Source organism: Xiphias gladius, chromosome 6 (genome assembly GCF_016859285.1).
Source record: "Xiphias gladius isolate SHS-SW01 ecotype Sanya breed wild chromosome 6, ASM1685928v1, whole genome shotgun sequence".
In the NCBI taxonomy this organism is placed as follows: domain Eukaryota; kingdom Metazoa; phylum Chordata; class Actinopteri; order Istiophoriformes; family Xiphiidae; genus Xiphias; species Xiphias gladius.
The window spans coordinates 24,923,341-25,067,519 of NC_053405.1; the positions used below are offsets into that span (position 1 = coordinate 24,923,341).

A 144,179-nucleotide genomic window follows, 5' to 3' on the forward strand; every position below is an offset into this window, starting at 1 on the left:
TTTTACGAGAACGCCCTTTCACAGGAACAGGAGAAGCTGTGGAAAATCTAATAGCTGTTATCCTGTGATACAGAGAAGAAAATGGGTCAGTGGTATTGCACTGATCATTCGTGATGATTGTTTCTACTGAACGTCAGGGTCACGTTAGCACCTAGTGATCTTTATCTATGCATTTTGTGCAAGCTTTGTGAATTATTGTTTGTAATGGATGGTCCTGTGCTGGTATTGCAAAGTAGGTTATATTTTTCTAATTGGGTAAAGGGGTCTTTGATTTACACTTGATAACTGAGGCTAAAGCATTTCCCAGGCACAAGTTTAGCATCTTCACCAGGTGATGACCTATACAGAAGACATGGAAATAAAGAAACTGCATTGCTTTTGTATTTTAGTGTACAGCCGGTCAGTCAGAGTGTTATAAGTAATAACACTTTTAACTTTACAAGAGAAGAGGCTCTTAGGATGAGCACTAACCAATGTGTTTGGCGAACGTGCTGTTATCTCAGTTAACAAGTTTGGCTGAGGTAAACTTGAGCAGGACAGAGCCACTAACATTAGCCCAAATGAAAAGTAGACACTTGACAGTGGGGGAAATACTGCACAGTAGATGTCGTAGTTTTGAACAGGGATTTTTTTTGTGTAATCTGTAAACCCAGAAAATAATTTAGTATAAAATGCCTCTGGCCTCTAAAGTAATGTTATCACTGGTTTACTGCTGTAGGTGGTAAGCTACTTAGCTTCCATTTGAGCAGATAAACACACTGTTTAATCAATTTCTTACAGTTCTGCTCTTATGTTTTGGTTGCTAAGATGATAAGGTGAGGGGTTTAGAGAACAGTCAGTAGAGCTGCAAAGTAGAAGGAACTGTTTGGGGCAACCCTGGTGCTGAAATGGGTAAAAGTCCAATTCATTTTTCCAATGGACAGTTGTGACGTGACTCACAGTTAGAGCACTTCTAAGGTTAAGATTGGCAGGACACTCTCCCAGTTAAATCACCAGTCCAAATGATTGACAACTCCGTTACAGAATATCTGGTTCTTTGGTAAAAAAAAGTCACAGGTCAAAGTTTGTGTACATAAAATTTTCAGGTTATAAGTTAACTACAACTCCCATGTTGCATTTCAGCAAAAAAATAAAAAAATCCCAGCTCTTATATATTCTGTCACGCGAGCCACTAAAAGGGGGAGAGATTTTCAGATTACGGAGTTTCGAAAATTGAAAACACATTCTACGGCTGAAATCAGTTCACTTTTACTTTTTGTGTCAGTTTTGATACAATTCAGTAGCTATGGCGCAAAATTTTGTTCTCAACTCCAACAATGAAGTCTTTTGAACCCCCCTACTGTTCGAACACGCCCTCTGACTGGCCTCTTCTCCTGGCAAGGTTGTGAGAGGCTCATGGGTACTGTAGCAATTAGACCAATTCGCCATGTCATAAGTATGGAAAAAAAAAAGGACCCTATTGGGTCTTTACATTATCTGGAAGAGTATCTTGATTCTATGTTAAGTAATATTAAGGATATCATTTAAAGAAAAGACTGAAATGGGAATAAAGAATACTGAAAAACACTTCCCAACTCTATCCATTGTTGGTTTTGGTGTTTTAGTGACATTTGTTGACAGTAAGAAAAATATAGAGGTTCGCCAACCGTATTGCTCTTTAAGTGAACCTCTTTTCTGGGCTTAATAAAATGTTTGATAAATGACTTTTTGTTTCTTAGCCGCAGCTTATCCACTTTACTAATGACTGTTTACTCATTTTCATGTTGATACATTTTTCAATTTCACCCAGCATTTCCATAGATACTACAAAACTTTATTTTTAATCTCTCATGTTGAAATACTTGAGGGTCATATGATGTGATAAATCATGAAAAAATAAATCCCTTTTATGGTCCAAAATGACCAGTTATATTGAAAAAAGTCTTTAAAAGAAAATGAGTAATCAAATAGAGCATCAAATGAATATCTGAACTGCATGTAATCGTTAAGTGCTGTCTTTTAAGGTACACCCATCTCTACAGTGAGACGTTGTAAATGCTCTGCCTCAGAGTCTACCTTAAAATATCAAGTGATTGTGGATTTTTTCCCATGAGCAGAAAATTACACATCACTCCTGGATACAAAACATCTGGACAACAAAAGGCTCCGAGGAGTTTAACTGAGGCAGCTGTGACGGAGCACAGCAGACGGACCGATTTCTTCAACATGAATCCTTCTCTGGTGGCGTTGGTGTTGTCATTGCTGGCCACAGTGGCACCTCAGTCTCATGATCATCATGACATGGCCTGGGTCAACGGCTACCGCCAGAGCTTCAACTTCCAGTGTGCCCACGGAGAGGTCCTCGTGGCCACCAGGAGCTACTTCAGTGAGAAGGACGGCTCCGACCGCTTGTGGTCTTTTGAGTGCCAGGCCACACCTGAGGGTCTGGGGGAGCCCAGTGACTGCTGGTGGGACGACATCAACCGTGCAGGGATTGAGTGGTGGGTCTTCTATCAGTGTTGTACTCACTTGCTACCACCTGTTATCTACTTTTGCTGACTTTTACAGCTGTGATCTGAAGCATGCTGAAAGACAGTCACATCTGTTCAGGATTTAGAATGAAACCAGGGAGTGTGTAGCCTGCATTTATAGACTCTAGAGTTTACCAAAATTGTAAATAACCTGTAAATTAAATTGATTAGATTTTTAACAATCCAAGTAAGCGTAAATTCAGTAGCTTTTATGGAAGGAAATCTAGCCTGTGGCGAAAAGATGCACAGACTTCACTTTGATGAACTGTTGCTGTTGGTTTTTATCCAGTTTATAATCTTGCTGGAAGGCAGCATTACACTAACTGTTGTGGCAAACAGGGATTTCACCAGCAATAATATGAATAAATTATACAGAATGATATACAACCACAGTGATTCAGAAATGGACTAACAGGAGATCAACAAATCAGTCATCTGGGAACATCTGAGTCAGCTTACACGTGTACAGTAAACGGCATAAAATATCATTCAACATTATGCTGGACAGATGCTCTTTTACTCTGTACAGCAGCTGCGAACAGGTTTGGATTTATCCCTCTCCTGTATTATATTAAAATATTCAAGAAAAGCATCCAGGCCCAGATAAGCATCTCAGAGGGACATTTATTGCAGACAAATCCATGTGAAAGCCACGTAAGAGGGACATCTTTGGCCCATTTGTCAGTTACTGATCCAACCAACATGACGAAATACGAATCAAGGATAAAAATGCCTTTAACTCATTAATAAGTTACGCCCCTTCACTCTGGCACATACTTTGGCCAACAACACAGGCTCTTGAATGTCACCATTGGCAGACAGCAAAGGCCCATACATGGCCTGTGTGGAGTTTGCTGCTCAAACTCTTGTATGAACAAAACCAGCCATGTTGCAGATGACTGGGTGACATACACACAGATGGAAGACCTCCAGACCTCATCTAGAGCAGAACAAATACAGCTGCAACCAGAGGATGTCTTTGGTCATTTTAAGACCAGATTACACACTTTTGGCAACGCTCAAAGCCCAACACATTATCACTTTAGTTACCCACATAACACGGAAGAAATTAAACTGGAAGATGGGACTGAAGCTGCTGCTTCTGCTCTGCTAATGTGCTGCTTTCACTACATGAGCTGTATAGACATTGTGTAACAGGTTTTATTAAGTGGAGATTTACGCATAAATTATAGCGGGCTTCATCACATATACTATTCTTTTGTACAGATAAGCTGACCACTTGATAAAATACTGTTAAATAATGGTGTAAACTGAGACAATTTTAAATTACATTTCACAGAAATAAACAATATACTTCAAATCATAAACCGTTAGAAACCTACTCTTTCTAAACTGCACGAATAATGCTAACTCTGAAACACATAGTTGTCCATTTATGCATAAATAAAACAATTTCCCTAATTTTAATGGGAGTAAGTAGATCTGGTAAATTCCTAGTTTGAATCTAGCTAGTTGTTTATAAGAATTTAGGACGCACTCCGCACACAGACTTGGTAATGGTTTTATGAAAAGCTGGTGTAGCCCAATTATGACAGCCTGCAAAACTTACTAATTGGTCCCTGCTCAAACACAGTCTTAAGCAATGATCTTACCTCAGACTTTCCACATGTGTATCTTCTGTTACTTTCGTAATTCTGAATTCTGTCCACTGTTTTCTCACTCAGAGGAACCCGGCCAGGTCCTCCTGGGCGCGTATGAATCACAGTCACACTCAAGAAGAGCCATATGTGTCTTCAACAGACAGTTCCTTGGAAAACAGCTACTTCCAGTGAATCTAAACAAGATTCATCCAACAAGCTTTGTCAGTGGTCCTTCAGATACATCACGTTTTATTTTACAGCAATTTCCTGAACTTTTGCAACATGCCATTCAAAAAAACTAGAGAGTAAAAACAGACTATGCAAGAAGAGAAAAAAAGAAAAAAAATTTGTCCTTGCTTTTATGTACTTGTTATGACTGGCTTCCATTGAATGCCGTCAAGAAATCTCTTAATTTTACCTCACTCCAAATGCCACAGTCTCACATAAAAGTGTTTGACTAACCCTCAGCTGCGCTGAAAGCTTGATCTAATTAAAGGACTTGGACCAAACGTTAGAAATCTTGTTTACAGGGAGAATTGTAGCCTGTGACATCTCTTTGTAAACAGCTGCTTGAGTCTTAGAACCAACACAGATTGCTGGCTAAACTATATCTGCTTCAGCTCTAGGTTGGAGAGCAGAACACATTTGTGCTCTTCAGATTTATTTCAAGTTAAGCTCAACTGCACCCAGCTCACTGATTCAAAGACAAACACCATGAACATTCTCTATCACCGCCACGCCTGCCGTCTGTTTAAATTACAATGGCTGGACATTTCCCTTCAGGGTAACTACCCCTATTGGTTGAATGGCTGAAGGCTGTGCCCATGTTGCCATGACAGATGTTTACACATGCTGCAGCTCCTGCTACTTGGACCTGGTATTTTTGAATGTATTGTGGTGACAGCAAAGTGTATGGGCCATAAACAACCTTCACTGTCAACAAACCAGTATTAACTTGGAAGGATATAAACACATTTTGTCTAAATGTCTCTTCAGTGTTTTACCTCTCAAAAAAAATCCTTCAAACTTTATGTTTGAGTGCAGAGAAACGAAAGGATTGGAATTAGTGGAAGCATATGGGCTGTCATTCTACATCGTTTTCATTGTCATAAATTCACAGTGATTTTTTTTTTAACTTACTGACTCTCATGTGTCTTTGCAGGACTTCAACTTGTACCCGCAACGGCCTTGTAGCGGGTGTACAAAGCAAGTACTTTGAATCTGTTCTTGACCGGGAATGGCAGTTCTATTGCTGCTATTACAAACGGCGTTGTCCCTACTCCTGCATGTACGTTCTCACAGGAATATAGACATGTTAAAAGAGTATTTTGACATAGTGGGAGATACACTTACTTTCTTGCTGAGAGTTAGAAGAAAAGATTAATACCACTCTCATATCTATCCGTTAAAAATCAAGCCGGAGCCAAGAGACAGTTAGCTTAGCTTAGTTTAGCGAAAAGACTAGAAATAGGGGAAAACAGCTAGCCGGGCTCTGTCCAAAATTTTCATAATCCACCTACCAGCACCTCTAAAGCTCAGTAATTAACACATTATATTTTGAAACAAACAGGAGGGTAAAAATGACCTCCTCCTGGTTTTACAATGGGTATGTGCCAGACTTTCTTAGCTGTCAGGCTGCCAGCAGAGACTCAAGGCAGTCACAGCACCTGACCAAGAAACAGTTCTGCACATAACCACCTGTAAAATTTAAGCTAATCCTTTTGTAAGAATTAAACAAACAATGATTTAAAATTTTTTTTAATTTTTCAATAGTGAGCTTTAAAGATGCTCGTACGCTTTTTTTATACCTTTGGAGAGAGCCAGGCTAGCTGTTTTCCCTGTGTTCAGTTTTTGTGCTAACCTAAGCTGTAGCTTCATATTTAGCATACAGACATGAAAGTGGTATTGATCTTTTCATCTAGCCCTCGGCAAGAAAGTGAATAGGTGCGTTTCCTAAAATTTCAAACTATTCTTTTTGAAGGTTCACACATTAATACTCAACTTGGCAAAAATTGTATTTCTTAAACTTACGTTGCTTTCCACAGGAAAACCAATGACATTCCTGAATACTACAGAGAAGAGGGAGAGCTGGTGATCCCTAGTTATGGATACTTCATCCGAGGTGCCCAGACCACCTTCAGTGGAGTGCTAAGGTTTGTTCAAAACATCTGCAGTCGTTTGGATCTAGGACCTAACCAAAATTTTTGAAATTCTTTCATGGCTGAGTGGGAAGAAAAAGGTCTTAACTGTTAGGACTATGGGACCAGAATGTATAGGCAGACCAGACAAAAAAACAAAATTCCAGTAAAATCTGGAAATTTATAATTGCTGAACTGACAGGATTTTGTCTTTCACTTTGTTTCAGAGATCGGCAATGGAAGTACATCCTGTGCAGAATGACAGACTTTGACTGTGAATTTGAGAATTTATAGATTTGTAAGCAGCATTTTTACCTAACTATAAACAGTTCTAACTAAAATACATATTTACTCATGCATTTAAATAAAAACATAAGATCAACATTATACAGTACTGATATGGTTCACATTTTCATTCATGTATTTAGCACAGGCATATGATATATGCCTGTATAATCACTGTTTTTGTAGTCTAGCAAGCAAAATTACTGCTCATATAAAGGTAAAATAAAGATCAACACCAAGGGTCTACAGCAGATTTGGGCTCCGCCAGACACTTTGGACAGCTCAAGTGTTTACATTTAGTTGCAGGAGGAAATTGAAGTCCTTTGGCAACGAATGAAAGCGGTTTTACAAAACAAACTCTATTAATTAATGCTGTGTTTATGATGGTGGAAAACACTCCGTCAGGCTCTGTTCCAAGACTTCTTAGTTGGGGTCACAAGACAAAAGAGGTTTACACCATTTTCGTGCTCATAAAAGTATTCCGGGAGCTGCAGGGTGTGACTGATTGTGATATTGTCCTGGAAGTAACACTTGGAACAGTTGTGTATGTGTTGGAAGTAATGAAAGGCTCTTTCAGAATCACCGGCAACATGAACTTTGCATGGAATGAAATGTGTCCCACCTGATTTCAATTGACTTCACATCACTCCTTTGTCAAAGTGTCTTGTTCAGTTTGCCAATTACAGCTATATACTGTACTGAAACTCATATGACTGTACTCTTTAGATAACTTTAGATTAATATTACTTTAGATTACTTTGTAAGGCCATTTATTTAATGTAAAGGTAAAGTATGTTCATTCATTAAGGATTTGTTTTTAATTTTTTTACATGAAGCCAAAAGTCATCTTGCACAATGAAAAACAGATCAAATAACACAGTATATGATGTTTAAAATCAAATATAAGCATACTAGTTGAAGTAGCATTTAAGTATCTGAATACAATACACTAAAATTGTCTGAGAGTATAAGCCTTCCAAAAGCACAGAGAGGATGTACTCAGCCATGACGATATCAACAGCTCCTTTGGGCTTCACTTGGCTGAAGATAAACTCAACACCAATTTATATTGCCATAACACAAAGCCTGGAGAAATAGTGTGTTTTGTGTGCTCACATGCTGATGGAAGGGCCTGACATCATGGATCAACAGCTAATCTGTTTTTGCGACATGTGAAATTTTTGCTAAACATGGAGGAAAATATGTAAACAAATGTATCTCATGCAATTTAAAGTAATTATTAAGCATTTTAAAGTTTTTAACAGTTTATCATTTGGGAAATACACTTTCTCGTTGAGAGCTAGAGGAGAGGATGTCCTGTAATATGTCTGATAAAAATATAAAGCTAAAGCCGCAGCTGGTTAGCTTTGCTTATCTTAGCGTAAAGACTGGCTCTTACCAGAGGTAACAAAATCGGCCTACCAAGCTCTCTGAGCCTAATAATGAACAAGTTAGGTCTTTGTTTGTTTAGTCCGTACATAATCTGAAGTGTAAGAAACAATAAGTTGCTTTCATCTTCTACCTTAAGAAATAGACAGCCTAGCTGTATCTCACTGCTTTCAGTCTTTATGCTAAGCTAACTATCTGATAGATGTTGAACTATTCCTTTAAGGAAGTTATAGTTACTTGTAATGATGGTTAATCAAGCTAACGACAAATACATGAACAAAAGCATGTTTACATTGAGGCATGAAAGTTCCTTTTTGACTTTGGAAAGTCTGAAAAAAAACAATCCTAACTCAAGGTCCGCTTACTAGCTTTTTCAGAGCTTTCAACCACATCATTTAGTTGAACTTTTGTGCTTCACCTTCGAGGTAACATGGATGAAAGGTCCTAAAACTGCTATGGATGAAATCGTAACAGCTACTGAGCTTTCATGTCAACAGATCCATCTCCACGTCAAATGAGCAAACTTTTGTCTTCTAATGAAGACAATGTGTTGAAAGCTCCAGAAAAAGTTATTAAGTGGACCTTGATTGTTTATACTGTCTTCTTATCATCGACTGACATTAAAACTTTTATCCTATTTAGCTGAGAGCACGTGTAGGAAAATGTTCTCCAAATTTTCTGACTTCATCAGCCAACTGAATGAATGGCTAAATGGTGTTCCTGTGAACTTTCCAAGTGTGAAATGTGTTTTTTTTTCCAATACTTCTAATACCATGTGAATGGAAGGTAAGCAGTACCAGGGCAAATATGGAAAAATAAATTGTGTAGCAGCCACTTTGTCCTCATTTTCATTCCACTTATTTTTGACAGGACAAGCAGTATTTCTTTACCAGCTCAACTCACCAAAATGCTGTTAAAATCTATTCAAACTTAGTGTAGTGAACTGGTTGTACGTCAGCAAGCTTGCTGCATCGTCTTGAAAAGAGCTGGGGAATGGGCCAGTAGCTTTCAGCACTGTTTGTTTATGGCAACTGCTGTCTCAGGGCATAGGGCCAAACACCACAGTGTGACACAGCTGTCCCCTGAGCCAGTGGCCGGTGGCGAGCCACACGCCTGCTGAGGCCTCCTGCCCACAGAGATCCACTGTCCCTGTGGTGGAAGCCTCCTTCCCAAGCTGGAAAAGGGGGCATATATTGTCCAGCTCTAGCCTCTCTGTCCTCCAAGTTTTCATTGCAGCAGGATGAAAAATGATCCTCTCAAAACAATATTCACTACAGCCGTAATTAGAGTTTATAGGAGGAGCCACATGGCTATTAAAGTGTCCTTACTGCAACCCTTTTGCAAATCTGTAGTTAGCCACCATATCATTAAGAGCTAAGTATACATTTATGGCAACATAGAAAAGAGGGATTTAAGTTCTGATGAAAACCTGCTCCTGTTTTTAACAGAATGCACTGAGCTATTTCTAAGCATTTAGATAGATCCTAATGCATACTTATTTCATTGTTGTAAATCTATACTACATTCACAGTAGACATGTAACGGGTTATCTGTTAGTGTATTTTGATGTATTACTTAAAGAACCCCAACCTTCAGGTGTGAGTTCACTTTTGAGAAAAAAAATAAGGAAATTACCTGTTAGACAACTCAAGAGCCTGCAGACAAATACCAGTTGATAAATATAAATATTCAAATCAGTGTTGAAATATTGAATACTGATGGATATAATGCAACATTGAATTTACAGTATATAGAATTTGGTAAACTCGCCTCATATTCTGTACATGTTGAAAGACAACCCCTCTAAAATAAGGAGCCCAAGTCTTCGGCCATGCTAGCAGCTCTGTGAGGCTGTAAAACGCGATGCTTTGAGCTAAATGCTGCATGCTAACATGTTTATAATGACAATGCTAAAATGCTGATGTTTTGCAGGTATAAAATTTATCTGATTTTAGCATTTTACATTTATTACTTAGCAATAAACACAAAGTACAGCTAAGGGTTATGGAAATGTCAGTATTTTCGCAGGTATTTGGTTATAAACCAAAGTAACAGACAATTTTGACGTGATGATAGCTCTGGTTGAAAAGTTAACAAATCACGAAAGTTATTAAAATTCATCCGGAGTCATGGCTAACCATCCTACTTTGTTGCAACATTCAACTCAAAACCGCATACCTCAATTTCCTGGTGGCGCTGAAGGAAAAGTCTGAGGATCATGAATGTCGTTAGGATTCATCCTCTTGGCACGATGAATGTCAGCACAAAATTTCATGGCAATCCATCCAATATAAATTGAGGTATTTCAGCCTTGACTAAAATGGTGAAGTGACCATATGAAGTTACCATCCCTAGAGCCACGTTAATAAAAACACATCACTGAATCTAAATAAACCAATAAAGTTTAAAATATAACCGCACAATATTTAAGGTGGGATTAGTTGACATGTGATTTATTACAGGTTTAAAGTGAAACTTAAACGTGTCCCTAATTAATGTAAAATATTTCTATTTCTAACAACAATGTCTGCATTGTAAAGTATTAGTTGGTATGTGTTGGTTGACAGAATACACTACAGAACACCCAGTATAACTGATGAGACAAAAAAGCACTTGTATCAATTATAGGACTTGAAAATGATTAAATATGAGAACACTTGTACTTAACATAATTCTTCTTTGATCAAACACAAATCATCTCTGAATAAAAAGGAGAGCATGTGATGTTTTAGTACTCACTACCAAACCCTGAGTATGTGCTTCTCTCCACTCAGCATTTGAAGCCAGCTGGTGCAGCAAATGCCTGAGTTCATTAGCTATGATCAAATGAGGCACCTGTGCAGCCTTAGCTAAGACTGAGATGAATAGCAGCTTCTGAGAATAAGAGGCTACTGCATTCATGCTGAAAATCCTTTCTAAAATTAATTTTAGCACTCCCAGTCAAGTTTTGGTTGGTGCTCAGAACTAACTGCTGGGCAAAAATATGTTCAAATACAGTTTCTAAACTGCCACTGGTGCCAAAACAATACCGGTTTCTGTACAATACCAAAATAATTATCTTTTCATTACTTTACATTATTGAATATAAATGCATTTTTCTATATTTTTCTGAAAATACCAAAATAATCCAAACCAGATTAAGAAACCTTTTTGATAATGTAATGTTATTATTGTACCACACAATGGAATACGCTGGCAATGTTAGATGGTTGTCACTCCACTACTTTCAGACCAGGCTAAAATATCTTGGTTGGATTTCCATGCAGTGAAACTGAAACTTCCAGGTTCTGGTCCAGAAGTAAGAAAACTGGTTTTTAAAAATAAATTGAATAAAATTGCTATTTATAATCAACTTACAATTTCTTAGATACTGCAGCATTCATTAGAGACAATTTGGTTGAAGGTTATTTTACAATAAGGATATCCTGAAGTAAGAGAATGATAACTACTTTGTACTGACTGGAAAACCAGCACTACAGCTTAAGCTTTCAATATTACATTGTAAAGGTTTTCACATTATTCGTGACAGTTGAATCCACTGCAGTGCTTATATACAATTATATTAATATAATATTAAATTATTTACCTCCCGATACAATTACATGACAATGAATTTAGATAGGAGGAAGTCTACCTAATTTGGAGTTATTTCCAGTGTGACTTCTTCAGAGACATCAAATCAGGCACAGTAATTTTTAAAACTTTGGGGCTGATCATTTTCCCAACAAACTGCTCTAATTCAAGTGAAGCAATCTTTTCTCAGCCAGTGAAGAAGTGAGGGGAATGTGCTTGGACGCAGGCAGAGAGAACCCAAGTGATTGAGCACCATGGAGTGTGACCCTGACCCAGCCCCAGGGCTGCACAGATAGCCTGTTTATTTTAGGGAGCCTCTGCCTGCTCTCACTGCTCTCACTTGAGGACAAAAACAGCTGCCTCTTTTCATGTCTGACAACAAAGGGGCACAGTGCAGGGTAGACCCACAGGAATTATTACAGAAATGTACATCTTTTCTTAGAAGACATAAGTTATAGCGGTGTGAATGTACACAGCAGAGTTTATCAAACTGGTGGAAGCAATTTAAATGGTAAATTTAATCAAATTGAATGCAATCTCATGTGTAGGGCATACAGAATTTAAAAAATGACATTTGAAAAATTCAACGGCAACATTTTGTTACAGAAACAATGTCTTTTTACTCTGAATAATCCTCAGACCTCATTCTCAGGAAATTTAATAGGGACTAGTTCTTCAGTGGAATGTAGTTAAATTGAAAACCTTTGACCATGAGTACCATGTCTGCATGACTAGATGCCGCTATGGGTAAGTAAGAACATATGTTTTTTATATTTTTTTGGGTTAACCAACCAACCCCTTAAAGGCTGGATTTGGGCTTTTCTGAAGATCTAATTGGTATTGTTCACATTAAAGCGAGATGTTGGAAGTTTCACTGAAACGGCCATGGGATAATGCCACAGTCAATTTCCCTCCATTTCCCTTGATTTTCCTGAGTCAGTTGCTTTAAAGACATCATCATTAAGGGACCTGACTGAGGGTGAGTGGAATGGGACCATAAAAAGAAACAATAAACATGTCGTCTGGTGAAGTACAGTGTTTCTGCTTCTTAGCCAGTAATGTCAGTCTCACACTTAGCAAACATTAGCCACCATAAGCTACTAGTCACACCAGACCAAGTCAGGCTGTAGCAGCAAAACCCCTGGGTGTATTGAATTGAGTAAGAATGTTTTTAAATGCTCATTAATTCAGCTTTTCACTTGTAAGAGCATGACTGTATTATTTCTTCTTTTCAAAAGTTACAAGGCAAGACAAAAAGCATGTGTAAACCTGTGGCTTGTTGGGCAAGGGACACGTTAATAGTGTGAGGTGTGTCCTCTGCCATGATTAAGCTCTACTCCTGTAGATAATGTCATATTTTGTCATAAATGACGACATGATTTTGAGTGTTCATCTGAGATCACTGAGAAGCAGCACCTTGCGATTTCCAACAAGAGTTCAATCACATCTAACCTCACTCTATATATCATTTACTTCCGTTGATGTACTACAACCTACAACAGAATGATTGTTCCACCAAAATGGATTCTTTAATGAATATATAAATAATAATTTTGCAGGAATAAACATGAACAAAAGGCTGATGGGAATCCTCTACTTCCCGAGTTTTACAGTTCCCAGTCGCTGACTCTTGGGAAAGATTCTTTGCATTGAGGACTCAGGAGGGAGCTCTGCACTTGTGTTTACACAGTCAACTCGTGTTCATCCTGTGATCACAAAATCATGGTGTCAGATAATAGAAGCTGGTTGAGATTTAAAGTTAAGAATAACAGCTAACTCACTTTTTCCCCTCTGAGTCTATGGAGCAAAAAGTTTGTGATTTGGGAAGGCAGCCAAAACATTGTGGGAACAAGAGTTGTAAGGTGAGCTCAGTGACCTACTGGTTCCCAGCCTTCCCTTTGGCTTTCTCACTTTCTGTGCTTACAGCGCACCCCCAAACAAAAGCATCATTATTGCTCTTGGACTCTTAACTGGTGAATTCTTGGTAGTGAAACAGCACCGAATAAATTAGATGCTTTATGGCCTGTGATGGACAGAGCTGAATGGATCCATGACGGGTAAGCCAGCATCTGGTGTTTCCACTCATTCAGACTCTTAGCTGGAAATGTTACGTCGCAATATTTCCAATGGTGGTTTTTGTCTCTCTTAGCCTTGATGAGATTGTGGCTGCATTTCATGGAGGCCTGAGAATGAAACAAATGGTGCCACAGAGAGCAAAGTCTTTGTTTTTAAAAGGTGGCAGACGTTATTCTGCATCTTTACTGGATGTCCCTGCAGGTGAAAGGTCAAGGCTGTGAGTGTAAAAGATGTAGTGTAGCTTGTCAGCGTGTTAATCTGTCTGTTGGCCAGAGGCCCAGGCAGAGAGAAGAGCAGGACTCTTAACAATATTGTGTTACACAAAACAGGCTCTTCTCACACCCTCAAGCACGTGCTTGTGTCTTAGTTGTGTGGAACCCAACCTGGAACCTGAGTTTAGATACACTCCCACAGTTTCTCAGGAAATAGAAAATACATCACAAGGTACAGAACAATGCTCACGTGACACATGCTAACATTCTTGACATGACAATTTTTCCTCATGTTTTTCCATTAATTGTATGAGCTTGTATGTATGTAAATTTAAGCTAATAGAGTCAACTCTGTACATCAAAATGAGAATCAGATTTTTGAATGACTTGATGTCTGATGAAACTTTTAGAGGAGCCATCCACTGATTTTACCTGTCAAATAATGGTTAATATGACTCAGCCTGTGAAAACCTTTGTATAATGTCTGAGAAATAGCCCTGATGATGTAATCGGGGGTTATCTTGGCTTGGACCTGGAAACTACAAATTTTTGCAGAAACCCTATAATGGAAAGCGCTACAAACTGAGGTTATGGGGTCAAAGACATGCCAAATATACCAAGAATGGAAGATCTAATTAAGGTTGCTATTGAGCTGCATTATGCGAAGTGTAGGAAAAATTCTTTGGATCCTGACACATTCTGGTGATTTAAGTTGGATTTATGTTTTTCCGGAGATGCAAACCTATGCAGCGGAAGGTGTTTTGGGTAACCGCAGGTCACAGAGACTCACAGAGGAGCCAACATGCATACCACCCCAATCTCAGTAACATGTACAGGACATCAAGCAAGCTGACGGGTTGATTCAGCTCCTGTCAAGTGGGTCTGAAATTGAAACAAAAACAAATTTAAATGTACTAAATACAAGCAAAAAAGAGAAAGCTGGACCAATATATCTGAGCCACAGGCAGGAGTGTTTGCCTAGGTGCAGCCCAGAGGAGCATAATTCCATGTTAAAAATGTAGATATCTTGTTTCCTCTGCATCAGTTCTTTTTACTATCTTCCTTTTGCAAGTTCACCAACTTCATGGTAAATTAAGACTACTCCTTTAAAGGAATGTCATGAGTTAGGTGAGGGTGCATTAAGTATGAAGCTAGCGTCGGGCGGTGATTGGATTAGCTTAGCATAAAGACTTGGAGCAGGTGGTTACAGATAGCCTGCCGGCCAGCACATCCAATGTTCGCTTATTTACATGTTATATCTCATAGAGCTATTTCTTAGTGAACAACAGCCAGGAGAAGTGATATCCCAGAGTCTTGTGGTCACAGACGTGCTGGGTGAAAAGATGTAATGTTGTTTGTCAAGAAATAGTTACACTATGTAATTGTTACAGTGTTACATGTAATTGTTAAATTTTCGTTTGTGTCAGATTAAACAACCGAGATACAGTGTGTTAACTATTGAACTTTAGTGGTGCTGTCAGGCAGATTCTTTAACCTTAGAGAGAGCCAGGCTAGCTGTTTCACCCTGCTTTATGCTAAGCTAAGCTAACTGCCTCCATACTTAAGGCACAGACATGCAAAAATACTGAATTATTCCTTGAAGCAGATGCCATTACATCATTATAAAACCCACATCCTAATGCCCTATTTCCACTGTTCTGCCTAAAATCACATATATTTAAATTAAGATCCATTCACTGTCACAGCTGTCTACTCAGTTTGGTCAATAATTACAAACTAGAGAAATGGAAATGCAAGAAAAACCAGGCCTTTTAAATTTGTTTAAAAGTCTGAAATTATCTAATGGCTTCACATTGATCTTTGTATCAAATAACATAAATTTAAAACCTCATCCGGGATTATTGTTGTTTCATGTGCATTCTTTTAGATTGCGAGAGTATAATAGCACTTTACACCCTGAGCTGTGGGATGCAATTTGCAGAAGTCCTTATCTGCTAAATAATATTTAAAGCCAGACTATTTAACTTTTGAAAGAAGCAATAACACTTTCCTTCTCTTAAGAGTCAAAGTTTGAATTCATAAGCAATGAAACGGGCTTTTGCTCAATTGAATACATTGTGGGGGCATTCTGCTACAGTCTCACTTGGTCTGGTATGACCAGTAGTTTATGGTGGCTAATGTTAGCTAATGTCTCTTCTTGACTTATGCCTCTGTTAGGCTATGTTTTAGCATTTACCATTGTCCTGTTCTTGTCTTGTCTTGTTTATCAAACTTAAATTACTTGAATGAATTGTTTTGCGGTGTTCCCCAGTCTTCTCAAAGTGCATCTACATCTGCTAATAGGGGCTTGTTTGAAGAGCATGTAGCCTTTAACATGTAATTACATTATATGTCAATTGTATTACAGAAATCATGAGTTCTGAGTGGAAAAATTTTGTGTACTCCTCTCAAAACTCCCACAGTGCGGTTTGACTAAAACTAAAACTAACTCCTATTCTCTCGTCTCAACAATCATGATCTGTTGTGTTCCCCCAGCGCCCGAAGAGCATAGGACATTTTAAGGCTTGGCAGGAAACGAGGTCACCGGCTATATTACAGCCAATTTGCTGTAAATACCTGTAAAATGCCCTTCATTCTTAGCCAGCCAGACAACAAAGCTCTGAAGGATAAGCAAAAGTGGGGACATAAGCAGAGCTGTGATTGTGAGCTCTTACATCATCGTCGTGCATTCATAATTTCCTTGACAAACTGTGCCGATCGCCAGTTTCCCCCTTCCATGACTTTCACCCAAATTGAATTATGGTACAAAAGTTTCTTTCATTTCCATTACTGAGCCAAAATTTAATCTACAGGTGTGTCTGCATCTTCCCTGTTTGTCTGGCATATCTACAGCTGGCACAGAGATTCTCCTCAAGCAGTGTGTAATGGAAAAGTAGTCCAGTGCCAGAAGAGCTGGAGCAAGCTTTCTATAACTAAGTCTGGCCTTAGGCACAGTGAGAGCAAGATAATGAAAGATAAGGCAGTCTCCACTTGCTTGATTCCTCAGTTGGGTTTGTCCTTGGACACACTGATACCTTTATCTCCCTTGGGAGTCTGGGTCAGAGTCAAGATTGTCCTGACTGCCTTTAAGCTCCAGTTCAGAGCCTTTGGTGTAACAGGACGGATAGTAGATTACAAATCGGCAACAAATCAAGATTACAAATTTACTGTTGACCTAAGACCCATAATATCCTTTAAATTGCTTCCCACACTCGTCAATATTTATTATGTGTTTATGTGATGGGTAGAAGTTTAATTTGGCAGTCCATAAGCAGATAGGCAGGATTTAGCTTAGCTAAGCCAAGCTAAGCTCGACAATTTGGGAAATATGCTTACTCGTTTTTTTGGCAGCGAGTTAGATGAGAAGATTGATACCACTCATACAGTTGTCAATAAAATTTAAGGCTCCAAATAGCAGCCAGTTAGCTTAGCTTAGCACAATGACTGGAAACAGGGAAGCAGCTAGCCTGGCTCTCTCAAATGGTAACAAAGTCAAACCACCAGCACCTTCCTCAATTTATACATTATATGTTGTAAATTTAATTACACAAAAACTGAAGTTTAAAAGTGATGACTTGCTGTTTAACTTGGGGTTGTGTGCCCCACTGTTTCTTGGCTCTGAGTAGTTGCCAGGCAACCAGTGGAGACTCCAGGACGTTAGCAAGTGTGATAGCTGTCTTGAGAAAAGACACAAATGGCAACGTGGTAAACAGTGCTCAGTGGTTTAAGGGTAGTTGTAGCAGCATGAGCATACAGGATATCTCCATAATCCAGTGTAAATGGTATAGTCGATTGTATATGTATATATGTATATGTTTTTTTCCTGATTTGAAACGAGAAACAGGCTCTCTTTCAGTATAAGAATCAAATTTGAATTTTTAGTTTTGGGGCGAGGATAGTCTGTTTTGTTTTTGAGTGAGGACAATCTTCTAGCTAACCAAATTCCTGAGTATTTAAGGAACATCAAAGTTTGTGCACTTGTGAAATGCCTACATTTTGTATTTTTGGTGTTTAGAACAAGCTTTAAGTTATTTAAAGGGGTGTGGATGTCATCGAAAGCAGACTGTAGCCTAAAGAAGGCCTGGCTGGTTTGAAGTAGAGGTGATGGCATAATATTATGTACTTATGTACTCTATTTCTGATACACTATGAAAGTGTAATAGAGAAAAGAAAGTGTAGATGTGTGTCTGTAATTCAAGATGAATATAATTATCCTACTTTGTCCCAGAAAGTTTGTAAGTAAACACTTTCACGTGTTTTCGAGTCTACATGAACATTATAGATGCTTTTTAATTAAGAACGGTAGTAATCTCAAATTCACAAAGCTCCAATCATTTTATATAAAGGTTAGAGCTTTAGCTTTAGGATGAACTGCAGTGAATTTAAAGCCTTAACTCTAGGAAAAATCTTCTGTGTACACTCAATACTGACTTGCTTCATCTGAGAGTGGAAAAAGATTTAACAGCAAATATACAACGAAACACCAAATGCCCAACCATGCGGGTAATAGGGGCACTGATCAGTACTATTTCTCTGCTCTAAAATGCCAGGGGCTGTGTTTACTCTCTCTCATTTCAAGGTTAGAGAGTGAGGAGAACATTAGTGTGAACCATTTTGTCTGGCGTATGTATATGTGTCATATACGGCGTACTTTGCGCGAAAGATGGTTCAGAGAATGCATTAAAATGTATCTTTGTTGCAGCATATCCACAAATAACAAAACAAGTGACAGCAGTAGCTAGAGTAGTTATTCCACTTGTGCCAAGAGACCAGCAGGCTTTCAAGTCAGAACGGACAAGTGTGTTAAGATAGCATATAAACTGCAATTATGGGAGGCTTTTATGGGAGAAGTTCCTTTCTTTAATTCTACACGAAAGTGATGAAGTCAGTGATGAGGGCATCAAAGTGGGTGATAAACAGAGAAAGAGGGCAGTCCATAAAAACATTTATAGATTAAATGGCAGCTGTAAATACAAATGGACATAGGATAAAAAAAGATAACCTAAAATCTATCTCGTCCAGGGGAAGCTTTCAGGCAAAACACTGAATGAGAGCCGGTTCCAGCTAACAAAGACGCCTGTCAAAACCTTAAAGGGATGGTATAGCACAAACCACCTAGATAAAAAGCTGGTAAGAGATTAGTATAGGGCAAGCAAGGACTTTTGTGTGTTGCCGAAATCTGTGGAGCATAGGGTCATTCCCTACTGGTGCTGCCACTGATGATATAAGAGGTATCTGTAATGAAAATAGAGAATTTTGAGACACAAAAGCATTTTCCTCTTACATAAACATAATGTAATGTCATGTAGCAACTGGTCACAGCACCAAAGCAGATCACTCCATCACAATATGCACTTAAACACAGACAGCTGGTTCCCCCCTCTTCCCAGTATTTATGCAAGATATAAAAACAATTTATTGTACAGACATGACAGTGAAAAGGCTTTTTTTCAGAAATGTGAAACTATTCCTTCAAGCTTTCAGCTTTTAGTAGAGATTAACCCTGTGGGCGTTGGATTTCCCTCCTCTTTGCATATGCATGAAACCCTTGACTGTGTGTAGATATGTCTGAAACATACCCCCGGTTTGAGTCATGAATGCTTTTTTCTTTGTACCAACAAACCAGCACAAACCAAACAATACCTCAAGGGAGGAGGAAGTGAACGCTGGGCCAAATACCTGAGCTGGAGGAAGTGACAAGGTGTGCAGAGTAGCTTTCATACTGCATGGTGACAGTGGGACTAGGCAGAGGCAGCTTTGGTGGAAAGACGTTTGAATGTGAAGGCATCACAGATTAGATTCATATTCAAGCAACCTGTGAATTGCTATTAGACCGTAGGTGATCGCTGCATGGAGCAAACAAATGTCCTCTGACACAGAAACACGATGACAGAATGCAAATAACCTCTTTCCCAGCATTCATACTGTACAAACACTCAGCAACATGTGTTGAGGTGCCTGCCAACAGCAACTGAGAATAAACATATTAAATCTCTGCCTCATAGGAGGAGGAACCAAATGCGTCAAATCAGCTCTGTACGGGAAGTTAAACAAGACAGGAATCACGAAAGACCTGATCAAAGTCTCCAACACTTGTTTTTTCTTTGCATATGCATGGAGGAGGTGTTTTGGAGTAACTGAGTGTGAAAGAGAAAGCTGTAAAACCAGAGGTACAGGCTGACTCTTGTTGGGTTGAGTGCTGTGTTGAGCCACCAGTTTTATCCAATGAGTCAGAGATTTGTGGCCAGGGTTTAGTTCAGGCCACAAAAGCAGATTCTGAAGCAGCTGAAAAGAGCAGCTCGGGTCTCTGGCTGACAAGACATGACAACAGGTGGAAATTGGTCTGATACTGAGACAGTAGACAGAGAAGTGATTGCATAAGAGTGGCTATTTCCACATAAACCAGAGCTCAAGGAATATTCTTTTCATACCCAGGCAACAGTAAATAAACACATCCTCTCCAAAGAAGACCAAGTTCTTAATGGAGCCAACAGTGACAAATGTTAACTGGTCCCTTCAGTGTAACTCTGACAGCTGGAATGCAGTGGCAATACACATTACATTACATTAAGTAATTGATGGCAAGTTTTGTATGTGACACATGGATGAGCAACAAATGATGTGTCGCCCCTCCCCTCCAGATCAGAGTAATTCTGTGAAAATGTGACACTGTGTTGAAATGGTGAAATGATCAAATCCTTCTTGCAAAAGTGTCTGTAGTGCCCTCCTACAGACACATTATTCCTTTAAGTTTCAGCAAAAACAGAGCAGTCGGTGTAATTGTTTTTTTAGCTCATCTGCAGTATCAGCCCGTGACTAATAGATGGAAGAATTGGAGCTGATTCATGTCCCCCCCCTTAATTTCAGTGTGGGGGATAAAAAAGCAACTTGAAACTGTTTTTTTGTGAGACTGTAAAGGTGTCTGAGCTACCTGAATGGCCTGTTTTCTTGAAGCTTACGTGAATTGCAGGGTGGCAAATAGTGCTCAAACAAGTATTCGATTACCAGTCAACAGCAATTCTAATAACTGATGAATCATTCATTTATTGAGCAAAAAATGTCAGACATTAGCTGGTTCCAACTTCTCCAACTGTAAGATTTGCTGCTTTTTCTCTGTTGTTTATCATTACAAACAGAACATATTGGGGTTTTTGGACTAGTGGTCACACACAACAAGTTAGCTGAGAAGGCACAGTACACCATGTTGGTCCGGACTAGAATATGTAAACAAAAATGGGATAGATAGGCACAAAATTTTGTTGAGATATTCATTGTTGCTAGACAATGCATCGTAATGACTTTGGTGACCTCTTGTGCCATCATAATTTTCATTTTTACGGTACTATGGTTTATGAACAAATACCTGCAAGACTAATGGCTTTCCCATACATCTCAGCTGTGTGGTAACATGGTAAACATTATACCTGTTAAAGATCTGCATGTTAGTGTTGCCACTGTGAACATGTTAGCATGTTATCATTAGCATTTAGCTCAAAGCACTGCTGTGTCTAATTAAAGCCTCACGGAGCTGACAGCATGGCTGTAGACTGTCTTGTTATTAAATGATTAATCACTTAATTGAAAAAGTAATAAGTAAATTAACCAAGAATGAAAAAACTCATTTGTTGCAGTCCTAGGAGCCAGGGTGCTTATAAAATTAGCTGCTGGAGCCTTCTGGAAGACTAATACACAAGATGTAATTGATGGGAGGAACTTAGTAACAATAAATATAGATCTTCTCTAACGTCTAAGACAAAATGCTGTGTTGGTACTCACCCTACATAGATGGTGTTGTGGATGGACCATCTTTTAAAGACCCACCTAGGAGGGCATTGTCCTCTGCACTCTGAATTTACTGTGGGTGGTATCAAAAAGAGAATTTCCCCTCAGGTGTCAATAAAGACAAGCATCATCATCATTGCATCAGATGTAGGTATGAAAACAGTCTACTATGATTTGCTCTTAAAAGCTTCATATCTCTTTATTCTCATTTTTTTACAACTCTCTGACCTGTTGGAAGTACATTTATCTAAAGGCATGCGGCGATAAGTGACACTCAGGCTTGTCTGTTAACTTATGCTAATGAGGAATGTGCTGTGTACGGATATATGACTTATCTCCACCACTGAGAAAGTTAGCATATACACACTTCTGTCAATCTGATTGAGTGCTGAAAAGCTGATTTTATGTTTTTTTGAGGAAAGAAGGGATCATGTGGTCTTTAACACTGCCCACAGGGCTGTAATATGGTTTATCTATGTATAAAGTTTGAGGGGTGTTTTTCATGTAAACTGCTTTCATACTGACTAATAACACAGAATAACACTTTGACCCAGGAGGCGAATCAAAACCTCATTTCACATTACTCATCATTTGGATCACTAGAGAAACTAGTGTAACGGTGGTGAAGTAAAGCTACTTTTGTCAACAGTACACATTTTAAAACAGAAAATGTTTGTGTAGACTGACAAGCTCATGTAAAAAAAAAGTCTTGAGACAGTATTGTGAGGGAAAGCCGGACAGTGAAGTAAACTGTTCCACAGCTGGGGGGCAACCATGGAAAATGTTCCATCATCCTTGGATTTTAACTTGGACAACAAAAAGGAAAGGGTTTGAGGGTCTGTATGGTGGATTACGGGCTGAGGAGGTCAGAAATATAAACTGCTGCCTTAAAACTTTCAGCTCAAGTGAACACGACTCTGACTAAAAGATTACAAAGGAGCTAAATTATGACCATCCCACTCTGCTTGCCTCCTTATTGATTGCATGCATTCAGAAGGAATGATTTTGGTCTGACATTTATTTAGCAACATATATAGTGAGGCCCCAAGCAAAATACCTTTCTGTATTTATCAATTGGTAGGATGGTTAAGCAGTTGAAAACTCTGAATCATAACTTGCACCGTGTGTTTAGTATGCAGTTAGTATGTGTATGCCAGAGCGTAAAACAAGGAAAAACTAACAGTAATGAAAGCTGTCGTAGGCTGAGATTGAAATAACACAGAGGCCTGAAATGACACATTTCTAGAGTAAACTGTCTGCACGGTTCAGTTAAAGTGAAAAGTAACAAAATAACACGGGTTACACACTTTTATTCAACCTCTGCAGTATAGTTTAGTACCACAGCTGCCACCAAAGTTAATCTACCTCTCGGTACCACAACATTTCTCTATTTAACTCATACATGTGGCTGAAACAGTGTCTATTTAACTTTGAAACCAACAATCCCAGAGTGAAATAAGGGACTGCTGCCAATTGCTAACAGAGTGCAGTATGATAAACTGTATATTTGTTAAACTTAAAAAAGAAAATTCAACCAGGCACCACAACATAAGTCATTACTTTGGTTAGGTAGAATAAAATAGAGAACCATTACTGTCAGTAATAAGTGCATATTCAAATAAAATAATAATGATTAAATTAAAATTAAAAAACAAATCGAAAAAACAAACTTTAAAAAATAATAAAAACTGAGCGTTGTCTCCCTGTGGTGTCATAAGTTTGGACACTGCGCCCCCCTGTGGTGGATGATTGTCATTATGTGCTTCCGCCAGAGCTGACGCAAAATCCGGTTGTGCAGCAGCCATTTTGTCTGTTCGGGCAAGTCTACCCTGACGATTGCGAACTGCAGTTCCACCTTTAGAAACAATTTGAAATGTTGTTGTGGCATTTCTGATTCACCTTATCTCATATCTGAACGGCGGATAAAATTTATCTTTCAATTATACATGTCCGAAGAGGGCCTTTCCTCTTCGAAATAAATTCGTAGTTCTGCAAAACGCGGGTCAGCTGAGACATGTCGTGTGAAGAAAGCTACTTGGCCATCATTCGCTATCTGACTGATGAACGGGAGCCATATGCGCCGGGGACGCCTGGTAATACCAAGAGAAAAATACGCAAAGCGGCCACCTGCTACGTTGTGAGAAACGGGACTTTGTTTTATCAGCGTCGTCTGAAGGGCCAGAATGATTTCACGGAGCTGGAGGTGGTGCTGCAGGACGACCGGAGGAAGGAACTTATCAACGAGGCGCACATTATGGAAGGAGGGGAGCACCTCAACCAGCAGCTCACCTGGGAGTTCATCTCTCAGAAGTACTGGTGGAGAGGTGAGATACTCGAGCGACGTACGGCGGCTAGGTGGACGTGGTCACCGCGAGGCGATGAAACCAGTCAGAGAGCCGATGTAAACACATGAGGCCGTAACAAACAACCACGTACGCCACCCGTCTCCACCTTACGCAGTTTCTCTCTGTCTCCATCTAGTGGCTGGTTAAAGTACTAGTTTTTTCGTTGGAACTTGTTTTCACTTGGGGTCATTTGTGCTCCCAGTAGTATTGAAGGTTAGTTTTAGGTACGTATAACGACCAGGAGACGTTGCTGGTTAATGATTGCACGTGAATGCAAACCCTCAGACATTTCGAACAATCTACATTTTCTACGCGATTTTTTGACGGGAAGAAAAAATTAAATACAAAAAGTGAACTAGGGGCAATTATATTATTTTTTTAAGCCAAAAAAATTCACTGGTTTCAGGCGTTTGGGCAGTTACGATGGGCATTTTTCACTGTTGACATTCTGACATTTTATAGACGAAGCAATCAGTTGGGAAATATTTGTTGAATAAATCCATAATTAAAATAATTGTTTGTCACAGCCCTGCTGTGAGTTAGTCTATCCTATTGATATAGCTATTGCAGACAATATATTAAAAAACCTCTTGATATAACGCAATAAAATTCACCAGCACCAGAAAAGCCTCCAAAAACAGGAAACGCCATGGTTGGCTGCCACCAGTGAATGTGTTGTCCTTTTTTTTTTTTTACGATGCCCTCAGGTATCCTGAAACATGTCAAAGACCACATCAGAGAGTGTGCTCAGTGTCAGAGCAGGCGGAGTACTGATGACGGGTCTGGACCTCGGCAGTTTTCCCGACCAGGGAGACGCAGGGCGGCTGCCGGCGTGAATGATGAGGAAGAGGAGGAAGAGGAGGAAGAAGATGGAGATGATAGTTTACTCTTCACTGACTCGTCTTCTCACATGAGATCCAAGTTGGCCAAGACAATGGCCAAGCATGAACTGGTCTTTGTAAGTCTCAGCAGTGTGTTTCGCTCCTAATAACTACAATAAGAAAATTGCCCTATATTGGTGTCTCGTGTTAATACAGTCTCTGTTGGTGTGTCGTGTGTGTGTGCTCGTTCCAGGTGGACAGCAAGGGCGAGGTGAATCAGTTCCTGCCCAAGCACAGCCAAACCATGTTGGACAAACTCAACCAGCAGCGTCTCAGCAATCAGTTCTGTGACATCACGCTGCTGATCGAAGGAGAGGAGTACCGAGCACACAAGGCTGTGTTGGCAGCGTGCAGCGAATACTTCAACGAGCTCTTTTTTGAGAAGGGGGCTGTGTCCACACACGAAGCCGTCGTCGACCTCTCTGGTGAGCCTCAGTAAGTTCATCGCTGTGCTGAATGTTCTCCTCGTCGGCTCAGTTTTAACCTCCAGTCTTCTCTCTCCAGGTTTCACCAAAGCCAGCTTCCTCCCGCTGCTGGACTTTGCATACACCTCCATGCTTACATTTAATTTCTGCATTATGGCAGATATTGCCAACCTTGCCCGGCATTTGCTGATGACGGAGGTGTTGCAGATATGTGAGTCTGTACATAAGCAGGTGGAGGAACAGAAGCTGACGGTGTATCAAAGAGGAGACGTGCATACTGTGGTGTCCAGCCACCCGGCTTCTCAGGAGGGCTTGAAGGATGAGTCTGGTGCTTTCATGGTGACCATACAGGGGGACGGAGGGGCGTTGGTCACCCACGGCGGTGTTGCTGTAACGGGCGAGCCTTTGGCTTTTGTTGAACCTTCCAAAGAGGCCTACATCCAGCAGCCGATGACAGTTGTTACTGAAGATGTAGAGGGAGACAAAGTGCATGGTGAGGACGCTGGTCAGAATGAAACTGTGACTCTGATCACTCACAGTGGACAGGCTGAGCCAGGAGAGACTGTCACGCTTATCTCGCACAGTGCAGAAGGAGCGGAGGGGGAGACGATGACTGTGGTCACCCACAGCGGACAGGCCGGAGCCAGCGAGTCCCTCGCTGTTGTGTCAGCCTGCCTGGCGATGGAGCAGCCGCAGGTCGCCGAGGCAGGGGCCTTTGTTATAAATGTGGACCCAGACAAAGTGAGCCCCACAGAGGTCGTCAAACTCTCATCTGCAGCCGCCGCTGAAGTAGCGGCATCGCCTCAGGTGATGGTGGAATCAGCACCCACGCCCAAGAAACGCAAACGAGGGCGTCCAGCCAAGGTGAAGAAGGAGGTGGAGGCAGAGGAGTTGGTGCCTCTGGAGGAGGAGGAGCAGCCCTCTGCAGATGAAGGCCAGACAGACAAGCAGGAGATGACGCCAGATGACCCCAACAAAAGACGACTCCGGCAGCGCTCTATCGCTGAGGGCGGCTATGCTCGTCTGCATATGGGACTGGATGATGAAGAGGAGGGAAAGAAAAGTTCAACCCCTCCGCGTGCCGCCACCCCAAAGGTATGTCGTAACATCATAATTGCCATTTTTCCATCACATGTTTTGTTAAGAGTGAAAAATTGTTCAAGCAGATAAAGGTTGTTTTTTTTAGGTGGGTCCAAAACCTGGGAAGAGGGGTAGACCACCAAAGCATCCAGTGGAGAATCAAGGTGAAGGACCGTCTGTCTCTGAATGTGGGGCCGAACCAGAGGCCAGCGCTGTGGAGAGCGTGGCAGCCGGAGACGTCAACACAGAGGAGGAGGCTGCGACGAAGGTGGCAGAGCCAGAGACCGGAACCAGCCAGGATCAGCCCCCAGCAGAGAGCGCTGTGGACGGAGAGCACACATGCTCCGAGTGCGGCATGTCCTTCCAAAGACGCTACTCTCTCATCATGCACACGTTGAAACACGAGAAAGCTCGCGGATACAAGTGCAGTGTAAGCATTGGAGTTGGTCAGCATGTCACGTTTAATTGTTGACGTTGTCAGCCGGTTCTCACCATCGCGTTTCTGTGTCCTTGTAGCTGTGTAGCAAGGAGTTCCAGTACGCCGCCTCGCTCCGCGCCCATCTGGCCCGACACAAGCAGCAGAGCAGCCAGCGAGCGCCCATCACCAAGCCCTCAGTAGAACAGAGCTCTGAGGGGAAGGTGGACACCGATTTGGATGACAAGACGTTGTCGCCACACACCAAAAGAGAATTTGTGTGCGACATCTGCGGGAAGACTTTACCAAAGCTGTACTCTCTGCGGATCCACATGCTGAATCACACGGGCGTGCGGCCTCACTCCTGTAAGGTCTGCGGCAAGACGTTCGCCCACAAGCACAGCCTGAAGATGCACAGGGCGCTGCACGACGTGACCAAGCAGTTCCAGTGTGAATTCTGTAAGAAGTCTTTCGTGAGCAAGAGGAGCATGGAGGAGCACACTAGCCTTCATACAGGTCCGTACACACTTGAAAGGGCTAGTGCACCCAAATCACTAAACAGTTATACCACGGCTACTGGAAATTCTTGTTACTGATTGGCTGGCAGGTGTGGTGTAATATCATCATGTCGCAGCTCTGTTCTTGAGGGAAGCTATTGCTGAAATTTCTCTTTTTAAGTTAAAAGAGCGAGATTATTTAGGTCAGTTAATAGCAGGTATTTTTACGGCCAGCCAGCTCAAAGCGTTATTTTTCCATCCATATTTTTCACTTAGCATCTTGACATGCAGATAGTTTTGGTTTTGTTTTTCCAGGCTTCGAGATACCCATCTCTGAGGTTTCTGCTGCCACTTCAGTACAATGGAATCTGTTTGTGGTGCTCGCAGCATTCAGATGAATAAAATGAAAATTTCAGCAAAATGTGCTTTCAGAGAAACATCTTCTGGAAGGAGATGTTAAATTTTTCAAATGTTAAATTTTAAAAGCTGTGAGCGTTCGACTCTTCCACTTCTCTCTGTTGTGTTGTGGTAGAAGCAAGAATGTGGAGCTAGTAATTTCAGAACCTCCACAGATAAAGCTGAAACCATTTACATGACTAGATAAAGGAGTATTTGACAAGATAATCTTGTCTCTAAGTCACCGTAGTAGCCTTTTCTGGAGCTTTCAACCTTTTCTGGAGCTTTCAACCAAATTGCTGCGTTAGCAGCGAATCGGCTAGTCCCGTTCTCAAGAAGAATGACATAACTCTTTAATAACTAAGCAAAAATCTTTCACCAAAGAACCCTGTAAGATGCCACTGAAAGTTCTGCCAAAAAAAAAAAAAAGCTAGTGCCTGGACGTGAGATGAGATTATTTATTGAATTGTCTGTGCCTGCCCCTGATGATGCTTTTAAAGTAAAAGCCAAATCATGAAACTACAACAATGCCCCTGTTCTTTTTCAAAGTAACTGGATCTCCTGCTTTTTTTGTCAAAAAAATAATGTCACAGTCTGGACTAAACTTTAATGTTCAAGCGATGAAATGTTTTTTGGGGGGGGGTTTTGTAATTTAAGTGAACTGACCCTTTAATTCTCAGCAAATGGTCCAGATAGGAGCAGAAATTCAACCACTAATGTGAAGCTCTTCTCACTGTTGTGTCCATAAAATATGTCTATAGGTGAATCAAAGTACCTCTGCAACACGTGTGGAGCCACTTTCCATCGAGCCTCAGCTCTGAGCAAACACATGAAGAAGCACCAGCCCAAACCTGACGTCCGTCCATTTGCTTGTGCTCAGTGAGTAGCTGTTGATCTTCACATCCATTAGCTGGAAGCTGAAGTGAGATGAGATTTAAATCTATTTTACTCGTTCCGCTTCATCCCTCCCGCAGCTGTGATAAGAGGTTCTATGAAGCGAAAGATCTCCAGCAGCACATGAATAAGCACATGGGCCTGAAACCCTTCCAGTGCCAGGTGTGTGGGAAGTGCTACAGCTGGAAGAAGGACTGGTACTCCCACGTCAAGTCCCACAGTGTGGCTGAGCCCTTTAAGTAAGTCCGACAGAACCAAACTACTCAAATCTGCTTTTTTTCACGACGCCCAGAAGATCACTGCATACTAAACGTGTTTATTTGCCTCCTCAGATGTAATGTGTGTGGGAAGGAGTTCTTTGAGAAGGCTCTGTTCAGGAGACACGTTAAAAAGGCCACGCACGGGAAGAAGGGCCGAGTAAAGCAGAACCTGGAGAGGGAGTGTGAGCAGTGTGGGAGAAAATTCACCCAGCTCCGGGAGTATAGACGCCACATCAACAACCACCAGGGTGAGACTCCATGACTCCGGTGACTTCATGTATTTGTGTGTGTTATATGATTTGTTCTGAGGGTGCTGATTATTTTCCTGCCCCCTCTCTCTTCAGGAGTGAAGCCATTTGAATGTCTGACTTGTGGCGTTGCCTGGGCCGACGCCCGCTCCCTGAAACGTCACGTCCGCACGCACACAGGAGAGCGGCCGTACGTCTGCCCCATGTGCCAGGAGGCCCACATCGACGCACGCACTCTACGTAAACACATGGCCAAGTACCACAGCGACAACCTTCCTGGCAAGATCATGCTGGAGAAAGACACCCTCCAGTTCCACAACCAGGGCACCCAGGTGGAGCACGCCGTCAGCATCCTGGCGTCCGACCTGCCTCCTGAGCTCCGCCCCGCCCAGCAGCCGCCCTCAGAGGAGATAGAGACGGTGCTGATCACGGAGGAGACGGTGGAGGCCGTGGAGGCCGTGCAGGCCGTTCAGGCCGTGAGCGACGGCTCCGTGGCCACGCTCTCAGATCAGGGCATCATGCAGGTCGTGAACTACGTCCTGGCCCAGCAGGCCCTCACGGGGGCCAAACTCGAGGAAGCACCGGAGGTGATTCAGACCATGGAGGTGGAGGTGGCTCACGTGGCCGAAGTGGAGTAACTTTGTGCCAGAGACCAGGATTCTCCCGCACAGACTGATCAAATTGTTTCTCACAGTCTGTATAAAATGTAACAGTATGTAAAAAGATGCTTATTTTTCTGAAAATGTACATAATGTAATTGAACCATGAGTGAAGTATTTACTGTCTGTTCAGCCCCGAACCGTGTGTTTGATGAGTTGTGTTTGTGCACGCATTCACATTTCTATGTTGTGTGTAAATAGCTAGATATACAGTAACGAGATGAATTGATGAATTACAAGTCTATGAAAATTGGCACTCAGGAGAAATAAAGGTAGAAGTGAGACACATGTTTTGGCTCCAGTCTATCACTTTTGTTGCTGAAAGAAGAGCGCCGAGACTTCACTGAAGAAAAGTCATCATGGCTGTGGGTTTATTTACTCCCACTAGTGTCAGCTTGAAGGATGAGCCAATAGAAAATGCCTAAGTATTTGTTTGTTCACTGTCATTATCACCATCACGTTATGTTTGCAGGAACATTTCAACTAGATATTTTGGAATTTGCTGTGTAGCCAACAAAGTTGTTAAAATTGATCAGATTAGTCAGAATTTAAAGTATTTCAAGTCAGAATGTCAGACTGAAATTTCATTTGAATTGAGGAACTCATTTTTGAGTTCCTCAATTTAAATGACAATCGTTTCTCACAAGTGAGTTGTCTCAACCTGACACTGTACAAAGTATACACTGTGTAATTTCTTACAAATGTTAGTGAATTTCCCAGTAATCTCTGTAATGAAATCCAGAGTAGTGTTGTTTCACCTGTTTGACCTTCGTGTTTGTAAAAAGGAGTTAATATTTCAATGCAGACACACTCGTAATAACTTGACACAAAGGAGAGTTAACATGCAATACAGCAAGTATGGATATTTATTTCAGATTTATATCAAAATACCCTTGGTATATTGCAACATATTTACAATACATTGTACAAAAATATGAAAATGCAAATGTTTTTGCTTTCTAACAATGTTGACTACTTGAAACAATGATGAAAATGGGCTACGGGCTAATGTGTAGTACACACTGCATGCACTCATCTGAATTAATACAAACATTGTTCTCACTGGTAAAGCTACCAGTCAATATTCACATCAGTATGCTTTGTTCCATGGTGAAAATCATGCATTTTCTTTAGGGAGACTTTCAAAAAAGAACTATACAAATGTATATACATTTACAGTATATCGTAGGTTTTGGCCAGTTATCAAATGAAATAAACCTCTACCAAAACATGGTTCATGAATAAAAAAAATACTTTTGCTAGGCATCCACTGCAAGAGCAACAGCCTGCTCTTAAAATGCAATCACAACCACTTTCACACAGTAGTAAAACAGGATCAAAGAAAACATCAGTCATAGTATCACTGTGCAGTAAAACACTGGGTCAAGAGCATTAGGCCTATATATGGCTACATCAAATGAACGACCATCTGTCACTTAAGCACACATACTTCACAACCTGACACAATAAGGTGATGCATTGGTCTCACAACAGACATAAAAAAAAGCAAAATATAGAAGCTACAGCAGAAAACAAATTGCCCATCAACTGACATAATACTTCTGACAGGAAATGTTTGAAATGTATACAATCAATGCTGACGTCTGCCACAAATGAAAACCAGTGTACTTGACTAACTTGTACAACCATAATGGTGAAAACTTATTACAAAGTATTACAAACTAAAATACAATTTTGCTATGGCCCATAGCAGAAATATAAGCCCTAATAAGCCCTTTAATGCAAATTTTGCTTCCAGTTACATGGGAATGAATCGTGAACACTTAACAAAACCTCAAAGCAATCTTGAAATCCTCAGCATTTCTTAAGTGCTCTCAAGAAATTACAACATAATAAAATGCACCTTTGCCCAACACCATTCATTTCTCTGCGATAACGAGAACCAGAAAAACAATGAAAATAAGTGCATTTCTATGTATGTGAATATGTGTTTTGTTCTCAGCAGGATTCGCACTAATACCAGGTTTTCAAATGAAATGTTCCAAAGGCAGGCATGAAATGAGAAATGGCAACATTGAGAACAAGACAGAGGCCGTCTTACTCTCCCTCCTCCTTGATGCGCTGCTGTTTGTTGCGGCGAGAATCCAGGTCGAAGGAAAAGTCGGACCACTCGTCGCGCGGCGGGAAGGAGATGGTCTGGCGCAGGGTGAAGCGTACGGCGTCGATGACGCGCTCGCCTCGGGCCTCGGAGGAGCCTACGCTGACAGTGGAGGCCCCACTGGTGGTGCGCACTATGTGGGGAGGTGGGGAAAAATCCATGGCCTGTCGGTGCTCCATGATGCCCTTCCAGATGATGTGCTGGAACTCTGCAGGGATCTTAAGCCTGGACAGGTCCTAATGGTCATTACACAGGGGAGCGTTAGTATTCGCAGGGGGAGCCAATCTTCTCTCTAACCCATCAAATGACTCGTGTTGGATAGGCAAGGGCTCACCTCCATGTTATAGTTCTCAATCTGGTAGATGTTGGTTAGGCCCTGTGCTGTGAAGTAGTCCAAGCAGCCTGCGCAGCCCAGCCGTATAAGGAAGCTGTGGGTGGAACAGAGGAGATGAGATTTAAGAGGTGGAACTATCAAACTCCTGTTTGCTTTTTTTAATGTTCATATAATTTATTTCACAACAAATACTGGCACTGGGTATCTACGCTTTATTATGTATTCTAAGTGTGTTGTTTTATGTTGAGGCAAATAATTTAATACAATCAAAAAATGACATGCATTTTAGTACAATCGAGGGCCTACATATTTGTTGAATTAATTCAATAACTCTTGCAAATGACTTGAAAACACCCTCTAACTTTGAGAACGTTCAATAATAAATAAATAAATGAAAATTATGAAAAAAATAATTGTGAATAAAACAAAGTTAAATATAAAAGAAAAAGTTCTTAAATGAAAAACCCAACTCATTACTATGAAATGTTTTTCATAGTTATAGAGTTCATTTTTATTTAATTATAAAAACTTTTATTTCAAAATGTCCCTTTTCAAGGTTTGTTTTTATTTCGTAACGGCATTTTTTCCCAGTGACACATTTTATTTATTGATTTATTTTTCCATGATAGCAGAGTTGTCACCAGTGCCCGCCCTCTGTTTTAGCAAGCTCAACAACTGCTAGCTAACTAGCTAGCTTCTGTTGGCTACAACAACCAAAAGGGAAAGACTGGATTTTTGCTTTTCGTCGAGCTGTGTAGAATAAAGACACTGCTGAGATAACTCTGAATTGACCAGCTTGCTGCTAATTCAAGTTCACAGCCCAGCGTAGCTACTTTTTTAATAGTTAGCCAACGAGTCAGGAAGTGCGTGCAGCCTTGCTAAGCTAAATAAAAGGAGAGGTTAGTTACTGTGTCTGAGAATTTTTTATTCACAGCAGCAGCTTCTAGTTGTTTTTTTTCACAATTTATTGGTACATTTTACTCTATTCAGTCATATGATTATTTATTTTATAATGTCTTATTTATTTATTTAATATTGAACTCTTTGGGCCTCCAAACATATGAAGGTAAATCCGCAATTTTTAAAATGAACACAGAAAAAAAAAAAAAAAAGAGTCAATATTTTCCACTGTGGTTTAATGAGGTACCTTGAGATGCTGCTGTCCATGGGGTATGGAGGAGGGGGGGTACAGTGGGAAGAAGGCACCAGGGGTAGCTGTGGCTGCAGTGCATGTGTGGGGCTCAGTGAACTCATGTCAGCATTCATGGGGATGTGAGTGCCCATCATAGGAGTCACTGCAGAGACAAAAGGAGCTACTGTGAGCTTTCTTTTACTGCTCTGGGATTTCGACGTTATGTAATGTCAACTGAAACACGTGGGGGTTGGGGGTGGAGGGGCAAGCAGAGGTTACTGTCGACATGACACATAATGCATCATAAGTCCTGTGGGAGTGTCATAGCGATCACAATCTTTTTGATGGGGAAGCTTTCAGGTGTGGCGTGGGGGGGCTTTCAGGTCCCCTCCTGCCTGCCCGGACACGCTGTCCTTATACAGACACAATAGGCCCAGAAGGGACGGGGCGACTGGAGGGGTAGGGGCATATGGCCTGAGATAGACAGGAAGAGAAACAAAGGGCCACACTTACTGTCAGTCAGGCCTCCAGACATGCTGGATGGGGTGAGTGTGTTACGCTGCTGGGGGTTGATGAGCTGGCTGACGGAGGGCAGCTTGTTTACTTTTCCGTGAGTTGGGGAGCTCGAGCCGAAGGAGGGCTGAGACGGCATTGAGGTCCTGGGACGGGAGAGAGGAGGTTACAGGCCGTTACGATCATTTTTAGACAACTTTCAGCTTTCTAAACTAGCCTGGTCTGTACTGTCCTTTAATGGAAACAATAATGATTGACTTTCATGAAAAAGTGGATTGTTCTAAACATAACTGATAACAGAATGTTACAGTAACTAAATGTCAGTTCTGGGTCCATAGAGAGTTTCCTCCTCACACTAACCACGTTCCTCTAATGAAAGTGCAGAGCAGTAAATGAAAAGGACAGAGTTCAAGCAAAAAAAAAAAAAAAAAAAAAAGTAAAAAAATAAGCCATTTATTATATTCTGGCAGACAAAAGTGCGGCAGCCACAAAAGAACAAAATGATATGTTTCAAACAGAGTCAAATGTTCACAACTGCTCTGTATATAACAAAGTTAACACCTGCAGTTTCTATGAAAAGACATTTTATTGAAGAAAGTTAAAAACAAACACACAAACTGCCCTGCAGTGACTTCATAAAACATGACCAGCATTAGCAAAAAGTTCTCTCAATAATAAAGTCTCTTCCCCCCAAAGTCCCACAAGATAGATTTTGTGAGTCCAGCTCTCATGATGAAGCAAAGGCAAAACAAATACAGTTGAACAAGCTCTTAAGTCAAGTAAGATAGAAAAACAAACATTTAAGCTTGGTTCCTGTCCAACTTCAGCCAGAATAAAAGGCTGAACGGGACGAACATTTCACAAACAGACTCAATGCAGCAGATACATGATAAACAGGGAGGACCCGAACAAAGTGAGGATGTCATCACAATAGGCAACCTTAAAAACGATGGACAAAAATAATGCATGCAAAAATGATCATCTATGAATTTAAAGATAAACTTCAGTAGAGCCAGTAGTTAAACGTGGATAGACAAAGAATAACTTTGTCCAGCATGTAGGGCTACAACCTACACGTCACACTGATGCTGTCTATAGTTAGCACAATGACTGAACATCAAGTGCTTCTTTATTATCTTGCAGCAGCAGCCACAGATCTTAGAAACAGAAAGTTTCAGTGTCGCATTCTCACTGCAGGTTGCCAGGCAAGGCAGAAAGTTAGGAGATCAGAAAAATCAAAGTTGATAAAAAGGAGACAGACAGGAGGTCCGCGTATCGGAGGAGGAGGAGGAATGTGGGGCAGAGTTTCAGGAGGAGCTGCAGCGCCGCCTCTGCTCTCCTGCGGGTTCCAGGAGCTGGCTACCAAGACGGGTTTTTATCAGACTGCAGGGGGAGGAACCAGAAACAAAAGAGAGAGGAGAGATAAGGGCTCACTGATGGAGGAGGAGAGAGGAGTGAGTGGCCCCAGAGAGGCCCAGAGGTTGAGAAAAGTAGCTAAATAAATGTTAATGGGGAAAAAACTGTGATAGAGAGAGATAAACACAGAAGGAACTGCACAGGGTGGACAGACAGCTGGAATTTAATACTACATCATTTTCCGCACTAATACAACTGTCCAGAAGATGGCACTATGCAGACACAGATCACAGCAGTTCACTACTGGAATGTGCAGAGATGTTTAGCATTTGAACAGGTGAAGGAAAGAAAAGGTCTGAAACAATCACTGTTGACAGAACCTTTTATTTCAAAAGCTGTGAGGGAAACATTGTAGGGGTTAGGTTAGAAATTACAGAGGAGAGTAACAAGCTATGTTGGCTGTGAGGATCTTAAGAAGACAGAAAAACAGGGAAAACATGCAAAATATCCACATAAACACATCTAAAAATATTCAACAAATCCATTCTCAAATCTCAGTCTTTTTTTTGTTCGGTTTCTATTGATTGTTTACATCACTATCAATCTTTTAGTACCTGTCAAAAAGTAGCCAGTAACACACACTAATAAAGTAAAAAACAGCAAATGCTCACACTATCTCACTGTGAATCTGTCCGCCGGTCTCTTAATGGGAAACTATAACATAAGCAATAATTATCATCGCAGCGCTGTCAAACTATCGTTTATACCCATCTCCTCTTTTTAATTCATGGTGCAATGGGCGTGGACGAGGAGAAGTGTGCGTGAATATATTCGAAGACAGTTTTAATTATCCTGATGCAAATAGATGAGACCGAGGCACGGATTTTGTTGGGTGCTGGCAGAGCACCCAAAGGCGTTACCACAACTCTTTGGAAGCTTCTCCTTGACAAAGCATAGCTAGGTACATTTGTCACGATTCATCAGCTTTGGCTCACATCCCATGAGAGAGCAGAAAGGGGAAAAAACACAGCTCTACTTGATGCAAGGCTCACCCTCTAAAGTTGCTAGTACTGAGCAAATTCAGGGTAAACTCACAGCTGCAGGGAAACACTGAATAACATCAATTTTAGAGCAATTATCAGCTTTTACTTGATGGCTGCGATGCTTCCATGGAAGCAATAAACAGAATCAAGAAATTTCATGCATAGCCTTTATCAGTGCAATCCACTTTTGCAGCAACAAGTCAGTCATGGTTAGTCAGTTAAATCACTGCAGTCTATTCAAAAGAAAAACAATTTCATCCAAAAAAAAGCTTCTGAGCACGCAAACAAGCCATTTAGTAAGAATAAGAGAGAGCGTAGTTAAAAACACAGCGCAAGGGAACAAGTCCACTCGAATTCAAGGGTGAACCTTGCAAGTAATGTAGGTCTGTCTTTCATAATCTGCCTGAGAACAAAAAGAATCTATACTGGTACTCACTGTTTCTGAAGTAGATTTTGCTGCTGCTGTCGGTATGATTCTATGGTATGTTGCGGAAGAAACTGCATGAGTTCCAGAGACTCTTTGATTTTTACCAAAATCTCATAAATTTCACGGCCTTTGATCTATAAAGAGAAAAGAAAGAAAGTGGTCAGTTAGCAGGTCAGACACACTCAGAACAAAGTTTCAACTCCAATAGCAAAAACACTTACAGGCAAACAAAAAACCTCCTCATCTGTAGATCTTCTCTTCTTGATAGTGGACATCTGTATGCCATGGGACACCTGGCGGAAGGCTGAAAAAAGGAGAGGAACAAGTGAGTACAATTGCCATGTGCTGAACAGTTAGCCTAAGCCAGAGCAGGAGGGAAACAAGCGAGGGAAAATGGCAGGAAAGTAGCAGAGAGTTTGGCAGCATTCACTAAGCACTGAGTGTTAGCAAGTGCAGCGGCTGAGGGTCCGCGACACTGGCAGCACGTCAGGTAAGACCAAAGCTCGTCAGTCCATCACCAGCCCCAGCGCTACTTACGGCGTTTCGTACCCTCACTGCTCTTTGTGGCGTCTGTTACGTGCTGCTTGCGGATGCTGTCCTCGTCTGCCTTGCGGTCTCTGCCCGGGCAGGCGCAGATCCTGGCCTCGAAGCACCGGCGGCCTAATACCTGACCACTAGGAGAAGACAGGGACGCACATTAGGCAAAAACTCGGTCACAAACAGTACCACCACTTAACTGGAGGCATGACTGGCAACTACTGAGGATGAGGATGATGATGATATTGTCTCTTACTCTCTGGTTTCCAGAGTGACAATGATGAGAATTGGGCGTCTGTTCATTCCACCCACGCAGCTCGAGTTGCACATGAAGTTGTACAAAATTGTTGTGAATTCTGTCCCCACCTGAGTAGACGAATGAATGAAGGTAAGTCCCAACAATGGGTGACAGTGAAGAAAAACAGATAGAAGAGAAAAACTGGTTTCTAAAAGCCCCATTAGACAAAGGTTTCTCCTGCAGAAATCTAGCTGTGTTAACCAAATTTCTTTCAATTCACTGCAGATTAAGAGGTAAACAGTTACTTAACTGCATGTAAATGCAGTGTTAGAGTGTTAAGTAACAATTGCATAAAAATGGTTGTGTTTTTCTTTCCTTTTTGGCTCTTTTCTTTCATTACTTATATTGAAAATATACCTAGACTTATGATTTCAGGTGTGCTTGCTTTTACTGTCAATGTATCAGGGACCTTGTCAGAGTTTATTGGCTAAAAAAGATGAAACCATATTTGTAAAAGTTAAAGCTTTAAAGGAGATATTTGAATTAATTCTTATAATCAACATGGCTTTTATTTTTTTTTTTATCATAACTTGCCTTATGACCTACAGGAAGGGTTTAAAATAGCAGGAAATAATAAAATACAGCAGTAAAATAAGGCCTCTTTCTGAGGAATCCATGTAGATGAAGTAGTGTTCATACTGAAGGGTTTTTGCAGTCAGCAGTTGCTGCGTGTCAGGATTGAGCAGCTGGACATGAGAGACTTTCAGAGAGCTCGGAGTCTGTCACCGCTCTATCTATCAGAATCAGGCTGAGGTGGAGGGATGTCGCTGACAGGGCTGGGATGATAGACAGCTCACCTGGGGAGGCTCGTACGGAACTAATACACTCTGTCTTCCAGTGATGGAGTCCTCCAAATACTGGGCATGGCTGTTTCCCTCCACGCGGATCAGATGGCTGGGAGGAGCGATCTGACCTGGAAGCAACATGAGTCATGTCATTAAATGTTGACAGTAAATGATGACTGAAGGGAAACATGAATGAGAATTTATTTTTTTAATAGATTAAAAGAACTGACCATCATTGAACTCGCGGCTGAGCTCGTGGTTCGGGCAGCGTTTCACCACCTCGGTCACATGTTCAGCTTTCTTGTAAACAGGCATGGCTCTGATAACAGCACCCTGTGGAGGGGTGGTCAGGACTTTGATCTGAATGGGACATGTCTTGGCAATTTGGCAGTATAACTTCTTCAGTTCTGTTGAGTACTGGAAAGTAGAAAAAACAAGACAAAAGACAGAAAGGTTAGATAAAACTGTGTATAAAACAGAAAAAAGGTAACGATATTTGCACCTAAATGTTGTTCATGTGGCTTCAAAACATTTTTGCCTAAATTTTAAAAGCACAGATTGATCTGCATAACACCTGTTGCCTGGACTGTGCACGTCTGGTTTCCCCTGAAGCAAAAGGGGTTAAAGACAAGACTGTGATTATGACCTACTTAAATAAACGCACACACGCACGCACACGCACACGCACACGCACACACACACACACACACACACACACACACAAGTTTTGGTTCTAAGAGTGTGTATTGGGCAACCTCAAAGATGTCTCACAGAGAGCCTCTGGGACTTCCGAGGAGCGCCATAAAATGGACCCCTCCAGGAGCAATTAAACTGGGCCTGGCTTTCATCTTAAAGGGAGGAGTACTCTGCTAAAGCATCTGATGGCCACTCATCATACAAAAGAGGGCTTCTGAAGAGGCTGGCAAGCTAACACTGCACAGGGTTGAATGCAGTTTTCCTTGTGGGACTGGAAGAAAACGACTCAGTTTTAGATGTTAGAGTGCAGGAGTGAAGGACTAATCGCAAGATCCATCTGGTGCCAAAATGTGATGGTTGCTCAAACACACACTGGTTCACTTCCAAGTTTGTAAGCCATGGTCCATGAATAATGGATGTATGTTGATCCCTGGCACAGTTAGAATTGATAACCAGTAAGCCATCAGAAAGACCGAATTGTTACTAATAGGCATAACCCAACTGTGTAAACAAACCATTCAAATCACTGCTGTGTAAGCAGAGCCTTAAATCCTGTGTGCAGAAGATTGTGGGTGGGGGTGGCAGGTGGAGGGGAAAATTTTCCTGTCAGGTTCATTTCTGAGTAAAGAAAAGTGAACATTGTGAAAACTGCTTGGGGTTGTATTTGAGAACAATGCAACACAAAATTCCACCTCTATTAAGTTTGGTTCCAAAAAGAGGAGCTCATCCCACAATCTGTCTGTGCTGACTTTGAATATTACACAAGCTTGGCACGGACATTTTCTACTCTGCTCCCCAGGCACAACCTTTCCTTTTATCATGACTAAGCCAAAACAGTACCTTCTCATCTCCCATATACTCACTCACAAACTACACACATTACTGTTGTGCACTTCACCAAGAGATGGGATCCACTAATACAGGCGGGTTAATAATAATAACCCAAATTCTCAGCTTCGTTCCTTTCCCCAAGTGACCTCATTATAAAATCTACATGCACAAGATGATACACTACATGGTATTACTGAGAGAAAGTTATGATAATATTAAATGTTAAATCAGATAGTAGGGTTATAAAAATAAAATCAGGATCTAGTATTTTGATATGCCATTTGTGTATAAATACATTTAGTTAACATGATATACTGACTGATGAGAACAGTTCAAGCTCTGGGACATGTATGTCAACACGATGACTGAAGCGATTCTTCGTTAGAATCAAAGCAGCTTTCCTAAAGGTCTTCTTGGAAAAAAAAAAAGTCTAAGATGAATGTTTGTAGTTGTCCCCTTGCTCCTAACCTGATACTCCCCGTACGCCTCTGTCAATCAGCTAAATGAGGTGGAGAAGCTAAGCAGAGAGACAGGGAAAGAGCAAAAGAGAAAGAGAGAGCAGATCACAAGGCAAAAAGAAAGAGAAGTGTGGTGTAAAGGGTCAGTACGTAGTCTTTTGAATAATTACAGGGTGCTGGTTTTGTGTAGCTGAAGGCGAAAACAGCAAAACTCCAAACACCCAGATCTAATCAGAGATGTTTGAGAGGCAGAAAACCAAAGTTTGTGTAGATCATATCCTACTGTCTCAAACTTACACACACACACACACACACACACGCACACACACGCGCGCGTACACAAGAGAACCATCCCAGCCCTGAAGCTACAAACTTTGAGCACACAACTATTTGCTGCTGGTGCTGTGTTTGCTCAGCAGTGAGAGCAGGAGCTGCTGCTGATTGTTGAGAGCAGTGCCTGGCTAAAGCTAACACCGTTCAGGGTGGAGGACACCCGGTTGACTGATGGGATTCAGTGGCTCACACAGGGTGTGGTGTTCAGGTGTTAACATGTAATTATGAGTCTTTCATTGGTCACAATGTGAATTACACAGCTAAGGAACACAGAGTGCACAATACAGAGCCGCTTAATCACTATCGTTTAAAGGCAAACTTTTCTAAGTGTTTGCAAGAACCACACATGGCACATTATTCAACTGGCACATGTGGCAGTGAGGCAGAAAAAAATAATGAATGACTAGCAGAGGCTGTATTTGCAAACACTACCTGCTGCTATAAAGTTCTGCTGGACAAAATATGAACTGAGGTTGATTAGTTCTGCGGTCTTTAAACTGGTGTAATAGTAAAAATATGTTTTTAAAATAATCTTACTGGATGCAAATATACAATTTGTTCCGATGCTTGTACAGTGCTGCATGCGTGCAATTACTTTCTAACAAATGCAGCACTTGAACACTCAAACGCACACTTCCCGTGCAGCACAGGTTGAGGCAGGCCCACAGCTGTGGCGTTCTTTTCTCCCTGACAGGCGCTGCGGGCGCATGCAGAAGTCAAGTCCTGACAAACATCAGGCCTTAAACAAGCACTGTTTGGCGCCTCTGGTCTTGTCTTCCTCATACCTGACATGTCATGTCATGCCTAGAACTTCTCCCAAACCTGTTTAATTCAACAATAATGCAAAGGAGTTTTTTCTTCTCCTTTTTTTTCCTCTGAAACAGAAGTATAACACCTACCTGTGAGAAGAAAATTAATGTGGCAAATCGAAAGTCTTAGAGGATAATCACTTCTCTAAAAAAATGAATGTTATGTTTTTGTGATCAGCCCCAATCTCGACCACCAAATCTCAGTGACACCTGTCTCAAGGCAAACCTGTACACTGACATGTAGCATCATGTTTATTTAGCTAGTGTCAAATATGCATCTGTTACTGTGGGATTAGTCAATCGAATGTTTGTCTTCACCAATGCTCCAAATGACTATAACTACAACGGAGTTAATCGCATTTTGAAACTGAAAATGAACGCCAACAGGTGGAAATATATGAAGAAAAAATTATTTTTCCCCACATAATTTCAAATGCAGAGTAGCTAAAGTTAGTTAAGCAGTATCTTACTGTTTTCACAAAAATTAAAACTCTACCTTTTTCACTCACATAATTCCAAAAACTATATTTGATCTACTTATGTGTCAAGGAAGTGTTAAAGCCACAAACAAGTTTGTGTTATTCTAAAGTTCAGTAATCACACAACAAACTCAGAAGGGATTTGAATGGTTCGGATCCAAGAAATGCTCATCTTCTGATGACAGACTAATAGCTTACTTTTTTGTATTTGTATAACTACAGCATGATCATGTTTTCTGTTGAGGTAAATCTCTGCTGCGGGTATCTGTATAAGGTTGTTTGTTAGGGGAAAAAACGAATCTTATGATCTAAACTGTAAGAGAATGGGCTTTTCCACAACAATTATGGAGAAATCCCACAGCCCATATCATAAAAACCTTTTGACTCTGCCTTTTTGAAAAATTCCCTTCTACCTTTTCCCATCTGTAGCTTTTAGGGCTTGTCTCCCTGTGATGGGCGAGTTGTGACAAGCTTCTTGACACAAACAAGTCTCAGCCCCATCTCGTGAGGCGTGGGACGGGCCCGCAGATGTTCCAGGGGCAAGCTGTGTCTTGCAGCCTTTCGCTAGAACACTCTTCTCTTTGAGCATTCAAGGGCTCTCCTCCTCCTCCGGCGCAATGTGAGATGCAACCATCAAGCTTAACTCTCTCAAAAAGACAGAGCCCACTCAAAGAGCACAGGGTTCAGGAAAGAGGCACACAGTATTTACACAAGTATTATCTACAGGCCCTCAATCCATTACTGTAATCCCCCGAGCTCTACAGCGTCCCACTGATAGTCCAAACCATGACATTCCTCTCCTTTAACTACTATATGTAGTGGCAGTTTATACACATGGCAAACACAACCCATCTTTAGCCTCACGATAGTTGCATCAGTTGCGAACAATGGCTGCCCTATTTGCAACACTCCATTAATTTAGTTCATTTGACCTGGCTGTTATTCTCCAACTAAATACTAAAGGAAGGAACACCATGGAAATGGCAGGAGTGCCAAGACGGAAACCGTGTAGGAGCAGTTCTCAGAAACATTGACGTGTTGCACTTCTCTGTGTGTGTCACACTCATCCTAGACAGGAAGAGGTTAAGGTGTGGGTTAGGGATTAGGTGTGTCTCCATAAGAACAGTCATCAAAAAGCACAGTGCAGTCCATTAAGTCCTGTGGAAGATCCCGCAGGCCTTCAAAAGGGGGGCATTAGCAGATCTATGCACAGAGCAAAGCTGTGGTGGTGACATCTTCAGTGGCTCTCTGCCATCAGTCCATCAGTCCAGCAGTCGAGCTATCGGGTTGAGCTTATGAGAGCTTTGCAAAAGATCTCCTGAGATCAGGCGAGGGAGCCTCCTTCAAGTTGGGAACCAACACTGTAATCACTATTCTTTAGAATAGCTGCTTTACACCACAGGAAAATGACTCTCTCTATTCTGGAAAATAATCAGTGTAACACAAAACAACATTCGGCGAGCCAAAATTCAGACAAATACGCTTTGGTAAGATTAACTGACAGCTTTTTGCTGTTACGTAAAGTGTCACTGGTGGATGATGCACTGACATTTAACCTGGCCATTAAATGAGAAAACAACTCTGAGATTGTTTTAATATGTTGTGTCACAGTTTTTACACCAATCATGTTTTGTAAACATGAACAAAGGAAATACAGAAACCAGTAAACAAAGGGTCTCAAAGTGTGAGATTACAAAGAGACCTTCTCTGTAGCTCATCTGTTCACACAACAAACTAACTTAATGATAAATGGTCTATTTTTCAGATGTAGATTAACTACATTTCATAATCATGCTAGGACAATGAATTCCCTTTAGATGGATTAATAGCCTCATAAAAACTGGAAGCAGGTCCAGAAAATGACACTTTATTTATCATAGTTCACAGATGTTTTCTCTGTATTTTTTATTTAATTCATATTTGTATTTTTTTTTTGTTATATTCTTCATTTTCACTGTTGATTTTCATCTGCAAAGATTATATATATATTAAAAGTTGTCAGAGGCTCCTGGGACAATAAAACTGAATTCAGTTTTATGGTATTAACAGAAAAAAGAAAAAGAGGAAAGTAAAATCTTTTCAGGTATATAGTTAAAATTGAAAATTCTGAATCAGTAAATACAAAGCTTATGCATCAGAGAAGGATATACTTCACTCAGTGCTGTGATAATAGCTAACAATTCACTACTTTTCCACGTTAAGTCAGACCAATCAAACCAGTCTTGCATCATGTGTTATGACTGTGGGAGACAGTCTGTTGTACTACAGGTGTCTATGATGGGGATGTGCCCTAAACCAGTGGGGCTCAGGCTTTGGGGCGTGCCTCTCACAAATCACACTCTCAACCTCCTCACAGTCTCACATCAGACAAACACTTTTGTTTTTGGACTGTGAAAATGAGAGGGATGAGTGAGGCAGTCTGGGAATTGAGTAAATGTCATAATCCCACACTCGGCGTGGCCAATTAATAAGGTGAAATCGCCCAGCACTCCCTGAGTTCAGCCTGTTTACTCTGAAGAGACAGTGCATTAAAGTTGCTGCATTAAGCTCAGCAGTTTTTTCAACAGTCCCGTCAGACACTATTGACAGGGATGACTTATTATTGACCATTTCCATTGGAAATGTCTCATCCAAAGTTGCCACTTGAAAATAATTAGCTGTAATGCAGGTACACTATGTAATAGTCGAAATGTCACAAGTAGCCTAAGATGCCATGTAATTTTGACATTGTGATTCTGATTTGGTCAGTGACCCCTGTTGGCTGTAATGCTCCACTTGCTCCATCTTTCCTGTATCTCTGTACTATCAAAAGTGTCCAACACCATCAAAAACAAAACCCGTCACCTATGTTGTCCGCTAGGGTGCATTAATACACTGAACGTGCATAGCTGTTAGAGTGTCTGCATAGAGTGGTGCAGATTGGACATATAAACAAACAAGCAGGTGGGACTCTGATGCAACAGCTGTCCCCCAGCCCTGTCATGTGTAATGACAGAGCAGGAGGAGCTGAGTGTATACGTTTACAGAGCATCACATGGTGACATCTAGCTACACAGGGCATCACCACACCTGGACCAAGTGTTAAAGTCTGTTTACCTCTGTCATCAACAAAGTACCAGTGAACTTTGACCAAGTTGTGTGTAAACTGGAGTTTGAACATGATTTTAACATGGTCACCAGGAGCTAGGTAAACTTCTATATGAGGAATATATATAAGTATCTTTTAACATACATTCAAATTATTAGAAAGCTAGGATTACATTTAAAATCTTGATGGGACTCTAGTTAATCTAAACGTCTCTCATAGCAACAGCCTATGTAGGGAGATCATGCTCTTCAGTTTTTCTGCTTTCAGCAAGTGAAGTGTAATGTCTGAGCCTTAGCAAGAAAAACCTGGGGTTTAGTCATGATTTGAAGCTATACATCTCAAACGGCATTCTTCCTTGCCAGCTGTAGTTTAGAAATATAGGACTTTAAAATGATATGCACCTAAATCTGCCTAGAGCATAGATTGTCAGATAAGGAGTTCATTGGTAAAAGTGTCTCTTTATCCTCTAGTCTAAAAAAAATCACTGCATCACATGATGACGTGCTATGATGATAGCCAGCATATTTACTTGTCTCTGTGGTTCCATATTTATTAGGACAAATGCAGACCTGCTCATATGATACATATAAACATATATTAAAAACTGACATTTTTCAGACATATGCCACGGAATATTTTGGTTTATCACCCAGTACGAAACAGTTAAATCATACAGTAAAGAAAACAGAACTGCTGAGTACAAAAGCAGAAGTGCATACTTTTGAAAGTCCACTTAGAGTACATAAGGGGGACAACTTACCTGACTCTGTCTGAATTTGTCCTGTAGAGGCATGTGAGTGTGCTCATGACACATGGGTGATGTAAAAGTGAGAATTTATATAAAAAAAATCTTGGTTACAGGAATAGTTTGACATTTTATGCTTATTTGCTTTCTTCCTGAGAGTTTGATGGGAAGATCAATACCACTCTAAGGTCTGTACCTTAAATACTGTAAACGGGTACACGTCTAAAGCGTGAAAACAACAAGTTGCCAAGTCTGCTGGTTGCCTGGCAACTCCTCTTGTCCAAGAAATGGTCGAATTCTCATTTTTACCTTTCTGCTTTTTGTTCTGATTGAACAAAGGGATATAACATATTAATTAGTAAGCTTTTGAGATGCTGGTGGATTTACCTTTGGACAGAGCCAGGCTAACTGCCTCCCCCTGTTTCCAGTCTTTATATTAACTAAGCTAACTGGCTACTGGCTGGAGCCTTATACATGTATTTCATTGACCAATATGGGAATGGTTATTGATCTTCATATCTAACTCTTGACAAGAAAGCGCGCATTTCCCAAAATGCTGACCTCTTCCGTGAAAAAGTGTTTACGCTTTACTATCAAGATTTTTTGCAAATACTGCTTGACCATGAGCTGGAATGTCACTGACTTTAAGCAGATTGCACAAACTACTATGACAAATAAATGTCTTACCGTCCAGGTGGCAGACTTTGCTGTACTAGACTGCTGGAAGGACACATCGAAAGTGTGAGGTCCAGCGTAATCTGTGTTGGATGGGATAGCTGGTGAGGGAGAAAGGGCATCAAAGGTGGAGCTTGGCTGGGCGTAGGGTGATGGGGCTGTCACGCTGTTCTGTGCATGGTCGTTGTTGTAGGGGCTGGTAGAGGTTGAGCCACCGTTCTGAATGTTCTGATCCATGCTGTTCAGGAGCCCCAGGTTTGTATACTGTGACTGTGGAGAAAAAATGGAGGGGATAGGAGAGAGGGAAGCAACAACAAAGGAATGTTTTCAGTCATTATAGGAGAATTTAAAGGATTTCAGACAGGACACAATTTAAAATAAAAAAATACAAAAACAAAAATTATAATGTGAAACTTGGATATTTAAGAGTCAATGAGGGTTGGTGTGTCACCTGTTAGATTGTATTACATAAACATTGAGAACCTGACAAAATCTGGCAAGAATCAGTAACAGTTCTTACAGTTGTACATTACAGCGAGATACAGTTGGTAAATCACTAAATAACAACACATAGTTTTAGGTAAGATGATGACCAAAAAAAGAAGCATTTTAAGTAAAAAATTACTGCCGTGAACCTTGACTTGTTTTTACAATTCAGTAAAGAACGCCAGAAAATAAACTCATTAACACTGATTCAAGCTGGTGAAGGTTCACAAAATTTGAAGAAAGCATGCAACAGGAATTGGAGATCTTGTTTCAAAAAAAAAAAAAAAAAATTCATGATTAAGCAGAGTAACATAAACCATCTTTCCTGGTGTTGTGTTTATGGTCTAGCTCCTTCCTGAACCAACATGGTAACACCCCTGCCATAATTGGCCTCAGAAATGTCTATATGGTAGAAATATAAAATCTATTTTTATGGCTCAATCACTCAAATTAACAGCCGAGTTTTGCTCGTTTTTGATCAAGGTCCTGCTACAGACTATACCACCTTGCCTTCTGATTCACTTTTCCAAAGCCAAAACTATTCAGACAGGAGGAATAGAATAAAAATACCTGCCTTTAAACAGGATGGAGAATACGCCCCGAATAGTCGAATTGCCCCTTCCTGCTTGCTCTGCTTGCCATTCACCCCATTCCTTTCCATTTATAAATGGCACATTCCTGGACGAGGTGCCGTGGCTCTCGCTCTTTGGACAGCCATTAATCTCTCCAGGGCCTCTTGTTTATTTCAAGCACGGCTGACCACAGCTGTCCAGCTCACACCCATTACACTGCCAGGTGTTAGTGGTGTGCCAGATGACCGACAAAACACAGACGAGGTAGGCTTTATAACTATTAATCAAGGTAGTAACTTATGAAGATAAGTTGCTGCTTTATTACATAAAAATCCATATACGCAGACAGCCTCATATAGTCAGACAGACACACCTGAGAGAGGTCATTCAAGTCAACCTCAGCATACTTGTGCAACAGCGCCAGAGGGTAGCTAGCTGTTTGGATGAGGGTCACTGTGTTTGCAGCGCAAGGCTGCTTTAGGCCCCCCCAAAGACAATGACACTGCTTATAAGAGCTTGTCTGGAGAACAATTATGCTATGGCATGCAGGTGTTAGGAGACAAGTGTTTTGTGAATGGAACAAACACATAAACTAAGAAAGAAAGAAAACTTCTTTCTGGTGGAAACCCTCCAGCCTTTAGCGGGGAGAGGTTTCCCCCAACACACGCTCCCTTACAATGGGCTAATTACACACATATTATGAAGGGTTAAACTCAATTGGCTGAAGATTGGCCCTGTGCATCTGATCTCAGACGAGAAAAAAATGGGTATGGTACAAATTGGTGTGACTCACAATAACAGAAGCTTATCAGTTGCCCAAGAATTTCTATTTACTTTTTTTTTTTTTTTGGCCTGCACAAGGGAAAAGAAGAAACGTAGTCCTTGTTCTGCATGGGAATTAACACAGTGAGATAATTTCTTTTTTGGACAGGAATTTGACATATTCATGGAGTCAATGATCATGGTAGAGTGATACTTTTGAACTATGGCGCAATTCATTGCAGTTGCACCGAAGCACTCAGCCATTCAGAGATGACACAGCTTTTTCCGGTACCTGATGCTGGCAGCTGTTAAGGTTAGTGTGACAGGCACCAATTATCAATGTCAAATTATTATTCTAAAGAAAAGGTTGATGCTGGCCAGAGAACAAACATAGATAAAAGCAGGGACATAGAGCAGAATGCCTGACATAGAATACTTAACATTAAATACAGGGCCCTGGATAATGCGTCTCATAGTCTAAATGAAGGATCAAAGATGAGGAATGAGGATAAAGCCATAATTGACCAGATAGTGAGGCCCAGAGAAGCAGAGTCTCACCTTAACTCATCATGGTTTAATGTTTAATTGACTGGAAGTGGGATATAAGCTTTTAAAAAGGTTGTGTGAGGGAGTTTCAGGCTTTCTCTTCGTTTCTTTTAATCAGATCTTATTCCACTATAATACAGCAACCATTTAATAACCACTTTAGCTGCTCTTAAAAATTCCTTCTGTTTATAGCTGACTCTGCGTTTAGGCCTTTGGGATGTCAGGCTGCTAAGCAGGAACACGATAAATCAGCAGTCTTGACATCCGCGGCAGCCTTTAATAAAGTTTCTCAAAGGTTGTGCTGTCTGTTAAGGCCTTCAAGCTTCTTTCTTTGTCTGAGATAAATCCTGGGGTAAGCGTTTCAGACCAACAGGAAAAGGAGCCTGTTGACCTTCAGGAGGATGGCCTGTTGATTACAATGAAGGAATCTGAATTATCCAGAACACATATCAGACATATTTTAAATACACATGGCAGCGCTAATTTAAAAGTTACGGCTAATGCCAACACATTGGCATTTGGTATGGCATACTAACACATTCAAATTATTCCTTGTCTTGTAATTATTACTATGCCGATGACCAAAAGCTTGGAACATATCTTATTCGTATTTCTTATTTGACTAAAGGTAAATCATGCTCTCTTCAGCATTAGATTTTTCTGCACTTCTGTCAAAACATGAATGTCTGCGAGGTTTCTGTCAGGTCAGAGGTAATGATTATGATTGCTGATTAATATGCTAGTTTGAGTATCAACAGCAACAGTGTCACAAGGCAGTAGAGATTTTGTGATTACTGTAAACACTGCAAGCACAAAATCTACCAAAAAAAACTATCTGTCTACAGACATGACAGTAGTCCTCCAGAGCACCATGGAAACCAAACAGTTGCATAAACTGGAAATTTACATTGGAGGACTGGAAAAGATAAAACCCTATAATTTATGTCTAAACACAGAATACGCAAAGTCTCCAGCTGCTGCCACTGTGGTCACAAAGTGTAAGCACTGATAAAGGCAGAGATTGAACTACCAATAGATGACAGGAACCAGAGCAGACCTGGCCTGAGGGGGGAATAGCTCCCATTCCAGGCTCTCTGGTGACCTGCTCCGTGTACCTTGGGCCAGCACGTAAGAGCATCTAGGGGACTGTGATGAGTGACCACAGGGGAGGGAGGCATTAAAGGCTCACCAGGGTTGGGGGTTGAGGTGGGGCTGGCTGGGGGTCTATCTACACCTTATACCTGCTGGGGTGGGCAGAGAAGGTGATTGTATCTACATCAACACACCATTAAAGCAATTACGATGCCGGAATAAACAGCAGCGCCTGGCCAGCCACATTTTAATGGCTGCAGCGGCTCCCAGGAGACTGGGGACGGGGGAACCTGATACCTCACACACGAAAAGGGATTGAGCTGGACACCACTTAAAGACCCCCTGCTCAACAACTTAAAAGACAGTGACCTGACACACCTGCTATCTGCAACCTGCAATCTGAGAATCTGTCACCGCTCACTTGCTCTGCATTAGATTTTGGTTTGGTTTGGATTTGGTTGGTAACACAAAAAGCACAACCCTGTAGATCACTAAAACAACTAATGACAAAGGAAAATGAGAGCGAAGGCATAGAACTGATACTAACAATTCTCAAACTAAAGCATGTATTTCATGTATTTCGTATAGTTTAGTTCTTGTGTTTTAGCAAACAATTCTGTTCACAAATATGGCAAAAGCCTAAAGGGTCAATTTTTCTGCTTGCAATTATAATATTATGGTTAAACTTAACTGATGCAAAACCATACAGTTTACAAAGTCAGAATAATGTCTTGTTGTGGAATTTAAAAAAAAAAAAGGAGCTGAAAATAACTTCAGTACAAACTCCTTTTTCTACTTAATTCACTTTGAAACATCGTTTAAGTGTTTACCATCAAGCTCTGCAAACAAAGGTCCATCAATCATGATGCTTGCACTTTCAAAGTGAAAAATGGGAATGGGTTTTTTTTCCCCCAAACTAAGCATTTTTAGTGCAGATTGATGCATGAAAAATATACACTTTTTGTTTGTTTTGTTTAAGAAGGCACGGAAGAAAATTTAACGTAAATGTCTGACACCTGGTTCACAAAGACAAATGAAAACCATTGGTCCTAAGAGTATCCTGCTGTCTAAATTGTCAATTTAATAAAGCACACCATAGTAACAGAATAGTTTGTAATCATCAAACTGACATACATGATGGTATTTTTCTATTTTCTTTTCCATTCTTTACATTTTCCAGGGCTTTTCCATGAAAGGTTTCTCACAGAGAATAGAAATTTATCACTGCAGAAAATCAAAACCCTCCAAAACTTTTTGAAAGTCAGATGTTCTACCTCATAAAACACTTAATCAACAACGACAATTAGAAACAAAGTAAATCAACTGACTAATTCATTTCACAGTCAGACAGCAGCCATTTCACAAGAAGGAAATATTGAAAAATTCTTTAGGTGTTTACATTCCCCAGCTCTTTGGAGTCACACACGCACACAGATATGCACACACACACACACACACACACACACACACACACACACACACACACACACACACACACACACACACACACACACACACACACACACACACACACACACACACACACACACACACACACACACACACACACACACACACACACGGTCAAATGCGAAAACCATCTTCCCCGGGTTAAGTTCTTCTACATTAGTCTTACTTGATTAAAACAGGCTATTTGTATTTTCGGGTGATCCAGATATTTTGTTTCACTTAATCCCTCAGTTACACCAAAAAGTATCCTGTATCAGTTAACATATTATACACATGAATCCACGATTTGGATCCTTTTGAATACTGACGTAAATTTGAATCCAAAAGTACAAGGCCTTTTACTCCTATGTGATATGTCATTCAGTCCAAGGAGCTCTGGGGAACCAACTAAAGGAATGGGAGCGATGGCTGGTGCCCCATTACCGGCTCTTCCGTTGGTCTTACCTCGCTGTAAGATGTTGCGGTCCCCGTCTCCAGGTACAACATGTTGGCGCTGAGATTGAGCAGAGCTGCTGCTGTTTGCTCCACTGGCTCCAGGATTCCACAAATCTCTTTTCCTCACTCTAAAGGAGTGATGTGGACTACAGATGCAAAGTGGAAAAGCAGAAACTTCTATAGGAATCTACGGGAAGGTCATATATACCTGAAAGAGATGGGAGGGGTCTAAGGAGCTACCTGTCGAGGAACCAAGTCCACACCCATCTCCAGAAGAACACTTCCTTTGAAGCTCTGCAGAGCTCCTCAAAGGTAAAAGTTGAGGAGTAAATTTCTTTATCGACATGGTAGCGGAGCTTAATATCAACCAAAAAAAAAATTATAAATGCTTTCATCTTATGCTTGCATTTAAGCTTTTTTTATTTTTTTATTTTTTATTTTTTTAACTACAAATATTTCTATGTTTCCTTATCCAGGTAAAAACAGAAAATACAGAAAAAATAAAATTAAACTTAATATTCACCTAAGAAAATTTGTATTCAATTGCACTGCCCTTACATAATTTCTACCTGTAAAATGTAATTTAAATGAATCCATTCAAAACACATTTAATGCATAGACAGGGGTGGATGATATCAAAATAATTATCGTAACAGAAAAATTCTATCAATGTGGATGTCAATTAGAAAGATTAACAAAATATGATAAATGAATAAAGAGAAAAATCATTAGACATGCGAGCCCAAGAGTGAGAACTTTAGTATGGGTTTGGGAGAGTATCAGCTGTACCTGCAGTAGCTACTTAGCATAAGAATGGCTCCACTCTGCATCTGTTAGGCAATCTTAATGCAGAGCCCCCCAGAAAAACAATGTGACTCCTGTAGATTGCTTGTATCTATCAGAGATGACTGATGTAGATCTGTTTGGAAACATACATTGTGTCTCAGATACTGTAATGGTGCTAGCACTGAGCTGCTGGCTCTTAGCATATGCAACAGCTCCAATAAATTCTGATAAACTCAAGAACAATTTGGCTCCATTTATTTCTGGTTTTATATTTCAGCTAGGAAGCTGAAATTGTTACATTTTGGCCCACTGGATTTTATGTAGAAAAGCTGTAATCTACAACTATTGAGAATGAACTGGAAAAAATGCACATTTATCCTGTTGTACCGACATGTTTTTAACCAAAACTTCAAATGGTTGGCGTTATTAAGTCTCCTAGACCTCAAAAAATTATTTGCTAGCAAGCAAGAAAAGCATCAGTAAGTTTGTACATTACTCATTTGAAAGTGAAAGTAGATCTGCTTTTCTTTAATCATCAAAGAGGATAATGAAGTGGAGTAATTCTGCAAATGTAAACATGAGTGGATAGTGCTAGCTGCAGTGCTAGATGACAAGGGAGGTCACCGGTCAGCAGGGCGTAAGTCATTTCTATTACTGCAGAGCCACAGGGCTTGCACTCTTGCCCTGTGGTCAGAATGATTTGAAAGCTGCCTGAAAACTTAAGCACAACTATGAACTGAAGGCAGTGTCTCCAATCACCAGCCACACCCTGTTCTGGCCCTGGGGCCATGAGCCTACAGGTCAGCCTGTCACAAAAGGCAAATCAACACTTTAAAGAGCCCAATCCAATGGCCTCCCAACGTACCCAGGCTTCAGTGGAGCACTAGCCAAACCTTTTGAGGGTGATAATTAGTTTAGCTAAACAAACTTCTAATTATGTTAAAACAACATTGGCATCTCAAAAGAAGTTAGAGTACTCAGTTTTTGGGTGAGGCTGTAGTAAAATATAGAACAGTAACTGTAATCAAGCAGGATAGAGGAGACATACAATAGTATATTGGCTATATACACTCCATTGGCAGTTTATTAGGTACACCTAGCTAAAACTATTACAACAGTCCTGCAATAACTCCTCCCTACATGAAGGTTAGAATGTTTTTGTTTTTGTTGAAACTGTGTTAAAGAGATGTTGATTCAACTGTAAGATCATTTTGGAGGATAAAATGTGTGGTGCTCTTGAACTGTATTGCATTATACAGAGAGATTTGTCTGTTATTTAAGCTTCCCTCACTGATATAAATGGGGTGGACAAAGTAATAGAAAAACAATAATAATACAAAAACAATTCAACAGCATTAAAAACAACATCTTCCAAAATAACCATAAAGTTGAAACAGCTTTCTTTAACAGTTTCAACACAAACTAAACATCATAACCCTCATGAAGCTAGGATTTCTTGCAGGACTGTTTAATTAGTATGCATTAGTTTTAGCTAGATATACCTAATAAAAATGACATTTCAGTGTAATGCAACTGAGACTCATGCTACGATAAATTGCAGTGGGCTTGTAAATCAGAACCTATCTTAAACTTTTTTAAATTACACGCTTTTCTTACATAATTAAACAGAGAAGTTAATAACAAACCAGTACTGAAACCCATCCTAACATGACACTAGTTTATGGCACAAAACGTATTCACAGGGTTTAGGCTGTGGATTTTAATTTAATACCTCCAAAAGTCCAATTCACTGATAACATATTGTCTAGCCATCCTAACTCATATACTCAGATAGAGTGGAGGCACATCTCTATTAACTGCATCACCTCAAACGCTACACCGGTGAGAAACTAAGAAGAGAGTCGGACCAGGCAGCAGCTAAAGAACTGCAGATCCAGGAGCTCAGACAAAAGAAGCTTTACTAAAATGTTTCCCTTTAAAGAGCCTGTTCCTTAAGTCAGCTAGATTAGTTTAGTATCAAGTGTCAGGCTGCAGTGGCTGGGAAGGCACAGACACCTGCCCTGAAAACAGTGTGAGCTACCATCCATACTGACAGACGCAAGCAGTCAATGGAGAGACAGAGAGCATCACTTGGGTGGCAAATCCTAAAACCTCCACTATCAACTGCCACCAAATTCTGAAATAATCTTGTTCCAAAGAAACAAACTTAAGCAGCATTTGGTAAACCTAATTTATATACTGGGCAATTTGATTTCAGAACTGCCAGAATGATTTTAAAGGGGAAAGACAAAGCCAATTTGCAGGACCACAAGAGGAACTGAGAGACTTATCAGCAACAATTTTACCAGTGTTTAGTTATTGGTAGGTCAGGCCCTACAACTAACTAGATGACTGCAGTCACAATTTTGTATGTTATTTGTAAAACTGCTAATCAGCAGAGCGAACTGATTTTTTAAATAAACAGAATTACTAGAACAAGTGCACAAGTATTTCCATCCACTGGACTTCCATTTTAGCATGCAGTGAAAGTTCAACACTGTACTATATATATACAACTGCCTTAACGAATAGATAAGAAACATTTGCAGATGTAGCCTCAGACAGCAAAATATATGAATTCTGTTCCACAATATTGTCGAAATATGCTAAAATTTGTACTATTTCCACGGAGGAGCTGGAAAATACAATGGCATCCTTCCTACAAACACTGTTGTCAAATCCATTTTAATTAGTCAATGACTAATAGCCACAGGATCTTTCATAGGAACTGAGGAACTTAACCTGTATTTCAAGTGCAGAAACCCAGTTCTAGTTTTGGTTTTGTGCCATAGGTTCTGCCTTCAAAAAGTTCCACAGTACTATTTTCCAAAAACCATAGAACTATCGTGAAGTTTGAAATATTGAAGTATTGAACATGGCTGACTGGTCAAACGCAAGCCCTAAGACTCATACAGGTTGCGTACAGTACTCATTCTGAGTGCAGGAAAGCATTGGTTGTAGCTAGACTAGGTATGGGAAGTTTGTTTGATTTTATCGATGTTTGATGAATAGGTTTTCCCAATCAGTCTAAAAAAAAGATTAAAATAAAGAGATGAGGGAAAAGAGAGAAAGTATGTTTAACACACGCGCTTTTCGTTTTACTATATTTACAGACTTGGGTTAAAAAAAAAAAAGATCACCACTTTTTTGGAAACAGGTTTCTTGCCTTTCTGGTATATTCAATCTCTTTGCATGTCTGCTTTCCAACATCCTTTCAAACATCACAGTCACGCTACAGTAAATTTCAAAGATAGAGTGACTTTGTCGATATCTCGTAACAAAGCAATCCTTTTTTAATGTGTCATTTGTATCATTTTCCTAATCGCCAAGGTTACGCAGGTGCAGTGAAAATGCAAACACTAAAGCATAAAACATACCTAAATAGGGTGTAATTTAGTTTCTGAGTATAGTTCTGTAGGCTCCTTAGTTTCTTTTATTTGGTCAAAAAGGCCCAGAAACAAATTAACAAAAATAAATATCCTACACAGGCATCATGGAATATTGTTTTTCACTTTTAACATAATTTCTAATATCAAAGAGAACTATTTATGTCTAATAATAGCATTTCAATGACGTTCTGTGATGCTGCTCACTTCAAAGCCAAAATATCAAAAATTTAACACCTGCATTTTAAAATAAATTTACTATTTTGCAACACAACTAAGAATGTTTTTTCTTTCGTCTTTTACAAGTGTATCTACTTCAGTCTGTCTTAATTGTCACAATCTCGCTGAATGTTGGAAAATTCTGGATTAAAATTAGATATTTCAAAAATTAATATGGATAAGTGGTGTTTTACAAAAGCCGTTTAAAGGATTATTACTGAAGGATTTATTCATGTGCTCTCTCTCAAAGGGTGTGACCAGTTGCACATAGCATCATATAATCCTGTGATGTAAAGTAGACTTAAGCCTCATCTAAGAAGATGTAAGAAAAAATACAAGAAATAAGGGTAATAGGGGCTCTTACATCCCCACATATACAGTCAGATTAGGTCTCATACTGACTCACTGATGAAAAACTGCTGGAGCATGTAAAAAATAAAAGAAGACATTATGGTTGGGCATTTAATGCACAAGTTTCCTTTGGATGAAATAATCCAAGTTAAGATTAAAGATGTGCTTTGTGTAACTGAATTTATATATCTAAAACTAGAGTTGTTGTTTGGGAGGTAAAACTATCTAAACTGTCTGTGTATTAGACAAGTAAAGGGTAAGATGGACATGTAAGGTGGGTGTAATGACTCAAAGCTGCTTTGAAACTGACGAAGAAGAAACATCCAACTCTGTCATGATTACGGAAATGATTGCAACACATTTGGCATTTTTTTCAGGTGACAGCATTAAGATTAGTTTTAATTTCATTTAACTAATGAAAAAGTGGAGAAACTGCTCAGCTACTCCGACACTGAACTAGGAGGCAATAGCCATCGCACATAAAAACAAAAGAGGAGCGGTGAAAAAAGTACAAATCCAAACACAAACATGTAATTGGATCTCAGAGAAGCCATGTGTCGATTGAGCTACTCTGCTGTAAAGTTGTTTAAATTCTGTCTGAGAAGGACCTCTGTCCCTATGCTCAACACTGTGTCTTCCACGCACAGCTGATCAGAGCTTTATCTGGGTGTAAAATCAGCTGTTTGGGGTAGGATATAGCGTTTCTCCTGCCACTATATCTGCTACATTCCTTCATGTTATTCTACCCTCAACTTGCTTCTCTTCTCCCCCCTTGTAGCCACCCCTCATCTTTACATAGAGAAGACACGTACTGATAGATGAGAGCTGAGACCTCTGCAAGAGAGGTAGGGGCTGCGTTAAATTGTTGCCCTGCAGCTACAGAAAAAAAAATCCAGAAGAAAAGGGAATTTCAGATTAAACATAAACCCTACACAATACAAATAAGTCCCCCAGGGCACTAAACAGTGAGCTGCATTCTAATGACTCATGAAAGAGGCACACCTCCACATGGGTGGAAGACGAGGGGGGTTGGGGTGACGCTGGGTTTGCCCACCCCAGCTTTTCATCAAAACAGACACTTGACTTGGTAATAACGACTGGGGCTTGGTGATTGGCAAGCCGCCATGGTAGCGAGCTCTTAGCCCCCACACGGATGCTGCCTGAGTTGCTGGCGTGCCAATCACCCTACCACACCCCTCTCTGGTGCAGAGGAAAGTGGGCGGTGGGGGGTGGGGCCATTAATCACGATTTCAAGAGAGCACAGAGAACACATTACTCAGCTCCTTGAACAAAATTTTTATTTGCTATTTTTTTTCCGCTCTGGCTGGACAACAGCATTCCTACACTGGGAGGGGAACATGCACATCATCTCTCAGTAGAGAGCTGACAAAGATATGTTCCTCACTACAGGTCAAACAGAAGGGAGTTCATAAAGTGCACTGATTTATCTAATACCAGAATGTATTTTTCATAATGCTTTACTTGACAGCACAATTAATGCCCGCTGACTGTCTGTTCAGTGGTTTCTCAAGAAGCAAGCTCCCAATCCATGCTGTAACTGTATTTGGTCACAAAAAAATAAAAAATACAGGAAACTCAATTTTCACCACTTACATCAGATCATCAGGCATGTCACTGTCTAAATGCACATTCTACCTTCAACAGACTGAGAGCTCCCTGATTTAGAGGGGCCACCCAGGTCCACTACAACTCAGGCTAAATGAGATAATATCTTCACCATACAGACACGGTCTCAGACAAAAACAGATACACCGGCTTTATTCACTGGCTCTCAAAGGTGCTGCTCTGCACCACCTTTTCACAACTGTCACAGGGAAATTCCATTTCTAATATGAAATAGAAAGTAGTTTGCACATTATTTATTGTACAATTTATGGAATTTACCACTGGAAGTCCCATCAACTCAGAATGAAAGTAATCTCAGACAGTATTTTAGTTGTGGCTGAAATTTATTAATAAGCCACAACTAACAGCACAAAATAACAAACTTAAAAACTTAACCTGTAAAATTTCAAGTTGCTATATGTTGTGTTGAGACCACGTTGATTTTGGTGAATCCTTTAAAGGCAAATAGATGCATTCTGTATGGATTTATGGCATAATTTATTTGTTTTGAAATAAACTGGTTAAGAAAGTACATTGAGTGGTCTCACAGAAATAAAAAACAAAAATATTGGTAAAACATCTATATGGTTTCTGTGAAGGGTACTGACTCAACACTAAATCATATGGAAATCTGTACTGCTAGTGCCATTAAAAACATTTCTTAAACCTTATTATCCCATAAATAAAATAGAAACTGTTCAGTTTACATTGAGAAATTATCTTTTTAGGTTAACTAATGTTTACTAGTAGTATAGCACATTACAGTTTGAACTGATTGGGGTCATAGAATCATGAGCAGGTGATGTAATAAGGTCATTTTGAATGTTGTTAATTTTACATGTTTTGTATCTCTGGTTGTAGTGGGTGTAAGGCAGTAGGAACTACTAGTGGAAAATGATAGAAAGTACAATTGGTGTTTTCCTTGACCAGAAAACCTACGTACTTACAGAAAGTGTCTCATCTGGCTCATGCATGGTTATGCAGTCCATACTGATCTGAATGGTGTTTCCTGCAGACCCATCTGTTGGGCTGTCTGTGAAGTTCAGCTCAATGGGCTGGACTGAATGAATGGCAGATCTGAAACACAGTATAGATGATTGAAGCACACCAAAGTCTGTGTGCGTTTTTTTGCATTTACAGAAACATTTTCTTTTTGTGTGGTACTGACTTACTGGTCAAGCATATCAAACAGCTGGTTGAATACGTCTTGGCTGAAGAAGTCAGTTGTCTGTGCTGACGGATTCTGGGACATGGTAGTGAGGAATGAGCTCTCTCTCCAGGACAAACGGGATGGAGGGTCCCTGAGTCTGCAAGGAGACAGAATCAACTATTATCATTTTACATTTATTTTTGTGCTCATATTCGAAATAAGAAATACTTAAGGTTTGCATTTTTTGAAACTATTTTAATTTGTAAGTTTAAAAATTGCAATGTCAGCAAACATTCAACAAAAATGCTAATGTGCAGGGCTGGGATTTGGCCACCCAGCCAGTAGAGGAAAAGAGGAGGAAGAGAAGTCCTGCTGCCAGCCAGTCATGAAGAGCACTTCCATTGTGAAGAAGTCAGCCTGCATAATACTGAATATTTGTACTACACATAATGGTGATTATGCACCATTCAGACAGAGGCACTTTGACCTGCTCCCCTGAAACATTACACCTGCTTCAGAGCTCAGCATGCCATTGTTCCTGCTGAAGTGGCGCACGCTGCAGTCTGAGACAGCCGGAATTCCCCCCACAGTCTATATGATAGCACTGCTGCAACTTCTGGTATGTGTACAGCTGGACAAGCTTGGTGGGGGTTTTAGGGGTGGCTGGGGGGGGCATAATCTGAAGCTGGCACTATTTTAGGTTTTGGAATTCCCCAACACTGCGTGATGAATGATATTAATACCTGACTTACAAACACAGGCATATCTAATGAAGTGAAAAATTTAACTTATGCAGGAGTTACACATGAGGGAGTGCTGAGTTTAGAATAAAGTTGAGTTGAGTTTGCAATGCCTAAGGAACAAAAGGGGGATTTTGCATGTTGGATCATTCAGCCTGGGCCAAATTAAAGCATAATAGTCAATTTAGAAGCTTTTGTAATATTAGATCTATGTTGAAGCTGTGACTGCTTAAGAGGAGCATTTTACAACTACTGGTAGTAACACACAATCCAGCTCACCTTGTGCTGGAAACTGGAAATGTACATTATTTTTAGTTATATCATTTGTGACTTATCAATCAAATAGTGTATGTTGCTTTCAAACGTACTGGCTGATATAATTATTTGTGATTACTGAAAGAAGTAAACCATACAGTATTTTGACAGGCAAAAACAATTATATACTAAAATAAACCCATGACCACGAAAATTGGTCATGTACCCAATAAAACTGTTTCTCTAAATCAAAGTTAGGTCCTGATAGGAGTTGGGAAATAATATGTCATCTAACATCGTTAACGTTAGTCTATGATAAAGAGCAAGCAAGCGCTAGTTCAGAAAGTAAATATTTTCACAAAATTGCCTAATTCAGTGGTTGTAACGGTAACAGCTAAGTCATTTTTTAACCATTTTGAAAATGGCTGCTTTTACATTTTCACTGGGAGTAGATTACCTAGCTATGGGACTTATGATATAGCCAGTTAGCTAACTCTAGCCTGTTCAGCCAGATCTGGGCTAATGTCATTAAGATGCTAACTACCAAAACTCTTGCTAATTTTTGCTCCGGTCCCCTCAACTGGCCTAGCTAAAATCTTGGATACATTTCTGCCTCGACTTGACACCTCTCCTGCATAATTAGCGGTGCCTGCAAGAGTTTATTTAAACTTCACGTAATCTCGGAAACGAGAGTTGTAAACACTAACCCATTACCTTCAGCGTCGCCAGTGTAGCTATTGAATTTGTCTGATTTTGCTCCGGTTGGCCTTCAAGGCTCTTGTTAATCGTCATGGCAACCAGAGTCCCGTGGGAGCACAGGGCATATCAAGATGGCGGTTGTTTTTAATAAGTGTAAAATCTCAACAACAACAAAAAAAAATCTGCTTAATTAAAATGCTGCAGCACTATTCACCACATTCATCAAACGCAGATAATATATTTTTGTTCCATAATAGTGATGTACTGAAAATACTTATAATTCATTACAATTATTGTTGTGTCAACAGCTTGTCTTTGGAATCAAATGGGCCTGCCAAAACTGTGAAGTGTGTATAGCCCATTTCTTACATATTTAAGACATTGCTGTTCATTAGATCTTGTCAGATTGTTTTAATTTTACTATTGCACCAGTTTTTCTAATATCAGTGAAGACGAGGAGAATTGCAGTAGGAAAGCGTTCTACAGTATATATCAAAATGGGCTTCCTGGAGTTCAGCACTTCATCATAAGTTTAAGATAATGGATGGTAGTCACTGGAAAAACAAAAAAACAAGGCGTATGATTTAAAAAAACAAATAGATAGAATGCAGGTAGAATAGGTGTGGTGTCATCTCTGTTCATGGAGGAGGGAGGATTTAGGTGTTGTCCACCTACTGACATCAGTTACACTCCATTTGATTGTGGCTTTAATTTTCCTTTAAGATCGGCTATTGGCAGAACTCGTTCAACTGTCACCTGATTCATTTGTCTAAAAGACTTCTGAGCTTTATTTCACAGCCTTGTCTGTCAACCAATCAGAATCCAGAATATAGTCACAAAAGTCTTGTACAGCAGTGTAAGCCTGCAAATACAATTCAGTACCTTCTGATGTCCTGCACTCTGCAAACATTTGCATTGTCCTGTGAGCTCTTGAAATAGTAAAATCTCTTATTAAAACATATTGGATAGTGTCCAAAAATGCATTGTCATGAAACCAAGAGCAAGGCAATTTCAAATGTCCACTTTCAGCTGCATCTACATTTTTAGATAGACTATTTGAATATTTCAATCGTTGAGACTTCAGTAGCTTAGAAACAGAGAACAGCAAGACGGAAATCATGGGAAACATGCAAAAATTGAAAAAATGACCTACAGATAATATTTAGAAAAGCCTGAATTCATATATTCAACACCATTCAGTAGATGGTTTAAATCCCCGTTCTGGCTGTTTGTCTGCTTTTGGTGTCTGGTTACTCAGAGAGTTTCTCAGTTAGCCTGAGGCAAAGGCTGTTCAGCATCCACTTAAAGACAGTGCAGCGCCTCCAGACGAGACTGGGGCAGAGGTCAGCACTAAACAGGGATGGCCATTGTCTCTTGGCAGGTTGGGCACACCGACCGATGAAAATGCAATCAAAACAAACAGCCCAGCCGATCGGGGCCCTTCTCCAGTGTCTTTATTAATCACTTGTTCAAAGGCCTAAGACCTTCTCCCCCACATCTGTCAGCCCCAGCTGGAAGAGGGACATGACTCCAAAACAATAGAAAGCGCCAAAGTTTCTCTTCCTCCTATCCGCTTACTTTTATAGATGAACAGTCTGAACTCAAATCATCTGGGGAAAAAGGACAGGCACAGATCCCTCTAAGGTTTGGAATGCAAAAAAAAAAAAAAAAAAAAACGAGAGGAGGAGTGAATATAAAAAAGATACCTTTATACTTGAAAGCTGAATAAATCCAAAAAAGCAACACCATGGAAAATTAATGCTACCAAAATCTTCCATGCTCAAAAATAGATCAAAGCACAACTGGTACCAGGTTTTATTTGAAAGCATCATATAATAAGGTTTAAATCTCTAGCAGAGTAGTTATCGTGTTCCAATAAATTAATTCTTTTTAGCCACAGGGGCCAAACTTTCTGTTCTCTTGTATTGATCAACGCACAAAACTTGAAGGCTTTATGACTTTAAAATACATCGCAGTCACAAGTACAGACACGATGACATTCAGTTAAAAATGCACAAAAGCAAGCAGTATATAATTTCTCTGCACACAAACAAGAAATAACACTTAATCGACCTAATGTACACACAGAAAGACAAATCATACAGTTCCTATGTTTTATAACGTATTAACCCGGAAAAGATGAACATACTATTCCTTACCAAGGTGACCAGCAGGATGGAGACAGCACACTACAGTGTCAGCAGTAGTACAATCATAATAACCAGCGTGTACAAATGCAAGATAACCTTCTAAATATAAGGACTAAATAGTGAACAAGATTTAATTTTTTTTATTGTATTGATTTACTATCATTTGAGAGAGACTGAGATAACATGGATGTCATTGCAGGTGTCCGATCACTACTGAACTCGATGATGATTAATGCTATGACGTGCAGCGATGATGTAGTGGAGGCAAAAGTGTGAATTCAACATTATGTCAGTGTATAGAGTTAACGTAACACTGGTGAGTTTGCTTTGATACATATATCTACTGAACAAATAAGACATGTTTGAAATATACAGATTAGAGATTTACTGTATATTAGATAGAAAGATAGATAAATAGATAGATTTACCTGTTCAGAGCAATTGGCATGCATCTTTATTTTATTGTTCGCACAATTATGTAGTCATCGGGTTTCAATTTTTCTATTTCCTTCTATTTGATGTGCTAACCATCAGTTTTATTTGACACCGAATTGTTCATCTCAGGAGTATAATCCTGTTTTAATCTTTTAAACTGGTTTGTTTTTGTGTTTTGTTACCTGTGTTGTAACAGTAAACAGTACAGTAAACTAAATTTGTAATTTCCGATGCCAGAAGCACCATAATGTTCTGATGTCATGTTATCATCCTGACTTTGGTAGACCTATAGAGGACATTTATTGGCCAGGGGCTACAAGATACAGTATTATGCTGCGACTGAATGAAATGCATCTGATTAAATGGTAACGTTCATCTGTCATTCTGGATTAAAAGCATCTGCAAAACATCTCACATCGGAATTACATCATGCGTTTCCACTGCAATTGAAAAAAGTCAGCTAGAGTAGGGATCAGAAGAAGACCCTTGGATGTCATGTAATCTGTCTGCCACTTCAGCCCTAATGGCCCTTTACACATGCATTGTTGCCATAAGTATGCCACACATATAAATATATCAGGACAGAGCAGCAGCTGAGGATCCAGGCAGACACAACTGTTCTCAGGTCACTTTGGACCTCCAGACAGTATAGGTCTGAATGGCAATCCAGTTCAAACAAAGAGTAGGGAGATTCCCAGCAATAAAATGTTAAATATTCAGAATTTTCTCTGTTCAGAGCTCCATTTGTAAAGGGTACTGATAAATGCCAAAGATTATACCTAAATAGTCAATTTCCACACGTGTGCCACGTGTCAAATCCATGAAATATATGATACTTCAGCTGCTTCAGGATTTAATATCATTTTTTTAAACTGTGGGTAAATCACACAGCCTCAGATCTGTTTTAATATTTAATCAAACTAACACTGGAAGTCATCAATTCAAACAATATGTATGTACTTACCGATGAAAGGGAAACTCTGGGTAATACTGCATAGCTGTGTAAGGTGAATTCATGTTGTCATGCCAAACTTCACTTTGCTGAAATCTTCAAAATGCTCAGCTTGTTACAACGGTACATGTAACAATGACTGTACATGAGCTACAAGAACATATACGATTTATGAAAAAAACAACAACAAACAAATAAATAAACAAACAGGCCTGGATTAAAGTGCCGGACGGTACAGTGCAGAGTGGAGAAAGTTTGAGAGATGTTTTGAATTTAGGTATTTTTTCTTAGGCTACCCTACAAATAGGAGGGGCTTGTGCCAGCTCTCTGACCAATCCCCAGCTACAGTTGTACAAGATATCACTCAGTCTCAGTTGCTAGGATATAGATATCAAGCATTTGACCCTGTACCCCCTCCAACAAACACACACACACGCACGCACACACACAAACACACACACACACACACACACACACACACACACACACACACACACACACACACACACACAGGGCTAGCCACTATCCTGAAAAGCTCACCCCTACCCTACTGCATGTGTTTCTCCGGCCACTTCTGATATTTCCACCCAGATTCCCAAGCGGTTTTGCTGGTATGAGGGCATGTGTGTTGCGTCATGCTCCTCACTGAGGCCCAGGAGGCTTCAAGCATCCTGAATATTGCCATAAATACATTCTAAATGGCAGCGATCGTATATTCTGGCCTGATTCCGAAAAAGCACAAAGATTCAGTCAGTGAAACAACAAAAATCACCCAAATATTTGACTTTAAGGAAGTGAAACATACAGCACTCTCAGGCCAAGATCTCAGATGTCTAGTGAGATTTTAGTGGAGGGTAATGGAGGAAAAGACCATTAACTCAAAACAAGAAGAAAATTACTCTCCTGTATCCTCTATATCCTAAGCTTGAGCAGATATAAACGGAGACCAGACATAAATATTGCGGTTTGAAAATCTTTTACAGTAGCCTACATAAACTCATATTTAAGCACGCACACATATCGTGCCACATCCTTGCACATACTTCCAATTCAATATCAGACTCTCCCCCTCACCCAAGTAGTATGACACTGTAAACCTAGAGGTCTTGTGTGGTTTTCAGAGATGAACAGCAGATGAATCAGCATGCTAAAATAAAAGGTAGGGTCGCAGCGGGGGAATGATAATAAATAGATGTGGTGTATCCAGGGAACACGAACCTATAAGCTGCTCTCTTGTACTTTTAATAAAGACATACAGGCTCTCTCTCTCCCCACTGCCTGCCTGCTGTGCACCTATGAGAGACAGTAGGACAAGCATACAGTGTGCCAACCTGGTGACGTGACACTATGGTCACACAGCTGTTATTTTAAAGATATCCGTCGCAGAAATGCAATTTCTTTCTGGCAAACAGGATTTCACATTAAAAATCTCGCTTATTATTAGACAAAGATTTCCTTGAAATTTTTAAAGATAGTAAGGTAAATACAACTGTCTTCAATTTTTCCCACTGTGAGGAAAATCCGGAGACCTCAACTGTGAACCTGTGAAACTGTGAATTCATATTGTCATGGTGATATACTATTGTACTAAACAAGACTAAGAGTCAGCCATGCTTGCAGCCATGTGAAGCTGGACTTATCACCGTAGTTCTTTGATCTGATGTCCACACATTACAGCTGCAATCAATTGTAACTGATTTTTTTGGCCACACAGGGTCAGCAGAAAAAAGTAATGAACACATTATTGACATATCATCACCCTTGAAGTTGATATAGCAAACGTGTCAGCAAACAGTTACTTATTTACATATCCAGCTGTTACAGAGCAACAATAGCTTTCATTTGGAGCCCTGTTTCTAGCCACCCCATGAGTGTAAGTCCAATATTCAGTCTCTTTTAGCTCTGTTTTTGGTCTCCTGAGAGAAATATCTGGCTCTTTAGCTGCTAAATGCTCCGCTACGTTCACCATAGATTTGCTAATTGTGTCTGTCTGCTGTTTGTATCAGAGCAGGTAGTGTACAGTGGGTTTTCAGAACGTTTTAGTTGAAAACAGCTGTCTGCTGTGGCCCAAAAGAACACGATGAGGCCGGTGGGAATGAACCAAAACAGTAAATTTGTGGGCCAGACAGCTAAACAATGAGCTGAAACTCACTGTAAAGCTCCATAAAGCCGAAGGGAGTGGCAGATTCGAGAGATAATTCTCTGTAGGTTCATCACGATGATTGATCCCTTTCACAATGTCATTTCATACATTTTTATTGTAAAATTACCAGTTATAGCTACTCTAACATCAGCAAGCTAAAATGCTCACAATGTCAATGCTACAATGTTTATCAGATATAATGTTCAGAAAGGTCATTTTCTCAGCTTAGTGTTAACATTGTAACTTTAGTTAAGCTGATATAAGGAATGGAATTATTAGTTTTGCAGGTATTTGGATGAACCAAAGTACTGGACAAGCTAATATTTGACCTGATGATGGCACTAGATGAAAAGTCTTATGATAACTAAAGTAATTACAATTCATCCTGAGAGGAACATGAATGAATGTAACAATTTTCATGGCAATCCCTCCAATAGTTGTTGAAAAATTTCTGAAAAGACAAAAGTGACAACCTCACAGACATTCTATATAACTGTTTTGCAATTCATTTAATAGTTGTTGATATTTCACTCTGGGCCAAGGCTGACTGACCCGGCCAACTAACCAACCAACATTGAAGCCCCTAAAGCCATGCTGCTAGAATTGCTAAAAACACATTTGATCACGGTTTGATCATGAATGTGTCTAATTTGATTTAATTGTTTTCACTGCTGTTTCCATCTTTGGTTGAGATGAACGCTGGAACAAACACAAGTAAATATCAATCTTGCAATCAAATCATGGTAATGTACTGAAGAATATTACACAGGATGTGGACGTTATTATCTAGAGATGTGATATGATTACATGAAAACACAAAAAAAAGGCCATCATACATCACTTGTATTTCTATCTCTAACAAACTACCCCAAGGCAACTGATGTAAATACCAGTTGTTCTTAATCAGCTTGCTCAGTTAAAGTTTCCCAGCTGAAAAATAAAGATCAATCTCTACTCACATAATCACAATTGCACTGAAAAAAAAACCCACTTGTAAAAGCTCAGGGTGATTATTATGTTATCCGTAAGACAAATTCCCACCGATAAACCTATTACATAAACTGTAGCTTTGACCATGTCCACCTCTCAACATAACAAGGACAAACTGACCTCAAGATGTCATTAAATCTGATATTTACAATGACATCTGAAACCCTTACATCATTAATTACTCTAAGGCTCAGGCGTTGGGAACCAGTCAACAAAACCCTATTACTTCATTTGAGATGAATGTGTGTGTTTATGGGATGTCACTGACGTGACATCTAAGGTACTGTCATCAGAGGGAGTGCACATATGTCTAATGTGGTTATTATTCTCACATGGCTTTGATTAAAGAGCGCTAAGCTTGCTTTAATCTGCATTTGTATCTGCAGTCAAAACCATAGATGGCAACCAGCCTGTATGACGTACAGTGCAGTATCTCCTTAATTCATTCTGGTGTGTACATTGTCCTGAAGGCATTATGTGGCCCCATTCACACAGCCTTATTAATGTCAAGAGTTTACATACGGGATGCCAAAGAGCAGTTGGTGGAGCAGCTGATGAAGTAGCCTCAGCGTTTGCTGCACTATGGGGAGATGTATTATCAGTGTCAGTCACATACACCACACTGTGGCCAATCACTCTCACACTGTGAGGGGGTTATGTGGGCATACTTGTGTGCGTCTGTGTGTATATTTCAGTTGGTGACTAATGTAGGGGAAATCCAGATGAGTCAAAACTACCAGTGTCCGGTGCAGTGTCTGAGAGGTGATAATTTACAGCCTATGCACTAAACTGCCCAGCAACTTGGCATTGTTCATAACATCCCTATAGGGAAACCTCTATTTTAACTGACAATATATCGGGGGAAGTTCAAGGGACCATTAAGTGGAGGGTTCAAGAACAAGAACCCACTTCTCATATGAAACAATGAAATGAATCAAAACATTTTAAAACATTCAGTAGAAGCATATAAATTCAGCTGCTGGAGCATGGGATATTTAACCTCTCATACATCCAGTCCTGCACTTCCATAACACTGCTAAAGCTAAAGAGACATAAACTTGCACAAACGTTCATGTGACCAGTAAAACCTGTAATTCTAATCACTGAATCATTATTTGCGGTGAAATTCAGACTCCCATACAATTAGTGACGCTTTCCCACGATATGATTCAACTTTTTTTGTGTGTCTTTTGTCACAGTGACTTTTATACCTGAGATCAGGTTGTTGTCATGTTGGGAAAATCAATCTTGCCGGGAGCAACAAAAAGGCAGCGAGCCAGAGTTGAATAATCCAGCCAGTATAACTAGCTTCAGTTGGAACCAGATTTGTTTTTTTAGATGTTTATACACTACACGAGTGATTATGAGCAATAATTTGTAAAGGTGGAACTGGTGAATACATGAAAAAGCAACGTAAAATTTAAAAATAGATTTCAAAAAAGGCATTATTTAAAAATTATTAAATATTTCTGACCACTGGAACCAGCTGAGAAAACAACTTTACTTTGTTTGGTCTACATAACTCCTGAGGGAAAAATCTTTAACTCTTTAGCTGCTAATTGCTCCATTATCTTCAGGAGCTAGTTGCTAACTTTGTCTGCCATTTGTCTCTAGGCAGGTTGCATACAGTCGGATAATTAGAGCTCTCTCGCTGAAAACAGTTGCCTGCTTTGGCTGGAAACAACTACTTGAGACCCGAGCTTTCAGAGTAGAAAACAAAACAATGAGCTAAAAAAGGCTAAAAAGCTCCATAGAGCTGATGGGAACCACGGACTTGGGTGATAATGCTCTGTGAGTTTGACAATAGAAGCAACTAGGCTGCAACTTTATTGTAATTAATAATTATTGTTATTGATTAACTTGCCATTTATTTTCTCCATTAAATTATAAATCATTGTAGTGGAAAAAGCCCATTGTAATTTCCCAGTGCCGTAGGTGGTGTATTCAAATTATTTGTTTTATTTGACCATCAATCCAAAACCCAGACATCCAGTTTATTATCATACAGCATATGACAAAGAAAAGCTCACATTGAGAAGCTGGAACCAGTAATGTTTGACATTTTTGCAACTGATTAATTTATCAGCTGTTTTCAGCTCTACTAGCAGCCCCATACACATTACATATAGTCTATTAGATCTATCTAAAAAAAACGAAAAAAAACGATTAATTTATGTTCACGTTTGATACTCTGGAAAAAATGGTCCCTATTTGTGCAGTTAAACTGAAAGCATTGGGAGCATTGCTATCTGAGAAAAATTTGCAGACCGTGATTCCACAAACAAAACCTTGCGTACAGTTTATAGATTTGGATAACCAGCAGGCCATGAGGGATTGTAGACAAAAAAAAAAATACATGAAAAATGTGGATTAAAACCTGCTTCGGCTCAAAGGAGTGCTACGGGATCGCTTTATTTTTCTTTTCAAGGGGAGAGAATCCCTCCACAGACTAGAGTGGAGAACTTTTTGGTAAACACAATCAAAGCCTTCCACCGACCAGTCTCAGATCTGAGAAGCAACCAGTGAACCACAAACCATCAATCACAGTTAATCCAACGCTAAACCTGTTTTTTGATGTCAGTAAACATCACTCATGGTGTGGTCTTAGCATAGTGTAATGTAGTTTCACATTCAAAATGAGGAAATGAAATGAAACATGGGCAGTGTCATCTGAAACAAGGGCTAATTACCACAGAAATACATAAATAATTGCCTAATGTGATATTCAAGTGGTCAACATACACTTAAATATATATTTGCTACAGATTACTCCTAAATCTAGATTATTAGCAAAGTGAAGATAAAATATAACTGAGCCATTATCAACAGGAGTAAGTTACATGTTGCTTAACTTAAACATGCTCCTCTGCCGTACTATTCATTTCTTGCAGACGAATTGCGAGAATTAGCTGGAGATTGTCTTCTCCGTTGAGAGCAGGCATTAAATGAGGAAATTGTACGGACTCGGGAGCAAGGGGGATGATATTTTACACTGAAAGAGCAGGTGTTCCTGGGACCTGCTTCAGCACTTCTGTGAGGTAACACAATCTTTCATATTCTAACTTTCAGAAATATAGTCCATGATGTAAAAGTTGTGGACCGGTGTTTAGCAACCACACTGCCGGTATCCTGGCAACAGGTTGACAAGTGTGATTGGTCTGCCCCTCAACCTATTAAAAAGCATGTATGCGTAGAACATAATGATGCCTGGGGGCAGCTCAAAGACACATTACCCTGCATCCATGAGCTTACACCCGTCCACATGTAATCTAAGCAAGGGGCTGAAGTGTCCTTTGTCACTGGATACACTTTAAAAATAAAACACGCTGTAGATGTTCTGGGACGCTTGAATGAAAGTGGATATTTCAGAGGCATTTCTTAGAGTCTTTGATGAGTAGATGGATATAGTTCATCTGTGAAATACCAAAGCCATCAGACAATTACAAGTTCAACATGCTGCACACTGTGTGCATCATGATGCCAGAAAAAAATACCCGAATCCCACAAAACTGGGACATTGTCTGAAGCTGAATTAATTTTTCTCATTTATACAGAAGAAAACAAATCTGTATTCACCTAAGCTTCAATTCATGAGAGAGCATATGGTGCGAGCTTGGTTTTATTGGTGCTGATTTCATTACTAGATTCCTATCATGAGTCACGGTCAGTATAACAGCATGATGACCCACAGCATTCAACAATGACCTTGGATTTTATTAGTTTTTCATTCTTTTATTTTGCTGAACCGAAATGATGTCAGCTCAAGTGTAGACCCGTGTAATCCTTTTTGCTAATTGATAGGCTGAGAGAATTTATATTTCTATGACCGCATATGTAAGTTGATCCAGTACAGCAGGAGGCAGTGGGATGAGAATGTTTGCAGTGTCAGGTAGACCAGGTTCCAGCAGGATAACATCACAAGCCAATCTCCCATGGCAAGATTGTTGGCGATTGTACATCTGTTAAAGTGTCATGGCTAGGCTGTGTGAGCTTGTGTGAACCAGACATGGCAACACGCTGAAGGCCACTTCCACTCTTCTCATCTTACTCTTACTATAGCCGTACAAGATGTCTCTATCTGCTGCCAGATCATGCCAGTGCTGTAAAAGGTCCGCATAGCAGGTGATGCGTTGTTTTCAGGATACAGATGCTGATCATGGAGACTGTATCTGCACAACTGATAAGTTTATAAGTTGCATTTGTTAACCAGCGGTGTTAGTTTCAACCTCTTGCTTCATATCACATCACGAAAGTGGAGTCTGAGTCACTTGGCAGACTCGGAGCAACACCTGGCTGAGCGCTGACACTGAGTTCAGACTCCCTCAGATAACCATTAAACCTTTTTGTTCACAACCACTAACTACGCTCGAATCCTAGTTCTGATTAGTAAGATTACATGCACCATTTTCTCTGAATTCACATTTTAAGATCATTCCTATTATTGCACAAAGATGGTATCATTTTAGCCTTAAATCCATTTTAAATCACTAACTACTATATTATAATCAATTTAATGATATGTAACTAAGAATAAATTTAGTTCTGAGTCTTGACATTTTGGGAAATACACTTATTTACTTTCACGTTGAGTGTTCAATGACAAGATTTATACAATCCACAAGTGTGTATGAATCTTTGAACTGAACTGAGCGAAACCCTGCTACCCTAGCTCTGTCCAAAGGTACAATATGATGGTACCCGCAACTGTAAATCTCACTAAGTCGCTAAATCAGACCAAATATGAGTTCCAGCATGTACCTCACAATGAAATGATATCATTTTACCCTTTTAACACTTTAGAACAGATAAATGAAAAGAGACATAACATGCTAATTATTGAGCTTTAGAGATGATGTAAGTAAATTTTTTAACCTTTTGACAGAGCCAGGCTAGCTGTTCCCCCCCGCCTCAAGTCTTTATGCTAAGCTAGGCTAACTGTCAGCTGGGCTCTAGCTTTATATTTTGCATACAAACAAGGAGTTAGATTTGGAAACTATGAATCACTTGCTGACTTGAATCTTTTTGTTCAGTTCGGTTCAAAGTTTCATTTTAACCGACTATGAAGTCGATTCACCTTTTTACCAAGCTAAGCAATCGCATCTCCGTTCAGCTGAACTTGACTACATATCAGTGTTCATTTTGTTAATGAAAACAGTGATGAAAAATATATGTCGACGACCTATTTTCCACGACAAGAACAAGACTAAAAATAAATAAAGATTAACCTTTGAAAACAAGAAGTATGATGAAATGTAAGGGAGATCTTTTAATGCAAAGTCTTCAACAATCTGCATCTGTGGAATCACACACTGTAGCTCCTGATTAGTAAAACAGTTTCCTCCGCTTTCCAAAAGATGATTTAGCCGCCTGTTGCAGCCCTGTTTGCACCACTATTAATAAGAAACACCTTGCAAAGTTATGTGTCTGTCAGTCATGTTATCTGACGTTACCTGTTCTTGGAAGAAAGAGAATTATGAACTAAATTAATCTACAATCCACTGAGAATTAGACAATGAGCGCCAAAAAAACAACGGAGACAAACTATGAAAGAATGCTGGCAGCGAACCCACACTGATACGAAGGTGAGCTAAGTTAACTATGACGTGCTCTGGACGTAACATCAATGTTACTTTCAGTCTGCTGTCTTTAGTGTTGCTAACAAGAAGAGTGAGTAACTTCCAGGATTAATGTCGGCGGTCCATCTAAATCGTCCTCTAGATGTTCGCTAAACAAAGATCACAGTATTTTGTTATCTGATGATATAGCGTCTCCTCTCCAACTAAACCTAGCAAATTAAGAGTGTTTTAGTGAACAAGTGAGCGCATCCAACTTGTGAATGACTCACTACTCTGCAGTAAACAGCACAGGTAGCTGCAGTAATGCTAGATTAGCGGGAACAGATTAGATTCCTGGTTCTGTTCAACAGACAGAGTTTGGAAATGCTAACTGGATTTACTGAGGTGAATCAGTCTGCACTACCGCGACATGCACACCTTGCGAGAAACACCTGAAACCATGGTAACTGTATACAAAGATGTTGACAGCTGTAGCCTCATAATTCATTGAAGACATAAAAATAAAAATGCATGATGAAAATGAAACTAACATGTCAGTGACAAAAACTAGACTGAAATCTCTTTAGATTTCGTGGACTAAAACTAACAAAAATAATATGACTAAAATTTGACTAAAGCTTATACACATTTTCATAAACATACTTAAGACTTAATCTAAATCAAAACCAGCGCCCCAAAATGAACACTGCTACATGTATGAGTAATCACTGTTCGTTATGCTGTTATGTTCGGTGCTGTTTCCAATTGTCTTCAGTTCAGTAGCATGTTCACTATCTTTTCTGTTCAAACTGTTACGGACAGTTCGGTAAGAAACTAAACCTATACAAAAAACTATGTGTAACAGAGTTATCACATTATGATTGTTTCTATGCAGTCTGTTCATCAGCTTTTAATGAGGTAGTAACATAATGGGGATCACAGCTGAGCTGACAATGTTATTCCTAACAATACAAATTGAGTTACTTTGAATCTTTGGGAGGATGGACTTCTCATAAAGTCCCATAATGAAAGACATGGGAAGCCACTTGATGAATCAGTGATTTTATTTGCTGGTAGTTGCTGCAAACAAGTAAATAAAATAAAAAATAAGTAAAAAAACAAAAACAAAAGGCAGCTATAGCCTATATAGCAATAGCAACAAATCTCAAGCTTAGTGTTTTTTTTCACCAAACCACAAAGGAAGGCAGAACAGAGAACAGAGAAGGGGTCGAGTCACCAGCTGAAATTTCTGGGAAAATGTTAAACACCTACGTAATCATACATTGCCAAAAATAATAACCAGATATTACTTAAATTACTTAATTAAGTCACAAAAGGCATGACCAGTCAATGTTTATGAGGTTAAGGAGGAGCGCTAAGCTCAACCAGCGTTGCTTTGCCTGTATAAGATATACTGTAGTTGCCTTCTGTGTTTGTTTTTGCTTTGTAATACAAGAAGTCAGTATTAACTAAGCAGGAAAATAACAGGTCTGAAAAACAAATCCGTTCTTAAGACCACAGAAGGCTGGATAAGAAGGTTGCAGGACAGGTTTGTTGAGCCTCAGGGGCCTGTGGATCCCATTCATCTCCTGCACTCAGTCTCTCCTCACTCAGTTCCTACAGTACAGCCTGTTACTTCTACATAAGGCACATAAACCATCTGAAATATGTGTAATCCTGACAGACGCTCATACACAGCTAATTTAAGTGATCCCAAAAGATCCATGCCTCTCTCGCTCACCCAGATTCTGAGAAAAACCTACCCGATGACAAATCTCTGAACATTCACTCTTAAAGCAAACACATCTTGTTGATGGTAAGTTTAGACAAATGTCCAGTGCTTTTTTGGGTGCTGCATGATATGCATTGTTGGGTTTTAACGTCCAGATCCTCCCTAGTTTTTGTTTGGAAAAAAGTGGAAGAGTGGAAAATGTGATGAATATGTCATCAGCCAACTTTTCCATGTAATCTACAGATGCCAAATTGCTCCTTTTCAGCCCCACCCCATCCCGACACGGCCAAGTAACCATGCTCAGTTGCAACACACTGTCTCACACTCACACACACACCCACACACACACACACACACACACACTCAAACAAGAAAGCTGCTCCAACACCCTCAGGTCGACTGTGCTGATAGCGAAGGATGGGAAAGAGATCAACTGCGGGGTGAACTCGGACAAATAGTTCAAGTGCCAAACCTAATGTAAGGTGATTCTGTGAAGGCACGGCCACAGAATGCCCCACACATGCGCAAGCTCGAGCGCAGACACACACACTCACACACACATGGAGGCGTCATCACACCTCTCCTGACTCTGTCAGTATTAGTCATAGAGAGTCATCACACAAAGAAAAGCTTATCTTTCACCATGTGAGGCCTTTCAAAACACCACACTATCCCACTTATCAAAACAATTTTAAAAGGGGTTGAATTGATTTCAGCAATGCCAGGAAGCACAGAAATGTAACTTAAGTCATTTCGGGGCTTGGTTTAAATCACGCTGAAGTGACCAGGGAACGTCTGTGACCAATCTGCACTCTGTCCCAGAGTCAGAATGGCATACACTGTGGCACAACAGGAAATGCCACAGCCATGTTGGTGGCACCTCGTGGCCGACTGAAGACTGCTGAAATGTAAACTCTGTTTACACACAGACAACCCACCCGTCAGCGCTGTCTGCAGTGGTGGAAAGTAAGTATATTTACCCAAGTACTGTACTTAAGTACAGTTTTGAGATACTTGTACTTTACTTGAGTAATTCCATTTTATGCTACTTTATACTTCTTCTCTACTATATTTCAGAGGCAAATATTGTACATTTTATGCCACCATTTTTATTTTAAAGGTTTAGTAAGGAGTTCATTTGCAGATTCAGATTACTGACAGAAAATACTGTAAAATCAACAATGTGTTGTTATAGATTAAACTACCCAGAAGTATATCAACTAGTTAAAATTAGCTTCACCTTTACAAGCTGTAACATTAATGTGATATGTACATTAATGCATCAGTAATTATAATACAATAATATAATATTTACAGTATTATTGTGAAATGGGCCATTCTGACTGATGAATACTTTTATTTTTGGTACTTTAAAACCTGCAATTTTTGACCAATTGGGGGCAGCAAAAACAAGCTGCGAATGCAACACTGACGTCATCAGCTTTTAAGTTGATGTGGCAAATTGTTAGCAAACAGTTGCATATTTACACATCCAGCATGTACAGAACAACGTTAGCATTCCACTGGCAATTGTAGGTTTAATATTCACTCTGTTTTAGCTCTGTGTTTGGTCTTCACCAACTCTTGAGGGACATGTGTGGCTCCTTAGCTGCTACATCCTCTGCTATGTTCACTAGCTAGTTGCCAGCTGTGTCCGTCTGCTGCTTGGTGCTGAGCAGGGAGTGTACTGCAGGTTTTTAGAGCATTTTCATTAAAAACAGCTGCCTGCTGTGGCCAAAAAAACAGCAATACGAGAGCGGTGAGAGTGAACCACAACAAGTAAAGTTGCAGGCCCAAAATAAACTCACTAGAAAGAGTAAGCAAAACCAAGAGGAGCTGCAGATTCCCATGACAATTCTCTGTAGTTTCATTGCGACCCCTTTAAAACTGCCACAGTGTTTTCACACTTTTCACACTTATCACTTTTATTTGATACATTGCTATTATAAAAATATCAGTTATAGCTCCTAAATTATGTTTTTGATGCTAATATGTTTTTACTATGGCTCAAGTAAAAATATGAACGCATGTCTTTTACCTATAACAGAGTATTTTTACACTGTCGTACTGCTACTTCTTCCACCACTAGTTGTCCTGAGGTCATTAGTTTGTGTCTCCAGATCTTATAAATCATGCCGCTGAAGGCTCTGGCCATGTGAGCCGTGACAAACGAATTCTGGTTTGCGCCTCCTATGAGCTTGGTGTTGAGAAAATATTTACTGTGCATGTTAAGTACGTCCAGGGGGTGGCCAGATCATGTCTATTGAAGGTTAGCAACGGCAGACATCTGGTGAAATTGTAGCCCACAGCTGTCGCCGGCCTGACATCTCCTTGCTCTCAAATTTATCTCCCACCACTGGGACATCATCTACGACATGCCAGCCATATCAAGAACATACCGTATTTGCAAATTGTGAGAAGGTTGCTGGGGACACAGTGGCTGACACAGGGAGCCCAGGGGCTGCTGCCGCTGCTGTGGAGGGGGTCAGAGGGAAGGGAGAGCCGGGTGCTCACTTAGCGTCAAGCCATCACATTCTTCCCTCCTGTGCCGGAGGTCAGGCTGGGGGACAGTTAAAAGAGGGCTGCTTTAACCGAGGCTCAGACTGACATCTTAAACTCACTCATAAACTGCACCACTTGCTGAGGAAACAGGCCCTTGAGGCAGAAATGGCCAGTGCTCAGACCAGTGTGATTAACATTCTTAAAGGATAATAACAATATTTTGCCATATGGGTCACGTGTAGTATGTTTTCACACTGATACACTGAGTTTTAGCCTGGATTTGTATTTCCGAGTTTTTTGATTTTCATTTGAGGTAGAGTGAAAAAAGACCAAAAAAAAATGTGCGTAACAAAATCCCTTGAACATGACAGTCTTGGAAGAAGTGTTCAAAGTCGCATTGCCACGAACAGACGTATTGGCAACAAATTGTACTAAACGTAGTTTAAGTAAAAGTACTCACTATCCAGAAAAGCCCCTGCCAGTGTTATTGTATTATTGGATCATTATTGTCAATGTATTAACATGTAAGCGGTACTTTTATGTTGGAGTTGGTCGAGATGGGGCTAATTTCCTTTATTAACTTCCTTAAATAATATAATGTCATAAAATAGTGAAAAAATGTTCATCACAATATCCCAGAGCCCCAGGTGTCATCATTTTACAAACAAACAAACAACCAAAAAAACAAAAAAACAAAGTAAATATAAAAAGCACTAAATCTTCTTATTTGAGGGAGGGTTTGGCATTTTTGCTTGAAAATAATTGATAGTCAAAATAGTTGCCGATTATTTTTCTGCCGATTGGCGGATCAATTAATCAGCTCATCGTTTCAGCTCTGATGGTTTATGTAGCAAATCTTAATCTTAAAAGTAACGGCACTAACCAAATAAATGTACTTTAGTAGACTGAAATATGTAATATTTCTTTCTTAAATGTAGTTGAGTAGAATCATAAAGTATATTATGGAAATACTCAAGTAAAGTACAGGCACCGTACCTTTTAAGTACAGTACTGGAGTAAATGTTCTTAGTTACTTTCCAACACTGAAACATGCCAACAAAAATAAATTTTTTGAAATTACCTAATAGTTTTTCTTTTTTTTCTTTTTTCAAAAATCATCCTGTTTCACACAAGCCATAGTATTTCAGCACAGAAAACAGTAATACTTTAACAGGAACAAGCAGAATACCAAGACCAACAACGCATACAACTGTACACTATTAATAATAGGAGTGACAGTGGCACTAATAGTATAAATTTGACAGTCAAAGTTATATTTTTTAAAAAGAGAAAAAGGGTGAAAGTCTCTTAATTCTACTACTTAATCTGCAAAATATTTAAATATAATATCCATATTACATTGCTTATATTTAATAATTAAAAACACTTTTAATATACCCTTTAAACCCCCCCCACTCTCCTTAAAATAAAGATTAAAAAAGCAGTCTGCACACTGTATGACAGTTTCATATGTATGAACATTAAAGCTATATGTTCCCAATAGGTGAAATACTGAAACTCAATACATTGTGTTTTTATGGCTGCACAATTCAGTCAAATGGGAATATTCTAGATGTCTTTTGCGTAATTTCATACAAGTTTTCTGAAAAGTCTTGCGTATTTGGAAACCTCGGAATCTCCACCATCGCATTAAACAAATGTCGGTGGTTTGAATAAAGTTTGGCTGCACAACATGGGGTTGTAAACACAGCCCCACCAGTGGATCTGGCAGAGTCTGGGAGGCTAGAACTGTAGAACATAAACTCATCTGATAGGGCTCAGGTTTAATTCTTAATAACATTATTGAGGCTCATAGCACATGATTAACATTATTAAAATATACAACCGCGCCACAGCTCATGCCGCCAAAACCACAAGAAAAACAAACAACACTGATTTGGCAATGTGTACTTTTTAAAACTTAATACCATACATTCAAAAATATACTGGAATAGTGCATAGTTCTGTGCAATAGTTGCTATGGCTTACCTACACTGTCTGTCAGTATGAAGAGGGTAGACAGTTGTTTCCCCCTGTTGGCAAGAAGGCAAATGTTAAATGCTAAACTCAAAACTTAACAAAATCGGGATCAACATTAAATTAAGACAAACTAATGTAAACCATAACTTAGACAACATAAATCACACACAATGTTTTCCACTGCAGCAATAAAATCTTATCATGGGCATCAGATTGCAGACAGCTATGATGTGTATGTGTATCAGGATTTTACCATGAATGTGGGTTCACTGTGTGTGTGTGGGTGTGTGTGTGTATGTGTACATGCAGACTCTGCTCATTCTCCTCCGCCGCAGCTTTTCCAGCAGCTTGTCATCAGTGCTTAGTCCCAGCACTGCTGACCGTCTGCCCAGCGTCTAATCGGGGCATCCTAAAACAAGGAGCCGGATGACTGACATGGCAACACAGATTCCCTCTCACATACTGCCCAACATGTGAAACAGGGAAGAGAAGGCAGTCATCATCCACCCAGTGAACAGTGCTCGTCTAATGTCGAATACATGCCGGTATGGTGATTTTCTTCAGCTGCACAAGCTGCATGTACAGACTGGAACTGCAGCTCAGTCAGCACTCTTTCACTTGACACTTGGCATAATCATACTGGTACACTCTGGGCAGGTTTATTTAAGTAATAATAGTAGACTGAACACTCAGCATATATATATTTTAAACTATTAATTTGCTTTATATGGACTATTGATAACATCCAGAACGTTTATACATAGTTTCTAAACATATAAATATATATACTTATAACACTTATTCCATCCGGGGAGGTTGGCCGCCCACTGCTGATCAGAGCGCATTAACTTTTTTTAAAAATAGAAACTTCTTGATGAAAAGAAATCCTAAGCGGATGACTCTGTTTTTATAACTTTGCAAAGAAATGTCAATATCAACACCAGCATTGATTTGTTTCATCACAGTACAGTCATCATTTAGTTTACAGCTCAAAAAAAATGTTTAAGTTTGCAGTACCTTTGAAATGCTGTTTACATTTTTATACCTCTATAATATTAATTCAATAATAAAATATATTATAATAAAACACTGAAAGGGGCCATTCTGCACTTTTACTTTTAATATAAACACATTTCACTGACAATAACACTAGTTTCCATTAGTGTTGATGGCAGAGCCCCCCCATCAAATACTAGTTACCTACGTATGCACGAGGGATTGAAAGGAAATGATCCACCACGGAAGGAAAGCTATCTGTAAAGGAAACAAGACTGAGTATACTCTCAATGGATTTGCAATTATTGTCCTACAAAATTGGTGTGATATTTTTCTGATAGTGGTCCCAGACATTTGAAATATAGCATCCAAATTTGACATCTAAGTTGCAAGGTTTTACTGTTTTAATGTTTAAAAAAAATCCACCAAAGCCAATATTGTTTCCCTTCATGAGAAGTTACATGATCCCACATAGTGTACACTGAATATATAAAAAAATTAAAATCATTCCGAAGGAATCATATTTATTGTTGCTCTGTACAAAAAAATATTTAGGAAGAAGAGTCAGATAAAGGTTGCACATTTCTTGAACGTCCCTCTCAGCTTTTGTTTTCCACAACAAGAATCCAGGGTGTGTTCTGGGCTGTAACATTCTGCATAGTTGGAGGGGTAGTGGATTTGACAGATCTCCAAGTGTCCCATAGCCCTGAGTTCAGCGAACACGCTCCAGACACAACAGTGACAGCTGGGGGAGGGATAAATAAAAACAGTGTCTCTATCTCCATTACAAGACAGCAATCCAGACAACAACCCAGTAGCCTCTGTGTGCATGTGTGCGATAACACATCCACCTGCGGTACATGCGTGAACAAACACGCGCACGCTTTTCCTCACACATTCACTCCTTCACACTTACTGTATTCACCGCTATGAGGGCAACAGATGGAAGAACGAGTGAGGCGAGAAGAAGGGGAAAGTGCCACAGAGCATAATAAATGCTGTTGGACTTGGCCCGTTAGCAACCGGCATTCCTCTGACAGGTGTAACATGTTTACCAAACAAACAACCAACACAGATGTCAGAGAAATGAAAATGGTGACTCGAGGTTGCATGACCTGTGAAAGAAACCTGGTATCCAAGCTGGCATATCTACGAGGGCTTTGAAGGTATTTCTGAGAGATGAGAAGACTGCGTGCCACACCAGGATTGCAAGAGTGTCTCGCAGAATTTGTCTTATGTTACTTGCCCCGAGCATTCAAGGCAGCTCTGGTTGTTAGCTGGGGCCATCTGGGGTCACAGGCACTGATGGGCAGTTTTTAAACCTCTCACTTTCCCGATCACATTCCACTTCAGGGCAGTGGGAAAATCATCTCACGTCACAATCAGGCAAAAATAACCACTTGGACCTGTCGAGCTAGACGTGGACACTTCCGCTGTGACCTCCTGTGACCTTGACCTCCAACACAACCACTTCAAGTCCTCTCTCCAACAGGTCTCATGCTAACTACCTAATTTGTCAATTGCTAAATTAATACTGTTTTTATAAACATCATGCTTTGTGTGTGTTTAGACTAAAAAATCCTTTTTTAAATTTATTTATTTATTTATTTTACAGAATTCATTTCTCTTGGGGCCTGACAAGACTGGGCAGACACTCTGGCTGGTATTCCCAACCCAAAGTGTACACTAACGTCGGTCCATTGCGGCAAACTGCCAACCGATCGGTTTGATGTTCTCCTGGTGGAAAATAATTGGAGTGAAGCATACGCCATATTATCTAGCCCAGGGCACGAACTTACCTCTCCAGAAAGGAATGCAATCATTAGCTTTCAGAGTCATTTATCTTGTGAGTCAATGTACTTCTCTTTGTCAAAGCAGTGATATACATGTTCTGCACTGTATTGCAAGTACACAGGAAAGTGTGATGAAAAATAATTGAATCACTCAGATTCATAAGTGAAAATGCAACACACTCTCATATAAAACGGCTCCTTAGTTTGTTCATTATACGATTTCAACCAGAATGTGTACATACCACACAAATGTACCATTGTTTAGCTAGGCTAACAATCAGTTATTATACTGTAAGTTGTAGCAAAACTGTAATTTTCTGTAGTATTCTTCATTTCTAAAACTATATGTCCCCCTCATACTTCAACTGCATTGTAAAACGTCATGCTGTTAAATTGTCAAATCAAATGATTTTTTATTGTTAACTTAAGGCTGTACTAATTAGTTTTTATAATATCAACAATGGATAAAATGACCATGTGTAATGTGAAAGGGGTCATTCATAGTGACAAACCCACAGAGAATTAGCACCTGACAAAGAAGTTCTTCTCAGCTGTATGGAGCTTTTTAGCCTCTTTCAGCTCATTGTTTTGGTTTTACGACCCACAACATACATGTTTTCATTTGGTTTCACTGCTCTAATGAGCATTGTTTCCAGAAACAGCAAGGAGCTGTTTTCAGTTTAACCCCTGACCCACTGTCCCCTACCTGTCCAGCACTAAAGACAGACAAAGTTGGCGACTAGCTGGTGAACATAGTGGAGCATTTAGTAGACAAGGAGCCAGATATTATTCTCTGGAGTTGGTAAAGACCGAACCAGAACTGAAAGGTCAGTGTTTGGTTTGGTCAGTGTTTATGGTAGCAAGGGGTTAACGGCAGTTATGCCGTAGATACCTACGGTGTAGGGTTTGATTTATAGTTGAGAGTTGCATTTTACCCATTGATATCGCCTACGCAACACTAGTTGCCTGTGTTGTACATAATCAGGCCGCATCGTTGTTAAATATTTGTAGTTATATGTAGTTAAATATTTCATTCAATCATCTAATCATCTGCCTAATATTTTGTCAACCTTAATTCATATAAATGGGATGGACAAAATAGTAGACCTCTCACTATAGCTCAGTACAGATCAAATTATAGCCTCCAAAATGAACATTAAAATAAATGAACACCTCTTGCAAACAGATTCAATAAAAACTGAAAATTATAATCCTCATGAATGGAGGATTTATTGCAGGGATGTTGCATAATACTGCATTAGTTTTATCTACATATACTTATTAAATTGGCAAGTGTAGATTTAAAATCTGGCAAATGTATTTTTGCATCAGTAAGGAAACGATTTAACGTTAATTTGATTAAATTAAATTCAATTTTATTTATGTAACGCAGAAGTTATCTCAGTGCACTTTTCATAAAGAGCAGGTCTAGACCATACTCTTTATAGTTATATTTACAGAGACCCAATATTCCCCCCATGAGCAAGCATTTGGCAACGGCTGGGTTGAGAGAGAAAGGGGGGGGGGCATGGCAAAGTACAGGTACTGAGCCAGCCCTAACTGTAAGCATTATCAAAAAGGAAGTTTTTCAGCCTACCCTTAAACGTGGAGAGGGTGTCTGCCTCCCAGACCCAAACTGGAAGATGGTTCCACAGTAGAGGAGGCTGATAACTGCAAATTTTCTCACGAATACATGGCCGTTAAAGGAAACAGAAAATATACAACAACCAAACAACAAGATTAGATGACGCATGGTGTGACGATTTGTTACCATAACAGCAGCGGTGCATAAATTACTTTTTCCATCTTTTAATAAAGCTAATACAGGTTATCATGCTTGGGAGGAGATAAAAAGTTAACAAAACGGTGCTGTCTTGCTGTTGCTGCGTCTCAGACAAAGCGCTCCGGGATACTTTCGCTTCAAGTGACCGTGTTGTACTGCTTTGATAAGCCATTTACAATTTTGCAGAGCTTGGGTCTCTGTCTAAAATACTTCCACACTTCAGATGGTACAAGTTGCCCCAGCTCTAACCGACTGTGATTTAATGTTTCTCCTTTTATGTTTCTCAAAAGCCGCTCATCCAAAAACCTTCACAGTCGACACTGCGATTCCCTGAGTCCTCAACAATACACACGTGAAGTTTGAAGTTGATTGGATGAGCGGTTGCCGAGAAAATTGAAAGACAGACAGAGATTTCTCCATTTATTAGTAGGATATCTGGTTAAAGGCTACTGGTGCAGTCACTGTGTTTATGTTCATTCATTCACACTGAGTGGTGATGAGGGTGAGCAGAAGGTTTGCTGTGTAATTACTTTGTAGATGTTTGTTAGTAAAAAAAGGGGAAGACTATGGAGAGTCCTTCTTTAACTTCCTTAATATTGTCTTCACTCAACAAACTCTCTCGTCATCAGAAGCATGTAAAACACAAGCAGCCAGTCACAGCTCTTGCTGTCCCCATGTGATATCTCCGTTGATGCTGTAGCCCCGACATGTAGTTGCAATTTGGAGGAGGCGCACATCAGCTGCAGGGCAGCCTACATCATAAAGGGCTGTTTATATTTCGCCATAGGACCGACGCAGAGCCTACGCCGTAGCCTACACCGTAGCCTAATAAAGTGGCCTATGCCGTCGTTAGCATTTGTAGTTGTGTGCTGGTGTGTCTGCGTCACTCAGCAATTACACCGCCAACGTGCTACTTGGCAGTGGGGTTTCTATGCCACTGTGCTGAGTTTCATGGTTTACTTCACAAAATGGCGACTGAAATTGAGTGGATCATGTCGGAGTTGGAGCTGACAAATGTTGAACAACAGTAACTTTTACTGAAATTACTGCAACGCAGAGAGAAGAGAGAAGACGTCGTAGGGAGTGGTGAGTACGAGCATTGTACCAATTGATGCAGAAGGGGGGGAATTGTCTTTGCTTGTCCGGCCAATGATTGACATGGACGAGCAGACCAACCATTGTTGTTGCGGACTGTGGCGCTGCGACAGGTAGTTACATTCCTGTTGAGGTGCATGTCCGGCTACGGCGTAGGCAATGTACCTACGGTCTCGATTCTACACAGAAGTAGATAACTGGCCTTGACCGTGGAGCCTATGCACAGAGCCTCCATAGGTACAGCGTAACCCCTTAACACACAGATATAAATCCAGCTTAATGCTGATATTGCTCCATGTTTCCCTCGTGTCTTCTGTAAATAGACGACTGTTTGCTAACATGTTCACCACATCAACTTCATCAGCCGATGTCAATGTTGTGTTTAAAAGAATCAATTAATGCTGCTTTCATGTAAAAAGATAAGTTCATCACTTTCGAGTCAAGCTAATTTCCAATGTTACAAAATGGACACTTCTTTGTGTCTTTTCATACTATATTTGAAGTAGCTTAAAGTTTTACAGTGTACATTTTCTACTGCATATCTAATGATTGTCTTAATGGACGGATGTACTGTGGTGAAATGTTTATTTAATCAGCTCACAACACCTAACACATATGTGCTTAGATCGAAACCAAGGTCTTTTGTTAACTATGTCCATTCATTTATTTATGTATATTAAACTGCCAGTATCTGCGCACCTGTGCTGTCTCAGTAGTACGTCTTGAGTGCTGTAAGGAGTGTGCACGCATTCTTGGGAGCAAATCAGAGCTTTAATTAAGATGTAGTACCTTGAGGGCTAAACATAATGATCTCTAAAGGAAAAAAGGAGCATCCGAGGACAGGGATGGATCATGCACAACAACACATCCACACTCCCTCCTGTCTCCTGAATGAACATCTGCACACAAACACTGGCCCATATTTATCCTACATCCTGGTATTAGGAGAAGCGATGCTGTTAACAGTTACACAAATAAAGACTGGAAGGAAACAAGAGACTTTAAACATGACAGAACTTGTACAGTGCATTATCTGAACAGCAAACAGTGTAATCACAAATACTACATCTGAGGAAGTCCTCCATTATTTGTGACATGGCAGTCTTTGAAGCATTCACTGTCATGCTATTGCACGATGTTTTGGTAACTTGTTTACCTGCAGCCAAGATAAAGTCATGAAAATTAAAGAATAAAATAATTACAGCTACAACTGCCATCCATGGAAACCAAACAAAATAAATACACTTAGTTGGATATTTTTCAAATAAAGTCACCCCTTTGAATGATCAGGTGACCCAAACGTGAAACTCTGCTTAACTTTTCTTGAGGGGCTAAGCTACATAACTTTATGCGTGCTCCTTTATCTGGCAGTTAAGCCTGTTTTCTGGACATCTTTTACAACCTTGAGAGCAGAAATATGGATGAGGTGCCTCGCTCCAGGCCAGAGCAGTGCTTGATCCCGGATGACAGACACGTCCTCATTCTGGGAGGAAACATGTTAACCCCTCAAAACCCTAAGGTTATGATACATGATACTGAAGGTGCTGAACTTTACCATATAATTTACCATGTAGAATAACAGCTGCATGTATTCCTGTGACACTCTTCTTGGGAAATACTTAATCTTGTTTCCTGATGAGATTGCCTGAAGAGACTAAATACTGCTGGCTTAGTTTGTCCACATTGACTTTTGTCACTCAGGGAAAGGTGTCATTTGTAAACGAGTCTGTATTTTACTAGTGTGCAATTTTACTTTTGAAGCTTTAACGATATCCTTAAGATTTTCTTTAAATCAAACCAAGTTTTTGTTACTATTTATGGTCGGCATTTTTCCATCAATAGCCATTCAGTATATTTACATTCAGTAATTACCTCTCTATGCACCTTATTCCTAACTCCATGATGCCAGCTTCTGGTTATTCCCTTCGATATACAGGCCGCTGTGAGAGTTAGCAGCTTGCTACAGGTGTCCTCCCTTTTCTCAGAGATTCTGGAGAAGCACATGATGTGGGAACACAGCCTGTCACATCTTGAAAGGGACAATGTGATCACTTCTGCCTTCTTCTACCGAGGGATGAGAGGAAGACTTGGAAAGGGGACCTCGGATAACATTCAGTAGCTTATTTAGCTAGCTATTTTATTGGTTCTGTTGCTACTGATGGTGAAGTGATGAACAATCTGAAAAAATTGTGAGGCTGATACTCCCTTAGTGCCCGCATCCGACAAGTAAGTCCAAGTTATCTAGATTTAAGGGTAGATTTCATGCTATATTGCAATTGGCTTTGGACGTTTCACGTTGTATTTTCACTCCAAAACCTGAAGAAGAAAGCCGTACGCAAATCCCTGCGCATGTTTTTCAACACCGTGAGCAGGGTTTATAAACCGTGCGCACAGATTTGGAAACCCAGAGTGCAGCTTTACACGTGGCTCATTTTTCTCAGCTGACCCTAGTTTGGCTCCGCACAAATGCGTTTTATTGAAGGAGGGGGAACTGAACCTTGTCTGTCTCAAAGCAGACATAGAACCACATCAGAGCCTCAGAGTCCTGCATCACCACATCACTAGGCTAACGCTAAGCTAACTTAGTGATTCTGCTATCTGAGGCCACTTCTTAACGTCCCTCTGCCATTTCTTGGTTGTAGAAGGCAGAGGTATGATCATATTATCTCTTTAAAGAAAAGATTTGACATTTTGGGAAATGCCCTCATAAAGTTTCATGCTGAGAGATAGCATTGGATGAGCGGACTGGCACGACTCTCATGATCTGCAAGACCCGTGTAACGACATTTTGTTGTTATTACACTTTGTTTACGTACAGATTAAACAAATAGAATATAATCATTTATTGTTTATTCATTATCTTTAGAGTTGCAGGAAGGTGGATTTACACTGTTAGATTGATTGAGAAATGACATATCATATAATCCAGCGTTACTGACTGTAATTTTATCTCACCGCTATCAGCCTAGTTATTCACTGTTCACTCTCCTACAGCTCAGTCAGAACTGCGGTTGTTACTGCTAATGCAAACGCAACACGTCCTAGTGCTGCTGCTTCATATTAAAAGCACTGAACTGGCGACAAAGTAGCTGCTCAGCGAATGTTTGCTGTAGAACTAAACCACACATGCTTTTACCACCGGTAACCACAGGTGTCGCCAAATCAACCAGCATGAAATCTTAATTTAATTATACAACAACTTTAAATGTGTGATAATATTACTCATGTGCTGCAGCAACGACAGAACATCAGGTGCAGGCACGGGTACTCTTTGTATTGTACGTCAAAAGTTGTAGCATTGGTAAAGGGTCAAAGGTCACCACTAGGTTAACATTTCAGCAATTACAAATTCTTACTTAGTGGGGACAAGGTATAGTGCATAGGAGTCTGCATAAAAAACAGCATATTTTTCATATTAATAAAATTGAAAGATAACAAAATAAGTCATCTTATATATTCATGTCTGTGGCTCAAAAAACAAACAGATGATACTAAACAAGGCAGAGCGTCACACGGTAAACACACAATTCAAGGACAAATTCCAGCACTGTATGCACTGTATAAATACACTACAAATGATAAACTGACAAATGTGCCCCCCATGCTCCAGTGAATCTCTAAGGGGCTGAACGGCATGGGAATGAGCTTTTAACAGAGACACTGGGGGAGGAAGAAAGGAGTCCCGTTGCGAAAGAGTTGAATTACCATATCACTGAGAAGCAAATACAAAGCTCCCTGAGAGCAGCGAGGGATCCGTCATCCAGTGAAGAGTGGTGTTGAAATGTGGAAATTTCTGAGTGCTCAGACACCACACACTGGTAATAAGCAGAGGGGGAGATCACAAAGTTGTTTAAACCTCATACACTTCATCCTGGGAATCCAGGCTTCCACATGAAACAAAAGTAAACCCGAATAAGGAAAAATCTTTGGTCAAGCCTTCAAGAATTACGAACTCTCTGTAAACAAACCTATCTACTTGAATACGAGCTTTGTAATTTAGAGCAAACAATTTGAACAACAACAGAAGTATTATGTTAATGTTGAAAAGTTTAGAAGCCAATGTTTCCTCGAGCCATGCAGTAGCCCAGTTTGTTCTGGTTCCCGATGAAAGACATGAGGCCCACATAGACGTCGATGTGGATCTGCTGATTCAGGACCAGGACACCATTGGCCTTCCCAGGGACTGGCTTCATGGCATGGACTTTCTGTGCTGCATCCCTGAGTTGCTCACGAAAGTTCTGGATCTGTGGACAAGAAAACAGGATGATCAGAGATGTAACACAGAACAAATTTATTGTTACGTTTGCAGTTCCTTGGCTGCTTGCTTTGGTCGGGGTGTAGCATACATGAGGTTCTCTGAGTTTCAACTCTTGTACTATAACAAGGGCTTATTTTAGGGTGAATAAATCTTATTTTTACTTTCCAAAATAAATAATCTTGTCAAGCACCACTACATTAAATTATTAAAGTTGTTTCACGGTAACTGTCTCTGACTTTACTTTGTAACATCAATCTATGTATATTCAGGAATGATAGCGCCATTGCTCCATGGAATGCAATGTCAGTCAGGCCACGACTTTTATCCAAAGAAATATCTCAACAACTATTGGATGGAAATGCTGTCCAGACATTCTTGGTCCCCAGAGGATGAGTCTTACTGACTTTGGTGATCCCCTGACTTTTCATCTAGCATCTCCAGCGAGTTCGTTTGCGTGGTTTTGAGTGAAATGTCTCAACAACAATTGGAGGGAGTGTCATAAAATTTGGTTACACACATTCATGCCCCACCCAGGATGGTCACTCAGGTGATCCATCAACATTCCATCTAGTGCCATCATCGAGTCCCCTCGTTGATGGCACTAGATGCACTAGATGCTGTATTTAGTGTTTAGTGCTATTTAGTAAATGTTAGCATTATCGCTAACAGTCTAACCTGCGTTGGTGAATATTGTAAAGATTATACAGAACCTGTTAAACAATTTCAACTGTTAAACTGTAACAATAATTAGTCATTCTCAGCATGTTGGCATTTAGCTCAAAACACCACCACTAGGTGGCCGCAGACTCTTACATTGTGTCCAGATTCCATACTTCATGCTAATTCTATACAACAAAAATCAACATAGTTAACTGCTTTATACTGACAGGAAGTGATTCAGTGCTATATGTGCGACTTCAGACTCTGGAATGTCACTGCAAGTTAAACTTCCCATATAGAAAGCAAAATGCTGCTCCTGAGATTGATTATTTATTTTTGTTTTGCAGCATCTTTCTTTGGCGGTTTCACCACCATCCACAACTTATTTTATATTTTTTTCCAGCTCCTCCGTTTCCTTTGCACATTGCATTGACAGAGGATAGTGTGCATCAACAGCACCCTAAAACATCAACCGCATTAGTATGCATGCTCTGTGTTTTGAGTATACTTTATTTTGTCACTTTTCCAGTGTGAACAAACTACTGCTTAGTAATATGGATTTGGGACATAGCGTCTTGTTCGGTTAAATTTTTGACAAGTAATAAATCTGGGAAGTAGTCTGCATGGTATCCACAGTTGTATCCCAGACATTTATTAGGAGAAAGTAATTCAATCTAAAAGCCATATAAAGTACACATTACTGCTAAATAAGCAGCATTATTTTATTTAGTGGCATATATTTATTTTGACTTGATCTCCAGTACATGGACTTAAGGGAGATCAATTCTTGAAACGAGATGAGTCAGCCTTATTTTAAGGTGGTGGTGTTTGTAATAGGAGTGTTTTAGGTTTACTGTTAAGCACACCTGTTGTGCAGGGCCAAGATCAGCGGTTGCCACCACAGAAATCTGGTTTAATTTCTGGTTGTAGCAGACACTGCACTGGCAACTCCTGCCTGCACAGAGGGGTGTGTATTGTGGTAGCGTGTGTGTGCTGCAACTTCCTTTTGATGCTCGTCACCATCAGGTGTAAAGGAGCAAATGAATCCATGTCTTATTCACTCCTAAACTGGGCTGATTTAAAAAACATCTCCGCACCTTTACTGAGTCCTGAACCAGGAGTCCATCTCTCAGATTTAACATGACACATCCTAATAGCACCCTAAAACAACCCAAGAGCTGCCAAAACAATAACTTAATGAAACTAACTAATCTAACATGTGCCAAAACACTGGCAGCCAGAAGGGGAGCACAGCTTCTGCACGAATGATTTGTATTTACACAGAGCCCATCTTAGCAATTTTAGATTTAATTGCAGAAGGTTGAGTTTATCAGGTTTTTTTTTAGACTTTTTTAGCGTTCTGATTTTTTATGCTAATTTCCAGAAACCTTATCAAGTCACTTTGCATACAGAATTTTTTCATTTTTTGACATTAGTAAATTTCTAAATTATAATATATAATATCAATTTCTCTACATAACATAATGTTTTGCTTCTTTGTAAATGGAGAAGGAAGATTCTGCTGTGTGTACTGTTTTACGAATCCTGATCAACACTGTGGATGATACTTAGTAGCTAAAATCTTACTAGGAAAGAGGCAGGGGTTGGGGGTCAAATCCATATGACCTATCTGCTGTGATCACTAACCTGCCTACACTGACAGTGTTCCTTCAGTCTCCCAACACGGCACATTTCTAAATGCCATATCATAATTAAGATAACATTGCTTTGCATTCTTACTAAATTTTCCTCCAGGTCTTTGCACATGAGTTTGAGTCTGTCAGGCTTAGATGCCAGTCAACATTTATGCGCAGTCATTGAAACGTGTATAACGGCACCCTCCCTCTTACTCGCATGAAGCAGAAACAACACTGATGACAAGTTTGAAACATTATGAAACAAATGTTTGTGTTATTCAGCTGAAATTTCATTACTGAGTACACGATTGCTCCATTCTTTTGTCTTCCTCATACTGAGCCAACTGTTATAACTGGTCGTACACATCTTGGTTATGTTGAAATATCTTTGTAAACACATCAGACTTGTACTACTGGTTTTCTTAAAAAACACGAGGAGATGTTTGTAGCAGTGCAAGTAGTCTGAACCTAAAACTAAAAAGCTAAAAAAGTAGACTGAGTGCTGGTTTCATATCTTTATATCGGTACCTTGACTGTATTAGGATTCAGATGTGTCTCAGCTCTGAGTATTTTATTAGACATCAAAAAATTATATCTGACTGATGCCTATTTCCAGTAAGTCATTTCATCTGTGATCACTTGTCTGACCACACAATGAATTTCGCCACACTGTTGTTTTTGTGACAATGGTTAAGTGTCTCCAAGACTCTAAGTAGAGTACACACCTTCTCCTGGATTGGATAAATAAATAGAAACACAAATATTTCGACAGATTCGTTCTGACAAATTAAAGGCCTAAAAAAATGTTGCTGTTGATTTTTACGGTTCCTTCAATTCTAAGAGCACCACAAAATCAAATTCCTTTCACCTTCGTCACATCAGGCTTGTGGCAGAAAAATATGAAAATAAAACCACACCTATTTTCATGGCTCAACACCAACGTAACGTTTTTATTTTTGCGATTTAGGGTGAACTCTACCTTTAAGCAATGCCACACTGTTATCATCGAACAATCAACTTACGTCGCAGAGAGCAGCGAATGTGTCACCAATGTCCCTCACAGGGTGGTAGGTGAAGGTGATGAAAGGGAAGTCAGTGGCAAAGGGGTTCCACCTGGAGGTGAAGGAAGGCTCTCTCAGTCGGTCCCAGAAGACTCGCACCCCCTCCCCTTCTCTCCTAAACACATCAAAACAAATCAGATTGCAGATTTGTGGGGTTAAGACACTCTTAAACTATATATCAAAAAATATTCAATAGTAAATTAATTTATAATATCAGTTCCAATGCTAATTGTTGATGGAAAAACACACTTCAAAACAGAGATACATTTAATCCCTATGACCGACTTGATTAACTTAGTAATCAAAGTAAAGGTTGTTACTTTTTTTTACTACTTTAAAAGTCTATTTTCTTAAACAAGGTCAAATGGACTAGAAAGCTGAAAGAACACATTTGGTTTGTAGATGTTTTCCCCTTGCATTTTTGCCTAAAAAGCACAAAATAAAGGTACTATAATTTCTTCCAGGAAAGCAACAGCAGGGCCAGCCCTATAAACGCCAATGTCGCTGACTGACTGATGAAGTTACACCATCGGTCAGCTGGCCCAGTGTTGGAGTTGACTGCTGGCGTGAACAGTTTCTAATACGTCTTCAACTTTTCACAACCCTTTAACAACTTTTCTTCGCAAAAGCACCTAATGATAAATCCAGCGACTTTTTTGAGTAAACCTTCGCTACTTTCCGTAGAAGAGATTCGCCACTACTGTCACGCAAGCGCAAGATCGGCCTTTCCCTCCGCAGGAACACCTCTCTCTGGTCTCATTCAGATGACCACACGCCAGCAGACACAGACGTGAATGAGCTTCTAACTTTTGCTCTTATTGATCATTTTACAAGTAAATATAGCACAGCATATGCATTGTCTTTAACTTTGTGTGTGTAACTTTGTGACGACATCGTGGTTATAAAATCAGGGTTTTAACAGTGCAGAGCAGCAGCTTGGAAATGGCTTGGACTGACTGCTGGTTAACATGTAGTCTTAATCAGTCACTATTTCATACCTATTCCATGGTCTGACAACAGAAACAGAAAAACATGTAAATAAAAACAGCTTTATTGGGACTTTGTTTTATGGAATTAGTGTATATGTGAACACAGACAGTAGGAGAGAAGCAAAAAGATAAAAGGCAATCCAGTCATATACTAGGTTTTGATCTAGTCTTGCTATATCTGTTGTGCACTACATCTTCCAACCTGAAAACCAAAAAAACCCTTCTCTCTCAGTTTCACAGTTTCTGTTATTATCGCTTTTAGGTACCATACAGTATATTGTGCATGTCATCTGTGGGCACAAATAGAAATGCTTTGCTATCTCCTGATATGAGATCATTACCCCTTCGTATGTTTCTGTCATGATATTAAAATCAGTTCAGGTTATTTCCCTAAAGGGGGACTACCAGACCTGTTGGCTCCATGGTAAGAATATTAGAATAATGAAAAAATGGCACTAATCTGTCCTAAGGGCTAATACCTAATGTGGGGGCAATGTTTACCAGGCTTAGAGGTAATCTACAGTGTGTTCATCATATTCTCTTTCTTCTGCTGTTCTTTGTTTAGTCATTTTAAAGTAAATACTGTAGGGTTTTAATGAAAATGCCCTAGGGTCATACCTTTTCTTGGCCTAATGAATCCTCAGAAGACAGAGAGCAAACACCTTCCAACCATTGAAAATCTCATATTTGAAATAATGCTGGTTTTGAGCTACATGCTGGCAAGATCTGTACAATTCTCTATTAACTGTTTTTCCATCAAATGTGATCTTGGTCTCTCATACCTGTAAGACTGTAATATATGGGAGGAATACAGTATCTTTGTTACGGCTCAAAAGGCACAGAGTCACAGAGAGTTCAAAACACCCTCCTCTGCATTTCCTTTTCGGGCAAATCCTCCTGAAGAGTATTCAACTAAACCTGAACTAAAATGTATCAGAGAAAACAGAAACGGAAATAGACAGAACATAAGAAAAAGGCCTTGGACATATGGTATACTAATGTAAGACCAAATGTCACAACCACATCCAACTATCACTTAAACCATGTAAAAAATTGTTATGGCTGTTTCTCTTCTTGACTGGACTGGCCACAGTCAAGCGCTACATCCCCGAATGTCCAAAACGGAGTGAGTGAGTGAGTGAGTGACAGAGTTGAATTCATGATGAAGTTTTCCCATTGGCCGTTTCTCTTTCAAAATGATTAAGTGCGAACATTTTCTATCACATCATTGGGGGGCATTTACAGCGGGTCCAGAACAGTTCTCAACTACATCCACAGGGGGTCTTCATATCGATTCCTGTCGTGGCTGCACCTCTCCATGTGCTGAGAGGCATGAGGGAGAGGAATCAGTTAAAGCACTCCAAAATAAAATCACAAAAAAAAACAATAAAACACTGAGTGATTCTTAGAAAAACAAGAGACATCTGAAGATAGAAACAGATGAAAGAGCAGGGAGGGTTAGCAAATAATTACAATAGTTATAATAGTTATTACATTAAAATAAGTTCTCTTTCAAGTCAAACATCTCAAGATATAAGTGTTCTTGTAAGTGTATTTATTACCTTTTTTTTAACTCAATCAAAACTTAACCATGTCATGTGATACGTTACTTCAGGACGTTTTTAAGAATGAATATTGCTAAGACCAATACAGAAAATTCAATGAACATTTAATATCCAGGAATTCACATTATAGACACTTCCACTGACTTTCCCTGTAACAAACTGCCGAAAATTTCAGTGCCACTGACTGTACACGGTCCAGCCATGTAATAGGTTTTGACCTAGTCCTGATCGTCAATGCTTCTTCTGATGCACAAGACCATATAAATAAATTTAACAGGTGAAGAATCTACAGAAAGGTTTAGGCACTTCTACTAAGGCACAACAGTACTTTTCAGCTAAATGCTTATATAGACATGCTAACATGCTCACGATGACAATACTACCATGCTAATGTTTAGCAGGTCTAATGTTCACCATCTTCGTTGAGCGTGTTAGTATGCTAAAATTTGCTAATTAAAACTTAACACAAAGCATATATGAGGTTGATGTAACTGTCATTACTTTTGCAGGTATAAAGCAAAATACTGGACATACAAATTTTGAAACATTAACACATCTTCCTGATATACAGCGAGCGAGCCAACTGTAGCGGTTGGAGCGCGAAAAATTGTCCACATATGTTATTAGTGATGTAGCACGATGAGGGGATGAGACGTTTTTTTGCACTGCTTGCGATTTCTCCCTCGAAAATGAGCAAGTTTTTACTAATTTCCTTATATTTTGGTGATTTTGATTATTTGTCAGTTACTGACAGTACAAACAGCGTTATTGAGTTACAATGTAGCTAGCACCTAGCTACTAGTCAGGTTTAAATTCACAGATTTAAATCTAAAACACAATATGAAAATAGGTTGGAGGTGGAGCAAGGGTGCAAAACTTTTGCAGAAATAGAGCCTGGGTGAGCCTTTCTAACAAAAGACATGTTACTCAGCCTGTTGGCTGACGCGTGGAGCTGGTTAGGACGTCTTCATTGGAGAACACTGAAACAATCTGATGTTCGCTGACTCGCTCGTCCGCCTCGCATCCAGTTAGGAATCTGTTTAACCCTAAAATTAACTGCCAAATAACAAAACAAAACAAAACTAAACTAAACTAAACAAAACAAAACAAAACAAAACAAAACAAAACAAAACCCAAGATATTTCAGGACATCACCTTGGGCTCTGGGAAATTGTGAGGGGCATTTTCTACTATTTTCTTTTCAATTACCCTAAAGTAATTGATTAATAAATAAAGATAACTTGGTAGGCTAAACAACAAAGAAAAAATTGTTAGTTGCAGCCTTAAACTTTCTACATAAAAGTCATTGCTCACCATTGTTGTTGGTTCTGAAACTAAGATTCACTATATAATGATGATCTGTGCAATATTAATTTATAGAGACAAGGGATCTTCTTCAAGCATCCATACAACCTTACAAATGTGTGTCCTGATGCTAAATCAAGATGCCTGCCAATAAAACTAAAAGGAATATTTATATTACATACAATTAAATACTCTGTTACTCAATTAAGACTCTGGTCTATGTGAATTTAGGATGATTATAACAAAACTAAATGTGGAATCCTTTCATGGTAGAGTTCAGGCATTTTCAGCTACATTGCCATGCCTCTTGTCTTTGTAGCCTGCTGATCATCACCTGTTTAACAAAGCAGGTAAAAAACTACTGATTCAATCCTATTCAAAACAGTAGCTTGGCAAAACCCGCAGTGACAGGTTTGACTCCTCGGTCTGGCATCATAACACTCATAGTAGAACCCAACAGGTATAGGCATTATGGATTACTGGAACATTTTGCCACATGTTATGTTATGCAAGTCATTTGCCTGCTTCATTCTTTTAATACTGATAATAATGTATTTTTTAAGGTCTGACACCGCAACCACAGATCCATCCTGGCTGCCATTGCTTATTATGACAATCAAGCAACCTGTTTCTGGTTTTTGTAATTCTCTCAACAGCTGTGACTAGTACTATTAGAGGTCAGAGTTTTTGGAATAAAGAAATGTAATTGTGTAAACTTTTATCTATCGCGTACCTGCTGGTTTGCATTAAAAACAAAGTTATGATAGAAAAGGTTAGATAAATAAATCAGGATGCAGGCGATTTCCCAACAGTGTTCTGATACATCCATCATGATCTGTCACGCTGATGTGCCCATTTTACCACATACCTTGTGCAACAGCACTTCCTGCTAACCAGAATTAAACACCTGAGGCTAAACAATAGTGGTGCAGCTATTGATATGTCAGAGTGCCAGGGAGGGGCTGCATCATAATGAAATTATGTAGCCCTGTTTACACGGGCACTTTCAAATGACAATGTTGCTGCTGAACATTTTTTGCCTCTTCCCGAGCAAACGCTGTGCATGTAGAAAGGGGGAAGAAAGAAAGAAAACCGGGTACAAAAGCAAAGCCCAGGCTAAAAGACTGATTATATTTCAGCAAAAGCGAGTGAGGATGGCGGGGTTACGTTTGTACACATTGCCCTTTGTGAGCGCACACAGCTATTGCCCTAGTATAAATGGGGATATAAAAAAAGCTTTGGCAAATTCCACAGGTAAGCTATCACTGGGAGCGGGACCAGCCCAAACAGGCAGAGCAGGGCTGGGCTTTCCAGCTGGAGGCCTTGGAGGTCTTCACTGTGTTTATGTGGCAGAGCTGGAGTTTGCACTTTCACTGCGCCTCACTTCGATACAGTCATGAAAATACAGAAACAGTGAAAGCAGGCTACACCTGAGTTATATCATTCTTAAGTGTGACAGTGTCTGTGTCCAAAGAAATTTCCAAAAAACACCTTGAGAAAGAGGTTAAACTGAGGGTATCCACCCTCTACTGATCTTCCCGGTAGAGTTCCACTTAATCCATGGTGTTTATACAAAACACACACATGCATAAGAGAAACACTGTATTTTGAGCTTAGGGGCAAGTGACAAAAAGTTCCTCCCTGGGCTTTCAAGCGCTTCAGACTTGAAAGCCAACACACAAGATAAATATCAAGCCCAGCTCCAGTTGTCATGGCGAGTGTCCCACATTGTCTCAGAGCGAACAAACAAATCTGCTCTGATTGCTCAATAGAGCCTGCAGGTTTTTCAGCCATCCATTCATGTATCCATCCTACAAGGTTTCATTAAAAATGTGAGAGTACTAAAGAAAGAAGTCAAGGGTGGAGTGTTGGCTAGAAAATAAAGGAAAAGACAAAGAATTGAGTTTAGGTGTTGTACACAGCTGAAAAGATATTTACATTATTCACAATGCTCATGCAGCCTCCGAAGCCTAAATCACACAGCCATGTTACTGTAAATATCATGATGCAAAAGCTGGGATGATGCAGGTTTCTGAGATATTTCCACCTTGAAAAAGCAGAGTCCACAAAATGAAAGCTGCTCCCAAGGTGTATGAATTTACAGAAGCATGCCCAAAACATTATAGATCTGCTGGTGCTCATTCATTTATACTGCATGTCGTGGGAGCAGACTGTCTTTAATTTGATTTGGACATGTTAGAGTTTTTTTATTTATTCTGCTTGGTTTTAAGACTCATGCTGCAGGTAGAACTACAATACCTGGCACTACAATGTTCTGGCTATATAAAGACTTTATCTGCAGGAGAATATTGTAATCCACAATTTTCTCCCTTGCGCCACTCATTTAAAAGCACAATGGAAAGATGTTGAATCACAGTTATTACTGGGAATCATTCACGTAAGTTCCTTATCTATTAGCATATACTATGCCACATATAGCCTGTGCAATGCCAGTCCCCGGTGTCAAAATGCCTAGGAGGCCTATTTGGGGTTTGTTGTTTATTTGGATCCTCAATAGTAGTTACTGTGGCAACCGCTACTCTTCCAGGGGTCCATATTAAAATATACAGTATAATCAACCAATGTTTACACTTACACTAGATATGATAAATCAACACCCAATCTAACACACTACGTCAAAACAATACATTTGACATACAAGACAATTTGCACATTCACTTTCCAATGAAAGTTAAAGAACACAATTTTGTCCTGTACTACGAGTAAATTTAGACAAGGACCATACTAAGTGAAGTTTTGAGGTACTGTACCTGAATACGTCCATTCTAAGCTACAGTAGTTTATACTTCCACTCTATATTTCGATAGGATATATTATACTTTTTACTACATTTATTTCTTTATTTTACTATTCAGATCAAGATTTTACATATAAAATGGGTGATATATTTTTTTACATTCAAAATTAAGTTAGATCACTTTGTAGAGGTCTGTTTTCACTTTGACATTGAAGGGTCTTTTTCAGTTGAATAGTATCAAAAATACAATTCAATCCCTTTTGATTCAATCTTGTAAGACAATAAAGCATGAAAAATTCCAAGGGGGGTGAATCCTTTTTTATATTGTCTCCATATTTTATAAATATAACACTAACTAGGGCCATTTTGCATAATGAGTACTTTTGATACTTGAAAATTTTTCTGCTAACAATACTAGTTTTATTTGGAAGTCCTGTAATAGAGTATGGTAATATTGTGCTATTGCTAGATTACTTCATATACCAGTGGTTTCTAAAAAAAAAATGTATAGATTTTTGAAGTATACAGTATGACAAATTATTCCACTGTCTCTCTCTCTCATAACCTAAGAAAGCTTGGGTTGGAAACTTGACGCATGGAGTTTGAAAGAAGTGTGCTTTTTCCTTCATGGGCGCACCTGGAGAATGTGCAATAAAACTAAATCACCAGGACTAAAAATACTGACGCTCCCCTAACATTTTCTGTTGGCATCATCAAGGTTTTGGGAGGCTGATGGAGCAAAGACGAGGATACTGACACCAAATAAGACGCTCTGTAGAGGGATATTGAAAGAAGTGGGCTTTCTCAATCTTTGAGAAGTGTGATACACTTTAATTTTGCAGCCCTTGATTACATTACCTGAGCAGTTATTGAGATAAAACAATACACTGGCTTGTATAATTTGCATGGGATGTAACTTTTGGATTAAGAAACTGAGAACATGTCCTCATAATAATTGCTTCTCTTCTCATTTTGCAACTGATTTATTTATGTGACTACCACAGGACAGTTATCTAAAGTTCAGCCTCACCAATTTAAGTCCTAATTTAATTACTGTGTCAACATCTTTCTATTGTGCTTTTAAATGAGTGGCAATTTTGCATAGTTTAATTTGGTAGAATAAAGACAGGAGTATCAGTCTGTGTGCATACACATCTTACTTGCTGAGTAAAATGTTTCTTCAATTCTTAAGCACAAATGTCTGCATTTAACTCTCTTGCTTCACATTACGACAGCTGTGACTCTGTCTAAATGATCATCTGGTGAGATATTCTGTTGATGAGCTTAACTACTGTAGCTACCATGTACTGACTGCCCTCTGCTGTTTGAATGTGTTAGTTGCTTTGGTTTGTACAGGTGTGGTCGGAAAGACTGTAGAAAGAGAGGAGGATGAATGTGTTTAAACCATATTTGACAGACTCAAACTACAGATTTTGCTTTCCTATTAAAACAACTGTAAAAAAAAATAATTAATATGGTCACTTGTGACTGCATAACAATTGAGTGAGGATGAATTTCTAGTTAATAAAACTGTTCTAGTTGAAGGTGGGGGCTAAATTAGGCACGATTCCCACTGAAGCCTTATTCAGAAAAAAGATTGGAAGATGAGAGACAGAGGAGAGCAGTGCTGGGATTATTTCCAACTTTCATAAATATATATATTTTTACAACAGTTACTGAAGCAACCTCTAGTGGGGGTTCTTTAAGCCTCCACACCCAACTCTTTCAGACAAGAATAAAAAAAAATAGATGATGTTCTGGGTAATTAGTTTGTCTAGACAGTTTGGAAAGACAGCACTTAAAAGACATCTTTCCCCACAGATGCAGAATAGACTGTGCTTTTTCCTTCATGGGCGCACCTGGAGAATGTGCAAGAAAACTAAATCACCAGGACTAAAAATACTGACGCTCCCCTAACATTTTCTGTTGGCATCATCAAGGTTTTGGGAGGCTGATGGAGCAAAGACGAGGATACTGACACCAAATAAGACGCTCTGTAGAGGGATATTCTTTTTTGTGATCTGGGAGCACTAGGGTCAGACTTCATGAAAGTGCTTTTTTTCCTTTGTAACATAAATTTACTTATGTAACAAATATTGATAATAATCAATATAGAAATTAATATCCTAAGTAAACAGCACAATAATATGAAAAAAAAAGGAAAAAAAGATCTATAAGCAAGTGATTGTGTGTAACACCTCTATCATTCAGTGTTGCTATAGCCAAACAGAGTTTGGAGAACATATAGAAACAAATGTGCAAGGTTTAGCGCACATCAATGCCTTGGAGTGGTCAGAAAATGGTTCGACCTTTCTACTGAAATGTAAAGGTGTCTTATTTGTTGCCGCCTATCCAGTGAAAAGGCTCTCTAGCAGCAAAGATTCAGAATTGAAGAATCATCCATGTCAACTTCAAACACATGAAGAAATGTGATGTGGCGTGCTACTGCCTTGAACTGTCTCTACCAAGGGTGCACACTGACATCAAGTGGTCAGATGACAACTGTCAGCTGACAAATCAACAGCAGCTATCTATGTAACATACCCTAAATGTTTCATGTATTTTTTCCTGTTTTATTTTGAAATACTCATCTGTCTTGTTGTTTAAGTTCCCTCCTCGTGTGTCTCCCGCCCTTGATCATCCTCCCCTTCCTCCAATCCCTTACCTGCCCCTGGTATTCCTGTCAGTAAAAGCTGTCTATACAGTATATATAATTCCCTGTTTCCTCTGTCTTTTTGCCAGATTGTCTTCGTTATACCTAGTGCATTAATCGCTTTCCAGCATTCTCCTCGTGTTGTCTTCATAGTTTGTGACTTTGCCTTCTTTTTTGACTTCTGGATTTTTGCCCACTTCCTCTCTGTGATTGTTTGCCTGATTACCTGTGGATGACAACCTTGCTTTCCAGTAAGGACATTGCTTTTTTGAACTTTTCAGTGCCTCCTGAGTATTTCTCACCATCTGAGTCTCTGCTCAATCTAGAGTTGTTACAAATCTTGACTTCTCACACTCTTGAATGTGAACAATAATACCTCACAAGTAACGGTCAACGGTTTCTTGTTGTGAGTTAGGTGAGAAGAGCAGTACTGCTCTAATGCCTGTAAATGACTGTAGTCAATACTTTTGTATTAACAACAGATCATATTTATCTATTGTCAAGTTACTGTAACTGGACCAGGGAGGAACAGAAGAATTTCGATCTTCCATTTTCCTCAAAAGAAATTCAAAAGGCCTTAACTTTCTTACAATCTAACAAGTCACCGGGGGAAGATGGTTTTAAGGATTTGCCCATTCCTTTCCTTATGGATGCCTTAAATTTAGCATCCACAACTCAAAGTCTCTCTGATTCGTTCTCCATGGCTATAATTATGGCAATCCCCCCCCCCCAAAAAAGTATTAAATTGATACCTAAAGCTCTAACCAACAGATTAAGTAAATACTTAGACCAGACTGGATTTATTCCAAAGAGATACTCTGCCAGTAACTTATGTAGGTTGTTTAACATTATCCACTTGGCAGCCTCTAGGGCTGAGCCTTGCATAGCTGTTACTCTGGATGCTGAGAAGACTTTCGACAGGCTTGACTTGCCTTATTTCTTCAGGGTTGTGGCCAAGTTTGGATTTGGTCCTTGTTTTATTAATTGGGTCAGTACACTTTATGAAAAACCTCAAGCCAGAATTATCACCGTTGGAAAAATATCCACTGCCTTTCTTCTGAGTAGATCTAGTAGAAAGGGTTGCCCTTAGTCCCCTGGGCTCTTTGTCCTAGCCATTGAGCTTCTGGCAGAGGCAATCAGACAAGACGTAGACATAAAGGGCCTCAAAGGGGGTTCACCAACCCACAAAATTAAACTTCTAGTGGATGATATAATCCTTTATTTGACAAATCCATACAGTTCCCTTTCCAAGATACAAACTCTTTTAGATGCTTACGGGGTAAATAAATTGAATTATGAAAAAAGCGAAATTCTCTCACTTACATATTTTGACTATGTTGAGTATCAACAAAGAAACCTATTCAGATGGTCCCCAAACGGCGTAAGATACCTTGGAGTCATAGTAGATAATAACCTTAAAAATCTGTATAAATTTAATTACCCCGCACTGGTTAGTAATGTAGTAGAGGATTTGCATAAATGGATAAATCTATCTTTTACCTTGATTGGCTGAATAAATTCAGTTAAACTGATTAAATTAAAAAGGTTACTGTATCTTTTTCAGCCCTTACCCATTCCAGTAGCACGGAATTTCTTTAAAACCCTTAATAAACGTATTAAACAGTTCATATGGAAGACTCCAAGGGGTCTAAATGGAAAAACTTAGACGGGACCATAATCTGGGTGGTGTTGGACTACCTAGTTTTAAAAAGTATTATTTGGCTGCTCAAATGACACTTGTTTTTTTTTCTTTTTAAGAATCACAATGTTCCCTCGTGGGCTTTAATTGCAATGTAAACCATGCTCTAAAAGTGAATTTGCCGGGTGATTTCATTTACAAATGGACCCCAAGGATCCTAATCACTAGGACTGATAATCGTGTTTTGATACATATAATCAAAATATGATATGAGATCTGCAAGAGTCTTAGACTAGAAGCTAGTCTGTCACCCAAAACACCTTTGAGACAGAATGAACTCATACCAATGACTCTGGACTACAGGATTTTGAAAATGTGGCACCAGAAGAGGATTCACTATCTGAAAGACTGTTATGACAATGGATTCTTGATGTCTTTTGAACAACTGAAGGGGCAATATGATTTGTCCAGCAATAACTTCTTTTGTTATCTACAATTAAGACCCTTTTTTTACAACCACTCTGGGACTCAGAATGACTTTTCCTTTGCTCAGTGATGTAAAAAAGCTGCTTCATGAGGAAAATGTACCCAGATTAATTTCAAAAATGTATATTTTCTACTGATGGATGTAGCTTAAAAGCCAGGGTTTCATGGATCTGGAGAGAGTTGGGAATCTGACTTATATGTAACAATTGATGCAGAGCTTTGGTCAGACTTGTGCCAAAAAAGTTTGTCAGCCACAATCAATGCTAGATATAGATTGATCCATTAAAACTTTTTTCACCAACTCAATTTCACACCACAGAGACTATATAAATACAAACCTGAGATATCAAATATGTGTTTTAAATGTGGAATAGAGGAAGGCTCGTTTTTACATTGCTCCCGACCATGTACGAAACTAAATTACTTTCTGGTAAGTCTTCTGTGACATTATAACAAAACTTAAACGATTGACCCTCCCAATGGACCCGCATGTTTGTTCATTAGGGAATATCACAACCTTTAATGCACATTTAAGAAACTTTCAAAAAAAGTCTGAAGAGATAGGTTTATGCGTAGCCAGGATATAAATAAGAAATGAGGATGTCTGATTCCCTTCTCATAGCTAGATGGTTTTTGGACATGAATAGTTGCATTCCACTCGAAAAGATCACATATTCTCTCAGAAATGAATACAGCACCTTTCTAAAGATTTGGCAACCCTATCTGACCTATATGGACACCTTGCCAACGCATATATCAGACTTCATTTTAAAATGTTATCAGGATTGATACACCATTAGTCATCTGAATAAGCCAGGATTGTTTAAACTGTCTCTTGATATTTTGAGTGGGTGGGTGGGACAGGGAGAGGATTTGGGGCCATGTTTGTGTGAGATTTGAGTGTTCAGCTTGTTTTGTTAAATCTAAAATTTGGAAACAAAATATTCCAATAAAACAATGGATCATATAACAATCGGTATTTGAAAGGGGTCCCTCGTAGTGACAAATCCACAGTGAATTATCACCTGGGTCTGCAGTTCTCCTCATCTCTTCAGAGAATTTTAGCTTCTTTCAGTTCACGTTTTTGGTTTTCCAGCCTTCACTTTTTTGGTTCACTCTGACCACTTTCGTTAAGCAAATGTTTTCAACAAAAAAGCACGGCCCACCACCAATTGGCAGACAGACATAGTTAGTTACCAGCTACTGAACAATGTGGAGTATTTAGCAGCTAAAGAGCTAGGAGTTAGTTAAAGAGGTCGCTGAGACGAAAAACAGAGCTAAATTAAGAGCAAATATTGGAATTACACATATCAGGTTGTTAGAAACATGACTCCAAATACTAATGTTGCGTCATGTAGACTGGTTGTGTAAAAGGACAACTGTTTGCTTACAAGTTCGCCTTACCAGCTTAAAGGCTGATATGTCGGTGTTGTTTGTTACTTTTTTCCACTGCCCTCAAGTATGGCTGGAAAAATCAGTTATTGCAGTTTAAGTATGGAACTAGAGTCAGGAGGCGATTAGCATGGCTTAGCCTCAAAGCTGCAAGCAGGTGAAACGAGTCTGCTAGCACCTCTAAAGCTCGCCAATCAATGCACTGTATCAAGTGTGTTTAATCCACATACGATCAGACATACGGAAAAGACAAGTTGTGGTTTTTACTTGGCATGGCGTGCAGGAAAATTTCCAAAAATGTCAATCTACTCTTTTAATTTAAAGTAGTCCAGATATGTCATTTGGCCTCCTCTATCACTATGAGTAATTTTGAAAAATGATTGTAACATCAGCTAATTTTCTCAGCCTTACTTTTATTACTTTTGGAAACTGTGGAAACAAAGTTTTCTGTAACGTTACAGTGGTAGGGAGGATTCATTTTCATATGTACATGTACTCACTGATTACTTTATGCCAAAAATAAGACAGAATGACCTAGAAGACACTTCCTGAGGGAGGGACAAAGAGGAAGACAGGGAGAAAGAGGGTGGGAGCGGTGAAGATGAAGACAGAAAAAGGAAATGTTTGAGGCTTGAGTCTTTCTTATTTGAAACTCTCTCTTTACTGTTTGACTCCCGGGTGGCTTTCATGAGCGTTTTATGTATAATTTAACGTAATGTGCAGAGATAAAGCCTCCAAGAAAGGGTATGCTCTCTAAGCTCTTCACAGCACATTACATTTTATTCATCAAATTAGTTTTAGTTGGTTTGGTATCCCCTGAGCCGTCTTTAAAAGGTTTTGATGAAAGGACTACATTAATTTTGCCACTAATCAGTTGAGTGACAACTGCATGTGACAGCTATGCACTCCTTACTCCTCCTCTCCGTACACTATTCTCCCTGCCATGCCTGTTTCGGTTCTGCTGTTCCCTGTGTCCCTGTTTGATCTTGTCTATCCTGCACCAATCCTCTGCATGTACCCCTCTCACCTCACAGCCTTCAGATAGCTGCCCTAAGCTTCCTGTCACTGTTTTCACTTACAATACAAATCACTGTTAATACTTTTTAGTAAATCATTAATACTCTTGAAATCTTGAAATTAATTAAAAGGGCTGCATGTTGCATTTTTCATTACATATTTGAATTTCTAAAGAAATTTGTTACATAAAGAATGTGTTGTATGATACAATACTTTAAAAAGTTACGAAAACTTCACATGCTGGCAAAAAATGTGACGAGGTATGCTTTTTGGCAGAGCTTAATGGTTAATCATTGGGAAAAAGAGATTTTTTTTGGGGGGAATTTTACTTTTGTGAAGCAAATTGGAGCACAGAGAAGATAATTAGGGCTAATATTTGTAATTCTCCAAGTAGAGTTGTTATTTTTTAATTAGCAACTAAACTCTTAAAAGAATTGTTCTTATGTAGACTTACACTGATCGCCAAAACATCAAAACCAGTTACCAGTATATACATTTTATATATATATATGTGTGTGTGTGTGTGTGTGTGTGTGTGTGTGTGTGTGTGTGTGTGTGTGTGTATTAAAATGGCTGACAGCTGCAGGTTTAATGGACTGAAGATAGAAGTTTACTGTTTACTTCTGTAGGACTACTGAATGCTAAAATGAGGGGACCTACTGGAGAAGGGAGGGCTTTGGGAAGCTGAAGGTGCCGTGGGAGATGCGGTCCACACAGTTCAGCGGGATCCTCTGTAATTGATCACAGTTGAACATGACAAAGTCGTACTTGAAGACCAGGAGAGAGTTGTCTGTGATGAAAACAAGACGCTCCTTTTCATTGTTCCAGTGATCAACCCTGAAAAACAAACAAACAAACAAAAAAACCGAGAGACTCTGTTAGACCTATAGTGAAAAATATTTTATCTCCACATTAAATTTTAAACAACCAGAATTTATTTGCTCATTCAATTCACCACTAAATTTGCTTTATGTTTAACAATATTAATTGTCACACACAATACAGGACATCCAGTATCTATATGTGGAATTAGGGAAGGTGGACAGAGGATGACTGGAAAGTCAATGTGACATCCAATGCGTCTTTAAAAAAAATACTTTCCTACATCTGTGGCGTGTCTGACCCCTCCGCCCCCTTATGCCTGTGCATATACAGTGTATACAGGGGTATAAGCATAGGTATACAATCAGTTTGCCAGTTTATTTAGTACGCCTAGCTGAAATAAAGGCAGTCTAATACAACAGTGCTGTCCACCCTACTTATATCAATAAGGGTAGGCCAAATAACAGAAAAATTTCTCTGTATAATGTAACACAGTTCAACAGCAACACAAAACCGCAGCCTCTAAAATGATCATAAAGTTGAAGCAGCACCTCTCTACAGTGTCAACACAAACTGAACATTATGACCTTCATGAAGGGAGGATTTCTTGCAGAACTGTTCTGTTGTATTAGACTGCGTTACTTTGAGATAGGTGGACCTAATAAACTGACAACTGAATGTATATTACAATGTTAAGTTTAGACTGTAGAGCATTGGTCTCCGGCTTCTGCAGTTATAAGGAGTGTCTTTTTTCTGAGATTTCTAAGTAGATTTATGGCCGTTTATTGGCAAAGGACTTCAACTCTCCCGCGCACACCTGTGTAGATACACATCACACTTTGAACACGTCTGTTTTTGGGTTCGCTAAGGTTGGGACCCACTTATCTCATGACCCCTCAGTTTTATCTTGTGACCCTTTGTGGGGGGTCTGATGTCGTTGAACAACTGCTGCAGAGAGTGATTTTCACTGTGTGTATGTGAGTCTTTGTGTGAAGGGCAGTGTCGATGTTCGTATTCTGCAGGTTATTTGAAGTTAATAGAAAAAACATGTGTAGCAAAGCTGCTCAATGATGTACTGTAAAAGCTTCACAACTTCCAAAAATGCCCTTGGCAAAGATCATGCAATATGCATGCAAACATTTCTAAGTCCCTACATTTTTCCAAAAAATATAAAGAAAAATCAAATGAACAGAAACACATTTGAAGCAACAAATCAGAGTCCATTTTCTCTTATGCCCTCAAAGTGTGTCAAAAATGTCTGTCTTATTAACTGAAGTTACAAAAAGCATAATTTCACACAGACTGTCTCCCTCACCGCTGTGCACACACAACTAATTCGTGGTGGCATGGACTTTCTTGGAGTGGCTCTCTTTCTTACAGCCCACTGAGCCGGGTGCACATGGCCAACTCCAACTGAAACACTCTTGACTGCTGCTGGCAGCCGTAGGCCAAAAAAAAAAAAAAAAAAACAAAACAGTTCACTGAACAACCCTTCATGGGAAAGGTGTGGGTGAAGAGCGTTGATTGTACTAATGAAATGAGTTAACCTTGACTCACATCGTGGATGGCACAGGGGTTTTGCAGAGATCCAGGATCAGACCGTGGGTGGTCTGACACATTGGTGGCCCTGATGCTTGACATAACAACACAGCACTAGTCAGGACAAAGACACTGACGCCTGGAGTGATGTACTTCTGTAGGACACACTACAGATTCTTAGATAGGGAATGCGTAACTTCTGCTTCAAGAAGTAGCTGTAGCTTCATATGTAGCGTACAGACATAAAAGTGGTATGAATCTTCTCACCTAACTCTTGGCAAGAAAGTGAATAAGGATATTTGCCAAAATTTCAAGCTATTCCTTTCAGTGAACTAGTATCTTCATTTACTTTTTATTTTCTCTTTTAATAACATGGTTATCCACTGCTATGGACACTATTTGGAAAAAAAACCACGACTTTGGTAATGTTTTTGTTACATTTAAAAACCCCACCTACTTGTTTAAAGTAAAAGTAAGGTCGCATATGATAAAAACAATCTCAGAAAATGCAAAAATAAAAGGGAAATAAAATATAAAATCAAGCAAAAATAATCTATAAATATAAAAAATCGAACTCTTTCTAATGCTAGCAACAATCCTCTGCAAAAGCCAGATTTGAGCAATTTCTCATGCTTTTCTGACATTATACTCCGGTCTCCCTTGGGAACATTCAGCAGCAGCGTTACAGAATTACCATATAATGCACTCTTTCTGTTGCAAGAAATCCTACAGCAGCTTCTGTAGCGACGATAACTGCCGGCCAAATGTAGGACAAACATTAACGTGTGTTGGACAGAGCTGCATAAATGGGATGTATTATTCATTCTCACATGGCCAGCCTTAATGTTTCCTGAAAGCTTGAGCAGGAGTGATACAACCTGACATCTGCAAGTGCACTTGGTAAATGTCCTGCAGTCACTTCATTTTACTCTGAGTGAGTCCGTTAGATCACTACATCTGCTTTGACTTGTGTGGTAATCTTAGAGCTTTGGGTTTGATAAGAACACTGATACTTGAGTGAAAGGTTAATTAATGAAGACGTCTGGATCTGATAACACTAAGGCATCATGGGTCTGTACTGTAGTATATTATATACAGCATGTATTGAATTTCCTATTTCCTGTCTTCCTATGTGAAGCAGGTCAGTGGAGTCATCCAGTACATATGTTAACGATTATGAATGAGCAGCACGTAATATTGTAAACTCACTGTGTATTTACAGTCCCATCAGTTCTCACAGGTGAAAAGCTTGTAACTCCAGTTTAGGAATTCTTATGTGTTTTTTTTAGAGTTTTCCAAAAAAGAAAAAAAAATTGAATTTATAAGAGGTCTATAAACAATTAATAGAGGTTTATGACACATTATAATCCAACTGTTCGCATATACCAAGTAGAGCTGAAACAATTCGTCGATGACTTGATTGAGAGAAAATTAATCTTCAACAAATTTAATAATCGACTAATTTTTTAAGCAAAACTGACAAAAATTAAATTGGTTTCAGCATCTCAAATATAAATATTTACAAGTTTTTGTTTTTTTTAATCTTCGGAGATAGTAAACTGATTATCTTTGGGTTTTGGGCTGTTGTTTGGACAAAACAATATTAATTCCATTATTTGAATTTCTAGTAAGTGGACCTGGAGTTAAGAACATTTTGAGCATTTACTATTTCCAAGGTCAAGAATGAACCTTCCAACTGCCTTCATTACTTCTGACGACCTTAACAAACTGTGTTAAACTAATCTGTGAAGGATTTGTACACATTTATAAAGAGTAAATAAATGCTTTGTAACATACTGTAAGAGTTGGTTCATGTGTGAAATCATATATCACTAAATGATTACAGATATGTTATACTGTGTTATCGATCATTCATTCATTTTTAATGCACCAATTACAGATTTTTTATAGAGTAAGGGAAGTTGTAACTGTTAAAAAACACATTTGATTAACACTTAAGAATGTCCTTATTTCTGCTTACATCTACATTATAGTGTGCTATGAACAATTTATTTAGTGTTTATATGCTGCTTATTAATGCTAAATAGAGGGGGGAGTTTACAGTGTTACAAGTGGTACAAATGTCACCAACAAGACAAACAATGAGATTAACTGGTAAGAAATTAAAGGTTAAAGAAGTTTTTCATACTTTGCATGTTACACTGCATGTTGAAATGAACACAAAGCTGTGGAACAGAAAATGGTCTCATGAACTCACTCTGCCATCAGCCAGATGCTGAGAATGCTGCCGTCTACTTCTTTATTCACCAGAGCTTCAACGTTTTTGATGGCCTGATTCAGAGTGCCAGGCTGAGGAGACAGAAATGCACGGGTGTCACTTTCTAATTTTCCATTGTGACAATCACAATGTGTACACAGAAAGCTTAAGGGGTAATGTTTGAGGCAGATGTGCAGCTGGGACGGGTGCTCCAACAAAATGTCAGCGCGTCTGTGTGTCACAACAATAAAAAAAAAAAAAAACATGAAACCCTAGCATCTGAAAATGACTGGAAATGAAGAAAGCTGAGTGTGCAGCTTCCATGTATAAATGTGAGTAACTCAGGTATTTGAAGACACATGAGAAAGCTTCAGTATATGATACACTGCACATTCAAAGCATCTCTGTTTTCCAATGCTACCCATACACACACTCTCACTTTTAACGACATGCCATTGTATCCTTGCACTTTATTTTTTATTGTTTACATGCCAAGTTGGAGAACTTGAAAAGATTAGGAGTTCAAACTAAGGACAACTGACAGTCTTATTGTAATCTGAGCCTGGTGATGAGCTGGCCTGGCAACATGGGATGTGTGACTGATTTTCCCATTGCAATCCAATACAACAGGCCTGCAAACACTACCTTTGTGAAACTGATAATATTCGGTTTATTGTTGACACTGTGTCATATAGGTGTTGATTCATCGCTATGTAAATTTTTGAAGCTGTGGTGTTGTTATTTTACGGCATAACATGGTGAGGTATATACCGTCCATATACAAGAGGCGACATAATAGCAAGAAACTTTTCTGAACTGCAATTTCTTATTGGCCAACAGATACAGAGATACTGATATACAGTGGCAAGAAAAAAAAGTGAACCCTTTGGAATTATCTGCATTTATGTATGAATTGGTCTAAAAATATGTTCAGATCTTTTTTTATGTTACAGTTATGAGCAAACACAATCTATTTTAACTAATAACACACAAATCATTGCATCGTTCTTGTCCATACTGAACACATGATTCAAAGGTTGGAAAAAGTATGTGAACCCCTCGGCTATTGACATCAACAAAAGCTAACTGGAGCCAGGAGTTATCAAACCTGGAGCCCAGTCAATTAAAACATTATGAGTTTGTTATTTACAAGACACATCTCCTGATGTGAACCATGCCTCTCACAATAAGATCTCTTACAATCGAGAATTGTTGATTTGCATCAAGCTGGAAAGGGTTACAAAGAAAATTCAAGGAGTTTAAATATTCATCAGTCCACAGTCAGACAAACTGTCTATGGATGGAGATGATTTAGTTCTGTGGCTGCTCTCTCTAGAAATGGGCACCCAGCTAGGATGACTAGCCCTAATATAGAGTTTAATCAACACACTCATAACATCCTAATTTCACATTATAGTCTCCAAAGAACATGTACTGATTGCAGTTACAGTATCAAAATTAATCTTTAATCTCTACTGATAGATAATGAATCATGTTTCATACACTCCTCAAGTATCCTGAATGACTGTTTCGGGGCTGCTCTGTCACTGTCTTGTGTTTTAACTGACACCTGCAGAGTGGCTGCAGATAGAAATTTATTCTGATAAATGCTAAGTTAACATTTATGTTTAATGTTGTACACGGTCTCTTCCACATAACAGGGAGACCAGGGAAGGTTGTAACATGGGACAACTGTAACACGTTGAATCCCTCCAATCGGACACAAGCTTGAGTGAATACACTCTGCACACGCTCAGCTAGACTGTCTTCTCGTATACAAGAAAGGGACCACATTTGAAACTCCCAGAGAAAGTTAACAGCAAAAGGTCAAATTGTAACTTTTCTATCACATGTATTTTTTGGATAGTGTCCTGATATCAGATGTCTAGGAATCCAACCAAGTATTATTAAAATCAGTGTTTTGGAAGCTAAAACTAGAAATGGCTAACATGTGTCAAACTAGCAGTAGATTGGTTCACGGTCGTTACGCCTTGTTACAACCGTCCCTGAACCAAGTACATTTCCGTTTAGTTTTATTTATATTTTAAAAACCTAAAAGCCTACGTACACTAGATTGCGTGCTAAGTTAATGATAATCAGTTGCATGGTAGCAGTCAGTGGAGTCCCAGTTGTTTTGCTGGAGAGGTCAAAATCCACTGCCACCCTGTTCCGTTTTTCACAAGAAGGGGCAGAGGCTGGCGTGCCAGGGATCCAAATCCATATCACTTCCCAGAGTAGGGTACTGGAACCCCTGGAGCATTTTCTCCAGGAGATCCGACTGAGAAACTGCCTGACACAGGCAGCCGATTTGTGCTATCCATTTTGATTCCATGTTCAAAGCTTTTCGAGGATGTGTTCTACCCATAAAATAATTTTCTTGCAGTATAATTTGACGGCCTCCCTTCTTCATTATTTAAAAAAAAAATGAATAGTCACAGTAATGTAATTGACAGATAATATTTTTCATTTTGAGTATTTGATTTATTATGAATTTTAGACGTTACAACTGTCCCTAGCCTGTGTAACAACGGCTTTTACAGCGGAGTGACTTTATTCACATCGATTTTGCAACCTGTAAGGATTTCGTCAAGCCACTTAAATACACTGTCTCAGTAGTTGACACACTGAAGTTTGTAATACAGCAAACTGGCTGTTACAGTGCAAATGGTCTTGCGAAAATCACAAAAAGTGTCACAACTTTCCCCGGTCTCCCTAAAAGAATATGTTAGTAGCTAACAGCTGCAAACTAAATGTGAGAAGCAACGGAAGTGTAAACGTGCCAAAAACCAAAATATTACGGTAAATATTTAGCTAAGTAAGAGTAACTCAAACTTGTACCTGAGGGCTAGCACTTGGTTATCGCTAGCTACTTTCCACTGGTGACAGTGCAAATGTTTCTCTTATTGCGTCCAACTCCGGTACTGACCCGACATTAAAAAGAATAGGATTTTATTTTATTTTATTCATTTTAAATCGGCTAGACTCGTAATGTGATGCAGGATTTCTAAAGCATGTGAACTGCCGTCTTTCATGGCAGCACAGAGTGGCTGTTCGGCAGGTGGAAATGTTAAAAGTCTTTACCCTCAACACGAAGAACTTCCTGAATTTGAACAGGTCCGGTGCTAACTCCGCAGGGAAGGCGCAGGGCGGAGAGCGGGGCGCTCCGCCCGCCGCTGCCGGCTCCTCGGTGCACTCAGTGCGCGCAGCAGGTTGATTGTCCCCCGGGCCGCTGGTAGAGGCGCGGAGCTGATTCTGCTGCTCCTCACTGGGCGCTGCTTCCCCCTCAGCCTCTGCCATCATGGGGCTTCACAACACTTCTTGAAAAAGATTAACAACACTGATGTGTGGCTTATTATTAAGCGGGTGGCTGTCCACTCGAAATAGTTATTTATACATTTTAACTGCCCCTGCAGGGAGGCGTAACAACCTGTCAATCATTTCCTTCAGAGGCACATACCTTCCTCACTATCGACACTTGAGTCGCTCCACAAACAGACCTATTTAAAATAGGAGTAAATCACTTTGTGTCAAAATGATATGAAATAAAATGCTCTAAGTTATAGTCATAAAAGAAGATTTACTTACCAGCAATGGTCGAGGTCGCGCTAAGTTTTAAAAGTGATGTAAATGGGGAAGCAGCTACAGGTGTATAACTTCCTGGTTCCCTGGTCTTGTCTAACATTAGTTTGTTGTAGAGGGCGTCACGTCAGCTGCCGCGGATGCTCAAAGCATCCTGACCAGGCACACTGGCTTTTTATTTACTGGGATCGGAATAACAGTGGGACAGGCCGTAAACCCTGCACATTCATTGCTATGTGGATCCTAATTTTCACATGGGAGAGCTGCTGGTCTCGGACGGCTTTTTAAACTCTGAATAAGGATCATCTCTGAATAGGACTTTGCTGTTGTTAGACTGGGTAATGGCTTCAACTCACCTGTCCGTGCACACAGAGCAGATTTCACTCTCTCTTTCACCGGGTGAAAGGGTGTCGTGTGACTCGCATTGACGCCTCTCGCTCCAGGGCTCACGATGGAACAACTGCGGAAGCTGTGGGCCAATAAAGCTTTCCACCCCGCCCCCCCACTTTTTGAGCTTTCTGTTGTAGCCCGCTTTAGTTTTTGCAGATCAAGTGCACAGTGTGGCATGACACTTCCCCAGTCTTTCCACTGGCTCACACCATCTCATTATACTGTGAATTTAATTGGTTACACATTTGCAAACCCCTTGTGTGTGTGCGTGTGCGTGTGCGTGTGTGTGTGTGTGTGTGTGTGTGTGTGATGAGTATTACTTTACCTCTCACCTCATTACCTAATTTGGATAGAAAATTTAAATTTAAAAAAGTATGTAGCCAGGGATGTCCACATGGTTTTGGCCACACGGTGCATGCCTGCTTCTCTGTTTTTCCTTTATTCAATATCCATAGCTCAGTGGACTCTAGATAACACGTGAATGAAATGAAGCTAAACTGAGAATTCAAAAAGATGCTTTTACATTTACAGTCCAGCCAACAGTTTATAATTACTTGACTTAAGTGTTTCAGATGACAAAAATATTTGAAATGGTATTTCCTCTGGACATCTTTGACATTAAATGAGGATAAAAACAATATTTTATGAATAATAGAACTATAATAATAGAACTTTTTTTAATGGAAATATGTTGTGATCTCTTATGTTACTAATGAGCAACATAAAATAAGCTTTACAGAGGGCGACTAATTCAACCAAAAAAGATTTTGTATGATTTCTTGAAGTGAAACCTGAAAAGGTTTTGGCTGTACCTGTTATCGGCACAGCAATAAATCACTCAGCAGACTGAGTCAGTGACTAGCTGGTGAAGTAAGTTGATATAACCCAAGTATAACCCAAAAATTTCATATTGGTACTTACATTGATCAGCCACAACAATACACAACACAGCCACAACAATGTGTATATATATGATATTTGATCCATCTGGGAAATTTGCATGATCAGGGCAAAAACCAGTCTCCACTGGTTATGTCCACCATGTGTGTTCTTATAAGAGGTTATTTCTACCATCTTGAGTATTTCTGATAGCATGTATGGGCTTGATTATTGTAAATCACCTCATACTAGAAACGTTCTTTAGTGAGTCTATAGTCATTTAAAAGTATGAAACAACACTGGAAAAACCAAGAAGGCTGACTGTGGACATGAATGGGATTTACAGCATTCACTGATGCATTTTTTTCACATTTTTCGCATTATCTTAAATGCATGTTTATATACATAAAGAATTATAAATAGCTCAAAGTCAAACATATATATATATATATATATATATATATATATATATATATATATATATATATATATATATATATATATATATATAATTTATATATATATATATATATTAGGTGTTGTGTTATTTCTGTATAATCAAGCATAGATTGTGGGGCAAGGACAAAATGTTTGTTGTTGTTTAGGTGTAAACATGAATCCTACACACTAAATGACTTTAGAATTGTTAACAACCACAGACAGACACCAAATTAAATGTTTACCCATTAGGTTCCACATTATATGTTTGACTTTTGCTCTTCAGTAAAGTTTAGCAGAGTCAATGGGTATAACCTATTTCAATCACAGTTCTGTTACTACAGGATAGGGACTCAAGAGCAATTATAAGATTTTTAGGTTGTATTTTCGGCCTACTGAATCCGGTGAGCACTTAACTACTGCTTAGATTAACCTTACAGATTTGTGCAACACACTATTATACTGTTTATGAAAGGTTTAGCTTGCTTTGAATTTGCTCTCTCAAGCTTTCAAGCATGTTCCTGTCTTTCCTAAAATACCAGTATTCATGATTCAACTGGACAATAACACAATCAAACAATTGATGATGAAGTCTTTCCTCCCACAAACCCTTGAATAGCACCACCACTGAAACATCAGTCTGCGTGTGTGCTAATGTTTTCTGACATAGCATACTGTAAAGCCACTCATTCCCAATCACAACTCTGGCAGGGGGCTCTTCCAGCACCTTGTCTTAAGTTTAACACCAATCCAGTTGTAATCTGTAGCAGTCAAAGAAATGTAGAGGATTTCTAAAGGCATTCTTTCTGCACGGTTGCTTTGCTACTCCCACGGACTGCTGGCTGAGATTTTCATGCTCTTTAGTGTTACGTCAATGGCCAGTAGCTTTCAGTCTAGATCTCTTTTTTTTTTTTTGCTCTTCAGTCAAGTAATTACTTCTAATCAATCCAGAGCTTCTTTGCTTCAGTGATGGGTTAATAATGAATTTTCTGAAATTTTCTTCCGCCCAATTAGACACCCAATCAGTGCAAGAAGCTGGAATTATCTCAAAATCCCGATGAATTCCGCTTTATTGTTCTTCCTTTATTTGATTCTGGGATAACTGCAAACGAAAGACCAGAGCATCATTGAATAACAGATCTGGTGGTTGTTTCATGGAAATATCTCCGCATGATAGCACCATACTGGAGCATTGGATTTCTGCTACCACACACTTTAAGTAAACCAGTGAACTTAAAAACCTTTAACCCCCTGACGCATCACATCATCTGGAGAAGCGAGGATGAGAATAATCCATATTGTTGTATCTAGGCCAAGTAATCAACACTGCATAACTGGAAATGTTGAATATTGCCAAGCTGTAAGCGTTTCAAATGGTACTACTGTGTATCTCCTTAAGTTTATGCTTCAGTCTCCCCATGCAGTTTTTTGATGCTCTCCAAAGACATACATGTTTATCATAGATGGAATTTATCATGAATTAATAAAATGTTAAATAATACATGTGATATTTGCGGTGGATATTTTAGATGAAAACGTGCTGCATGTAGTGCCTTATAATGGCATGGTGACTAGTGCAGCATGTTTTCCTTTCTAGGTAAGTACAGTAAATGTTTTAGAGTAACTTAATATTATCCTCCACATGTATGTATCTTGCAACTATATCTCCGGCAATTTGTGTGTGTTTTCTGTGTATGAGGCTATGCATGTACTGTATATACAATACCGCACATATAAAATTTATGCTAAACAACTGAGGAGTTTCATCAAAAATTAGAACAGCCCCTTTTCGTATAAGCCCCCATATACCTCAATTGCCACTTTATTATAATTAAAAGCTGCTAGAAACAATATTTTTATAATAACAATATATCAAATGACTATGTGTAATGTGAAAGGGCTCACTAATGGTGTCAAATCCCTAGAGAATCATCACCAGACTGCTGTTCCCATACAGACAATTTTAGCATCTTTCAGCTTATTTGGTTTTCTGGTCCACAACTTTGCTGTTTTGACTCATGGTAATGACTTCCATGGTGTAATTTCTGGCTGCAGCAAGCAGCTGTTTACAGCAAAAACAAAGCCCTATAAATTCACTCTACACTACCTGCCCAGCACCAGACAGCTGACAGACACGATTAGCAACTAGCTGGTGAATATATTGGAGCATTTAGCAGCTGAAGAGGCCTCAGGAGTTGGTGGATACCAACCACAAAGCTAAAAGGAGGGTGGCATTTAGACTTTCATCATCAAGATGGACAAAAAATTACTCCAAATCAGGGCTCAAGACTAACTTTTCCACTGGTAGCACTGGTGCTTCCAACTTTCTCAGTTGGTCGCACCAGCAAATGATCTGGTCACACCCTCTTTTTTGTGAACGTGAGAGCCTCTTTCACTACCCACCTCAAACCAGTTGACAGAGGGCGGAGTAGCTAACCGCTGAAAAGAAGTGGGGAGGGGCTCAGTGTTTTGGGTGATGCATCAGTCCCAGCAGGTTTTGTGTTTCTTACTGTCGTTGGACAACTTCAAAGTTTCAAGCTCAATATGTGTTGACCTGGAAACAAGTTTAGAGTTGCCTGCAATTGATGGGCCACATTGCCTACAATACACATACAGCATAGCATTGCCCTTGTACTGCAACCAAGGGTACTGCGTTAGCCATTGTGGTTGGTAGTAGCACTTCTTCTTCACTGGTTCAGTGGGTCTCTCCCTGCCTGTATCTGCACTCTCCCTGTAGCCTGCATTCTCATCATCAGTTGTGTCTGAGTCAGCACCTCTGGGTGGCTCTCCCTGTCCACCAGCCTCCTCCTCTCTCTTTTCATTTTGTTTTTTTAAATAATCAGCTATAAACTGCTTCATCTTTGCAACACCTTTACAGCTAAGTGGAATTTTTTGTACGTTTCAGCCACATGTACTGATGTTCAAAGTGCAGGCAGGAAAAGCACGACTGAGCCAGTGAAAAAGAAAAAATATTACTGTTAACAACAATGGCTAACATAGGACCCATGCTGGAGGGGCACCAAAACAGCCTAAGGATCATCCTGCAATACCAAGAATGCGGCCACACGAAATTTTATGTTTTACATTCTCAAAAAAAGTATGCAGTCTGGAGACCTGCTCCAAATGAACACACAAATACCTTAAATACTTATGTTGCCTTTATCTGCTTGCCTGTCCTTTTATCGTAATTAACTGGGAAATCCAAAATCCTCTTCTCATGCCAGGTGGTTGGAAGATGCCATGTATTATTTAAAACTGGAAAAAATCACTTGCATAACCCACGGTAAGACCACAAATTCTAATTTTTACAGTTCAGGTTTTGTACATATTAAACAAATGAGATTTAAAATCTTGTTAATTAGTGAGCCGTATAGGTGCTGGCACGCAGATTTTTTTTACCTTCGAACACAGCTAGTCTAGCTGTTTCCCACTGTTTCCAATCTTTATGCTAAGCCACGCTAACGGGTTGCTTGCTCCAGCTTCATGCTGATTGAACAGTTATGAGAGTGGGATCAATCTTGTCCTCTAAGTCTTGGCAAGAAAGTTAATGGTAGTCCACTTTATTTAGCCTGTTGAGGCAGAGGGGAGGGGTTGTTCACGTGGTGGGTTTCAGGGAGTAGAAATATTCTGTGTACTATATCAACACCTTTTCCCTGTCTGCTGGGACACTTTTTTTGTATACAACTTGGAAAATTCAATAAAGAGAATTAGTTTTAAAAAAGAAAAGAAGACAAACATTATCGATAAACTGAATTTTGAAAATTTATTCACGATGGGTGTGTTGTACAATTCTGAAAACCAACATGAATTCAGTGAATCTGGGCCAGAGAGTCCTCTGTGAGATGACATCGGTTGACTTTACAGCTCAAACATACATGATAACATGTCCAGGGGCATCTACCCTTCATCTTCAATGTTCTTGGTAGATAGAAGTAATTCAATTATGTCCCAGAACGTTTGTGTTTGTTTATCCATATCACGGCAAAGCCTGATTTAACTCTCATGGGATATCACACAGGATCAGCAGATGTTGCGTAGACCTCTGTGACCCCGTAAGTCCTGCAGTCATGATCTGTGTGTGTGCAGTGGCTTGCTGAGGAGTAGCAACAGTGGCAGCTTCTTTTTCCCCTGCTTAGCCCTTGAGTAATGCTCAGACCAGCGCGCGGGGGCTGGGCTATGAGGGTTCATTAACTCAGCTGAAGCCTGATGAGCTGGAAAACTCCCAACCTTCAATGTTTTAGCCCAGCAAAAGCTCCACAGAAGAGCATAGTTTCACCCACAATGGCCTGAATCTATGCTGAGGCTGGCCTCCATTTTTGACCATTGATTAACAAGTGACAGAAAACAGAAGAAGCCGAAACTAAAGGTGCAATGTTGTCAATGCATCCATGAGTTCCATGATTTGAATATTATGCAAATCCCGATCAGGTTATATGACAGGAGGAGAACATTATACATAGTATGAAGGGAAAAGACTTCCTTTCATACTTCCTAAAAAAGGGGTAAAAATAAATAAATTCTCTGGACCACAGTCATTCTCATAGTTTTAATCTGGAGTTAACTTTTGCATTTCAACTGAAATAACCTTAATTCTTTCAGACAGGAAAGTGCATCTGAGGACCACTGTATGTTGTCTTGAGTTGAGAATGATGTGGCGTGGGAGAGCGACACATACTGACCGCAAGCTGACCGTTGTGTTTACCACCCAGAGGCTCCACTTCCAGATGACTGCAGACAACTGTTTCACTTGACCTTGGCTGTTATGACCATCAGGCCAAGACCTGACCTGTCAGGTACAGTTCACAGGGATTTTTTGGGTCAATGATGGAGAGTTTCAGGAGAGTCTGCTTGGTGCCTGGTGAGCCTGAAAGTGATAGTACACACATAAATCAGTGTGACATGGGACTGTTATTTCTCAAAGATAAGAGGTTCAAGGCCCTGACCCTCTCTGTCCAGATTGAAGACAAAGTTTCACATGAATGGATTGTGGTTCATAAGCTCCCTTTTGGGGTTAAAAGATGGTATGTAAAACTACGGCTTAGTGCAACTACATTCTTTAAAAACAGCAACTGGCAAAATAAAACTGTCTTTTAAAAGTTTGTTTCGTTTAAAGCAATAGGTGGACATTTTGAGAAAGAGGCTTTTTCTCTTTCTTGGCAATAATTAGATGAGAATGTTGATACCACTGTCATGCATGCCTGTTACATATGAAGCTAGAGCAAAGTGGCGGTTAGCTTAGCCCAGCATAAACCTGAAAGCAGGGAAAAAGCACTAACCTGGGTTTGTCTAAAGTTCTAAAATACACCCACCAGCACCTCTTAGTTAAGTTGCAGCTACCTAACAGTGATGACAAGACTCCAGCAAGTCACTGCGACCGGCCACTGGTGGTCAAAACACAGTAACAGCAAGTAACTCTGTGGAAAACCCCGAGGAGAGGTTGTTAGCTGAGCTTAGCATTAAGACTAGAAGCACGGGGGAACAGCTAGCCTGTCTTTTTCTGAAGCCTAAACACATTTAGCAGCATCTCTAAAGATCACTAATTAATATATTGTATTACATTTGTTTAATCCATACACAAACAGAAATGTAAAAACAAGTTGTGGTTTTATATGGAGTTGCTTGATGTAACAATTTTTATGTGACCAGTGGTGGGGCGCAAATAATGTAATCACATAATGTAATTTAGACCACTATAATGAGCAGCCAAGTCAGAAACACTGTTGTAATTTTGAGTTGGAGTTGGGAATTTTTGACAACTAGGATATCTCTCACTTTGTGAAAAGACATACACAAGTGTCAACAAACCACTGGCAAAATGGCTGTAAAGCCACCATTGCTGGCAATAATATCCAAATAAAATCTATTTTATATATAATTACACAAAAAAATTGATTCAGTTTATTAAAAAAGAGTCGCATGCTGTTTTTATCTGGTTGTTCTTATTAACAGACCACTCAAAACCCCTCAACAAAAGTAGCTGATTTAAGCTAACTGGTGTGACCACAAGGCTAGCAATGGGGATAACCGTCTTGGCATAATATGTGAAGACTCTCAAATCACAGTAGCGTGTGGTTTTCCTGGGTTCTTCTTATTCTACCGACGTCATGTTAATGTAGCATCAGTCTTTATACCAAGCTAACCTGACTGGCTGCTGGCTGTAGCTTCATATTTTAAAGCATAGACATGAGAGTAGTATTGATCTTTCCATCTAACTCTCACCAAGAAAGCAAATACATGTATTCCTCAAAATGTCAAACTATTCTTTTAACAGGTAGTGTTCTAGCATATGTTTGATGATCTTAAGACTGAGGACTTTTTAAACAGTAAAAGCCAAATAGTTTTCCAAATCAGAATCAGTTCACCGGCCCAAACACAGGATTTTGGATTACCAACCAGGCAAAGTGGGAAATTCTCCTGGGACCCTAGACCACCAGGGGGGCCCTAAAGCTCCAGGGTTACAACTGGACAACTGGTTTGAAGGAACTAGATTAATTAGAAATTGTCTGTGAATATTCACCTCTAAATCACAATATTAACTGATGTGACCTTCATTATTTCTGTATTTTGCTTACAGAAGGCATATCCCTAAATTAATTTGTGTTTAATCAAGTTACCATACACCAAAGGTATGGCAATGTAGTATTCCAGCATAAGAACCCAGTGCACAAGGAGTGGCCGGTTATGCAGGTCAGGAGCAAAGTTTTGCCCAAGCCCCTCCCATAACAGGTAAATCAGGGTAATCCAGTCATTGTTGACACTGGTTTAGAGCAGTGTAGAACAGTGCTTGGTTGCTTAACTATACAAAGACAGTAAAATCTCAGTGCAAAAGGACATACAATATTGTTCACAAAGAGGATAAATCACTGTGATAATGAGATGCACAAGAGTATTTTAAATGTATTTGAAATGTTTACATAGTTCCTGAGGCTGAAACCTAACTACAGTTAAGTATGCAAAGTTAGAAACTAACATTAGCCTTTGCAGACATCGGTTCAAAGTTGTGTAAATACCACTTGGGTAATACTCAATAGCACGGTATTAAATTACAACAGCAAGACTGAAACAAGACTTTCACCCCAAATTCCTTCCCCATGCCCCACATTTAAGCATGCAAAACGTTTTTCCCCACGGTGCTAGAATTCAAGTAATCCTCATGAGTTCAGTAATGGTGCAAATATCTGACAGGGCTAAAAGCTGTATGAGTGTGCTCAAGTCAACCTTGCAATGAGTTTTGTCCAGAGGGAGAGATAATCCAGCCACTAAGTGGCAGTGTTGTTCCAGTGATTATACTACACCAGCAGAGGACACGGAGAGCGAGGCCACAAAGAGCATATTCGTGTTCTACATGTGTGATTACAACATGTTTGACATGTATTAACTCACCAGCCAACTTCTGCTAATTATCCAACAACCTTATGGTAAATATAATAGGACTAATAAACATCCAATCATTCCGTCTCACTGTGCACCTGTGAATTAACATTTGTATGCTAACATTACTTTGCTCTCTTTCTTCCTTCTCTTGCCCTCCTGATTCTGTCTCATCTTTCTCACATCACCTCTGACTGTAAAACAGACAAGCCATCCTTTGCATGTGTCATTACCAATCCAAACTGCTTCTCGGTGACATACTGTGTCACCCTGGACACACTGACTGCTCCCACTTTGCCCATCCACACAGCAGGAAGCACAGATCGGATATCGTATAATTCATCATAAATCATGATGTTCCTGACTCATCTGAGTGGTGCTTTAGCCTTGGGCTCAGAGTGTGACTGGCACTGAAAAGTAGCCAAAAAATGATTGCTTTGATATGTGGTACTAACAGAAGGATGAAAGCCAGATTTGGAGCTGATGAATTAAAGATGGCAAGTAGCACATTTATTCTTAACTGCTGCCTTTGAGCAAGGCAGTATATTTTCAGCTTTGTCAGTGCCCATGCTCATTTGATATTACATAACCTCAATAAACTCTGTAAGAAACTTGTTTTCACACTTTCATTTAAAAAAAAAAAAAATTAAGCGTCAGCATTTTTTCTCTCAGTACTCATAACAGAAATATGAAACCTCTACACACGACTTCTGAAGTTTAATGGTTATTACATCATGGGAGTTTCACTGAAGGTGAGTATTATTAGTGGGGTTTCCTGGAAGCATATAACCCCTGTCACTATGACTGGAAGGATGAAGGTATTAAGCTCCGGAGGGCTTACTCATAAACATGCCGCAGCTTTGGTGCTGCAACAACAGTGATTTCCCTTTTGGTAACTAATGGCTCTGCATGTTTCCCCCTGGTGCTGAGGTGTCACTAGCATATATGCAAAGTCCTCCGGGAAACTTAAACATACACAGTCACTCCTGGAAAAGCCTGCTATGCAAAGTGTGAACGCTTTCTTTAAGCATCAGCAACATTTCCCCTTAATTTGATGTCAAAGAAAAACAGCAGTTGAAGAAAAAGGCCATAATTTGCGATGTTTATGTGTTCTTTGTCCCAGGTTTACCTTAGGTGAAACAGTCATTCAGGAATTCCTACAAACAATGCTCCACATCTACTTAGTAGAAGTTCACAGATTTGTCATGCAATGCCTGTAGGAATACAGTGCATTTTCTGCTCTGCCGCTAAATCGCTTTCTGCTTCACTGACATGCTCTTGCCTGTTTGTTGGGGCAGTGCCTCATGTGATTTATTGGGCTTGATTGCAAGACAAGCAGTAATTCACTCCTTCTTCGCCATCATTAACAGTCTATAATCCTGAAAGAGGCCTACCTAATTTTTATTGTTCATTTCCTTTATTTCTGGCTGAATATGGGGTTTCTGCACTGCTCAGACTCTTGTGTCAACATATGCCACTTTATGCTCTGTTTCGTTGACAAACTTTTGTGTGCAATTGGAGAACATTAAACCGGTAAGGTGCATGTGAGGATGTTGTCTCTGGTACGCCTCCATCACATCATCGCCCACAGTGTCACTTCTAACACAGGAGAAGGCAGCAAACACTTCCTTTTCAAGTGATGCCTTTGGAAATGAAAGGCAATATGAGAGAGAAACCCAGAAAATGAGGAGGAATTACAACAAGGTAGCCACGCAAGGCACCGGGACTTGGAGATGATGAAACAGAAGCCCACTGTAGAACAGAGATCCCCACATATCTTACAAGTCCCCAGTTTATCAAAGCCTATCCTCCTCATCCCCCCTCCCCATGCCCTCACACAGCTTCTCATCTCCGCAGGGAGGTGAAGTTTGAAACCAAATAAATAGTTCACCCCACTTAGTGGCAAGTCGAACACCTTGATTTCCCCCTGAATATTTGTTCATTGTAGCTGGGTGATGTTTCATCCAGAATTTGTGCCTTTGCTTGTTTATAAGAAGGGGTGTGCAATGGCTACTAAAAATAGCTCCATTGACCCACTTTTTCAATAAGACCCACTGGCATTGTTGAAAAGGATAGATCACATCACAGAAGACCCTTAATAGAAACATCCAGTCATCATCTTTTCAGTATGATTTTGAGGTTACGATGAAATCTCCCACAACATGCTTTTCTTTTATTTAAATGTTCAGCAAGGCCTGAGTCTGGTTTCGTTCCATTTGCTACAAAGGCCATGCATCGCTGTGGTTTCTCCGCTGTCAGTGATCTGTTTGACGGGAATGCCTCGGAAAGTACCCATTACTAAAAACAGCTACCATCAGATTGCTGTAACAAGACATCTTTATTGTCTGTCTTTTTACCTTTTATTGGCGTGATAGTGAGGCCCAGTCTCCAGTCAGGTGAGGTCAGGGAGTTAAAGCAGTGATTCCGAACCAGGGGTACTTGTAACTCAGGATTGTACTTCTGCAGTTTCCAGGGGTATGTGGAAAGACTGTGGATTAGTCCAACTAATTAAAAAAAAAAAGAAACCCCATACTTGTGTTTAGAGGAAAATAACCATCCAAATAGACCAATCCAAATTGGTATGATGCTGGTCTTTAGTAAATTTATTATCACAGTTACTGAGCTACCAGCTACAATAGGCCTACTGCACAGTACACACCTCCCACCAACCTGAGGGAGTTATAACACCTTAACACCATGTGTTGCCACTGAGAGTGCACAAAACTAGTTTGCAAGCTAGCAGAAAATCTAAAAGTGATGGATTAATGATTTAGATAGTTAGCTAAAAGAGAATAAACATTTGAAATAATTAGCCAAAAGTAATTGGACAAACTGTGTAAATAATTACCTACAATTAATGGATAAAAAGATGAAAATAATTACAGATTATAGATTAAAGTAATGGATAAATAGTTGTTATGGATAAACAGTTGAGATAGATAGGTAAAAGCAATGAATAAACAAGCTAAAAGTAAGTAAGTAAGTAGTAAAAGTAACAGTTGTAATAATCAGCTAAAAGTAGTAAATAAAAAGTTGAAATTGCTTAAAGTAATGAATAATAGATTGAAAAATCCCTCTTATGCTACTAATGGCCACTTCAGGAATGTAAACTTGACCAAACTGACCAAATTCATCTAACATTATCCACGTGTAGTAGTGATACTGAATGTCCACACTAAATTGTTGATGGTACTTAAACTGATCTTAGAGATGGTGGGGTAAATCAGACAAAAAAGCTGAGAATCACTGACCTACAGGGACCTGTAGGGACATGTGTGAGCTATTTGACTGACTAGCTTTGTCGCTGGGGAAAGGTCCAAATCAGCGGAGGACAGTGAATGGCTTGTATCCAAAATGGTCTGCTGACTTTTCTCTTTTCTGGTTGATTTACTAAGAAGTCTTTGAACTCTTCCCGGGTGGAGTGATAAATCAAAAGCAACAAAAGGGAGCTTACAAAATCTTCTAAAAAGAATCAAGGCGAGAGGAAGACAAAACACAGGCTAACAAATCCTACATTTGCCCTTTCCTATAACCACGAAAGATTTATCTTCTATTTCTACCTGCTGCAGTTCATATATGATTTTTTTTTTAGAAATCTGCCTAATCCACATCACTTTGTCGTCATGAATGTTTCTGCAAAAATAAAGATGTTCTGAACTGAACATTTCTCCAAAGTGAGCTGCAAGTCATGTAATGGAAGCGATGATAAGTGTAAAATCCTGGACAACTCCCCTGACACCTTCTTGTAGATCTGAATCCAAACAGTGCGCTCTGAAGTGCTGCACTTTCATGGGAGAAAAAAGAGGCCTGCTCCTATGGCAACAGAAAATCAGTTAAATGAAGACAAACAGGAGGCCTCTGAACCTCCACCTACGCGTGCACTAAAAAACACAACCTCCTTTCACAAATCCATCAATGTAGTAACTTTGTAGACTTGCTGAATGCTAATGGCTCGTAGCATGCACCACTTAAATAGGTCACGACTGGGAATAATTGTATTAACTGCTGTAAACAGAAATAAACAGCGGAAAGTGAAGAACAGTAATGGCTTGTCGGGATCTATTCAGAGGCTTTCTCAGAAAATGGTGGAGAAGTCTTGAGGGAAGCACTCAGTGTCACAATTTGGCTTTTTGTAAAAACTGCCATCTGCTTAAGAAAGCCAATTACAGAGAGAACAGAGAGACGGGAAAGCAGAAAAGAAAAAAAAAAGTATCTTTAGGACTAGAAGTTTAAAACTGATAACATTCTTCAGAAAATGAGCTTTGGCGATGTTCGCTCACATCTGAATAACACAGATAATTTGACTTTGGAGCTCTTATTCTACTTTACCTTAGATCTCTGACCTACTGAATAGAATACATTAAACTGTGATTAAGTGGTTTGGTTTTCAGAGTGAGATCTTTGGAGAATATGAACTAAAAAGATTTAGTTATTTAACGTGATCATTCCAGTCCACTGTGTCTGTTTTTATGGATCTAGCCTACAAAGTTTGAATGTCATGACTGGTCCTGAGACACAATGCCAAGAACAAGCTGTTCCCTGGGCGGCCCACAAATATGTGCAGTAGAAGGTTTTGCGAAAGAACTGTAGGAAGTTGATCAGTTCTCCAATTGGTCAAAAGTGAATTCAGCTGGTCAGATGCAGACACAGTAGACATGTTTGCATACATTCTCTTGAACAATATCATCACATCCACTGTTGCTCTGTGTGTTCTTCCACAGTGTCATGATAAATTTCTTGTAGCAGCAGTTGACCCTTATTTCCTGGTTTTGTCTCAAACAGACCTCTATGCCCTTCTATCCTGGGAGCTATATTTACTCGACAGCACATTCATAATGTCTGCTGGTCAAGCTTCTCTACTCTCTCTGGCTGGCAAGAGCAAGGTATTCTTTAAATGTTTGAACAGATGGCTCCCAAGAAGTCTGGAGGTAAAAATAAAAACATGTGCGTGAGGCTTGAGAGCTCAGAATGCCATCTATTCTTCATCCCTTATCTCCTTTGGGATCCCGGCCTCGGGGCTGATGGTTTTGGAAGCGTATACACACTTGGCCAAAAACAACAGCCAAATGGTAATATATCATTTTGAGGTTGCCTACAGTATGAAAGCATTCTACTGTGAGCTGTGTTGTAGATGCAAATCATGACATAAAAGACCTACACTCTATTCTGAATGTCTACCATTAAAATCCCCATAATTTCAACTTAAAATATTGTTCATTCTTTGCTGAAAGTGAAATTACAATAGTATTCACTGACGTACCGTATGCCATCAGCTATGTTTTGACCATTTAAAAGTACCATCCCGTACGAAGAAATTGAATTATAATTTCCTTCTTTATTTCTTTGCTCCTTTTGGCACTAACAACAAAAACCGACAGAGAGAAATTGCCATCCTTACAGCCATGCCTCCAGCATGACTAAAAATTCAATAATGGTCATATAAAAATATCAAAAAGTCATACAGTGCAGTGCAGTCTTTGTAGGCCTAGATCAGTCTTGAGCATCTGTGTGACAGTGAAACAGCACAACAGTTTAGTTGGGCAATGGATCCTCCTCTTGTGATATTCTGCAAATCTGACTTGAATTCAAACCCAAGAAAACCAAGATTTTCCTCTGTAGTTTTGTTTACCAGTGATCACAGCGGTCAGTTTCCACGACTGTTATTGTGCTATTGTGTATTCCATGGAAATATTCAACTTGGTTAAAAAACATTTGTGAGCTACAGTATCTTACCATTAGTGGACATTTTAACTGAGTGGTTGAGCATTTTTTTAGGCATGCTTGCGGCATGGCTTTACGGACAGCGATATTGGTGATGATCAGTTAGTCCACCACATTGGTGCAGACTGAATTCTTTCAACAACTATTGGATGGACTGCTATTGAATTTTGTACAGACAAATGTCCAATTAGGATGAATTGTTAGCACTTCAGTGATCCCTTCACTTTTCATCTAGCACCATCATCAGGTCAAAATTACAATTTGTCCAATATTTTAATTTATGACTAAATATATGCTAAACTAATGACATTCCCATCAGCTTCGGCTGTACTTTGTCTTTAATGCTAATTAGCAAATGTTAGCAAGCTAACATGCTAAACTAAGACGGTGAACATGGTGAACATAAATCTGAGCGAATGTTTCATGCAGAATTCAACTTTGGTGCACTTTGTCATGTGAATTTTTCGCTGATGACCAATAGCAAGTTGTCTTGATAGTGCTGTCTTTTGAGGGGACGCAGAGCTGGAGAGTCAAAAATAGAGGAAGCTCTCATAGTTCATTAGCTGTGTTGTACCATTCACTTTTATTTAACCTCCTCTGCTGGAGTATACCACAAAAGAGATATGATGTGCCGACAGTTATAAGACAGCAGTCGATTGTACATATATCTATTTTTAATTAAACTGTGTGAACTTATTTTTCCTGTTAGTAACCTAGCTAAGCTAACAAGCTAACCAGTTTGCTAGCTGACCACAAACTTATTTTCCCTCCTCAAAAACCTTTTATTGAATGCAATGGTTTTCAATAGTGAATAAAATACCAGTAAACAGAACTGTAGAGAGAAAATAGTGAGCTCCTGGAGCTATCGTCAGGCCAGCTAGCGAATTAATGGTTACTTTGCCAGCTACAACAGTAAACCAATTATCCCTGCGAGCAGTTGCTATGTCACCAAGGTTCTGGCCTGATTTATCACGTTTGAGTGAATTTCACTTTGTGGTGTAGCGGCTGCTTTATGGTGAGTGCTAGAGATGGTCCCAATCAGGTTGAATTATGTACAGCTAGTTTTTCAAGGTACTGCAGCTCAAAATGTGCTCTATGAAATGAGTGAGAAACCCATAAATTGGTTAACACAGTATGTCTAATTCTGCAGGATGACAAATCCTTAAATAATACTCAGCAGCAGTGCTGCAGAAACACTTGTAAATTTTGACTTCCTCGTAGCTCTAACATTCTATCTAGCATCTCTAAAGCTTCACCAAAGGCCTGTGGAGACAATACTAAATATGTTCAAGGACCCAACATCTCTCTTCCTCATATCCTAAATCATCAGGCTGCCCAAACTCTGTCCTGGAGAAAAAACATTTGACAGAAACAAAACATAGATCTCCAGTTTTTCAATGTATGCCTGGGGAACATACGAGATGAAGACACAGTGTGAAGGGTAACGTGTATAAAACATGAGCAGATTGGGAGAGTGAGGGGAGCACTGCCTTGGAGTACAGACTAAATGTAAAGTGAATGTCTGATTTATGACCCACTAACCTTTTAACCTGAGAGTTTTTAAGCTGCTACAGTATATTTCAAATGATTTAAAAGGTATGTTAATTGACTTGAACTCTGCTCATCCTGTTTATTCTTTGCTTCCTTCTCAAAGAAGATACTGTAAATTAACTCATACAGAAGGGTACATCTTCCATCCACACAACAGTGATACTTAAAGTACAGAATATACATCTTGTCATCACAGTTAGGCAAGTTCTTAGTCTACAGATACATTGAGAAAGTTTTTTGAAAAAGTAAGTGCAAATGTGGAATAACATAAGAATAACATATGAGAAATCTGTGTTAGGAAGGATTTCCCCATTAACTCTTTTTGAGAGCAGGGAATGAACATTATCCGCATTGTTGGAATCCCACGTCAAGTCTTTGCCACTCAAAGGATATGAGATAAGAAAGCTGACAGTTACACAGAAAAACACATTACTATTTCAGTTGGCATTGCTGCTTCCGTGCTGCTCTGCAACCATTTTGAGTCATCCCTTACTCTGCTGTTAATTGTTAATGATTTCTTCAAATGCGAGCTGGTATCGCTCATACTTTCCCTTGGAAGGTGCCACATTCCAGGGTTGTAAATCCGAGGTTAATCCACAAATTAGGTTTCAGTTGGCAGTGTGCATGGATATTGTGAGAATGGGAGGGCGTGCCAGACTCATGAGAGTGTGCTGTCTAACATGCAAACCTGAACCACAGACTAGATTTTCAAAATGACTTTGATCATGTAGTTCTGAATCATTTACTAGTGAGATGGAGAGCATTTGAAACACACATGGGTAGTGAGCAATGAGAAGGCTAATGCTAAAAACACGGAAAGCATAGTTATCCTAAAAAGGGCTTATTAAAATTTAAGAAGAGGTGGGGGAGGGCCTCTAATCAGACACACAGACCTCAAACTTTAAACTAATCCAGGGAACTAGGTGAAAAAGCTGTCATTATTTCTGTGGTGTTTTTCTTGTAATTTGCAAATTAACATTGTATGTGAGTATTTACACTTGCTAACCCCTTATGAACAAATGTGCCGGGGAATTATTCCATAATTCCTGCTAAATGAGGATATACAGTCATCAAAATATCATTAAACAACTGTCAGGCTAGTAGGCTGGACGTCTACAAACCTTTCCAGCTAAATTTAGAAAAACATTTTAACAGACGAGACACCTTTTTACCTTCAAAACTCAATAAACCAAATTTGTCACGGATTTATCTCCATGAAGTTCTCTGTCTGCCTGAAGGCATATTCTCCGGTTTCCAGGCTCCGAAGATAACGCTTTACAATTTCAATTTTGTGGTTACCAATTGTTTTATGAAATTGTGAACTTAATGTGATTTTAGTGCAAAAAGTCTTAAATGGCATGGTTGTTGATTGATAATTTATGCTAGCCAATTAATTCTGAAAACTGAAAAGTCACTGACTTGTGACACAGCACTTTTAACAACCATCCCGTGGAGGTCAGTTAAAAGTGGTATAATTTTCACTTTGTTGACACTGCAGTAATGGCTGAATTGTTAGCATGTTTAACACGTAAGTAAGTTCACAGAGTGTTATATGAATTAGTCTTTACAGACGGATTTATTGATTTTTTGCCCACTTGAGGGCAGCACAACAAGCTTTAAACACAGCAATATATCATCTTATAAAGTTAATATGGTCAACCTTAGCAAGCCGTTCCCTAAGCACACATGGAGCAACATTAGTTTTTTTAGGTCTCCACCAACTCCTGAGGGAAATATCTGGCTCTATAGCTGCTATGTGCTACTATGTTCACCAGTTAGTTGCTTGGTGTCTGCTACTTGCCGCTGAGCCTGTAGAGTACAGTGAGTTTATCAGAGCTTTTTCGCAAAAAACAGGTGCCTGCCTGCTGGAAATTATGTTAATGAGACTGGACAATGGCAGACCATAAAACCAAAACAATGAGCAGAAAGGCGCTAAATGCTCTGTTGAGCAGATGGGGAACTGCAGAATAAGGTAATTCTCCATGGGTTCATCATTACAAGCAAACCCTTTCACATTACGCATAGTTATTTGATCCATTGTTCATGTTAAAATTTTAATTGGTGCTGCTTTAAAGGAATACTCTGAAATTTAGGAAATGTGCAGTTTTCTGTCTTACTTGGAGTTAAATGAGAGGACGTATTTAGCTTACCCTGGCAAAAATTCTGGAAGCAGGGGAAAACTCCTAGCCTCTAGCATCTATCAAAGAGCTTTTAAAATCCCATAGCTTCAAATTCAAATGTTGTAACTTGCTTATTTAGCACGTTAGCATGACACTGTGGTTGTCCTTGCAAATTGGAGCTATTTACAACAGCTGGGCACAGAGACTGCATGTGTCTCTTCAAAGCCCTGTGCTCATAATATGGTTTTAATATGGTTGCCCAGGGAATTCTAGGATGAAATTGCAAATAGTTAGCTAGCTAGCTAGATAGCAAAGTACAACATATAAGAGAATTTTGAACTATTTGAAGGCTTTGAGGTAAACTCAAAGCCTCAAAGTAGAAAGATATCTACTGTCTGGTAAGAGAGCAAACAAGCGTATTTCTCAGAATGTCAGTATTTTTTCAGTAATTCAGGAAACTCTGGTAGAACATGATCTTGCCCAAAAAAAACGTTAAAATTGTTACAGGGTATCAACTGATGTTAACATGCTGAATTTAACTTAACAGTGTTACCATTTATCAAGTGAATTTTGCATTCTCTCACAAGACCACTCAAGCCAAAGACTGACATTAAGAAGAAAGTCAACAGATTTTTGAGACAAGCTGTTATAGGGGATTACCTGTTGGAATCAATGTAAATGTTTTAGCAACTAAATTTTAGCTACGGATGTCACTTTACTAAACTCCTCCTGTCAGCTTTTCATGGCTCTACTAACATGTAAAATATGTCTTATAATTCAAAGAACGGTAGGACACCTATCAGCTGGCAACAACACCTTCTTCATTATAATTACCTTGAATAAGGACTGTCAAAGAACGACAGGTTGCTAGGAGACTGTTGCAGAAAGAGCCCAAGGAAGGCATTAATGCTGACCTTTAGCAGAGGACAAGGTAAGAAAAGGAAAATTATGTATCACATTGTTCATGCTGTCCAGTAGAGATTTTAAAAAAGTAACACCATGGAAATAAGTCATTTATTTTTTACTCAAAACAAACAAACAAACAAACACCTAAACAAACAAACACCATTCACAAATGATTCACAATCTCAATCAATCTTGGTACTAACATCAATTGTTTGAATCACTGTTTCCATGACTCAAAGTGTAAACAAGTCTTCACACTGCAGGTCTGACATTACATGTGTTGACATCAGAGCTTTATCTTTCCATTACTGATGCTGAAAGCTTGATTCGAGTTCCCCTTAACTCTGGTATGAGTTTAAAAGTCACACCAGACGCACTGACCGCTGCAGCCAACCACAGAAACAGCATCATATTCGAAATAGCAGGAGCGTTTCCATCAACATTTGTTGTGTGTGGCCCTTTTTACTGAACTGTGTAAAGATGAAATCACTGGTACTGAGACCCACAGAGTGAAAGTCTGGTCATATAGCTACTCTACAAGAGTGTATTCAAATCAAGTCATTGATCTGTCTCAGTGACATGCACTAATCTGGGAAGCACACACCTCTGTGAGAGCAAGCGCCACAGGGTTGCCAGGTGCAACTGCTGTGTTCATGTGAGAAGAAGGGAGTAAACTTCCCTTCACACTCTCACATGGATTTCTGGATGGACTGATAAAGAACAAGACAACTTGGATTTGGTTTTTAAGACTAGCGTTGCATCTGTGAGGATGTCAGTTTGTTACTTTGCTGACAACTGGTCTAAATATTTCACATGGCCTATATTCAGGTGATTGATGGTGAATACTCTGTTGCAAGTAAAAGTATGCATCAAAATATATACTGATTTATTTGATGATTGTTTTGTATTATTAATATGAATCTGCAAAGTAACTGGTAACTAAAGTTTTCAAATAAATATAGTAGAATAAAAAGTACAATGTTTTCATCTGAAATATAGTGGAGTAGAAGTAAATAATAGCAGAAAATGGAAATATTCAACTAAACTACAAACACCTCAAAATTGCACTTAAGTATGTGACTGAATTATGTAGCTACTTTCCTTCATTACCTGTGACCCAGTGAATCTCTTTGGTGGCAGGTGACAAGAAGTGGCTGATGAATGCAAACAGGATTTAAGCAGCTACATGGACTGCAGTGTAGAGGGAAAAGGTCATTCCAAACTGAGAAGAAAAATGACAACAAAAAAAAAACGAAACGTGAAAACAACATGTAATGCTTTCACAGGGAGTTAGGTGCTGGAAGGTGCAGTCAGTCCAGGAAGTCACTGCTCCCAACCAAGAAATAGCTCCAGCATGTAACTCCCTTTAAAAAAAACAACAATATTTCATTTTTACAAAAACTAGTTATAACATATTGCACCGTTGTTTATCTTTGGACCGAGCCAGACTAGCTGTTTCCCCCTGCTTCCAGTTTTTATGCTAAGCTAAGCTAATTGATATCTGGGAATAGCTCATAACGCACAGGCATGAGTGTAGTACCTTTCTTCTCGTCTAACTCTGCAAAAATAGTGAATAAGCATATTTCCCAAAATGTCAAACTATTCTTTTAATGAGCTGTTCTCTGTTTGTTTGTGGTTTAAAAGAAAAAAAAAACCGATGTGTTCCAAGATTTTTCACAATCCACAGAGAAGCTCAGTCGGAAACTATGGAATACACGGTTTTTAACCATCAGTAGAAGTGTGTAATTATGTACTCTGAAAATGTTGAGTGGCCAAAAAAACATAACAAAATTATAATTGTAGTCGTAGAAAGAATAGGAGGAAGATTAGGTAGAGAGAGACCTTAACCGTGAATCAATGATTATTACAAAGGACCTCACTATTATTTCATAATTACAAACAATGTACTATAAAATAATAATCCACAAATGAAACCTTTAGGATCTATAATTAAGGGATTGATTAATGTGTTCATTATATTGCATGCAATTTGCTACTAAACTAACTATGAAGTGAGCCCATAACCTCATAGTCGCACAAGTTTATGATAATAATTCATAAATGAATCCATGCCATCCATAGTCATATTCATGTATTAATTAATTACTGATTGCATACATATTCATAGGAATCAATTCATTGACTGCATAACAAGGCTGTCAAACTGTGTTCATCAAATGACAGTGTGACTTGGTTAAAGCAGCCACAACCTGATATTTTCAGTTTCAGAGAGAACGATTTATCTGTCAAAGACTCAAGAGCACAAACACCTGGATACACTGAAGTGTGGTTCATTCACAGCTCAGCTACTACACACGGCCTTGGAGACATAATCAATAATGTTGATTACACCATAAAACACAGAGGAACGAGGGTAGAAAGAAAACAGTCCCATGCCATAAAAAGCTCAAAGACAGACATACACTAGTCCTATTAAAATAGCTTCTTTGCTTGAATCATTCCTTCTATGTTTTGATTTTTTGGTCAGTGGCATGATACAACATGTTTATTCTTATCATTTACAGTATTACAAGAATAAGCATGTTGTATTTGTCAACAATTTACTTCAATTCATGGTTGTTACTGCTATTTTATTACGCTCCGCCTTCAGTGGAAATGCTGAATATTTGTCTGTGGCAAAGAGGCCAGTCCACAATAAAAAGGAAAAAGTGTAAAATTGGTATTTTAAAATTTGAGAGAGGTGGTGCTTTCTCTGTTAGTTGCATTGTGTCGATGCCTTTTCACTTAATCCACTCTGTGATGTGAATGGACTCGGTCATGATAGTACACACAACCTGTGACATTCAGCTGTTTACACACAAATGTTGGAGTGGTAATCCACCAAATCCCCCCCAAATCCCCTTAATCACAGCTGGTTGAGCCTGAACAAAAATACTGTTAGCCTAAATCACTCACTGAGGAACGTTTGATAAACTGGAGACCTCAGTCTGAGAGAGGATGCAGGAAAACGGCCAGATCAGGTTAAATTGACGGCTTAAATCTGTCATACAGAGCTGAATCATCAGTGTACAGTGGCAGTATTTCCATGCTGTACAGAGACGGACAATCAAATGATCATGTTGTGTTGGCCTTCATTTTATTTTTGCTTAGGGTTAGGGTTTTACAAAATGATTCAATGTATGTGGAAAGATGACAGACAAACATTTAGAATTAAAAGCTTTTTTCTCTGATCATTTTAGTTGCTTTTTGAAACTGACAGTTACACCCACTTCACTCAACAACTGGCTAGGTGTGTGGAGATGAGAAAGCAGGCAGGGTTTGAACTTCTCTCTCTATCTTTTTTCATTCTGGACTATTTCTGTCACGTTTAGTGTGTTCAAATGATCCTTATGGCTGCCTTCGAGAAAGAACTGTCCAAAAATGTGAGACGATCCCCCTATTTAATCCATATTTGTGTCTCTCCCCTTTCTATGATGGTTGCTTTTCACCCCGCAGTCGATAATGGTAATTTTCAAAAAGCTAAAAACACGTTTGCCTTGCGATGTGGTCACACGATAGGTTGTACACACTTGATGGTTTTTAGCATACTTACTGTAGGAGTTCACAGTCTTGCTAGCAAGGCTGAGCTCAGGCACAGTGGTGGTTTGAGCTAAATGCTAACATAAGCATGCGAACAATGCTAACATGCTGATGTTTAGCAGGTACTATGTTTAACCAATGACTGTATATAAAGATTGACAACGTGTCTCCACTGTCTCCCACTGTACAAAATTGAAGCCAAAATGTCCCAGATATGGGCACTGCCATCTTGTGCTGGTGATATCATTTGGAGCCAGAGTCTGCGAAGTAGTGATCAGTAGGTTGAGCTGCGGTATCGAGGTCCTGCCCATACAACTGCCAAACTCAATCACGAGCACACACACAGCTGTCAATCATGATGTCACACCCCCTTTGTTATGGCATTAAATAACTAATTAAAACCAAACTTATCAGAAAAATTTAAACTTGGATATACATCAGCTTGATAAGCTAAACCTAAAATGACAGAAACCATCTTTGGGAAAAATTTATTTGACATGTGCTTTGGTTTATAATTTTTTTTTTTAACCTATACTGCAGCCAGCCAGCAGGGGGTGATTGAGATGTTTTATCTTCAGTTTTGGGGAGCTGTTATGTCGTCCATCTTTATATACAGTCATTGTGTGTAACATGTTCATCATCTCAGTTTAGCCTGTTAGCATGCTAACATTAAACATTTGCCAATTAGCACTAGACACAAAGTACAGGTGAAGTTGATGGGAATGTTGATACCTCTAGTCAGAATCCAATCACTGGACAAACTGAAATTTTGACCTGATGAGGGCGCTAGATGAAAATCAGGGGATCACCTGAGTTGTTACAATTCATCCTGTGAGGAACATTAATATGTGTCAAACATTTGATAGTAATCCATTTAATAGTTGTGGAGACTTTTCGCTTAGAACCACAAATTTCAACCTCATGGTAGGGGAGGAAAAAAGTCAGATGATCAGGAAAAGTTTGATACATACATGACATGTGAATCTCTATGCAGAATTTTTGCCAATCCCTCAAGTAGTTATTTCTAAAACCAAAAAAAAAAAAAAAATGGTCACCCTCTGGTGTGGAAAGAGAAAAGAAAGAAAGCTCTTTCATCTTTCATCCTCTGGGGAACATGAATATTTGTACCAGATTTTAATGCAATCCATCAAAGAGTTGAGATATTTCAGTCTTGACCAAAGTGGTGAACCAACCTACACTGCAATCCAGCTAGAAAAATTAGATCTGCAGGGGCTAAAAACTCAATATTTAAGACAAAGTGGAAACATGTGAATTAAAAGTTTTGCATCGAACCAAGCAAAAATGTTAAATATTACATAGAGCTAGCCACCAGACTAAGCAACACGTTGTATAAGGCTATTGACATCAGTTTAACAGCACCACAGAAAGAAAGCATAGAGATCAGCATGAGAACTTTATGACAGAAAAGAGGTGCACAAGTTCATGCATCTGAAGTCTCTTCTTCAGTAGTTCAAGCCAAAGAGGCGGAGTTGGATGAGTTTGGAGTGTCTGAGCAAAATAGTGATGGGGGAGGGAGGGGCGACAAGATGATGTGAATAATTTATCACTGATGTTTCCACTGCCTTTGTTCTGTATCCAAAGGATCCAGGTTTTAAGTTTTAATAGCATTTGTGGCTGGACTTATTATGTGTGATCAAATAATTCCTAGGATTATAAAATAAGTATTCTTTCCTTCTTTTTTTTCTAGCATTGTAAGTTATTGAGGCCACATGGGTATACAGCCCATTTCTCCGTACCCATTCACCCTCTGATTTTAATTTTGCAGAACATACAGATGTGTCTTGGGTATTTCATTGACTACACACTCATCGAAGCTGTTCAATCATTCACTGATTTATTTTTCAATCATTTACTTTGGCAAAAGTTCACATTATTAAGCCTAAGTGGAAAAAACTGATGGATCCAGTAAAACAGTAAGTTACACTTGTTAATTCTTAATCTGTCTGTGTAACCATCTTGCAAGACTCCTTTGTTGAATGTAGTATGGTGAAAGGAGTGCATCCAAGCAAGTTATGCTAATCCGCTCTTATGCAATCTTCATGCACAGTTTTTATATATATTCGTCTTTTAAATGAAAAATGGTGGCGATGGCGAATGCACAAGTTTTACACTACAAAGATAGATTTCTCTGTTGTTAAAACAAAACAAAGGCATTAGCTTGGGAGCTGGCATTTGAGATAATTTTGGAAATTGATGTTATCTTGTTAAAGTGTCATTATCACATGGGTGATATGGTAAGAGAGAAATTCAAATACAAAAACGAAGCTGACGTGATCAAGAGGCATCTCATTCTATCATCTAGTGTTAACAGTGGAACTCTGTGATGTCTGGAGTTTCCAACACTTTGCTTCTGAGAGAATTCAGGCACCTCAAACACACATTTATTCAAAGCTTAAGAGCTAAGAGAGAGATTGCCAGATGGATGTACGCAGGCTTCAGTGAAAGGCAAACTTCTGAGGCAAAATTTCAATTTTACGACCTCCTCTGAAGAAAAAAAAAGGAAAGTGAAAACACGTTATCAAAACTGCCTCAACCAGAGAAGTATTGAGCTTTAACATCATTGCAAAGGGTCAGTTATATCAATAAATATGAGTCCTTGACATGCTGCTCTATAAAGAAAAGAGGAAACATCTCTTTTTAAAATAGGCGTCACCTGAACAGGCTGATGACCAAATCTGAAGTATTCAGGTATCAGAATATTAAAGCACTTGCTGTCTACAGTGATTCCCCTCCAGGAGTACTTCTTGTACCCCTGGATGGGAATTGCTGACGTCTTTCCCATAGGTCTAAATGCAGATGTCACTTCGTGACACATGGCCAGTTGAGCAGTCTTTGTGACGGAAGCTCCTGCCATCCGTGCCCAGACAATGAATCCTCTTCCAAAGTCACTTAGATCTTTTCCTCTTGCCATCTTGATACAAAATCAGAATCGACTGGGCCTGCTCAGCATTTTTATACACAGAGCCGCAGAGCATGATGGGATGTTAATTTGCTTAATTGTACCATGCAGTGCACCTGTGTGGAAGCATCTGCATTTGTTATGTTTCTCCGCTCTTTCATGTTTTTCCTTTAATTTGTCACCCGTCTGTATTTGGAACATGACGGGTGGTGTGGATGAAGGGCTTCTTGAGTTCATCTCATTTGTGGGGGTACATCAAATAAAAATAGCACCTGTTCAGTACGAGATTCTTCTTCCCACATGACATTGTTCTTGTTTGCACTATGATATAACACAAGCTTGTATGTAAGCATAAAAGCAGCCTGGTTCACGTGGAAACAATTGGCTCTATCGCTGTTAAAATCTTATCTGTGTAGGTTCAGGTGTAATTGGTAGCACTCAACAATCCCAGCGACTGTCAAGGTACCAAAAAAGTTGTATTCATTTTGTGCCCATTGTTTCTCGATTCATATATATCCTCAGCTGGCTTATTCAGTTGGCCTGCTTTAGTGTGAGAATGAAAATTCACACTGAAACACAAGGTTTTGCATTAAATCCACAGACGACTCCCTGCCTCTTACCCTGAGGTCAAGAGGTGACAGCTCAAAGAGCGCCTTAAATCATGAGAACTGCTTTACCTTTCAGTGGAGCTGGAGAAACGCACCTAAACTAAGTCAGTAAAGTCTGTGGATTTATCCGGATCTGAACGTTTCCCCTGTGTTGCATATAAATCAGCCATCATTCGCTTTGACTCGTGGATTCATTGTGAGTCTTTCAGGCTGTGGCAAGAATGGTGAGGGTGAGTGATGGTTGGGATGTGGAGAGAGGCAAAGGGTAAGAAGCTGCACTGCATTATTACCCTTTTATAGTGTAAAATAAATAGTTTAGGTTCAATATTTTAAATAATAATAAGAGAAATTCCTCTAATAATCAAAGTTACAGTCAATAATCGAACTACATTTGAAGTCAAACCTCACTGTTTTTACTGTTCTGTTTACTGTAATGTTCTTTGGCAGAAAAATAGACAATTTATATTTAATTTTCTAGCCTGTGAATTTAGAACTTGATGAGTATTTGAAACATGGAGCCTCAGGATGCTCCACTAACAACTGGGATATAAATAACATCGATCTCAATGAAGACAATGAAACTATAACTGGATAGGAACAATAACAATATATCTAATATATACTTATTATATAATTGCTGCAGCACTATCAAAAGAATAATAGGTTTAATGTACAGCATATTTTAATGAGATGAGATGACCTCTGTCATCTGATTAATTTAAAATCTAAATTGAATATAATTCCCACTCCCATTGCCTTCCTCATTTTTTGCTATTTTATTGTTTAGAATAATAAATTGGCAGACTCTGCAATCATTTCTTTACCTTTCCTCCTCTTTCTCCTTCAATCTTCTTCCTATCCAGTCTACATCCTCCCCTTCCTCTTTTTTTCAGGTCAAGTCATATTTCCCATCTACAATGGTTTGTAGAAACAAGTTACAAAAGTGTTACATATTACCTCTCGACACCTTATGAACAAATAGCATGTTAAATATGTTAAATTAAAAATGATGTACTATATTTGTAGATCACTTGGTAGCCTTCATCCAAGGAGATTGTAGGCCTACAAATCAGCTACCTATCAGCAAGTGGTAAGTGATAAAAGAAGATTTGGCGATGACGTTTGCCTGTCTGCTCTGCTGCCCGGTCTTTCTTTCTGGTCTGTTTCTTATTCACAGTTAAAAACGGGGACATTTCTGTGGACAGCTCCGGCTGGGAACAGGCCACCAAAAACGGGGACTGTCCCCATTTTTGGTGGCCTCTCCCGAGAAAACAGTGCTGTGTGGTCACAATACATTGACAGCACTTTTAAAGCCCCTGTATTTCTGCAATATATACACATGGCAACCACACAATGGCTAAGATTAAAGATAGTGGTAACTATGTAACCATGGTTATTATGGTTATGGTTTTTGTTTGGGTTAGGCGACAAAAATACTTTGTTAAGGTTAGGGAAAGATCATGGTTACGGGTAAAAAATATGCTAACCTTAACCGCAGGTCTTTGATGGGACAAGAGCTCTGGTTTCCTTCATTAAAGCCAGACGAGCTTTATGTCTGAATGTCAGGATACTTCAGACTGACCGGCCAGCATTGCATGGCTATGGGGGAAGGCATTTTGCTAGCACGACTAAATAAATTACAGTTTCTGCATATGACCTTCAGTACGACAGATTATTCAGTGAGTGACTTTGTACCAAATACCTTTTGATACTATTTATTAGTTATCAGTTAATGGGCGATTTTGTAACTGTTCCTGATCAACTGTGTCTTATATGAAAGTGGAATGGTCCACTTACACCGATAGAAGGGACTTGCTCTGTACATACGCTGTATTTATCTGAGGCTCAACTGGAAAAACTACTCTTCCCTGTGATTACATATCAGGTCACAGCGCTGCATCATTATGCTGATAAATTAGCATCAGATCTAATGAAATTAACAGCTACTACAACACGGTAAGCTAGCCGAGCCATGCAGCTGTAAGCTAGTAAAAAGATTGTCTTTTTAATGTTATATCTGTGGTGGATGTGGTGTTGCCAGGTCGTACAACCTCCTCAAAAATCTGGACGTATGTTACCAAATTTGAGAAATAGCAGGCTGTGGGAACCAATCAACACTATGGAACAAACGAATAAATGGACGGGCCACGTAAGGTCAATACTGAATTCATTTGTGATTCACGCGAGGTATTTTTTATTTGTACATTGACTTGTTATTGCTGTTTCAAGAGAGCAAACAGTGTATTTAGTAGTAGATGTATATTTAAGTCATTTTAGCTCTACCAAATTCCCTGTAAATGCTCAGTCTCTCTTGGCCCGTTGCTCAGTAAGTAGGAGTAGATGCCTGAGGAGAGGAGTTCCAAATAGTGTCGATTGGCTGCAACAGTTAAGCGGGAATAGAGAATGACTGTAATCTGAAAGAGAAAATAGAATTCAATTGTTAACTCTGCTGGACTCTGCCCATTGTCTCTTCCTGTGTGTGTTGGAGTATTTGAATGAAATAACAATATGGGGACAGATATTCTCTTTGAGCATTGTGTAACTGTAACTTAGCAACCGGTATTAGAGCATTTCTAATGGATCTTAGTTATGAATGGACACCCTTTGGCAAAGCACAGCTACTCAAAGAAACGTTATCGGTGTGTGTGTCCAATGTGTCCAATGTGTGAATTCGATTTTGTGTTATTTTGTGAAAGATTTTTCGAAAGACGTATTGATAATTTCGCTCAAAACAAATGATCTGCACCAAATATAAATACTACAGTACCAAGCTGTGTTTTATCCCGCTGAACCAAAGCCTTTGCTATCGCTGGAAGTTTAACAAGTGTTCACACCACAGCTCACACGCCCTGGATTAAATCATTTACCATTCATTAATTAATCTCTATCAGACAGTAGGTAGTGGAGTCTGCCTCAGGTCTTCTGATAACTTACAGTGTCCAATGCGGCTCCATGGGTGCAGCCGCTTCTTATGGAAATCATGATCACATTTGTACAAGCTAACCTGCCGCATGTATCAGCAGTTACTCACCACCTTTACACTCTGGAGGGTAGCCCTCATTTGATGAAAGATACTTAAGTAACAGGCTACTAATGTGTAGCTCTGCTGCTTGTGGCACCAGCCGTACATCATCCCAACCACGGTCTGCAGT

At 39.5% G+C, this 144,179-nt stretch overlaps 5 protein-coding genes across 10 annotated transcripts in view; 2 read left to right on the plus strand and 3 right to left on the minus strand.

The window, feature by feature from the left end:
- Positions 1 to 2,008: 2,008 nt before the first annotated feature.
- On the plus strand, positions 2,009 to 8,506 carry dpt (dermatopontin). Its single transcript, XM_040127688.1, has 4 exons — positions 2,009 to 2,480; positions 5,274 to 5,399; positions 6,157 to 6,264; positions 6,477 to 8,506. Exons 1-4 carry the CDS (start codon positions 2,035 to 2,037, stop codon positions 6,541 to 6,543), a joined length of 747 nt encoding a protein of 248 aa, XP_039983622.1. The 5' UTR covers positions 2,009 to 2,034; the 3' UTR covers positions 6,544 to 8,506.
- A 14,817-nt stretch (positions 8,507 to 23,323) lies between these two features.
- zbtb11 (zinc finger and BTB domain containing 11) lies at positions 23,324 to 30,402 on the plus strand. Its single transcript, XM_040129262.1, has 10 exons — positions 23,324 to 23,890; positions 24,619 to 24,869; positions 24,986 to 25,217; positions 25,297 to 26,312; positions 26,404 to 26,727; positions 26,814 to 27,228; positions 28,367 to 28,484; positions 28,580 to 28,738; positions 28,832 to 29,007; positions 29,104 to 30,402. The coding sequence occupies exons 1-10, from the start codon at positions 23,581 to 23,583 to the stop codon at positions 29,643 to 29,645; spliced, it is 3,543 nt and encodes a 1,180-aa protein (XP_039985196.1). The 5' UTR covers positions 23,324 to 23,580; the 3' UTR covers positions 29,646 to 30,402.
- Positions 30,403 to 30,562: 160 nt separating this feature from the next.
- On the minus strand, positions 30,563 to 64,501 carry tp63 (tumor protein p63). Of its 4 annotated transcripts, none has more exons than XM_040129240.1 (14): positions 64,449 to 64,501; positions 59,228 to 59,362; positions 59,003 to 59,132; positions 46,337 to 46,594; positions 38,441 to 38,627; positions 38,223 to 38,338; positions 37,384 to 37,493; positions 37,128 to 37,264; positions 36,812 to 36,894; positions 36,600 to 36,724; positions 33,765 to 33,910; positions 33,267 to 33,414; positions 32,120 to 32,213; positions 30,563 to 32,021 (listed from the first exon to the last, which is right to left on the minus strand). In XM_040129240.1, exons 1-14 carry the CDS (start codon positions 64,499 to 64,501, stop codon positions 31,725 to 31,727), a joined length of 2,019 nt encoding a protein of 672 aa, XP_039985174.1. In that variant the 3' UTR covers positions 30,563 to 31,724. The 4 variants fall into 4 exon arrangements, with proteins under 4 accessions (XP_039985174.1, XP_039985175.1, XP_039985176.1 ...); XM_040129241.1 differs by having other exon boundaries at positions 31,725 to 32,021; positions 37,140 to 37,264; XM_040129242.1 differs by lacking the exon at positions 64,449 to 64,501 and adding an exon at positions 60,915 to 60,935 and having other exon boundaries at positions 31,725 to 32,021.
- A 21,279-nt stretch (positions 64,502 to 85,780) lies between these two features.
- On the minus strand, positions 85,781 to 115,026 carry tprg1 (tumor protein p63 regulated 1). Of its 3 annotated transcripts, none has more exons than XM_040129628.1 (7): positions 114,940 to 115,026; positions 114,462 to 114,501; positions 114,086 to 114,321; positions 111,005 to 111,096; positions 107,086 to 107,262; positions 92,583 to 92,736; positions 85,781 to 89,249 (listed from the first exon to the last, which is right to left on the minus strand). In XM_040129628.1, exons 3-7 carry the CDS (start codon positions 114,302 to 114,304, stop codon positions 89,055 to 89,057), a joined length of 837 nt encoding a protein of 278 aa, XP_039985562.1. In that variant the 5' UTR covers positions 114,305 to 114,321; positions 114,462 to 114,501; positions 114,940 to 115,026; the 3' UTR covers positions 85,781 to 89,054. The 3 variants fall into 3 exon arrangements, with proteins under 3 accessions (XP_039985562.1, XP_039985563.1, XP_039985560.1); XM_040129629.1 differs by having other exon boundaries at positions 114,086 to 114,318; positions 114,590 to 115,022; XM_040129626.1 differs by having other exon boundaries at positions 114,590 to 115,022.
- Positions 115,027 to 120,890: 5,864 nt separating this feature from the next.
- LOC120790469 (LIM domain containing preferred translocation partner in lipoma) overlaps positions 120,891 to 144,179 on the minus strand; it is a 179,126-nt gene continuing 155,837 nt past the window's right edge. Inside the window, exon 12 of the mRNA XM_040128011.1 lies at positions 120,891 to 121,154. Coding sequence (XP_039983945.1) covers positions 121,125 to 121,154 — 30 coding nt within the window. The 3' untranslated portion in view covers positions 120,891 to 121,124. The remainder of the gene's footprint in view (positions 121,155 to 144,179) is intronic.

Excerpts from the sequence above, each read along its gene's own strand:
- zbtb11 (XM_040129262.1), top strand. The coding sequence starts at position 23,581 with ATGTCGTGTGAAGAAAGCTACTTGGCCATCATTCGCTATCTGACTGAT. Across the intron at positions 23,891-24,618 it reads TCAGAAGTACTGGTGGAGAG|GTATCCTGAAACATGTCAAA; the intron begins GTGAGATACTCG and ends CGATGCCCTCAG. Across the intron at positions 26,728-26,813 it reads CTCGCGGATACAAGTGCAGT|CTGTGTAGCAAGGAGTTCCA; the intron begins GTAAGCATTGGA and ends GTGTCCTTGTAG.
- tprg1 (XM_040129628.1), bottom strand. The coding sequence starts at position 114,304 with ATGATGGCAGAGGCTGAGGGGGAAGCAGCGCCCAGTGAGGAGCAGCAG. Across the intron at positions 111,097-114,085 it reads GGAAGTTCTTCGTGTTGAGG|CCTGGCACTCTGAATCAGGC; the intron begins GTAAAGACTTTT and ends CTGTCTCCTCAG. Across the intron at positions 92,737-107,085 it reads CCAAAGCCCTCCCTTCTCCA|GAGAGAAGGGGAGGGGGTGC; the intron begins GTAGGTCCCCTC and ends TGATGTGTTTAG.
- tp63 (XM_040129240.1), bottom strand. The coding sequence starts at position 64,501 with ATGAATTCACCTTACACAGCTATGCAGTATTACCCAGAGTTTCCCTTT. Across the intron at positions 38,339-38,440 it reads CAGCCGCGAGTTCAATGATG|GTCAGATCGCTCCTCCCAGC; the intron begins GTCAGTTCTTTT and ends TGTTGCTTCCAG. Across the intron at positions 32,214-33,266 it reads ATGGACAGCAGCATCTCAAG|CTTCCTTATACGGCTGGGCT; the intron begins GTACCTCATTAA and ends TTCCACCCACAG.
- dpt (XM_040127688.1), top strand. The coding sequence starts at position 2,035 with ATGCTCTGCCTCAGAGTCTACCTTAAAATATCAAGTGATTGTGGATTT. Across the intron at positions 5,400-6,156 it reads CGTTGTCCCTACTCCTGCAT|GAAAACCAATGACATTCCTG; the intron begins GTACGTTCTCAC and ends TGCTTTCCACAG. Across the intron at positions 6,265-6,476 it reads ACCTTCAGTGGAGTGCTAAG|AGATCGGCAATGGAAGTACA; the intron begins GTTTGTTCAAAA and ends ACTTTGTTTCAG.